Source organism: Ostrinia furnacalis, unplaced genomic scaffold (assembly GCF_004193835.3).
Source record: "Ostrinia furnacalis isolate ACB-3 unplaced genomic scaffold, ASM419383v2 OfSCF6613, whole genome shotgun sequence".
Lineage (NCBI taxonomy): Eukaryota > Metazoa > Arthropoda > Insecta > Lepidoptera > Crambidae > Ostrinia > Ostrinia furnacalis.
Window position 1 is genome coordinate 26,439 of NW_021136852.1, and position 144,179 is coordinate 170,617.

At 36.2% G+C, this 144,179-nt stretch overlaps 3 protein-coding genes across 4 annotated transcripts; 1 reads left to right on the forward strand and 2 right to left on the reverse strand.

Moving 5' to 3' along the window:
• Positions 1 to 9,095: 9,095 nt before the first annotated feature.
• On the forward strand, positions 9,096 to 15,838 carry LOC114362555 (uncharacterized; the record flags this gene model as incomplete). The annotated part of the gene is made up of 5 exons (XM_028318002.1): positions 9,096 to 9,248; positions 12,306 to 12,458; positions 13,407 to 13,546; positions 13,924 to 14,143; positions 15,477 to 15,838. Coding segments are annotated over 5 exons (978 nt in total), but the record flags the coding sequence as incomplete, so codon positions are not given.
• A 7,300-nt stretch (positions 15,839 to 23,138) lies between these two features.
• On the reverse strand, positions 23,139 to 47,158 carry ema (C-type lectin domain containing ema). Its single transcript, XM_028318003.1, has 16 exons — positions 46,698 to 47,158; positions 46,213 to 46,352; positions 45,201 to 45,349; positions 44,425 to 44,567; positions 44,021 to 44,107; positions 42,382 to 43,445; positions 41,845 to 42,051; positions 40,774 to 40,960; positions 31,085 to 31,211; positions 30,532 to 30,670; positions 29,838 to 29,998; positions 29,205 to 29,363; positions 28,581 to 28,725; positions 27,851 to 27,953; positions 26,466 to 26,601; positions 23,139 to 25,713 (listed from the first exon to the last, which is right to left on the reverse strand). Exons 1-16 carry the CDS (start codon positions 46,898 to 46,900, stop codon positions 25,585 to 25,587), a joined length of 3,279 nt encoding a protein of 1,092 aa, XP_028173804.1. The 5' UTR covers positions 46,901 to 47,158; the 3' UTR covers positions 23,139 to 25,584.
• A 2,760-nt stretch (positions 47,159 to 49,918) lies between these two features.
• LOC114362557 (uncharacterized) lies at positions 49,919 to 117,753 on the reverse strand. 2 transcript variants are annotated; one of them, XM_028318005.1, is made up of 5 exons: positions 117,630 to 117,753; positions 116,835 to 116,888; positions 93,221 to 93,265; positions 51,528 to 52,627; positions 49,919 to 51,344 (listed from the first exon to the last, which is right to left on the reverse strand). In XM_028318005.1, the coding sequence occupies exon 4, from the start codon at positions 52,613 to 52,615 to the stop codon at positions 51,731 to 51,733; it is 885 nt and encodes a 294-aa protein (XP_028173806.1). In that variant the 5' UTR covers positions 52,616 to 52,627; positions 93,221 to 93,265; positions 116,835 to 116,888; positions 117,630 to 117,753; the 3' UTR covers positions 49,919 to 51,344; positions 51,528 to 51,730. The 2 variants fall into 2 exon arrangements, with proteins under 2 accessions (XP_028173806.1, XP_028173805.1); XM_028318004.1 differs by lacking the exon at positions 117,630 to 117,753 and adding an exon at positions 117,541 to 117,628.
• Positions 117,754 to 144,179: the final 26,426 nt, after the last annotated feature.

Sequence of the window (144,179 nt, forward strand, 5' to 3'; positions counted from 1 at the left end):
TGACATGGAAATGGAATTGGTACTTTTGGTAGTTGAATCCCTATAATGGTACAGGTTTTATAATGAATGCGACACGTTTAGTTAGCATCCTAAATCCCTATGTTTCATAAATAAGTCACCGTCAGCAAGTAGGTTCTGCGTCATTGCCTCTACAACATATCACTGGCTGATCTACCTTTGGATTAGGTACATTCGAATACCTTGCTGTTATCAGCATACCATACCAACTCATTAAGCTCGCATATCAGCTGCACAGGCATTCGTGAACAAACCGAGGGCAGTACATTTGCCAAACTGCATTACATTGTTTGGTTACCTAGTGAGTATTTTTTGTGGTTATTCTATAATTGCACGTTCAATTTTAATAGCACGATAACACCTTTTATAGTAAAATCATCATCATCATCATCATTTTAACCACAGTAGGACGTCCAGCGACAGGCGACTTAGGGACTACACATCAAACAGAGAATGGGCAGCAGCGCTCTCTGAAAAACATCAATCTTTTAAACTGCGATCTCCAACCCGCCTGCCTAGCGTGGAGATTATGGCAAAACCCTCCACTATAGTGGAGGAGGCTCATAGTCCAGCAGTGGACTGTAAAGGGCTGTTGATGATGAGGACGTCCAGTGCTGAATTTTGGAGTAAAATTCTAAAAACAAAAAAAAATGGAAAGTAGATGCGAATGCAATGTTACTTACTTGTAACTTACCCAGTACCTTTATCAAAGTTATTTTTTCGAAGAAAATAGCGGATTAGTCTGTTGTGGTTCTATGTGTGTCTATCGAATAAGTATGAAGACCAGTATAACGAAATAAACGCTGTGGCATTTTTAAGGTCTTTAAAACGCTAAATATTCGCGAGGTATCGCCTTAAAGGCTTCCACAGAGCAAACGCGGGTCAGAAGCAGTGCGGGTCAGTTGCAGCGCGGCAGTAGTCACACTGAAGGCAGCGGCAGTTCAGTTCAGCGCAGTTCTGCCGAAGCCCTAGTGTCATTTTGCAAAAAAAAGTCTGTTGTGCTGTCGAATACAAGGAACAAAATAATTACTTAAGTATAGGTAATATTGCAGATCGAAAACTCAGACAAGCATAGCGCGGTCATCAAGACCGCCTTTGCTATTTAAAAAATATTTTCACGATACTGAATTCCACTTAAAACTCCGTAGGTTGACTAAGTTCCAAGTTTTTTCCGAAGTTATTTTTGTTATCGCTGGTAATGACCAAGTGCCAATCATTAATAAATCGACCACAGTAATGGCCCATTTTACATTTATTTTCGACGCTCGAGGAAGCAAAATTGCCCCGGCCTAAATTACCCCGACTGAGAAATATAAGGGTAGTTTATCAAAGTATTGTTCGTGATTCAAAGAATTCAATAAAAGTAAAAAAAGCATGAGCCCTGGTTCCTACAGGATGGATTGATAGGTTCCTATAGGTACCTAAACCAAAAGCGAATATAAAAATGCTAAATTGTATTAGCAATACTGAAGGTATTGACCTCATAAAAGCAGCTGGAAGGCGCTGGATGCAGTCCGCTACCAACCGGTCATTATGGGAATCATTGGAGGAGGCCTATGTTCAGCAGTGGACGTCCTGTTGCTGTAATGATGATGACGATGATAAGCAGTACTGAAGGAAAGGCATACATTTACCCAACCTTCCTGTCAGATGCCATCAAATAAAATTCAAGTTTTTCCTCTTTCAGCGTTAAATAGTGCTTGCGTTCATTTCAGTTTTCTTCTATCCTTGCTTGACTTGCAATTTCTATTTTTAAACACAGTAAAAATAATCAAAGTTATTTCCACCAACAAACTTGGAACATGACAAAAGCAACAAAATCCCGTCGGTTGGGTCCGATTTATTCCAAAAGTGGATTAGGTGGGTTCCGAACGGTATAATAACAATTCGGAGCATGTACAGGATTCGTTGTATTGGGCTGTATTTTAAAATTGATCCATCCGTAATGATACTGCAAGGGCCCATAATGATATAAAGGACTTTATTGTTTGGGTAAATTATAATTGGCATCCTACACAACGATTTCAAATAAGTACCTAAACAATTTTGGAGGTTATTTTAAGGTTAAGGAGGTCATTTTAAGGAGACAAGGTTAACTTATAGAGAATGCTACATAGCGTTGAGTTCGCCTTTTGTATCGAAATGTTTGTGTGCAGTAAAGATTTTAAATAAATAAATATTTTTAGTGAAAGTGGATCGCGTACTACGAAACCAGTGGCGGTAGTGTATTTTAAACCCGTTGGGGGAAAGATGTCACTGACAACACAATTAGATATTTGAACGAATCGGTTTTTTACGGGATACTGCAAATGGGATGTTCGTGTGAACGTTTAGTACCTATTAAAAACGTATATTACTAAACGTGATCCTGCAAAAAACAGTACCGGCAATAACGGGATGTCTTCGTGGGAAAGAGTGTGTTCCTAATGTGTAATATTTAAGCAATAAAGGACCAACTACATTGCTTGTGGGTAAATTATGCTCTTGTGTCAAACAACTAACATTTGTACCCAACAGGATTCGAATCTGCAACCGCAAAAAACCCGTTGTAGAGACGCGGCAGATATTTTATGGAAGATACTTAGTAGGTTAGGTAAATTTTACCAACCTGTTTTAAACCAGTTAACATTTAAATGAATGGCAAAATAAATTCCGCTATTTATCTTTCTTAACTTAATTGTTTACGTAGACTAACCCCGGTGCACAGTACGACTAACTGCAAATAAAATCCGTTGAAATTTCCATTTTGCTTGTAATAGAGTAATTTGCTGGGTGCAGGTAGCGGCAGAAGTATGACAGTACTTTTAATTCTTATGACTTCAGATATAAGGGTTGGTTTTAATAGGTTTTCAGTGGTGTGACCGTACAGTCGCATCGCATGCTCGCTTGCCGCGCCCCTGGCGGCGTGTACCGTAAATCACGGAGTATAATTCTGCGATGAACGAAGTAAAACGGTTCAGTTCTGGGGTCGGTACACCCGTTTTGGAGCTTTCCAGTGCTTGGAGTTGGTTCTGGTGGATGATTTTAGTGCTTCAACCTGATAATCAGCTGAAAAATGCAGGCATCTGCGTTCATGTAACTAATTTAGGGGTAAAGCGAATCAAGATTGTTGCGTTATCGATTTGACTAGATTATAATTTACCCTGAGAATTTACCTAACGCGACCAATCATGCCATGTTTCAGAATAACAACCAGCATCAAAATACTATGTGGATTTATGATAGTCGAATACCTATAAGTTGGAACTTATATCATTTTACGTTCATGGTGTGTATCTACAAGGTGGACCTTGTACACACCATGAACGTAAAATGATGACGAAGGGATCTTAAACGTAACGAACGACATATTAAAAAACTAAACTCACGACTCGATAAACACTAACAAAGTTGGATGTGAGTGATTCATTCTTCATATTCGCTTTACATTCCTAGCAGTTAGTAGTTCCTTACCTTTCTAAATCATAGAATAACATAATTAATAAGACCGCAATTTTCCGTTTTTCTTCAATTTAAAAACCAACACCACATACGAGAAATACCAACATGTAACCATTACCTCTACACAAACACCAGAGCTTGCATAGACATCATTACCTCGTTTAAACGCTTATTCAAGCGTTATTTTACTTTGAAAAATGCACAATTTACCAGAGCATTTCAGCACGGCATAAGTGAGATTGAGTTCGGTGTTTTATATGAAAAATGGCGCATTTTTATTGCATGAAATTCGTTTCAGTTTCAACGAAGTATAAAATGTGCGCTCATTAAAGTAGTGCTCATGCTTATTACTAGGAATAATGAGGGTATAAATCTACAGGAACATGAGTTTAAAAGTTGTAATAAAATTAGCCTGCACCGATAGAAATTGGAAATGTGAAGGTAATTATTATGCTAAGGTCTTGCTTTTGTCGTGCACCACCTACATACTTTTGCTCAATAAGAGCGCGATTATTATCATCATCATACTTTTTGTGTTCAAGATAGCATCTAGGAAAACGAAATTTTTTGGAGGTGAAACCCACACATAAAGTCTATGTAGTCTTACCATTAATAAGTTAAGTCTTACTATTAAGGCATTAAGTCCGCCTTATGTACACCGTTCTATGTCCTTAAAAGTTTAAAATAAATAAATAAGTTTATAGGATAATCTTATTTTTCCGAGGCACACCATCTAATGACCATGGTACACCAGTGCGCCGAGGTACACGCTTTGTGGAACACTGTCCTAGACCATTCTGGGGTGGGCACGGCAAGAAACCTAGCTCAAAACAATATATTGTAACTTTCCAATTTGGTCTCGCAATGTTTCCATTTGTTTCCTAGTACCTATGTTAAGGCTTTAGTCTAAACTTCAATCCGTAAGTTAAAACTATTAATATTGCGAAAACGTTTGATTGATGTAGGTTTTTAAGGTTCCGTGTAACTTTTGCAGAAACAGATTTTCACTGGCTGACTTAGACTGAAACTGATGTTTTGGTGCCGAAAAGAAAATGTAATTTTGGGTGTTAATTTGGAGTTGATTTTTTCATAAATCAAGTAAGCTATTATTGTTGGTTTTTGTAGGTTAAGTATGTACTTAACCTACAACCTTACCTTACCTTACCTTACCTTACCTTACGTAGTTATGTACCTAATTTGAAACAAATACAAGGGAAAATAAATGATAAACTTGACCAAGATACTTGCAGGTTTCACCTACATTAGTTCAGAGTAGTATCTACAAATCATATTAGGACATGTAGGGAACCCTTTGTACGTGAATGTAACTCGCCCTTGGCAGCTTTTTAGTTTGAGCCCGGCTCTACCATTGTTCCAAACGTTTTGTTGCAAACGAACCGCTTGTTCCGTGCTGGTACAATTTATAACAAACAAAATTTAAATACAAAGTTACAAACTATTCACTTCAAACTATGTTGGAGTTACTGAAATGCGTTCGCTACAGTAAGCTTTTAATTTTAATAGTTGCGAATTATTTGGGTAAAAGTTGTGTGTATTTAGGGTCCTGTAGTTAATAAGGAACCATTATACCCCTGGCTTCGTCGATAATTCTCGTGGTTTCATTATTAATTATTAATTGACTGATCGCGAAACCCCGGATCGGAGACACATCAGGAAAGTGCTAATAACATCTGGAATCCAATTTCGTAACTTATTTTAAAGATAATAAAAAAAAATAAACTTTTTTAAAAACAAGCTTTTATTCTGAACTAGCGGCCGCCCGCGACTTCGTACGCGTGGAACCCGTTTTACCCCCTTCATCTACTTACGCGGTTTAGATTTTTTCATCAATTTTTTCTCGCTAATTCCCGTTCCCGTAGGAATTTTGCAATATCCTGTTATAACTAAGCTTTAAGTTTACTAAGGTACCTGCTTGCCAAATTTCAAGCGTCTAACTTAAGCGGTTTAGATTTTTCATACAAAAGGATTTTCCCGCTAATGCCCGTTCCCGTGGGAATTCCTAAGTATCCTATAACCTGCCCAGGAGTATAAAGAATAATTGTACCAAGTTTCGTTAAAATCCGTCGAGTAGTTTTTGTTTCTATAAGGAACATACAGACAGACAGACAGACAGACAGACAGATAGACAAAAATTTTACTGATTGCATTTTTGGCATCAGTATCGATCACTAATGACCCCCTGATAGTTATTTTGAAAATATATTTCATGTACAGAATTGACCTCTCTACAGATTTATTATAAGTATAGATTTCGAAAGCTTGTATCGCGCATGGAATTTATTCCTCTTTTTCTCTGTTTGCGCTACAAGCTTTCGAAATTCAGAATAAAAGCTTGTTTTTAAAAAAGTTTATTTTTATTATAATTTTATTTTACACTTTTTAGTTATATCTTAATCTCAGGACCCTGGACATTATCTAACACTTAAGTGCTCGAAAAGACAAATCCAACGAACCCAAACTCGATGAGTTTCTGCCGTTTTGTTTAGGAGTTCCTATGGCCACCTCCCGACTCCATCATCAGACCAGCTCAATGGTACCATAATATTGCATTGTCATCGTACTTACATAAGTATACCAAATTCCAGCTCAATCGGTTGAGGAGAACTGGTCTTAAATTCAGTTGCAAGATTTGTCCCACACATACTAACAAGTGAAGTCAATATAAAGCTTGTAATAAAAATAAAAAACCTACTTTAATTAGGAAAAATTAATGTCCGAACGCAGGCCGCTTACCAATCAGTTAACATAAAATCATTGGGGGAGGACTAGTTCAGCAGTGGGCGTGCTATGGCTGAAATGATGATGATGAATGTCCAAACTACGAGAACATAGTGAAAGTACTGTAAAGTAGTTTGAATAATAAAAACATTTGAGTTTGAATACCCAACACCATCTTGAACTCGTTGGCTTTATATCAAACCCAATGTAACTGTCTTTTTTAGTTGTTAAATAATATTTACGACTAAGTACGGAACTCTACATTACTTGTAGTCAGTTTACCTGCCCTACTTTTCTTGACGTCTCATTTAAAATTAATTTACTGCCAATCTCGCTGGTCAGATAATCTTGAGTCACTTCACTAGTTTATCTTTCAACAAAAGTGTTGCCAACATTTAGGGACAATAAAACTGTCGGTACTTGTAAAAGGCACAATAAACCGACGACAATAACGCACTAGGGAGAAGACAGTAGTTTGATATATCGACACTCGGCGAGCTTTTGTTTATAGGCATTTTAGGGTTCCGTACCCAAAGGGGACGCCCGTTTTCACCATGAATCCCTAATTTTTAAGTGATCCCTATAAAAACAAAATTCCTATTATGTGTTACTTTAGGGGTCACTTAAAAATCAGGGATTGATGGTGAAAACGGGCATCAATCACTTACTCTGGGTTGTATCATTTTATTTTAAGAAATGACACAGTCTGTCAAACATCATGAAAAAAACACCGGTTATGGTTATAGTTACGGTTAAAGAAGGGTGGTGCAACTCAGCCTTAGACTTCGCTATTATCGCTATCTCATGAACCGTGGTAGCTGGACAGTTGAAATTTTCACAGATGATTTAGGTATTTCTGTTGCTACCTACTATGTCAAAAAATATTAAAAGGAGAATTAAAATAATTATTTTACGCTCGATTAATAATGGTGACATGTAGACGCTTGAAATATTCACATGATATTTATTGAATTAGTCTTCTAAAATAAATAATGAAATTAAAATAAAATTAATATTTAAGTGGACTCGCATTCAACAACAAAAAAAAAACGGAACGGAACCCTTCATGCGCGAGCCCGGCTCGCACTTGCCAGTTTTTAGGGCTATTCTCACGGCCGGCGCTTCCGCACCGTGAAATATTGTCAACGATACGACGCGTAATACCGCCTTAGATCCACTGGCAGCCTAATATGGTCAGATCGGAATCGTGACCTGTTTAAACAAGGTCTCGGATTTGTTTGGCGTCAATACCAAGTTTTTTAACCGTTTGCTTTTGTTAAAAAGCCTTATGATTATAAATTATAAGATGTACCTATAGTTCTTTCGCGTTAAGAATGCAGTAAGTCATTATTGTCCGTCGTTGATATACAGGGTGGAAACCTTAAGTGATCTCACTCGATTTTGTCTAAACTATACAAGATATTGAAAAACTGGTTACTGAATTACTGATCCTGTAAGTGCTTCATGAGCTCTTTCAAACGGTACTAATAAAAGGTTACAGAATAAACTGGATCTATCTGAAAATTCAATGTTTCCAGCTTCCATACTAAATGTATCCAGACACACAATATTAGAAGTGATTTTTTTTATTGAATAATAAACTCTTAAAATAAACTCGTAAATTGTATTCTTATTTAAAATTATTCATGGAAAACATTGATTTGATTGATTGGATTGATTCTAAAGTGAATTTTGTTCTGGGCCACCCTGTAGTTACCTATCTCTACAATGACAATAAGGGCAACTGGTGCTAAACCGTCCTGGAAAGGGGTGTGGCACTATAACCAAGCTACCAAGGCCTGATAGCACTATGGTGTCAACGGTGTGAACGACCCCATTCCAAGGGTACTTGGTGATTCACACCGGAGTGTGATAACAAACGCCCAGGCCCAGGCCCCTGCAAAGCACGAAATCCCCATTCTTACGTAGATACATAACTAATTAGGTGACAGATTGATAAGATTTAAAAAATAAGTTTGCATTAGATCAGCAAAATTTAGAATCAAAAAGCACTTTAAATGCCAATTAAAGCTCTAGGGAGAATGTATATTACTTACTCGAAACACGATTTAAACAAAAGTCAAATCTTTTGAATTAAATGCCATTTTTACAAGATTTCACCTATCCTTGAGTTTGAAACAAGGTATAAACATTATTTAAGAGTAGGGAAACCTGTTGTACCTAGGCCGGGTTTAACAATTCGATTTTTTGAAAATAAACGGAGAGATTAAGATTTGTAAGTTATGGATAAATGGATAGACCCAATTCAACTATAAAATGAATGCATAGAATCCCATTAATTATTCATACAACTAGAAATAAATACTGCGTTGATATAAGAAGGCGGACTAAGGTACAACACCCCTGATGTACCTACCTTGCACAGTATCCCGTTATACCTTGGACCACAGCTTGGCCATACGATTATAAGGTTCAAGTCAATATAACTAAGATTGCTGACACATGCAATCAACAATTACTGTGAATCTAATTGGATCCTATTCTGAATAGTTCACACTTATTTCAATTCTGCATAATCCAAACGGCTCCATTCTGGTCAATAGGGACAATTTCCCCACCTGCAAACCTAGACTCACCAGTTTGGTACTTGTTTCCAGTGCGCAGCAGCGCGTGATCCTTGGCCATTCCCTCACCTGCAAATTTAGACCTTATTCTCACCAGTTTGATACTTACTTATTTCCAGTACCCAGTTATGGCCATCGTGGTCAAATTAAGGATCATTTCCTCACATGCAAATCTAGACCTTATTATCACCAGTTTGATACTTTTTTTCAATGCGCAGCTGCGCGTGATCTTTCCAATCAAATCAGGAACTATAAATGAGCTTCACCTGAAAATCTAGATCTTATCCTCACCAGTTTGGTACTTGTTTCCAGTGCGCAGCTGGGCGCGCGGCGTGGCAAGAGGCGGCGGCGCTCTCGGTGGGCGCGGGCGGCGGGGGCGCGGGCGGCGCGGCGCGGCGCTGCTCCGTGCTCGGCGACCACCCGGGCGCGCGCCGCGACCCCAGGAAATGGCACAGGAACAACCGGGTATGGGACACACTAGACTTAGTGTTTAGAGCGGCTGAGCTGGCCAGGAGCATAGGAAAAACCAGGTATGATACTCTTTGGATCTTCTTTGATGCAGGACGGTTAAGGAGTTCCTTTCCCTAGACTGGCCGACTGAAGCAGGGCGTGAGAATTTGGGACTACTTCTTGGGTATTCTTAGATTGGTGCAGGGCGCGAGGAATTGTGTTTAGAGCGGATGAGCTGGCCAGGAGCATTGGAATATTGAAGGTAGGCAGCAACAAAAGACCACAGAAATAAGTGACAATCTACGATTGACTTATCATCACCAAGGGCATCAAGACACAAGGCCAGTGATCATCATATCACTGTCAGGTGATTTAGTCTCCACTGCGAGTACAACTGTCTTCACGCTAGTCAAACCGTTAAACCAGTGCGTTAAAAGAATACAGTACCCAATCAGTAGTCAGCTGTGCTCGTGGCAAGAGGCGGCGGCGCTCTCAGTGGGCGCGGGCGGCGGGGGCGCGGGCGGCGCGGCGCGGCGCTGCTCCGTGCTCGGCGACCACCCGGGCGCGCGCCGCGACCCCAGGAAGTGGCACAGGAACAACCGGGTATGGGACTCCTTAGACTTTGTGTTTAAGGCCAGGAGCATTAGGAAATTGAAGGTAGACAGCAGTAAGAGACCATAGATTCAAGTGAAAATCCAGGGGTAACTCATCAATGCAGCAGTGACACTTAGGTAACTTAGTCTCCATTGCTAGAGCACGACCTTCACAAATTAACAGAGGCAAAAGGAAGATGGGGCCTAAACTCTCCATACTGGCCAGACGCGTTAGACTAGTGCGTTAAAAGAATACAGTACACAATCAGTAGTCAGCTGTGCTCGTGGCAAGAGGCGGCGGCGCTCTCGGTGGGCGCGGGCGGCGGGGGCGCGGGCGGCGCGGCGCGGCGCTGCTCCGTGCTCGGCGACCACCCGGGCGCGCGCCGAGACCCCAGGAAGTGGCACAGGAACAACCGAGTATGGGACACCCTAGACTTATGCCCGTTTTCACCATCAATCTCTAATTTTTAAGTGACCCCTATGAAAACAAAATTCCTGTTATATGTGTTACCATAGGGCTCACTTAAAAATTAGAGATTGATGGTGAAAACGGGCGTTAGTCTTTAGAGCAGCTGAGCAGACCAGGAGTATTGGGATCGTAGCGATAAGTAGCGGTTAATGATCACAGAAACAGGTGACAATCTACGGCTAGCTCATTTTAGCAGCACAAGGACATCAAGACACAAAGCCAGTCATTATCATACAATATCCCTTTACCTGAGGCAAATGGAGGATTTAGCGTACACTCCTTAGGCTGGCCAAACCGTTAGACCAGTGCGTTAAAAGAACACAGTTTACATAAAAGTAGTCAGCTGTGCTCGTGGCTAGAGGCAGCGGATCTCTCCTTAGACTGATACAGGACGCGAGAAATAGTGTTTAGAGAGCGGTTGAGCAGGCAGTAAAAATTACCTACAAAAAACTCAGCACAAGCAACAACGGCACAAGATGACAAGACCCAAGGTCTCATTAGTACATCTAGGTAGGTGTACGTAATTTAATACTTCAAACAACCAATCACTTTCTAACAACTACATAATTCCTTATCAAAGTTTGTATCTCGCTCGACAACATAATAACTAAATAATTTGGGTGGTCGCGTGTGTGGCCTGCATAATATGCACTGCATAGACCCTTTGTATGCCCGGCGAATGTCAAATTAATGTAACTTAATGGTGGATTAAATTATGACCTATTTAGAACCACACCCACGTGATATTTTCTAATAACAAGTAGGTTACCAGAAACATTGTTACAAATTCGCTGACCTTTAATGCAAAGTTGATAGTAAAAAGTACAAAAAGCAACCTTTTGCTGTCACCATCAATTAGAGTGGCAACTTTGACCTTTCTGATAATTATTATGATGGTTTTTCTGTTACGGTAGAAGTAGTAGGTAGAAGAAAAGTGGGCTCGTCAAACAATTAAAACAGCCAGCACGCGTGGCTATTCTCATAATATCCTTTTGCATATTGTTTGACATTCCTGATCCCTAGTTTTTTCAATGGTATATTAGATCTATCAAAATTCCACTGACCCCATTTCCAGTTTTTCTCTTCGACCTTTCCAGCCTAACCTAACGTTTGTCGTCGCCTTATTTTGCTGAAGTAATCCTTACTCCTCCTGCCTCAAAATGATATCGATACTTAGAAGACCCTAATCGGAATATCTGAGCGAGCGTGCACTTTAGTATAATGCAGATGCCTCAGAATGTTTCAACTCTCACACTTGTCTCTCTTAATTCTGAAATAAATTACTGATTATCAGGAAAAGCACCTTTCACATGATATGAAAATTGATAGGAAGATTTGACGCACCGATAGTGAACTAACAAAGTTTTAACAAGGTTATGTTGTTGCTTAAGATCTATAAATTGATTCTCTTATCGCTGTTGATTCTCCAACTTGATACATTTAATCTGGTGTGATCTCTTACACCGTATCTAGGTACATAAATAGGTCTTAGTTAGGTATATCTTGGTAAGAACCAAGAATTTGAAGTACCCTAACTAAGTGCGATTTTTGTCTCAAATCTCGTCGTCCATACTTCTATCAGCGAAAACTTAAGTAATTGGGAAACTAGCTTAGTAGACAGAAGTGGCAAAAGGGGCTGGCAGATTGGCTAGTGAATTCCTTCAGTAAGAAATCATTGTTTCACGCAGAGAAAATCCAATTTTTGTGGATGCCGATCATCATCACCATGACCAGATATAAGTGGCAGGAATTCTTGTAATGCAGATTACCTACATACCATATCTTTGATATCTTTGTAGCATAAGACGATGAAGAGGTAGCAAAGTCTTTTAAAATCAACTAAAGCCTGGTCCGTGAGCACGTAGAATTTTGTCCTATGACCCCAAGCTACCCATCCTTATCGCTCGCGCGTAATCATGTTGCTGTCGCACTCGCACACTTACTGCGTGCGCCCGTCGCACAGTCGCGACAGCAATATAATTACTTGCTCACGGCTTATTTACGTTCCAGGTGCGAGATGCATCATACGGATCGTCATCAGAATCCGACGGCGAAGCGGAGGGCGTCATCGGGGACACGTGGGGCGTGGCGCGGCTCCTATACGCAGGCCTGGGCACGCTGGCCGTGGGGCTGGTGGTCTACTTCGTGGGCACCGGCGACAAGGTCAGTAGTGTAAGAGAATTTATTCTTTCTAGTTGGTAGCAAACATGTTAGTTGGTTAGATGCCCTCTGCACCTGGCGTGTTCTCTCTCTTTGGTAGTACAGAGATGTAGTAGTTAGAGAGGGGATAACTGCGGCGCTTTAGACCTGGGCACACCTGTTGGGCGTCTACTTCGTATGGACCGGAGACGAGTAGTGCATTTAATTCTCTCTAGTTGGTAGACAGCTGTAGTGAGTTAGAGAGGGGACTCGTGCTGCCGTAGTAACTATGGTAGAGAGAGGGGATACGTGGGGCGTGGCGCGGCTCCTATACGCCGGCCTGGGCAGATTGGCCGTGGGGCTGGTGGTCTACTTCGTAGGCACCGGCGACAAGGTCAGTAGTGTAAGAGCATTGTTATTTTCTCTGGCTAGTTAGTACAAAGTACGGCGGTAGTTGGTTAAATGTCCTCTACACCTGGAGAGGAGAGGCGACACTGCGAGGAGGCGCTCTAGACCTAGGGATAGTAGCTGTGTATTTCGTAGGCATCGGCGACAAGGTGAGTCCTACTGTAAGAGCATTGTTATTCTCTCATGGGTAGCACAGATGTAGTAAGTTAAAGAATCCTGTATAGAATAAAGTTAAACACCTGGATCGTGGGCTCGTGCCATTCTGGACCTAGGGAGGGATATTAGCAATGTATCGTCTACTAGTTAGTTGGTAGTACAGCTGTAGCGAGCTACAGTTAGCGGGCTTTGCGCTTGATTTAGACTGTTCTTCTCACTCGACTTCTTCGAATCTTTGGGAAGACGTAAGTCTCCCGAAAGGAACGCCACCAACGCACGATCTCCAGCTTTTTCACACACTGATTTGTTGTTGTAAATCTTCAGTTAACATACCTATAATAACATTGTACACATATTATGTGTACCTATAATGGTCTGGTCATTGACAAAGGATACTTCCTGTTTCAGGGTTTCAAGACGCCGGCGCTGCGGCTGGTGGGCCCGTCGCTCATCGTGGCCGGGCTCGCCTGCTGTCTGCTGCGCATCGCATTCTGCATATTTGCGAAGCCCTGCTGCCGACGGCGGACCAATTACAAGGAGAGCAGAAGGTAATAACTGTCTTAGTAATCCTACTCATATTATATCCAAAAACCATTCTGTCTGCTGTTAGTTTTATCAGAACAATTGCCACTTTCAGCGAGAAACTCTATCTAGCTGGATAACGTCCTACACGTATGTTACTTGCCAAAAAGAATTTTCACTCTGTTTTTAATTCATCATTTTCATCAGCTACTAAAGTCCCTGCGCCTGGAAAACATAACTTATGTACCTATGCTGACACGAATTCTCAATTTAAAAACACTGCACTACCTACATCCACTTACTTATCAACCAATACACGTTGACTTTCGTATTTCTTCTCGCACTCTGTCTGGCTAACGTTGTCAACAGAACACTAATGCCAATCTAATCCATCTATTCCCAGACTGTCTGGATGCGTGGAAGGCGAGGAGATGCCATTGGCGGGAGGCGGCAGCGGCCCCCGCGCGGGCCCGGCCCAGTGCTCGCCCGCGCGGAGGCTCGACGCGTCCTCCTGCGACGTGTCCAGCCTGTCCTCCGGCGAGGAGGACGAGCGGCTGCGACGGTACCGCACCGCCACCGCGCCCGCCCACCTGCCCCTGGCTCAGACGGCGTCGATGCCACAAGTGAGTGAGGAGTGTAGACGCGACAGTGTGTGAGCATCTGAGATCCAGCTGCATTTACATCGTACCAGAAGAGAAAGTGAGCAAAAAAACAAGAGACAATCTAGGGGGTAAGTCATCATAATAGCGCGACTGCTGTGCTAACATGAAGAACATCAAGAAATAGGTCCAAATTACTGGTAATAATGAAGACAATGAGATGCCACTGGTTGGAAGATCGACGCGTCCTTTTGCGTCACAGGTAGCAGCAGCCGTAGCAGCAGTAATTGAGCAAAGAAACAAGAGACAATCTAGGGGTAAGTCATCATTACAGCACTACTGCTGTGCTACCACAAAGAGCACCAAGAAATAGGTAATAATGAAGGCAAGGAGATGCCGCCCGCGCGGAGGCTCGACGCGTCCTCCTGCGACGTGTCCAGCCTGTCCTCCGGCGAGGAGGACGAGCGGCTGCGACGGTACCGCACCGCCACCGCGCCCGCCCACCTGCCGCTGGCTCAGACGGCGTCGATGCCACAAGTGAGTAGACGCGATAAACGGTGATCCAGGTGCATTGGCATCGTAACAGAAGAGAAAGTGAGCAAAAAAACAAGAGACAATCTAGGGGGTAAGTCATCATAATAGCGCGACTGCTGTGCTACCATGAAGAACATCAAGAAATAGGTCCAAATTACTGGTAATAATGAAAGCGAGGAGATGTCGCTGGTTGGAGGATCGACGCGTCCTTTTGCGTCACAGGTAGCAGCAGCCGTAGCAGCAGTAATTGAGCAAAGAAACAAGAGACAATCTAGGGGTAAGTCATCATTACAGCACTACTGCTGTGCTACCACAAAGAGCACCAAGAAATAGGTAATAATGAAGGCAAGGAGATGCCGCCCGCGCGGACTCGACGCGTCCTCCTGCGACGTGTCCAGCCTGTCCTCCGGCGAGGAGGACGAGCGGCTGCGACGGTACCGCACCGCCACCGCGCCCGCCCACCTGCCCCTGGCTCAGGCGGCGTCGATGCCACAAGTGAGTAGACGCGATAAACGGTGATCCAGGTGCATTGGCCGATGCCAATGCATCTGCCTGTTACGATTAACAGAAGAGAAAGTAAGCAAAAAAACAAGTGACAATCTAGACGTAAGTCATTATTACAGCGCGACTGCTGTGCTACCGCGAAGAGCATCAAGAAATAGGTCCAAATTACTGGTAATAATCTGCGACTGCGTAGTCCAGTAGGGAAAGTGAGCAAAAAAAAAGAGACAAGAACAACAGGGAAAGGACTTCACTGTCGTATGTCAAGAAACCGATTCCTCTAATATGTTACTAAATACTAAACTAGCACTTATTCTTTCAGGGTATTCTCCAGCAAAGTGCACAACAAAGCACGACGCCGAACGCGGCACAAACCGCGGCGCCGCTTGCGCCAACGACGCAGCCGAGTGCGATCCGGCAGAGCGCGTCTCAAAGCGCGGTGCGGCAAAGCGCCATGGCGAGCGTCACCCCGCCCAGTGCCGTGCGGCAAAGCGCGAGCCAGCCCAGCGCTCTCCAGCCGGGGCCCGGCGCCCCAGGCCCCCCGGGGCCCCGCAGGCCCCCGCCCCGAAACGTCTCCTTCGCCGGGGGCCCCGACGGCGAACTCGTCCTCAGCCCCGCCCAGCTGCGCTCCTAAAGCAATAAACTCCTCGCATGGACGGTCTAACTCTACCGGCAAGCGCCGAAACACCGATGTGCAACGGACTCTGACCGTGTCGGGTGATTTTTCTATTCGATAAGCTACGAGTCGATTATTTTGCACGTTTGGATAATTCTCGCAAGCTCCTAACCATATTCGTGTCTATTTTAAGACTATTTTGCTAGTTCTATTCCTAGCTGAATACGAGGCTCTAAGTGCATGCCTATAGCAAAATGCTAATACTATGATGGAATTGAAGTAATGATATTGTCAAATAACGATGAACAATTTGATAAAGATGGCTGTGAAAAGTTAACAAGTTACACCAAAGTAGGGATAACCAATTTTTTATATTTTCATACTAATTAGCGAAGATATCCACGATTATGTAGTTTAACCGAAAAATTTGCACTACCTTGCCTTTTCCTTTCTAGTGTTTATTATTTGGCAATATTTGTGAATTCAAGCACGTAATCATAGTAGTGGTATTTTGTTATATGGCATTTTCAGTTTTGTTTGGTTTTCACGAAGACGCTTGGACAAGCAATGACGCGAATGCGCTGGTAGACCAATAAATTGTAAGTACCTTTACCATGATTTACTAGACTAACGATTGTCCAAGAGGTTTGTCAGTATCTACAAGTAGGTAGAGGTATGCCTAGTTAACATATTTTAAAGATGATTATGATACGAACTATTGAAACTTGTCGAACCCTAAGCAGATCGAATCGTAAAAATAATACCATCAAGGTATTGAATTAGGTATATGTCTTTATAGCAACAAAAACGGTAAATCCCTTCTTTTTTTTTGCTATAAAGATACATTTGAATCCTCTTCTGGCATCTTAGAAGATAAACAAAAATATTAAACATTCGTTCTACTTTTTATCACAATTATTAATTTGCACATTATTCTTCATTAGCTGTCTGCTGCATAAAATAGGCATGGCAGTGCTCTGGGCCAAGTTTCCAGTAATTTGCTGACCTTTTTATTGATTGTTTTAAAAGCGTGTTAAAAATTAAAAAAGACTAAGACAGTTCTATTACTACTATGTCAGGAAAATAAAAAAACCTGCTTATGACAATTTTAATGTTCGTAACATAACCAACTACTCGACTATGACTATGGGCTTAACAGCTGCATCCTTGACCGTAGTGGTAAACTAAGCGTTCATTCTAACTCCGTAGCGATTTACTACTGAATGTGCTAGTTCCATCCATTTCAAGCCAACTAGTATATGTTTGCGTCTCGAGGTGTGGTCTTATGGTAGTAAATATATGAAAGTTTTTTTTATATACGTTGCAGTTTGTATTCTAAGTTATCAGATGAATTATTTTTTCACTCTGGGTTGGTTTATTAAAAAAATGCATTTTTGTGGTCTAAATTAAGATTTTCCTTATAGGGGAGAGTTCGGTATATTGTACCGCCGGGTAAATTGTACCACCCTCATATTTCGTAAAGTATTTATTGAATGTCTGTAATTGCAACACTCAGCGATACACAACTAAAATCAATTAATATCGGCCATGTGGTTTTTGCCGTGACAACAAACACGTGTGTTTTATTTTGAAAAGTATTTTTTCATTGTTTTCAACTAACTTTTGACAATACATGTTTAGATTGTAATTTTGTTAAATTTAATCACAGGGTGTTTCTAATATATTATTTAGAAGCGTAAATTAGTGTGGATTACAATTATTTGAAACATTTTTCGGTATTTATAAGCTATATTTTTTACCGATTTTTTAAAAGCACTATCACCTAGTCGGCTAAATTGTACCACATCAAGTTGTATGGAACTTTACCAAAGGATTTTGAAATTTTTTTTAGTAAATCATATTTTGAAGTTATAATAGCGTAGTTATGTTTGACTAACAATAAATGAAAGCAAAAGACTGGCAAAGTAGATTAGGTACAAGTGTGCGTTACGATAATTGGAATTACAAAACTTTTACTCAAAATCGTGATAACGAGTAAAACAATATCGATTGTCTATGTTATTAACTACTGTTCCTCTTCGTTTCCTAATTTGTTAAGAATGTATCGTATAATATTTTGCCATAGTTTTTTTAAAGGCTTGAAATTTATTGAAATCCAATTTAGTAACCCTGTGGTACAAATTATCGAACCGGTTGGCTAAATTGGACCGAAGCTCTGAACTCGTACTTTGTTGATTTGTGCTAAATATACAACAATCATGTTAATTAATACTTATGAAATAGTAAGTTGAATAATGTATCTTTTATTATATACCATGGACATTAGCAAAAACAAAAGAAAACTATGTGTAAAATGGGATTGAAAAAAACTGGTCCAAATTAGCGGACTCTCCCTTAAGAAATATAGGATTAAGAGCGAAATAAAGATAGGATACGATACAACAAGGCAGTTGTACTTATAAAAGGAATAAAATATAAAATCTAAGAGCGATAGGAATTGTATGACATTAAGCAAAGCATAGATTGACTAGTAATAATACTTAAGACCACATCTCGAAGCAGTTTGAAAATAAATAGGAAAATTAATATAAACATAATTGTGTTAAAACTGCCTACTACTAGACGCGAATTTATATTTAAATATAAAAGTCATAAAAATAGATTTATAACTGACAATAATGATTGTTAACTGATGTATAAAGTGTTATGGCGTATGTGCGTTGATTTTATTTTAATTATGTCAAACAATTGAGTAGTTCAAGCGCCGAGTATTTCATCAACTACAGATATGTAATTAATTATGAAAGTACATTCTAATTATATTGAATTTTATGGAATATTCGTCTATTCAAACCGCCAAATCTTTCTTAATAAGAAATTTACCGTTATTTACATTTATCTGATATTAATATGTGCATTTAATTTTAAAGTTGTTTTGTAGATTCAAATTATGAAATTTAATTTTGTTATCATATGCACGAATAGTGATATATTGTTATTTATAATAATTAAATTTATTATTGTTGTTAATATATTACTATATTTTCAAATTAAACCTTGGCAATGAGATTAATCACTAAAATAAAATATACAGACACAACTTGGCGTGTGAACTACGTATAGACACCAAGGATATATTATTATTATATATTATAATATAATATAGTTAGCTAAAACATAAAGGTTGGTGTATAGCGAGTGATACTGTTTAACAGTATGATGTTTTTATGTGTAAGTACATAAAGTAAATATAATAATACATAATGTGTGTTACGCGTGCATTGTATATGGCACACTATAGAAAATACTGTTTATAAATATATTATATATTTTAGAAATATTTGCACCTTTAGTAGTGAAATATTAAAATGTATAACTGCAGATTTTAGCTAGAATACGATTTATGATGGATACCTACACTTTGTGAAGTGTTCAAAGGGACACTGTCGAAAAATTAAGTTTCTATGAGACGAAACAGAAAATTTGTACCTATTGTAAACGTTTTTGATTAGTTTTTGTCAATTATACCTTTGTAATCAGATTAAAGTAGTTATTTTGTATTATTTAAATGTAAGGACGGTCAATTACTTACAAATTATTTTCATGATAAGATTTGAAATTTCGCTTCATTTTAAATTTAAATTACTGTCTGCTACCATAAATATTATAAAGACTAGAGTATTTATAATACTGAAGTGAAGATAGCAGCGTAACATTGCTTTTCACACAAATAAGTATTTCACAAAAATATACGTAATATTTTTTATAAAGTCCTATAACACATCTATTATAATATGTTTTAAATACGTCAACATTAAAACTTAGTTCCTAATAATAACGCCAATTTCCTTTGCTAATGCAAACTCATACATTACAATATAAATGAAAAATCATATAACAGATATTAAATGTAGAATTTTAACCTCATTGTGGTACCATACGAGTAAATGTAAAATAAATTCAGTAAAAAAATATATTTCAAAAAATCTAAGTGTTATTACAAATTCATGAGATTAAAGTAATTATCGTACATAACATAAATAGATGTTAAGAAAAATATGAGCTTCATTTAGACTTACTGGCTTGTGTGACAAAGTGTTGTGTACTAACGAAATAGAATCCATCGCATCGTCATACATACCGTAATTCTTTTTTCATTTACACAAATATTACATTTATATTATTCTTTACAAAATATTTATCGAGCGCAGAGTTTATAATTTTCATTTAAAAAATAATAAATTAAAATACAAATAAATAAGTGTACTAAATTAAAAATTAAACTAAGTACATAATATTGACTTCACTTGTGTTCGAAAGTTTATGGTTGAAAAAAGTCCATAATTATAAGTTGAGTTTATGTATTTTTGTTGAAAATACATATGAACACAAAAAATAGGCGTGAAATTGAAACCATTGAAAATCTAATAATATAAGCGCACATAAAACTGGTGACAGGGTTTATTTATTTTTGTCTACAAGCAGACGAGTTTTCGACAAAATATATTTTTGCTTTAAAACCGTTTTAAAAATGTATAGGAAGCTTATTTTTCTCATCTAATATGTATATTATATTATTTAAGTAGATAATATGTATCCCGGTATGTTTTTTTATAAAGTCATTTTATTTTTTAATCCTATTCGCAAACGAAAGAAAATTCGTCTGCTTTTTTATGTAAATTAAGATGAGAATTGATATAAAAAATTGTCTACATCTTTTAAGATCAGTAATAAAAAAAACTTCGGTATAAAAATCTACTAACGATAAAGCTATAATTCAAAGCACATTTTACTTTACTTTTCATATTTATTAGGAAAACCTAAATTTTTGACTTTGAAGCTTTTAAAACTTTGTAATTCATATGAACAAAACCAAATTAAAATTATGAAAATCGAACTTATATTATTGTTTCTTGCACTTATTTTACAAATAAATTTAAATCTTACAGTTCCATATTTATGTAATAATAAAATAAACTTGAATCTCTTGAGTCAACAATGCTTGTTTGTCCAACCTATACTTGCTAAGAATTTTCCACATTTTACAGTAAAATAAAAACGTGTTTGTCATTGTTTAATTAATCTGTAAAGTAAGTTTTTACTTGTTTGTGACAATATAATTACAGCAATATAATAATGTAGCATGTGCAAATAATATGCAATTTAAAGGATTTATTATTGTGTTAACTTGACGAATCAGCAAAATTGTAAGGCCTGTATTCTGAAATGATGTCTTAAAGGTGCGTATAGATTAGTGCATTACAGTGTAATGTAAAGTTCTAAATCTAGTAAAGTAAATGGTACATGCAAGTAATTGCTATATTACCTCATTTGTTTTATGCGTCGTTTCAGGACAAGAATGTAAAAGTTACTTTTTAGTATTCACTTTAAAAACTGATACATAAAAACATAACCCTCCTTCTGGCGCAGTCTGGTAAAAAGTAAAAAAATATTTTAGGCGCTGATAAGCTAAAGTATTGAGTATTGATATTCCTGGTATATTCGTTTGTTAATTTTGAAAATTGTGATTTGTCAGCCTGTTTATGAGTAATTAATATAATAAATTTTGATATTAAGTTAGCCTAGTAACACCTATTTTATTGTAATTTTGCGCATAAATGTGCTTCCATATAAGCTTGCATGAATGCTTCTTTCGAGTTTCCTACTAAGTGCTGATATTATTAGCTCAGATTTAAGAGTACTATATCCATCAGAAACATATTTCTTCAGAAACTCAAATACTCGCAATGTAAACCTTAACATCGAAGGGATAGCTTCTATCTCAGAAGACACTAAAATCCACAAGTCCTAATACAAATTGTTTCTGATGGTGGAAGTTTTTAGGCGGGTATAAAGTTCCAACGCCTAATATAATAATGCATTTGCGTTTTGTTTGAAGGCGCTCATTCAAGGAAGCAACACATTAACATGGTATAAGTTTCGATTTTGAGCTCTTGTCAAACCGTAACACAAAATATAATCTTGCGTTGTATGGTTACACGTAAATGCTCCAAGTGAAGGAGCGCCTTTATGATACGTTCAAAACATTGTAAAAACGACAAACATAAAATTAATGCGGATTATTGAAATAAGTTTAAATGAAACGCAGCAATATTATATTATTTTAAGCGTGTACATATTCAAGTTTTGTCGAGTTAATAAATTGTTCATTAGGTAGGCCTTTGGAAAATGTACATGTTATACGACATGCAAAACATCAACACATCACAATTATATTAATATATGAACAAGAGCGATTAGTTTAATGTGAGTGAATGAAATGAATCGTTGGACGTTTTATAAGGCGTCATTTAATCCTAAAAGGCAACTTTTGTGTACTATTACACATTTGTACATAAAACACTCAAATAAATACAAACGGACATGTTCACAAAAAAATATTTTATTGTAAGTACAATTTCTGATGTTAGCTTAATGAATGATTTGATGAATTAGCTTCCCATCAATGTTATTTAACATGTACATGTTCAAAGGCAGTGTGTTAAATATAAGTTGCGCCGACCAAAATAAAATATAAGTTGTTCACAGTCGCTAATAAGTTAGAAATAATTTTTAACTGTACAAATTTCTTTCGGACTAGTATTTATTGATGAGCGAACACTTTTATACGAGTAATCACATTATAAGTAATTTTATTCCCTTTAAGAAAGGATGGTTAGGGTGAGAGCGCAAATTCGGACTGTGTTTCGTTGCTGTAAGAATCAAAATACTACATCGAAATGATTTTAAATGTACCTACATATAGTGATGTGTACATAAGTACATAAATTATCACTGTGATTTAAATGTTGACGTGTTGATTGAGATAAGAAATTTTATTTATTTGTTTAATTGAAAGCAAGCGCTCAAAGATGTATTGGATGTAATAGATTTTATAAATACTCGACATTGATAAAAGAGCAATGGAATGTTATTTGTTTTGTTGTAAATAATTTAAGTCATACCCGTATTGTTCATCGTTTGTATTATTTATAGGCATTGGTGCATATCATGTGTATAGAGCAGATGATGATTAATCAAATAAATTAGAAAGAAAATATAGTTGAGAATCATGTTTTATTTAAAGTATCTTTTTATGTTTTTTATTTTATTTTATAGACCTTGCGGCAGAACTATTTTGAAGTTTTAAACATAAGGTGAGTATAGACTAGAGCATTTCTATGTAATGTAACATTTCTACGTACGTACAATACAGGAAAATGAAAGTTTGGTTCGTGAAAGGAAAGAGTATACACTACAACGTCTACAACATTTCATAAAGCGGCTCGTTGTTCTATTACAAGTACATGCTCTAGATAGTCTATACTCACCTTTAAAAAAACACATTTTACGACAAAGTCGTAAATATGGACGGTATGTTATAAGTGTTAAATAAAACCACGCAAGTCAAATGTAACATGTGATATATTCCATTTCAACACTACAATAATGTCTCTTTATGAACATAAACTTATTTACACGAATAATTATTGCAAACCTTAAATAAAATCACAACATAATCCGAGGCATAACCCTTCCAACCATGCATAATACATAATATAATGTGATAAATAAGTTATAGACGTTTGACACTTTTATATCACTATTTCTTACTCTGGTATTTGCAACGAAAAGATAATTTAAATTCAATTAGATGTATGGTGGGATTTTTCATGTTTTTACTTTTTTTTATCTTAAGACTACACAACGAGTTAAACCTTTTTTATGGCTACTTTTTTAATTGTTTGTAATCAGGAATTCACCATTTGTCAAATTTTTAATTGGAATTTAGAGATCACTTTAAAATTAAACGAATAATCTAAGTAAAAAAAAAGTTTAATTAAAAAAATACCAACAGATTATTGAGAACCTACTTCTTTTGATGAAGTCGGTTAAGTACTCATGTATTTCAAACGCGAAATTATTAGTGATTTGCTTAGTTCGCGGTGTAGTCTATGCTTTAGGAATTTTGGGGAATTCTCCCCAAAACTCAGTTTTATCGTAAACGGTACATTTATTATAGTAACAACCAATATTGCGCCAAATGAACGCTCCTCCGTATCCAGGCGGTTGGGTGAATACATACCAACACATAATCAACTTTAAAAAATGAACAATAAAGATCAAATTAGCGTCATTACATACTTCAAATTTATTTTCACTACCTACCTAAATAGAAATCTTCGTGAGAACAAATGTCTAGTATTTGGAATACGTCCATTGAAGATTTCCTTATATTTTCAGACGACTTTACTGTTAATTACATTGAAAAATACTAATAAATTATATTGAAAAATCATTAAAATAGGTTTTTATAAAAAGTCTAAATGAATTGCGAAATTAAGCACTATTGGCAGCTTAGTTTTTTTACACTTATTAGAATTTGTACCAATACTTTTATATGTAAAGTCGCCTTAAACTTTTTAATACATTTAATTTTAATATACGGACGTAATGAGAGATCCATATTGTTTATTTTATAAAAAATACAGTTATAACAAATATTCTCCATTATACTAGTTCTATCTACGTACATTTATTTAACTTTAATTGAGATATTTTTACTTTACTTATTTTATAAACAAAACATTGAAGGCTGCTGAATTTGTCTACAGAAAAAAAGGCAAATTCAATTTAACTAAAAGGATTATTAAAAAAATCTATACAAAATTGATTTTCGTGTCAAAATAAGTTAGAATTAAAATATTTGATTTTGTGAGTAGCTAGATAAAACATTAATTACTATATTAATGGAATAATTATGCATATCATTCAAGACACTTTTATGTTTGAAACATTGATACATATTTCATTATTTACTTGAAAATATTCTGAGATCATTACATAATGTATCACACAATCCAGTGAAAGAAACCCAAATCTTTTGAATATGTAATTATTAATCATAATACTTTTAACTATTCTGAATTGAAACTTCTAAAACTGAAAGTTGAATAAAATTTCAATTTATTACGTACACTTTTGATCAACATACCCATTCAAGCTTTTATTGTCAAAAATAGAGCATTTTTATATTTATATCCTTCAATATTTAGAATTGAGTGTCATGGATTCGTACCTCGTGAATGAGCACTAAAAGACAGTTAAAAATTCAACTTTATTTCAATAGCAACAGAATATACTATTTAATATCAAAATGGATTAGTGTTTGCTACTGGTATGTCAGATTTTTAATCTACCTACCTTATTTCAAATTCGAAACTCGACTTTATTACCATGGCAATAAAGTGTAAAGTTCACTATCATGATAGCGCAACAGCAGAAAGTATGATTACACTCTTTCGCTAATTTATAAGTATTTTAGTAATGTTATCACGACTATGTCATTGTATTTCTAAATGTCAATTTAATTGATCAAGTTCTTAATATTTAAATGACATTTATGTAGCCACGAATTTCAAATGGCGGCTATCAATCGAACTAGTTGAATGAAATTGCATGCTTTTTACCTCAACGCAAACGATATAATATAATATACTAGCTTTCACCAGTTGGCGCCACAGGTAAGTGAAAATATTACAGTTCTCTTACTGTTCAATATTGGCTTGCAAAATTGGCGCCAACTCATTGCAATCAGCGCTTGGCAAAATTCGTTAGAACGCTTGTCAAATATCAATACACATACACAAGTTTCAGTCCGATTATACCGTTTAAAAAGTTCTAATATTCAAAGCACTTTCAACTGTATCACCGGCGCAATAGAGTCCACATCGCGTTGCACTAAGAAGCACTTGACTTTCAGTTCATATCTTACGTTCAAATCACTTTCAGCTATACCACTGTTTAATAAAGTCCATATTGCGTTACCTTAGTAAGCGTGGGTGGGCTAATATCAAATGGTTTCGACGATTCCTTTTCGTTTCGGCCGCGGCGCTTCCCCCGATATGAAGGAGGTTTCTTCCGATGAGATGGTAGATGTCTTTGCTAGGGCAGACGTACTGGGTTGCGATTGGTATGATGTCTGAAAAAATAATAAATAAAAATTGTTGCAAACTAGTACCTATTACAACTACATAAGAAACTACAGTGTTTATTTGATAGACTGTAGTTACTAGTCCAGACCACTAGTCAGAATACAGACTAGTATACAGACAGACGTGCGAAACCACAATCAGCTTATTAGCTTCTGATCGTGGTTTTGCAAGTCGCGTCGTTACAGAAGAAGAATTGCTATCACTGAGGCTTATCCCATTGTTTTTTTTATCTTTACATCGCTTCAGCAGTTTAAACGTAACAGACAGAGATGCTTTCGGATTGGTAAGAATCTAGGTAGGTTTAAGTTCATTTTATGTTATTAATGGTAACACACATCGTTGCAGACTTGTCTTTACACACTGTGGTATTTTTGACGAAAAGTGGTTGTGTAGTCTGTAGTTCTCACAACTTTCGAAAAGCTGTCCAGTAAGTTGGATTCGACTATTGACCTTTCTTAAAATCCAAACACTTGCTCCCGACTGAAACTGGGTAGGACGCTAGACTGTGGATAGCTAATCAATGACGAATTCCCGCAATGCATTTTGAACCTTCATCATCATCATCATCATCATCATTTCAGCCATAGGACGTCCACTGCTGAACATAGGCCTCCCCCAATGCTTTCCATGTTGATCGATTGGCAGCGGTTTTGAACCTTACATCTTATCAATAAGAAGGCTCAAAACCAATCGAGGAGTGTACCTTAACAGTGTACATAAAATCAGACTATTAACTCACTTGTGGTATAGAAACTGTAGGCGTGCTTGAAGAGCTGGCAGCGTTCCTTCTAATATCTTCTAGAGGTATTTCTTCAGAACGCGATCGCGGCGAGCCTTCCCGGGACCCATGGGTGCTGCTGCTTCGAGATATGCTACTGAAATTTGGTAGTTAAGTTCGTTATTATGTGTTAATTATAGGAATTGTGCAGGATCAATGAATAAAAAGTAAATTATATTAAAAAGAAGTTTGTACTAAAAAAAAGGTAGCAACGTTTTGTTTACGGATATAGATCGTTTGATCCACGAAGACGCGCCCCGCCAATTTTTGGTCGAGGGAAGCGCGGGGTGCGGGGAGTTTGATCCGAGCAATCCGAGCGTCATTATTGTAGAGTGCGTGTGCACTCATGGATAATTCAGCGTGTACCGATAATACTCAAACGTTAGCGGAAGAATGGTGGGGCGCGTCTTCGTGGATGAAACGATCTATAATTCTTTTGGGTTATATCTCTCAAAGAACCAAGTTAATGTAAAGGGTTTATTTTAAATGAAACGGAAGAAATAAAGGTTGGAGCGTGCATTTTACAAATCAAATTATTAATGTGTTTACTAATCAATTAATTAATATCCCACATGCGTATGAGTGGCTATATTGATGAATGATGAATTAATATTAATAATTTGTATGTATATGTTTTTGGTTCATCCATTTTATTTTCACTAATAGCGAAATGTGCTCTTGGAAAATGACAGACAAATGGATAAAACTTTTGCTTAATGTTATCGATTAATATTTGGATACTACAATATTAGACAAACTATCAATCAAATTCTTTGGTCGGACATTCACACCGAGATTTACAACTTTTAATCTACATATAACTGATCAAAGAAATAATTATTTTATATTATGATCTGAGGTCTGTAAGGCAGGCAACATAAAATATATCAACAAGCATAATAATTAAACATTTACATTCAAAATTGTAAACTGTGTATGCAGGCAACATAAAGTATATCATATGAAACATATTTACATAAAAAATTGTACACTAGAAAGTGACGTCCACCTGTAGTGGAGACTATAGTTATAGCGCTTAATTCAGGCGGTGTCTGAGGTATGGGAGCGGCGCGGGAGGTTGATTTTGACATATTTTGACGTGACAGAGCATACGAATCTGACGAATCTGAAGTCTCGCTGACATTTGACGTAACAAAAATCACCCTTCCGTGCCGCTCTCATACTTAAGCGCTAGAATTATAAATGACCTGATAATGATAACATTAAATAAACATAATTATAATCACCCACCTCCACCAAATGACGATCCAAAGACAAGACACGATGCGAAAATAAAAAAAGAAACTTACAAGTTGAGGAATAGTGGCGATAATTGTTGGACTAACCTCTCCCGGCTCGTGGTTCGTTCTCGGTACACTACTATGCCATCTTTGAGCATGTGTGCGCTTGGTCTGCGCAAGCGACGTTCTGGCTCGTCGCCGTCGCCTCCTGGGGAATGTATTTTTGATCTTTATGATAAGTGAATAAGGTGCAAATATGAAAGCAAGTATAATCTCAGCCTCAGTCCTCCCCAAGCCGTCAGTTTAAGTTTCTGGTTAATGAGGGTTTTCGCGAATGAAAAATCCGCCAGATGGCAATGCGTAGACGCGAGGTCCAAATGCTGCATGAATGGTTATTTTTGACATGACATTGACAGATATGTCAAAATCCACCAATCACTCAGCAGTCAGACCCCACATCCACGTCCCGCCATCTAGCGGATCTTTCATTCGCGAAAACGCTCATTAACTGATGACATAATTTATGCATGACGCTAATGTCTATACTATTTTATTGCCACGTCTTCACCGTATGTAGTTCAGAGAGATAATAGCCGCTTCATCTCATCATATTATAAAAAGAGATCAAGAGACACAAATATCAAAACATTAGTCCTCCCAAGACCAATCCATCATGTAAATCTCCGTTTACCTGTGGTATATTGGTGGGAATCGTGTTTCTGCACTCAGGGCATGTGGTAACGAGCCGGTTTCTATCCGGTCCAGCGCTGAACGTGTGCGCAACGCTAATGACCTGATGATGAAAACGACATACTAAATCTGCAGTATCCTTTACCAGTGGACCTCCTGATGGCGGTGAGGCCGGCAGGGCGCGTGAATAGCGGCCGGTGTCGCGGCGCCAGCGCCGGTGCGGCCATGCCCGATACTTCTAGCAGTCGCCCTATCTGTTGCATCTTCTTTTGACGGGATTTCGTGCGGCCCTGCAAACAATTGTAAAACATATAGCTAACTTTCGTAACCTATGTTCATAGCCAGGTAAACTATGCTTTAAGATTTTATTAAAACTAAGAGTTTCTTCAAATAAGACGTTTGAATCGTCCGTTTGTAGGATCAAACAAAAACAACAATAACAAAATATGTTGTTGCTTATGATGTCAACTTTCTAATCTTGCGAGGTTACTAATGTTTTACAAATAGCTCTTACAGCCACCAAACTATGAACCTTATTCATTTATCATAAGACCGAAAAGCAATGTTTTTATGCTGCATTTTGATATGCTGTGCCTTTAAAGGGTTAAAGAGTAATCTGTCATTTGGATGACCCTACAACCTAAAATGAGGGACCGTGCCAAAACATAACGTTATAAGTAAAGTAAAAATATTTTGTATCCCTTGGGTCCTCCTAATTTTCTGGGTCTTATAACGTTATGGTTTGGCACCCCTCCAGTCCACATTTTACCTTAGTCAGTCTCTGTTTAGCGGCCATGCTGCGTATGTGGTCGTCGAACTTGAACTTGGCTCGTAGCAGCACCGTGCGAGGTAACGCGCCGCTGGCTCCCACCCGCGGCTTGTGGATAGTTAGGTGTAAGCAACGAGGGTCTTCTTTGTCACCTTGTATCTGGTGAAATACAAATTAGTTTAAAAAACATTCAATATTTATCGAAATTGCCATCGATTCTTAGCTTTGGGTGTTCGAAATCCTTCTATGTTTATAAGTTGAAATAGGTACTTACTTGGTACGAACTATCAAAACGCGTTTTTTTTCACGGACTTTAAATAATTTATTGGAATACCTAGTAACTTATTTTATATTTTGAATTACAAAATAACCAAAAATGAGTTTTGTACTTAACACTGTATTTTACAAAATTGAATTCTTTTCTGGAGCTAAAATTTATTGGATTTTGGTCCATGGTAAATGGTGTCATTTACCGAATTAAACGGGTTCAATGACACTATGGCTTTATCAGAGACTAACTTAGTGCTACTTATAGACCTAGCTATGGAAACGAAATGGGAATAGTCTATAAAGTTACACATACCTAGCTTTGAAACAGAAACTTGATAAAAAAAAGTCCTGTGCATAGCATACCTCCAAATCCTGAAGGCTGCCGACTAGCTTAGCCACGCCCCATCCCAACTTCTGTTTGTCCGGCTCAACCAGAATAATCTGGATGTTGTCCACAGCTAGGAAGCGGTGGTGGCACGTGCCATCCTTCTGGATGATGTCGCAGGATATGAGGTCGGAATCGTCTGGAAGGTAATGGGGACATCAGTTTTGGAGCTAGAGTAGAAAAAAATTGCTGACTTGCCATTTTGAGTAATAAGAGGCTTAAAATGTTTAAACAGCGCCATCTAGTATCCAACTAAGCAAATCTTGAACCAACACAAAACAGATACTTTATTATTATAGACTGAAAACTCCCAGATCAATAATGAAAAGTGTATTTTGGTTTTTAGATCGTAGCCACGAATTTTGATACATGAGTTAAGTTTAAATCTGCGGTCAAAATGTGAAATAAAGTCAAGTTTAGCATTTTGTGACATGCAATTTTAAGAGATAGGATACAGTTAGTAAATCAAAATCGTGTGTTCTTTGATGGCTCGGGCACCTTCTAGAGTTTAACAAAAAAGCTATATGTGCACAAACAAACAACACTGAAAATAGGATAGCCGTCCGATGTAAGTTCCGGAAAACTTCTTGACAAACACGCGGCGAGACAAAAGATGCACGTTGACGACAAATAAATGAAGTAGGTACTCGTAATTAAGTATTCCACACATACTGAGGTCCAGGATGTCTCCAACTTGCACGAACGGCGCCGGGTTGGTGAGAGGCAGCTGGTTCTCTGGTTTCCCCGTCAGTTTCAAGTAAAGGTCCCGGATGAGGAAGAACGTTCGTATCGCTCGGCGGGCTCTCTCCATCTTCAGAACGAAAAATTAAGTAAAAAAATAGGATAATGTATTCATGATCGAGGAATACTGGCTTTGCTGTGACCAGACTAATATCATAACTTTATCCACAGGATGTCCACTGCTGAACATAGGCCCAATGATTTGCCAGCTGAAATCGGCCTACACCCAGCGCCTTCCTGCAACCTTTACAAGATCGTCTGTCTACTTTGATGGTGGACATATCACGCTGCGCTTACGTGGCCTTGATCCCAGAACAGTGCTGCCCCATCAGCCGTCAGTTTTGCTGTATGCCCTGCTCAATATCACTTCGTTTACGAGTATTAATTTACTTTATACATTGCATTGCACATGACTTAAAAGCTAACTAAGGCTAGATTATTTAGCTGCGTAGCCTATAAGTTGTGTATTAGAATTGTATATCACCTCTCCACTGGGCAGTCTCTTGGCAAACGCGATGCCCGACATGGGCGTGCGAGTGGGCGGCAACAAGATGGCCGCGTCCATGCACAGCCATTCCACGTTCAGCGGCCGCTTGCTCATCTCGCAATATCTGGAATTAATTTTAAATGATTTATTTATTTATTTATTAAGGTACAGCAACAGATTGCAAATCATGGCTTAAAAATAAAGTACAAGTAAGTAAAATAAACAATTGATTGATTATTGATTGAGTGTATAAGTTTTACAGCAATAAAAAAACGTAATCAATCCAATTGATTAAGATATTTTAAAACTAATTTCATTTTAAAAGTTGCTACTATCGTCACTGTCACACGTGAAGTGGCTCGATAGGCTTAAATCATGTGTGAGTGCCTCGTGGTAGTTGTAGGAATAAAGTATAGATGATAATACGGGGTAAGAGTTAATATTATTTACAGTAATATTTACGAATTCGAGTCCTTGAAAGCAATGTGAAAAATTGGGAGTCGAGCCGAGAAAAAACAAAAGAATATCGTTAATACTCGTTGAGAAAATTATTATGTTTTCTAAGTGGCCAGTGTTGCGCGGCCAAGGGGTCTTGTTTTCTGTTCTATTTGGTTAATGGTTAGGCTTGTTCTATAAGTCCGGTTGGCCAGATAAAACTATCTTACCTAAGTCTATTGCCATATCTTAATAACAATGATGTGGTCCAGCACTTGAAAGAAAGTTAGTCAGTACCTCTGTGGTTGAAGATTCCGAGTTCGTTCGCTTCTTACCTTCGGCTTCATCATCACTTTCTATCAGATGAGATGCAGGCGAAGAGCTCCATTTTGGATAGTAAAAAAAATACTCACTCGTCCTCGAACATGTCGAGGAAGATGTCGTCGCACTTGTAGAAGTTCCTGGCGAGGGCCGCGGCCCGCCCGCGCAGGCTGTCGGCGGAGGCGATGTGCCGCGCGCCCACCACGCCGCTGGCGCCGCGCATGGCGATGCGGACGAGCGTCACGCTCAGCTCCAGCGTCACTAGGCGGACTACTGAGCTCGAGCGTCACCGAGTGTGTTATAGTTAGCTCGAGCGTCACTAGTGTCATACTTAGGTCTCTCGTCACTAAGTGTCATACATAGCTCGAGAGTCACGAAGTGTCATTCTTAGTTCGAGGGTCACTAGCGCCAGGAAGTGTCATACTAAGCTCGAGCGTCACTATTACGCTCTTGAGTCACTAGGCGTTAAGCTCTAGAGTCACTAGGCGTTGCGCTTTAGCGTCACTATTACGCTCTTGTGTCACTAGGCGTTACGCTCTAGCGTCACTATTGCGCTCTAGCGTCACTATTATGCTCCAGCGTCACTATTACGCTCTAGTGTCACTATTAACGCTCTTGAGTCACTAGGCGTTACGCTCTAGCGTCACTATTACGCTCTAGCGTCACTATTACGCTCTAGCGCCACAATTGCACTCTAACGTCACTATTACGCTCTAGTGTCACTATAACGCTCTAGCGTCACTATTACGCTCTAGTGTCACTATTACGCTCTTGAGTCACTAGGCGTCACGCTCGTCATTAACATGACACAATGTACTCACTCGTCCTCGAACATGTCCAGGAAGATGTCGTCGCACTTGTAGAAGTTCCTGGCGAGGGCCGCGGCCCGCCCGCGCAGGCTGTCGGCGGAGGCGATGTGCCGCGCGCCCACCACGCCGCTGGCGCCGCGCATGGCGATGCGGACGAGCGTCACGCTCAGCTCCAGCGTCACTAGGCGGACTACTGAGCTCGAGCGTCACCGAGTGTGTTATAGTTAGCTCGAGCGTCACTAGTGTCATACTTAGGTCTCTCGTCACTAAGTGTCATACTTAGCTCGAGTGTCACTAAGTGTCATATTTAGCTCTAGCGTCAGGAAGTGTCATACTAAGCTTGAGCGTCACTATCACGCTCTAGTCACTAGGCATTACGCTCTAGTGTCACTATCACGCTCTAGTCACTAGGCGTTACGCTCTAGCGTCACTATTACGCTCTAGTGTCACTATTACGCTCTAGCGTCACTATTACGCCCTAGTGTCACTATTACGATTTAGTGTCGCTATATCGCTCTTGAGTCACTAGGCGTTACGCTCTCGTGTCCACCAAGCGTTACGCTCTAGCTTCACGAAGCGTTACGCTCTAACTTCACGGAGCGTTACGCTCTAGTCACTAGGTATTACGCTCTTGAGTCACTAGGCGTTGCGCTCTAGCGTCACTAAACACACTGCTCATCATTAACACCACACAATGTACTCACTCGTCCTCGAACATGTCCAGGAAGATGTCGTCGCACTTGTAGAAGTTCCTGGCGAGGGCCGCGGCCCGCCCGCGCAGGCTGTCGGCGGAGGCGATGTGCCGCGCGCCCACCACGCCGCTGGCGCCGCGCATGGCGATGCGGACGAGCGTCACGCTCAGCTCCAGCGTCACTAGGCGGACTACTGAGCTCGAGCGTCACCGAGTGTGTTATAGTTAGCTCGAGCGTCACTAGTGTCATACTTAGGTCTCTCGTCACTAAGTGTCATACTTAGCTCGAGTGTCACTAAGTGTCATATTTAGCTCTAGCGTCAGGAAGTGTCATACTAAGCTTGAGCGTCACTATCACGCTCTAGTCACTAGGCATTACGCTCTAGTGTCACTATCACGCTCTAGTCACTAGGCGTTACGCTCTAGCGTCACTATTACGCTCTAGTGTCACTATTACGCTCTAGCGTCACTATTACGCCCTAGTGTCACTATTACGATTTAGTGTCGCTATATCGCTCTTGAGTCACTAGGCGTTACGCTCTTGTGTCCACCAAGCGTTACGCTCTAGCTTCACGAAGCGTTACGCTCTAACTTCACGGAGCGTTACGCTCTAGTCACTAGGTATTACGCTCTTGAGTCACTAGGCGTTGCGCTCTAGCGTCACTAAACACACTGCTCATCATTAACGACACACAATGTACTCACTCGTCCTCGAACATGTCCAGGAAGATGTCGTCGCACTTGTAGAAGTTCCTGGCGAGGGCCGCGGCCCGCCCGCGCAGGCTGTCGGCGGAGGCGATGTGCCGCGCGCCCACCACGCCGCTGGCGCCGCGCATGGCGATGCGGACGAGCGTCACGCTCAGCTCCAGCGTCACTAGGCGGACTACTGAGCTCGAGCGTCACCGAGTGTGTTATAGTTAGCTCGAGCGTCACTAGTGTCATACTTAGGTCTCTCGTCACTAAGTGTCATACTTAGCTCGAGTGTCACTAAGTGTCATATTTAGCTCTAGCGTCAGGAAGTGTCATACTAAGCTTGAGCGTCACTATCACGCTCTAGTCACTAGGCATTACGCTCTAGTGTCACTATCACGCTCTAGTCACTAGGCGTTACGCTCTAGCGTCACTATTACGCTCTAGTGTCACTATTACGCTCTAGCGTCACTATTACGCCCTAGTGTCACTATTACGATTTAGTGTCGCTATATCGCTCTTGAGTCACTAGGCGTTACGCTCTTGTGTCCACCAAGCGTTACGCTCTAGCTTCACGAAGCGTTACGCTCTAACTTCACGGAGCGTTACGCTCTAGTCACTAGGTATTACGCTCTTGAGTCACTAGGCGTTGCGCTCTAGCGTCACTAAACACACTGCTCATCATTAACGACACACAATGTACTCACTCGTCCTCGAACATGTCCAGGAAGATGTCGTCGCACTTGTAGAAGTTCCTGGCGAGGGCCGCGGCCCGCCCGCGCAGGCTGTCGGCGGAGGCGATGTGCCGCGCGCCCACCACGCCGCTGGCGCCGCGCATGGCGATGCGGACGAGCGTCACGCTCAGCTCCAGCGTCACTAGGCGGACTACTGAGCTCGAGCGTCACCGAGTGTGTTATACTTAGCTCGAGCGTCACTAGTGTCATACTTAGGTCTCTTGTCACTAGCGTCAGGAAGTGTCATACTAAGCTCGAGCGTCACTATCACGCTCTAGTGTCACTATCACGCTCTAGCGTCACTATTACGCTGTAGTGTCACTAGGCGTTGCGCTCTAGCGTCACTAAACATACTGCTCATCATTAACCTCACACAATGTACTCACTCGTCCTCGAACATGTCCAGGAAGATGTCGTCGCACTTGTAGAAGTTCCTGGCGAGGGCCGCGGCCCGCCCGCGCAGGCTGTCGGCGGAGGCGATGTGCCGCGCGCCCACCACGCCGCTGGCGCCGCGCATGGCGATGCGGACGAGCGTCACGCTCAGCTCCAGCGTCACTAGGCGGACTACTGAGCTCGAGCGTCACCGAGTGGGTTATAGTTAGCTCGAGCGTCACTAGTGTCATACTTAGGTCTCTCGTCACTAAGTGTCATACTTAGTTCGAGTGTCACTAGGTGTCATATTTAGCTCTAGCGTCAGGAAGTGTCATACTAAGCTTGAGCGTCACTATCACGCTCTAGTCACTAGGCGTTACGCTCTAGCGTCACTATTACGTTCTAGTCACTAGGCGTTACGCTCTAGCGTCACTATTACGCTTTAGTGTCACTATTACGCTCTTGAGTCACTAGGCGTTACGGTTTAGCGTCACTATTACGCTTTGGTGTCGCTATAACGCTCTTGAGTCACTAGGCGTTACGCTCTAGTGTCCACCAAGCGTTACGCTCTAACTTCACGGAGCGTTACGCTCTAGTCACTAGGTATTACTCTCTTGAGTCACTAGGCGTTGCGCTCTAGCGTCACTAAACAAACTGCTCATCATCAACACCACACAATGTACTCACTCGTCCTCGAACATGTCCAGGAAGATGTCGTCGCACTTGTAGAAGTTCCTGGCGAGGGCCGCGGCCCGCCCGCGCAGGCTGTCGGCGGAGGCGATGTGCCGCGCGCCCACCACGCCGCTGGCGCCGCGCATGGCGATGCGGACGAGCGTCACGCTCAGCTCCAGCGTCACTAGGCGGACTACTGAGCTCGAGCGTCACCGAGTGTGTTATAGTTAGCTCTACCGTCACTAGTGTCATACTTAGGTCTCTCGTCACGAAGTGTCATACTTAGCTCGAGTGTCACTAGTGTCATACTTAGGTCTCTCGTCACTAAGTGTCATACTTAGCTCCAGCGTCACTAGGCGGACTACTGAGCTCGAGCGTCACCGAGTGTGTTATAGTTAGCTCGAGCGTCACTAGTGTCATACTTAGCTCGAGAGTCACGAAGTGTTATACTTAGCTCGAGTGTCACTAAGTGTCATACTTAGTTCGAGCGTCACGAAGTGTCATACTTAGCTCCAGCGTCACTAGCGCCAGGAAGTGTCATACTAAGCTCGAGCGTCACTATTACGCTCTAGAGTCACTAGGCGTTGCGCTTTAGCGTCACTATTACGCTCTTGTGTCACTAGGCGTTACGCTCTAGCGTCACTATTGCGCTCTAGCGTCACTATTATGCTCCAGCGTCACTATTACGCTCTAGTGTCACTATTAACGCTCTTGAGTCACTAGGCGTTACGCTCTAGCGTCACTATTACGCTCTAGTGTCGCTATAACGCTCTTGAGTCACTATAACGCTCTTGAGTCTCTAGGCGTTACGCTCTAGTGTCCACCAAGCGTTACGCTCTAACTTCACGGAGCATTACGTTCTAGTCACTAGGTATTACGCTCTTGATTCACTAGGCGTTGCGCTCTAGGGTCACTAAACACACTGCTCATCATCAACACCACACAATGTACTCACTCGTCCTCGAACATGTCCAGGAAGATGTCGTCGCACTTGTAGAAGTTCCTGGCGAGGGCCGCGGCCCGCCCGCGCAGGCTGTCGGCGGAGGCGATGTGCCGCGCGCCCACCACGCCGCTGGCGCCGCGCATGGCGATGCGGACGAGCGTCACGCTCAGCTCCAGCGTCACTAGGCGGACTACTGAGCTCGAGCGTCACCGAGTGTGTTATAGTTAGCTCGAGCGTCACTAGTGTCATACTTAGGTCTCTCGTCACTAAGTGTCATACTTAGTTCGAGTGTCACTAAGTGTCATGCTTAGCTCGAGCGTCATGAAGTGTCATACTTAGCTCGAGCATCACGAAGTGTCATACATAGCTCGAGTCACTAGCGTCACCGAGTGTCATACTTAGCTCCAGCGTCATTAGGTGTCATGGTTAGCTCTTGCGTCACTAGGTGTCATATTGAGCTCTAGCGTCACTAGTGTCACTAGGTGTCGTACTTAGCTCTAGCGTCACTAAGTGAGTTATACTCAGCTCTAGCGTCACGCTCGTCATCAACACCACACAATGTACTCACTCGTCCTCGAACATGTCCAGGAAGATGTCGTCGCACTTGTAGAAGTTCCTGGCGAGGGCCGCGGCCCGCCCGCGCAGGCTGTCGGCGGAGGCGATGTGCCGCGCGCCCACCACGCCGCTGGCGCCGCGCATGGCGATGCGGACGAGCGTCACGCTCAGCTCCAGCGTCACTAGGCGGACTACTGAGCTCGAGCGTCACCGAGTGTGTTATAGTTAGCTCTAGCGTCACTAGTGTCATACTTAGCTCGAGAATCACGAAGTGTCATACTTAGCTCTAGCGTCACTAGCGTCAGGAAGTGTCATACTAAGCTCGAGCGTCACTATCACGCTCTAGTGTCACTATTACGCTTTAGCGTCACTAAGCGTTAGGGGTCATCCATAAAGTACGTCACACGTAAAGAGGGGGGGAGGGGGTTGACAAAGTGTGACATGGTGTGACAAGGGGTGGGAGGGGTCCTAAGTTTCGTGACATCACATTTCAATTGTTTTAAATATTTGATATAATGTTGATTTCATAAAAAAATGTACTTAATTTAAATGGAAATAAAACTAATTTCGGAACTGCTGTTAATTTAATAATTTTTCGATGTGAAATTGCAAAACATGTGACGTCACACTAGGGAGGGGGGGGTCTCAGAAATGTGACCACTTGTGACAAGGACGGAGGGGGGGTAAAAAAATCATGAAATTCGTGTGACGTACTTTATGGATGGCCCCTTACGCTCTAGAGTCACTAAGCGTTACGCTCTAGCGTCACTAAGAGTGACGCTCCTGTCACTAGGCGTTACGCTCTTGCCTCACTAAGCATTGCGCTCTAGCTTCACGAAGCGTTAAACTCTAGCGTCACTAGGTGTCACCCTTAGGTCTAGCGTCACTAAGCGGCACGCTCATCATTAGCATCACACAATGTACTCACTCGTCCTCGAACATGTCCAGGAAGATGTCGTCGCACTTGTAGAAGTTCCTGGCGAGGGCCGCGGCCCGCCCGCGCAGGCTGTCGGCGGAGGCGATGTGCCGCGCGCCCACCACGCCGCTGGCGCCGCGCATGGCGATGCGGACGAGCGTCACGCTCAGCTCCAGCGTCACTAGGCGGACTACTGAGCTCGAGCGTCACCGAGTGTGTTATAGTTAGCTCGAGCGTCACTAGTGTCATAATTAGTTCGAGTGTCACGAAGTGTGATACTTAGCTCGAGCGTCACTAAGTGTCATATTTAGCTCCAGCGTCACTAGGTGTCATACTTAGCTCTAGCGTCACTAGCGTCAGGAGGTGTCATACTAAGCTCGAGCGTCACTATCACGCTCTAGAGCGTGATAGTACGCTATTACGCTGTAGTCACTAGGCGTTACACTCTTGAGTCACTAGGCATTACGCTCTAGTGTCACTATTACGCTCTTGAGTCACTAGGCGTTACGCTTTAGTGTCACTATTACGCTCTTGAGTCACTAGGCGTTACGCTTTAGCCTCATTACTAGGCTCTAGCGTCACTATAACGCTCTTGAGTCACTAGGCGTTACGCTCTGGCGTCACTATTACGCTCTAGTGCCGCTACAACACTCTTCGAGTCACTAGGCGTTGCGCTCTAGCGTCACTAAACACACTGCTCATCATTAACGTCACACAATGTACTCACTCGTCCTCGAACATGTCCAGGAAGATGTCGTCGCACTTGTAGAAGTTCCTGGCGAGGGCCGCGGCCCGCCCGCGCAGGCTGTCGGCGGAGGCGATGTGCCGCGCGCCCACCACGCCGCTGGCGCCGCGCATGGCGATGCGGACGAGCGTCACGCTCAGCTCCAGCGTCACTAGGCGGACTACTGAGCTCGAGCGTCTCCGAGTGTGTTATAGTTAGCTCTAGCGTCACTAGTGTCATACTTAGGTCTCTCGTCACTAAGTGTCATAATTAGCTCGAGTGTCACTAGTGTCATACTTAGGTCTCTCGTCACTAAGTGTCATACTTAGCTCGAGCGTCATAAAGTGTCAAACGTAGCTCGAGCGTCACGAAGTGTCATACTTAGCTCGAGCATCAGGAAGTGTCATACTAAGCTCGAGCGTCACTATCACGCTCTAGTGTCACTATTACGCTTTAGCGTCACTAAGCGTTACGCTCTAGAGTCACTAAGCGTTACGCTCTAGCATCACTAAGAGTGACGCTCCTGTCACTAGGCGTTACGCTCTGACTTCGCGGAGCGTTCCGCTCTAGTCACTAGGTATTACGCTCTTGAGTCACTAGGCGTTGCGCTCTAGGGTCACTAAACACACTGCTCATCATTAACGTCACACAATGTACTCACTCGTCCTCGAACATGTCCAGGAAGATGTCGTCGCACTTGTAGAAGTTCCTGGCGAGGGCCGCGGCCCGCCCGCGCAGGCTGTCGGCGGAGGCGATGTGCCGCGCGCCCACCACGCCGCTGGCGCCGCGCATGGCGATGCGGACGAGCGTCACGCTCAGCTCCAGCGTCACTAGGCGGACTACTGAGCTCGAGCGTCACCGAGTGTGTTATAGTTAGCTCGAGCGTCACTAGTGTCATACTTAGCTCAAGCGTCACTAAGTGTCATTCTTAGTTCGAGGGTCACTAGCGCCAGGAAGTGTCATACTAAGCTCGAGCGTCACTATCACGCTCTAGTGTCGCTATTACGCTCTAGTCACTAGGCGGTACGCTCTAGCGTCAGTATTACGCTCTAGTGTCACTATTACGCTCTAGTGTCACTATTACGCCCTAGTGTCATTATTACGCTCTAGCGTCACTATTACACTCTAGCGTCATAATTACGCTCTAGCGTCAAAATTACGCTCTAGCGTCAATATTACGCTCTAGTGTCACTATTACATCCTAGTGTCACTATTACGCTCTTAGAGTCACTAGGCGTTGCGCTCTAGCGTCACTAAACACACTGCTCGTCATTAACACCACACAATGTACTCACTCGTCCTCGAACATGTCCAGGAAGATGTCGTCGCACTTGTAGAAGTTCCTGGCGAGGGCCGCGGCCCGCCCGCGCAGGCTGTCGGCGGAGGCGATGTGCCGCGCGCCCACCACGCCGCTGGCGCCGCGCATGGCGATGCGGACGAGCGTCACGCTCAGCTCCAGCGTCACTAGGCGGACTACTGAGCTCGAGCGTCACCGAGTGTGTTATAGTTAGCTCGAGCGTCACTAGTGTCATACTTAGGTCTCTCGTCACTAAGTGTCATACTTAGGTCTGACGTCACCAAGTGTCATACTTAGCTCGAGCGTCACGAAGTGTCATACTTAGCTCGATCGTCACGAAGTGTCATACTTAGCTCAAGCGTCACTATTACGCTCCAGTGTCACTATTACGCTCTAGAGTCACTAGGCGTTACGCTCTAGTGTCTTTATTACGCTCTAGCGTCACTTTACGCTTTAGTGTCACTAGGCGTTGCACTCTAGGGTCACTAAGCGTCTCGCTCGTCATTAACATCACACAATGTACTCACTCGTCCTCGAACATGTCGAGGAAGATGTCGTCGCACTTGTAGAAGTTCCTGGCGAGGGCCGCGGCCCGCCCGCGCAGGCTGTCGGCGGAGGCGATGTGCCGCGCGCCCACCACGCCGCTGGCGCCGCGCATGGCGATGCGGACGAGCGTCACGCTCAGCTCCAGCGTCACTAGGCGGACTTTTGAGGCTAGAATAAAACAGGGATATTTTTGGCGTCACTAAGACTTACTACACTAGGACTTTTCAGGCTAGAATGTAAATAATAATAATAATAAATAAATAAATATCCTTGGACATTTTACACTGCGCTTCTAGTCCCAAACTAAGCAAAGCTTGTACTATGGTACTAGACAACGGATATAAACATACTTAAATACTTTTTTATTGTAAATACATACATAATTATACATAGAAAACACCCAGTCCAATACAAACAAATATGTTCATGCACACAAATGTTTGTACTGTGCGGGAATCGAACCCGCAACCTCCGGAATAGTAGTCCGTTTCGAACCACTACACCAAACCGCCGACAAAATGTAAGAAGTTGAAGATAATATTATTATCTTCATTAGGCGGACTTTTGAGGTTCGAAAGGGACTGGCTTAAAGTAATAGAGCGTCACTAGGCAGTTTTTTGAGATAGAACAAAGTCCAGAATCATTTGTACCACAACCAGTTGAACTATTTGTATATTGATCTAAAGGAGCTAAAAATATGAATACTGTTTGACGCATTGAATTTACATAAAAAAATAAACTTAAATAAACGCAAAATTCAAAACAACTTCCATAATAGTATTATGATGATTATGAGTCGTAAACGAGTACAATCATACAGACACCAAAAACTGCACTGACGCATCACTACACGATTGACGTCACTGTATTTACAGCTGTATATAAATTCGTATTTGCTCTTGAAAACCATAACAATAGTGTATATTTGCAGGGTGGGTGATCATATAAATAGCATATTTTTGCTGAATGATAATGCTAAAATACTAACTAAATAATAGATATTGGTCTCAGTTTCTAAGATAAATATAAAAATAAGAGTCTGCCAAACTTACCAGGCTTACAACTCAAATGCGCTATCGTAATTAGTTTCGAAATGAGCAAAGCGTTGAAGCTTTGCATTGGCTTCCTCGAATGAGTCGGAGTGGGCGTTCCTTCCTTGGACTCGCTAGATGTCGCTTCTTGACTTGTACTGGGCACAATCGATAAAGAACCCTCTGCCTCAGGGCATAAGAGCGTGTCTAACAACTCCGTGTTCACTCCTACAACAAACATTTCGTAATTTTAATAAAATGTTTTTTTATTTTATTTACGTAGACGATGTAAAATATCTTACCCACTAATAGCCGAAGCAAGCAGAAAAGGAATAAAGAGAAACATTTATTAGTAAAAAGTCAATCAGATAGCTAGAGTGTGATCTATGATCGTCTAGTCAGATTTAAGCATAGAATAAACTGAATTTCCAATTGTATTGCATCTTTGTTCCTTATGCATACCAACTTATACGTGCATTCAAAGAAATCTGAAGTGTTTTAAATGTATCTACATTTATTTACACTATACTAGTTCAGAATAATCTTAAATATACATACCCTTATTGTTTATGAGAGCAAACAACAAACACAACGCGAACAATGCCTTATAGTCATTTTCGCTGCAATCCAAAGAGTCCAGGATAGTTTTAAGGAACGGCCTCTTTTCCACCTCTTTACTTTGATTTTCCAATAAATTCTCCAAAGACACCTTCTCATTCGCTGCATGAGAGACAGCAAGAAGTTTCTGCTTTTCTTCGTCAGTAATATTATTGAACTCTGTTTTAGACGAGCTCGATTCAATCCCGGAGTCAGGTAAAGGAGAGTCTGGCATGTTTTGCTTCACAGTGATATCAGACTTGAGAGAATGTACTTGGGTGACCAGATCTTCTGTGGAGTCGTGAGCTATGCTCGACGTCTCGCTGATATGTGAAGTGGACGGCAGCGAGGTTGAAACAAGCTCAGGGTCTAAGTCACAGCTGGACTGGTCTGTGTCTTCTGATCCAAAAACTTTAGGACCTCCATACTCAGGCGTCGTGTAATCTCTTTCATGACCAGATGTGCTTTCTAAAGCTTTTTCCAAGCTTAACTGTGGCTTCGAAAACTCCAATTTGACGTTGGATTTAGCGTTGCTTATGTACATTTCTAAGATTTTCGTAGCACCGTCTTCGAAAACAGACATATCTGATTGGAGAATAATCCAAGCCAAAGCATGGACGATGGGACCGTGTGTTATGATAAGAAACACTTGGGATAGAAGGAATAAAGATACCACACAAGATACTGAAGGTTTCACCTCATCTTCAGATTCATTCCTGTGTCTTGGGAAGGTCATTCTTGTGGGAGATACTTCTGCGTTTTTCCCTTTCAGTATCGCTTCTAAATTTCTCGTGATCGCTTCTATGCTTTGGATGTGATCTCGGTTATACGGGGACGTGTTTGGACGCCTGGACGGATCTGACGTCAGTGAGTAAATGTACAAAGGCACAAGCAGTTTGTGCAATAAATGCTCTGTTAAGACGTCGTTCAAGTCAGGTATGTTTAGACAGAGGATGTCGTTGATGTAATGCAAGTGGTCTAGATGCTCGGCGACGAGGTCATCCAGTTTCTGTTGGGATTGGTGGCTAGAAATAAAGGTGTAAGGTATATTATGATAATGTCACCTTTTTTACTAAATTTAACCGTTAAATACTAAGGATGTGTTGCACCATCTTACTTTAATTTTAACAAACGTCAAAAATCTGTCATACTCCATATGAAAAGTTTGGTGGTGCAACTCAGCCTAAAAATTTTATGATCTTATTTGGGCTAAACTGTGTCTTGCTTACAAATTATAGAATAACTTACCAAAGTCACAGCAACACACAGCTTAATTACAAACTTATTACTACAAATCTAAAGTGATGCTTAGTTCTCTTGCAATTCAGAAGCGCGTGAATATTCAGCAATCTAAAATAATGTGCTAATGGAAGAAAAACACTAGACCTAACATTACACATTTTTGTAAAACGCGCAAATGTAAAATAGTTCATATTATTATGATAGTAGCATATTCTTCACATACGAGTCGAAACCTTTCATAGTGTAAATATTCCAAAAATCATAGAAACTTACATTGTCTCATGCTTAACCTTAACTAAATTATTTCATCTGGTAAATAAGGCAAAAGTAACTCTATATTATATTCTAAAATACTTACTCAGCATCATTTCTGACACACGCATCTAGCTCCAAAATGTGTTTTCCAATAAACCAGACCAAATTACTGAAGTATGGGGCTGCGGTTCTGCAATAAAATTTTGAGATACTTTTTTAAAGACGATTTGTGAACACTGGTTGCGTAGCGATCTCTAATAACTTTTGAGAAGTAAAGTCAGGAGCACATTTACCAACTTTAGGACATAGTGAGGTAAAAGTATGAAACTAAAGAAAATTAAAGAGGTAAAGCAAAAGTAATGAGTTATATTAAAAGTCAGAATGAAAGGTAAAAGTAAACTCCAAGAGGTACAGTAAAAATACAGTTATTTTAAAAGTAAGGTAAGGTATTTATTACACTTAGAAAATTTAAGTCTAAGAGGTACATTAAAAGTAAATATTTGTTACCTGTCCCTAATGAACCGTAGCATGCTCGCGTCTTGCACTCGGTACACGTTGAGCGTAAGTGTGCGCACCGCTATGCGCACCATTGACTCGTTGTGGTTGAAGAATTTAATCGCTTCTGTGTAAAGGGGGAAATCTTTCGTGTGCTGCAAAAGAAATGTCGTCATATACTCAGACCGAAGTGAACTTTTGAACACTTAAATATTGCATTTGTTTAATGGTATCTAAAACTGAACATTCTGAGTTACACCATCTTAACCTTAACAAATGTCAAAAATCTGCCAAAGTTCATACAAAAACACCAGTTAAGGTTTTTAGTTACTGTTAAAGTTAGGTGGTGCAACTCAGCCTAAGTGACAGTAGATAAGTTAGTTTTTAACTTAAACTCTTAAACTTTTTTTTTGTTTGATGATCACATTTTTGTCATATTCTATCATGATATCAGATTGTTTACAGCTTATTTTTACTACTTACAGAACGGATTTTATGATTAAAAAATTAATCATTCTTTACATTGAGATAAATATTTTCACCTCATGTTTGTTATCATCATTTATCAATACTTTCATTGTAATAATATTCATAGTTTTATCTTGTTGGATAAACCATAAAACAGGGGATTTTTTCAGCAAAACTCAATTTATTTACTTTCAATTAAAATTAGATGCAATCAAAGTAAAAGCTACTTTAATTCATACTTTCCTTCGAATGGAAATGACTGACAAAATAGTTTTTATAACATTATAACAACTAAATATTTAAGAAATAAAGTTTCATACCTCATTGTAGAAAAAGTGAATAGTATGATTGTTCAGTTTCAAGCTGAGCGTCTTCAGGAACGAAATGTAATATGCCATCACTTCCTCGTCGGAGAAGTCGAACTTGTGAACTATTATGGAATTGACATGGTTGTTGCTGAGAAGATAATCTGAAATAACATAATAATACCATTATACCAGGGGAGGCCTTTGTCTAGCATTGGACGTCATTTGGCTGAAACAAACTAATGAATATTATACTAGAACCTAGTCTCAAGAATTATTTGTCACTTTTTAATTTGTGAATAAATTATTCAATAATTTTTCTGACATCGAAAATGCCAAAAACCATGGGATAATCGCTAGTGATGTAGATATGTGTGTTTACAAAAATTACCTATTTTTAGGTGCCCTGGGGAAAAGTTACTCAATTTACCTTATTACAACAAAGGTTGTGGTTCATGTACCTACATACTTTAGTAATGAATTATTAACTAATTATCCAAAAGGGGCCAATTAATGCCCAATATTGATAAAATGTACAATCCAACCAATTGGTAAGAAGAAGACAATTAACTAACAAGCCAGTTTTCTAGTTCAGGTCAATATTGATATTTAATTAGGCAATGCAATAATAATTAGACAAAATCAATATCAAATATGCCTATTGTATACGGCCTTTGTTTGTTTTAGAAACAGTTATTGGTTTAAACTGGTGTTATTTGGTTAATCAAATTAGCATTGGAGAACTCCATTTTTTGTTTCTGGCCATGTATTTAATTCTACTGATTATAATCAGTACTTTATATATTTAATCTAATAATTTAGTATCCTGTTAGTGCTAAATTTAATTTAAAAAAAACTAATCATCAATATATTATACTGGCATTGTAGATCCTGGCTACACAGGAGTTGCAGCGATGGGAACAAGAGGTTGGAATCCCTTTTTTTATACTGGCATTGTGCAGTAGGGTAAAACTAAAATCCTCCAAAAACAAAATGATAAAATATACTGGTAGGATAATTTACTTACACAATGAAGTTTCGTTTCTAATGTTCTCAAACAGGATGTTCAAAGTTTGGAGCAGTTGCACACAGACGTAGGACGACCCTCCACACTTCTGCCTCATTATCTTCAAGAAGTATGATAGCATGTTTTTCTCTAAGAAAAAGCTGTAAGAAAAGGAATTTCCTATGCTTAATTGATATTTTAAAATGCTACTTTTACAAAAGAAACAGCCTGTTTATTAGTTTTATTTAAAGCATGAATGAAGAAGTGCATAAAGTACCTACCTTATCAATCACAGACCACAAATAGTTTTTAAAGTACCTCATGCATTTGTCGGCTGATAGTTATGAACTTTGGCCTATTAAACAATCTTATAGGTACTTTGAAATTAGGCCCGAAAAACAATTGGTATCTACAGGTTACCATTTCATTACTTAGGTGCTTAGTATGCAATCTAAGCCAAGGACATGAGACTTGATATACTCTTTATTGACATTTTTTATACTTACTCGAAGACTGAGCTGTCGTTCTGGTCTCCCCATATCAATATTTCCGCTATACACCTCAAGGACTCCACTAAAGTCCCCCGATTGCTCTCAGAGACTGTAGTATTCTTACAAAGAATATTATGTAAATACTTCAATCTTTCTAACGAATGGGGGTTCTTAGGCCGCCCCCAAGCAGCCCCAAACCAACTCCTGCTCCGGAACATGACGAAACAAAACTGTTTTCGTAATCAATCAAAGAAAACAGAACATTTTAACACTTGTGCTAAATCACCACCGTCGTAAGTCGTAATACTCGTGAGCAGCGACGTAAATGATCAAAACAAGTTCTACTGACAAACTGCAAGGAACACACAACGATTTAACGCAGTAATCGGGCACGAGTTCAAAAGACAACTATGCACTAATTATTTTTTTAGATTTTCTAAAACAAATAATCCACCCCACTCAACAACTCACAATAAAATTTTGACAGTAAATTTTGATGTTGACGTTTGTCAGGCATGGCCGCTTTGACATTGACAGCCTTGAAGTTTGCGTTTAGTTCTCACATTACGTACTATGTGGTTCTCACTCTATTACTCTAATGCCTGTTTTCACCGTCAATCCCTAATTTTTAAGTGACGCCTATGAAAACAAAATGCCTGTTATGTGTTACAATAAGGGTCACTTAAAAATTAGGTATTGATGGTGAAAACAGGCATTACTCTACTCCTTAAAGTTGTGTAGAAGGCAGTCCTTTTGTGTGACCATGACCATGATGTACATCTTCGGAGTTCAAGGATATTCGATTTTGTTAAACAGTTTACTTATAGGTATCTTGCAAATGTTAAATGTACACACCTGTTAGAAGTCGCTCGATTCACCAAAATAATGAAAAAATAATTCAACGTAAAAAAATATTAATTGCATAGCAGTGCACTATAATTTCCAATAAATTCTACTGAGATGATCAAAAGTTTTACCCTTCTATTTACTCGAACAAAGCAAAACACTAAAACAGTATGTAGAGATCAAACGCCTGTAAATATTTTTATAGTTTCTTTTTCTACAGCTGCGTCATGGCTAGAAGCCTAGCCTCAGTTAATCTTGCCACAATTTTAGCAACCTAGGTACGTTAGCCTGGTGGTAACTAGTAGGCATGGAATTCAATACCACTGTAGTCGTCTGTCGTACATTCAAGTCTCGGTTGAAGCAAAAATGTTAGTAGGGTGACTTTCCTACTTACTATTTAGTTAGATAAGTAGCCTGCGTAATTAAGAGGGCAACAAGGTCTGCTTAGTTCTTTATTAGAGGGTTTACAAGGACTTCAATACTAAACAAAATTATTATCTCTAGGTAGGTCTAATCACCAGAGCTGATTCAGCTTACCTATTTTTGCAAAATCGCATCTAAAACGTCCTAAGACTTATTATTAATTAATATGCATATCTCAAAAACCTTAATACATTAACTCAAAACAAAAAAGTGTTTTACGTTTATCACGATTTGTGCCTAATACGTATTTCATTAACAGCACATTAACCTCGCCATAACTTTCTCTAGCCTGGCTGACCTGAGGGCAAGCGTGTAATCCCTTTGATCCGTACTGGACGTTGTGCCTACGCAGCGAATTTTTAATTACACAAGAAAGGGATGACGTGTGAAACAAACATAAAGTTACTTTTTTTGGAACGCGGATGTCCTGCTTTTAAAGGTAGGTGTACATTTCCATATTATAACATTCCGAACTTCCGAAGCGTGTCCTGGAACTAGGTACTTAGGTATACCTAGTCGACTTCATAATTTATTGGCAGTGCCAATGTTTTAAAATACTGTAGCGTTTTAACGATTATACCTACAAAAGATCTGAGTATTGTCTGCGCTACTGCGCTACAATATTTTGAAATCTTGATTATGTATTTGTATTTATGAACTCGACTGTATGTATCTATTTCTAATTTTATAAGGCGTTGTCACAAACAATTAGTTACACATAGATGGATGCCGTAATACTCGTTGAAAACATTGGAACTTAGGAAGAAATTTCTTTATAGCGACAAGACCGCCTAAATTGTGATGTCTCTTTTGTGTATTTCTTTATTTTCTTGTTTTGTGTAGGTAATCTATTATATAAAAGAAAGTCGTGTTAGTTACTCCACTTATAACTCAAGAACGGCTGAACCGATTTAGCTGAAAATTGTCAGGGAGGTAGTTTAGAGCCAGGAGAAGGACATAGGATACTTTTTATCCCGTTATTTATTGCCATTAAGGCGGAACAAAGTTCGCTGGGTCAGCTAGTTTTTGATAAAGTGTGTTCTACTGTATCTAACTGCATCTCTCTTTATCTCTAGCCGCAACCACAAGGCCGAATTCTCCTCCGTAACCTCATAGTAAGTACTCGTACAAAATGAAATGTAGATAGGTACGAGTTTCACCCCACACGTAGTAACTAGTACTTAGATACCTAAGGGTCCATTTCACTTTGGACTCCAGGCGACATTTGGTGTCCTTTCATCACCCATGCATGGTTAAGATCACCTATAGCTCTAGGTGATCATAGTGGAATCCTATACCTAATCTATGACGTAGCTCTGTGAATAAGCATTTAAACTAAGAACCGAGTGTTGACCCTTGAGGGAGACGTGTAATTAAATGTCAATTGTACTCCACCGTTGACGCCTTCGTGCTCTCGATCCAGAGGTCCTGGGTTCAATTCACACAGAAAACTTACGGTTAAGGTACTACGGTGATTATTACCTACCTAAGTTTTCTACTAAACTACTTTCATCATCATTGCCAATACCTTGATTACTTAGGCTGACTTGCACCACCTAACTTTAACCGTGACTATAATGATAACTGTATTTTGTATGGACTTTGACAGATTTTAGACGTTTGTTAAAGTCTAAGTAAGATGGTGCAACCCAGCCTTAATACGATAAATAGGTAAATTACCTATTAATCGCTGAGTTATGAAACAAAAAAATAATTGGTTAAGAAGCATATGAGGGATTCGAACCCGCAAACACGTGGCTCTAATTAGCTAGCGCCATAAAGAAAACTTTAGTTAATATGTTTGTTGGCGACATTACCAATTAGTGAAGTATTAGGTAAACGGGTCAAATAAAAGTACGCTATGTGAAAAAGTATGATTTTATTTAATTAATAAATTCTATGTTAGACAATTCCTAGGTGACTAACTTCAAGCACCTTACCTACTCAACGCTTATTTCTATAATTGCACTCCTTTCGTTCTTTACAATTGAAAAAAACTAAACAAATACACTGTTACATAGACTACTAATTATTTGTCATGATGTTAGGTATATTTTCAGTTGTTATGATCCCATGTGTTAATAATGATACAACTCACGTTTTTCATAATAACCACATAGAGATGTTATGTTATGTTCAATTGATGAATTTGGAGCACCTTTTCAGGCAACTTTGGCTATAACACGCACGTCGCACACAGACTCTGAAAGGTCTTAAATTTATCATTGTTAAAGCGAGATAAAAACACCATGATAGGTCAAAAGACTATTTCCTAATATCATTAATTTTGAGTTGTGACACTTTCAGCGTCCACGTGCGATGAATTTTCTGATTGAAAGTTGAATTATTGAAATCCTAGATTATTCCAGTTTTATTTTATTACCATTTACATTTTAGTATGTACTTCTTACATCCCATAATAATTCGAAATTACTTGTCTGTAATTTTATAGGGTAAACAATAATAAGTACCTACCTACTTACAATAAATTGAGCATACATTATACGTATTCGTCTACGAGTAAGTATACTATGTACATAACATTAATTACAATTTATTGTCATAGTGTATAATAAGTACGCATTTTAACTTAAAAAGTTGGTTCCGTATAATAACTGGCTATTACACTTTCCAATCTCACAAAGCTACATGAATAATATGACTTAACTAATATTTTTATGTTATAAATTTGTACCTAATAGTAAACCTTAGGTCTACATGTAAGATTACAATAAATTAATCCGTGATGAAATAAATATAGGGTGTTTAATAAATTAAGAATTTAAAATTAATACAACTAAATTAATAATTGACTGAAAGGAAGTATTGTAACTAACTTAATTAAGTTCAGAAAAATCACTTATTTTAATACTAAATTAGTAGATGTCATCGGAATAATTTTGAGCATTATTTATTATCTTTTAGTTCGATTAAAGCTTACTAGAGCAATTAAAATTAATTAAATCATGAGTGGCTGTGACAAATTAATTACATTCAAGCAAATTAATGACTGATCATCTATTTTAGTTACTTTATTAATTGGTAAAAGACCTACACTTTTAGTTTAAAATTGCTGTATACCCTTTACATGTCGTATAAAATAGTAAGTTACCTATTCACTTAATTAAAAAAAGAATCCAACTTATTTTTACAATGATTTTACATAGAAGAGTATTATGGTAATTCTGGATTAATAAATAAAATTATACATAATAAAAAAACTGACAAAATTATAAAAAAAACAAATCGTGATTACATAATTAGAAAATCCCAAATCTTTCAGCCACGGTTAATGAAAGTTATTTAAACAGTCAATTTAAATAACTTTCAAAATCAAATAAATACCATGAACATAATTAATATGCATCGCAAACAATTTAGTTAACGAACGACCTGTGTGCTTACCATGAGTTTACGTTACGTGTGCTCGCTAGCGACTGCGTAAAAAAATGACATTAATTGTATGACATATTGTGCAGCGCCCCTAGCGGCTACTTTCAAGAAACAAAATCTCCATGGAGATTTTTGACGTTTTCGCTAGCGAGCACACCTAACGTAAACTCATGGTAGGTACACTGAACTTTCATTTCTTTTGATGATTGAATTCGTGAAATACACTTTCCCTGTTTGATCGCGAAATGTAAGTAAATATAATTAATGTAATAAATACATAACCGGCAAGATACATCCTGGTTCCAAGGTTCGTTTCAAATCCTAATTACATGAGCTCGATACGAGCCAGTCAAGCGTGTCCAGCAGTGGTGGTCACCACCTGAAGCCTAAGGGTAGAAGTTTTGAAGGGCATCGGAGTATATGGAGTTGTATGTGTCCCTAAGAACGTACACACTGTCTCCTGGCTTTCCATTGAAGACGTACTGGCCTTTGAGGTTCGTGATCTTGGAGTTTGAAGGCGCTGGCTTAGGCTTTGGCTTGTTATAAGAAGGCATGTTGTAGTTGGGACGTGACTGCGATGGCATCATGGGCTGTGCTCCATAGCCGAAAGGATCAACGGGCTGCATTTGAGGTACTTGCTGGTAACCCGCTCCACCGTTCCATTGATACACGCCTGTGGGCTTGCCGTTGGAGATGAAGTCGAGGGGCAGGTTGATGAACGGGTCCTGAGGACCTACTCCTTGAGGGATCATGGGAGGCATTGGCGGGCCAAGAGTGGGGGGCTGCGATACGTAGCCTAGACCAGGGACAAACATGTACGGTGTAGGGGGAAGTCTGATGTAGAAAATTGGCGAGTTATCATACTGGAGTGAGTTAAGGTTGTCGTTAGGATAACCGTCTCCATTGCCGTTCTTCTTCTTGTTTTGCTGCCTGCGTCTGTTAGGGATGGTTCTAGACAAGTCATCGTCGTCAAAATGGTCGTCATTGACGGAGAAAGTGACGTCATCATCGTCATCGTCTGAGTAGTCCAAGCCTGAGGATAAGAATGAGGGGAAATATCCGAAGAGGTTGAGCGCTTTGTTTTTCCTGTTCGAAGGGGTTGGCCCTTCCGTGGACCCCTCTTCCTTGAAATCTTCTTGTATTTTGCTTTGCCTAGTATTTTCTTCGTCTACATCTGCAGCTCGGGATCTTCTTGAATTGGGTGCGCTATGACTGAGCATCACCAGGCACAGGAGGATCGATGAGCAGAGCAGTGTGCTTGGGGTCTTCATGTTGTGTTGTTTCTGGAAAGAAGAAATGTGAATGTTTAGAGTGGATTAACAACAAGAAACTTTATGATACCGCCTGGTTTGGGCCTGCACAGATTTCGACTGGAAAAAAAAACATACAAACGAATGTTAAACAAAAATTGGTTTTGGCGTGAAACATATTTTTTCATTTCAGTGATATTAGTTTGAAATCACTTTTTCATTACATTAAAAAGTAACATATTATGTTTAATAAGCGTAAAAACAATACACAAAAATAATTGCAGCAACTGTCCTTCAACATGATAAAAAGACGAATCCAACATGTTTATTAACAAGTCCAGTACTACTGTTTATTCAATATTGTTAATATTTAATAGCTTTGCAAAAGCAAGTATTGTATAATTGTTCAGCTTGAGTAATTACACTAAATAATTTTACAAACTGGTTGAAGTCATTGAAATATTTTTAGGGTCCCACCTCTCAATAGAAAAACCTTTTTGAACGTCTTACTTTTACTATTTTATTACATTCGATAAGCTACCCATATCACAAGCGAGATGGCGCTAGCCAGGGGCTAGATGGCGCTGTGTGAAATTGTCCAAAGATATTTCTTTATTTCATAATTATCTTTGGTTTATAATAAATCATTACGTCTTGTAAACTCCTTATTACCTCTATTAGCTTTCTATAATCTAGCTCAATCATCATGAGCACTGTGTAAACAGACATAGGTTTATTCATCTAAACTTTTACTAAACGATTGATTTAAAATTATTTACGTGTAAGTATAATAATATTAGCATCATAATCATACACATAGGTGCATAACAGTTTTCAAAATAGCATTATTAAATAAGGCATTATATGGTATGGAATTTCATTTAGCATAGCAATACGGATCTTTGCCTTTTTTGTACGGCGCCTGCAATTTCATAAGATAAGTAATGTTGGAAATAACAGATTCACTCTTGCTAAAGTTATGTTCATGTTTTATTGAGATATTCCGAGATATCGATGTCGCAGGCAAATTGTATGATTCCGCATTTTACAAACGGCGTCGTCAATTTACAAACGCTCGCTGTTCTATGAAATGCCGAAGGCAAATTGGCAACTCGTTCAATTGATAAAATTTCGACTATGATTGTTGCAATAGGGTGACCATCATAAAACACACGTTGGACAAATCAGACATAATTTCAGAAATCAGGTAGGTATCTATTCAAGTAAGACAAACCTAAAATACTTGCTACTCCTAAAGTAATTAAAATATTTTCGTAACAAAAACAACACTAGAATAATTTAAACTATTGACGTACCTATAGGTAGGTACATAATAATATGACATTAAATAAGTTTCGATAGTCAGTCCTTTAGATAAGTCTTATATTTTAATTATACCAAGAAGAAGTCTAGAAGACATAACACAATATTTTTTATACCAATATATTCCGCAGCAGTCCTCCGAGCACCAGATTCCATTGTCACCTTAGCGTGTTTTACGTGCCGGATAACCTCAAAAACTATTTTATTTTTCCATAGCTTTTTCACTGCTCCTATTTGTGAATCGTAAAATTTACTTAACTCACTAAGTATAATAAATGTCTTTTTTTGTGAAAAGTCCTTTGAATACGTAGAATTTGCACTGTTTTCTGTATCACAAAACCACTATCCGACGCCATTTTTCTTGTTTTGATTAGCAGCGCCTCGCGTGGTGAGAAAAAGAACTAAATACTTCAATTTGCCGCGGCATTTTGTAAACAGCGATTGAATTGGCTATCAAATGTTTTGGCACATTATAAAGTGCCAAGGCAATTTACATTTTGCCTTCGGCATTTCATAGAACAGCGAGCGTTTGTGAATTGACGACGCCGTTTGTAAAATGCGGAATCATACAATTTGCCTGCGACATCGACATGACGATATATTATTATTGACAGTACAAATGAATAGTGATGTACCAAGTACCTAAAGTCATGTCAACACCATTTTTTTCTTATTGATCGAATGATAGCTAGCTTTCTTTTGATAATAATTGTGCCTGGATTATCGATTTGCCATCGATGTTCATGCGTCGCTAGACATACGCCCGTATTCACAAACATTACTATGAGGTCTCACAGTGTGCGTGGACTCACAGAGTGACACGAACCAATCACAGAGCTCTATTCAACGCGTGCGTACGATGTGCTGCTTTACTTAAGCAAGCATCGTTTGTGAATACGGGCGTTAATTTATTTGGAAACTAATTGCGTTTTAAAGTAGGTTTGAATGAACGATTAGGTACTCGTTTTATTATATTAGATTAGTATTTACATACAATAATGTATTTTATCATAATTGCTAGCTTTCCCGGGTGTTGTCATTCAACGTTATCTAGACTAATATAACGTATCACTTGAGTACCTATCAATTGAACTGACACACCAGCCTGGCTATGAAGACGGCAATACCTACCTGTCGATGTATCGACTGACAGAGAAAAATAATAATAGCCTCTGACTTAAAAAAAATCGTAGTAGGTACGTACCTATTCGAGAAAACGCTCCCTTTTCGGGAACCCAGAAGCTTCCTTCCTTTACCTAGATTTGGAACATCTCTCTATACAAGAATAGCGGCCGCCCACGACTTAGTGTGGTCCATGGACCCCATTTTATCCCCTTAGGGGTTGAATTTTGCAAAATCCCGTCTTAGTGAGCACCTACGTTCTAAAAGGATTTTAGAAAATTTTAGTCCTAGCACAGTTTTTGAGATTTCGTGATGAGTGAGTCAGTCAGTGACCTTTCGCTTTTATATAGATAGAGATATCATCAAGTAACTGAACATCTTACAATTACTAATTTCAAACAAAAACATATACGTAAAGCTTCTCTCTTTCTCTAGATAAACATGAACAAAACACGTGGGTTAGTTACAAAATAACTATACTGTAAATAAACTACAACCCACTTAGTCCTTCCAACTGTGTCGATGTTAATAATTTAATGACAGACATGAAATATGCGTAATTACAGATATAGTTTACAAATATTTCCAGCCCAATTAAAAAACGCGAACATTCTGTACGACTCTACCTTTGAAAAATTAACTGGTGAACTTTAAAACGCGGGCAGTTATAACCAAGCTTTAATAATACAGGGTGTTAACAATTGGGTGTCATTCTTTTACTTGGAACACAAATTAAAACACGAAGTGCTAATTATGTACCTATTTTTTGCATTTTTCATATTTAGTAAGGTAAGAATGAAACACTACATTGTAATATCAAATGTTGCCAAGGCGAGACCACTCATGGTTTGTATCGTGAAAAAGTTGACAGATCTCATGAAGAACCAAGCTTCTAACTCTACTTGCCCTACTTCATAAACTGCTATCGCCTTAATCAAAAATGTGGCAAAGCCATTTCGCTATCATCAGTTCACATGTGTAGATGTGAAATCGCCATCAATCACTTTAAAGTTCTCGTAGAAAAATTTGAAACCATGGTTCAAAGCCGCTTTGTTCTTGTGATGCTTGTCTTATACACCCTGTATAAGTGAGTACAGTGAGTAGCAATATTTTTAAAGATCAGAGTCACAATTAAGTTCCTTTAGCGCCACTCGTTAGTTCGATACTGCGCATTCTGAGCAATTACATACGAAATATTGTCGGAGCAGTTGGAGTAATGAACAATATAATCAGAGGTTATTATGGTCAACGTTTATTTATTCGTATAATAATCTGTACGCTTATAAAAATGTTTGTATCATACCAAAAGGACATCGTTGATTGGATCTCTGACGTCACTTTTATTTGAAGTTAACCATGCATGCCTAATCTTCTGGATTATTACAAGCTTTTTTATTTGAAATATCAATTCTCAGCGGAACGCAATTTTTCGAAGTCTTTCTTTAACCCTTTCAGACCTGAATTATTTTTTTTCACCCGATCAATTTAGTAAAGGACATCATCCACGTTTCATACATTTTTGGTCCAAAATCAAAAGTGCCGGCCAACAAAAAAAAGTGCTGTATTCTGACAGAATACGTCTGCCTTAGCATTTGTTACTATGGCACCAAAGCCGTAGCTCCACTGTGCGTCGAGTATTTGAGATCTAAAAGTCATCGAGGTTATTATGGTCAACGTTTATTTATTCGTATAATAATCTGTACGCTTATAAAAAATGTTTGTATCATACCAAAAGGACATCGTTGATTGGATCTCTGACGTCACTTTTATTTGAAGTTAACCATGCATGCCTAACACTAGAGTGCTCGCGCCCCTAAATACTCCTAGAGTGCTCGCGCGGGTGACATATGTCCCCCATTATGATATGGGTTTATTTTTGCTAATCTTATTTAATACAAGTAAAACAATTTATAATATTAAACATCAACTATATTTCTTACTAAATAATTTAAAAAAGTGAGAAATTCTTTTATGAACTCTTATTATAAACCAAAAGAAATACTTCAATATTTTTCCAATATTTTCGAGTCGAAGAGACCAAAGTAGTTTAAATAGTCGTTTGACCCGTTATTTTGGCAAAAATATCACCTAATTAGAAAGTTAATCAATAGATTGATCTTATTCTGTGATATTTTGATCACAACTCGGGCACGATATGATTTGATGATCTGGACAAAAACGCCTATTCCACTTGTTACATTTGCTTACGAGTGCTTCGATTTCTTGCTCTTGTGCAAAAAACACATCGTCCTTTGCCACAATACTGGCAAGCTTTGTGCTAGTTGGTGTTCTCGCAAGCCCAGAAGAATCCTGGTTTTTAATTTTATAGTCCTAGGTGAATTATTACTACATTGCATACAATCTAAAACAACTACTTTCTTGCATCAGTTTATGCTTATAAAACAATATAATTATTGTAAATGTTTAAAAAATGGTTAAATATTATATCCTTGAGCTTACATGAAAGTAAACTTGATTTTAAACCGCGACGCTAGGGGATCAAACAATTCCTCGAGTGCTCGCGCGGGGGACATGCGTCACCCAAACACTTTAAATGTTTTCTGCACTCACGTTGATGCGTCTAGCAAAATGGCGTTACTACTAAAATGTGCGACAATACATGCTCGAAGAATACCTGAGATGGCAGTACTGTAGCTCGATACCTTGAAAAAATATTTACAAATTTTACACCCTGGGTGACATATGTCACCCGCGCGAGCACTCTAGTGTTAATCTTCTGGATTATTACAAGCTTTTTTATTTGAAATATCAATTCTCAGCGGAACGCAATTTTTCGAAGTCTTTCTTTAATATAGCAAACTTTTTTGATTATTTAAATGTAAGGTTGATAAAAGTCTTTGTCCTTTTTCACATTATTTTATAAAATAGCGAAGGATTTAGTCAACAAATGTAGGGTACGTTTAAGTAAATTTTTAAGTACACAACTCAAGTAGGTAATTATGGAGGGTCATTATGTATAATAATAACTTATTTAGTTCTGCTTGCATTTTTTTCAGTAAAAATGTGTTAAATTACAACAATGGAGTCGATTTCAGAGAAACAGATACAGATTGCACGCAATGGCTCCAATTCCAAGATTATAATTAGCACGTTAACTATATAAGCTTATTAAAATAATATTACTATACAGGGTGTTAATAAACTATCAGAACAGTTAATGTAAAAATGTAATTTTATGCAAAATTCTAGAACAAAAATGTATAACATAATTTATAACCGATACCTACATAATTCAGTCAAGCAAGTATGAATATTTTAATAGTTTTTAAAAGTTCTCGGATGTTAAGAGTCGATTTTAAACAGTACACTTCCCATGTTTTAGCTCGTAACTACGAAAAAATGAAAACTTTTAAGCAACTGTGATCTAAGTATATTATTATGGAAAGCGACTCAAAATCAATCGATAGCTATTTACGTAAGTAGGTACTATGATCTGTTGGCGACTGAACAACTCTAAGGCTGGGTTGCACCATCTTAATTTAAATGTCATACCAAAAATCTGGCAAACTACATACTAAAAACACCGGTTACCGTTACAGTTACGGTCAAAGTTAGGTGGTGCAACTTAGCCTAAGGTTGGGTTGCACCATCTTACCTTAACTTTGACAAACGTCAAAAATCTGTCAAACTCCATACAAAAAACACCGGTTATTGTCATAGTTACGGTCAAAAATCTATCAAACTTCACAATAATCCTCAATAAAAAGCACATTGTTACGGTTAAAATAAGGTGGTGCAACTCAGTCTAAGCAAAAGTGTTGCTGCTGATGCTGTAATGAATACCTTGCATGCTATATTTGTCATTCTGCCGACAGATACAAACTGACACACACTATCACTTCACAGTATCATGTTACGCACCTGCTGCTGTTGATAGTTCGATTGATCGTGGTAAATAATGTTTACACATCATTTTTAAGTTACTAGGTATGTATTTCTGTTGTAAATAACTATTGATTCTTTGGGTACTAATTAGGTACTTTTGATTGACACAAAATTAAAGATACTCATGTTAAAGATTTTCAGGTATTTTGGACCGAAAACAAAACCTATTGATTTTTTACCAAAGAGCATCTCTACTAAGTGACCACTGCCCGCGGTTTTACTGAGTTTTGAGTTTTCAGGTTTTCCGGTAATTTTTTTTAACCTTCCTCGGATGTTACTGAATATTTTAAAAAATCGACAGCTTAATAATTAAGGTTCACTGGACCTCAAGTTTTGAACTTGACAACATTTATAGCGAATAATTTTTATTTATGTAGATTGAAATGCAAAACTTGCAAATCTTGCAATAACTATTCAAAGTAAAGATATAGCAACTTGATTGAACTACAAGATTACATCTGAGATATCGCTTATCTGGCTTACTACTGAATCACTTACATTTTTCGTGTAAACCTTGATCGATAACGTTGTTCTTACATAATTGGCTAGTGGTTTGCTTACTGGACCAATATTAGCTTCAGTTGCAAGGTTGAAACCAACTAGGGGCAATGATGGACCCACAGACAAGATTATCATCATCATAAACATTGATTTATTTAAAACTTGCATGCACTTAACACTGTACATAAGGCGGACTTAAAATCATTTCGCCACAGGACGTCCACTGCTGAACATAGGCCTCCCCCAATGATTTCCACGTCGGATCATAGATATTTCCAATGTGTATGGGTATTGTTGTAGTCGCCATAGTAAAAGCTCTGCTAAGGCTGGGTTGCACCATCTTATTTAACTTTAACAAACGTCAAAAGTCTGTCAAACTTCATACACAGAACATTGGTTAAGGTTATAGTCGAGCTTAAAATAAGGTGGAGCAACTCAGTCTCAATTTTGGGCTAATAAAGGTGATAATTGGAATAATTTAGTATTTGATATACCTACTCTTCTTGGAATACCTGATAGAAATGATACTATTATAAGGACTTTCTTGATTAAGGTCTTTAGTTATCTTAATTTTTCCAGCATTTTATCCTCGACAAGTTCTTAGTATTTAAAGTCTTATCTTATTTGTTGAACATTTAATTAAACTAGCATAGTATCAAATAGGCCCTTTTCTCTCCTCATTTTAAAATAAAGTACCTACTTAATGACTTGATCATTACAGAAACTCACGTTAACCATTAAGTGTAACCTGTAATTGATTTTAAAATGATATTAGCTGATAAATGCGCTGACGCAGAATGTCAGCGATCAATTTGCGCTTGCTTTCTGCAGCTTTCAGCCTTAGCAGGCATTTAGAGCTGAATATATTATGTGTAATCAAGCAAATAAGGGTTAAGGAACGACCTTGCGCGTACGCGTCCTTGCTAGTACAGGCGACCACGTTAAGGTATATATAAATTTTATTATGGGATCTTATGTATAGTTGTTATTGGGGCGACTTTGCAACAAAGTTTACAGTCAGATGTGCAGTTGTCTGTACTTATACCTTGAGTTTTCTTTTGTTTTTAATACGTAACAAGGATGGGAGAATTATGACGCTTGGAACAGTTAATTTTATTTTAATGTTTGCTGCCAGTGCTTCGTTTTTGTTTTTATCATTTCATTGTTTAGTGAGAGCTATTAATATTGCTGGAGATTTAGTATTATTGCTGATATTGATTTATTATTGATCTCATTTGGATATTGTTGGTTTTATTATTATTTTATACGAGTTTAAAAGACTCTACCTGAAATATTGCAGTTTATTTCCTTTAAATAAATTCCTGCATCACATAGCATATCTGCTGATCTACCAAAATGAATAAAGATTTGTAAAAAGAGGTAAGTTGTAATAAGTATTTACTTACTTTTACCGATGAATAAGTTTAAAAGGCCACGTCTTCAACAATATTCTTACAAAATACAAAAAATATCTAGCTCTGACTGATGGGTACTCTCAGAAGGACAGGTTAGATTTATTTAAAGTGCACTTTTAAACCTCTCATCAAACACTTGTTAAATGGTTTAACTCCCATCCCTAGTTATTTATAACACCGAGTCCTGTTCCAACAACAAAGTAACTATACCAAATAGGACTTGCGAGTTACATGAACTACTTTTCGATAAATATAGACTAGTAATAAACTTTACAATTAACCGCGAGGCGTTGAAGTAAAAAGTTGCTCTAATTGAGATCATATCCACGCAGAAATACGACAACACACATTTATGTTCATCAACTACATGTAGACCTTCGTACCTACACAAGACCATTAAATCATCGATACCTGAAGATTTTAGTCTTTGATAGGTCGGTGATCAACTCTCAGCACTTGTCAAATGTTGGTCTCGAAGCGCTGGTAATAAAAAGAGGCTACAAAAGAGCAAATCTTTAGATAAGATAAGATAATCATTTATTGTCTTTTCTGTGTAAGTACATAGGTTGTTAAAAAGTTCTTATAGCCTGACCAGGAACATAAAAACCCTGGCATAGAGGCGCTTCAATTGCATTTGATAGTGCAACACTGAGTACAGTCGTACATGTGTTAAATTAATAGGCTAAATTTATGTATCAGGATTCAGGATTACGGGCTAATTAGATATTTTCATAAATGAACGAAAAATATTATTAAAGTTAACCTGGTTTAAATAAATTAAATGAAACCATCAATCGAGCTAGTACGATTTATTTTATTATTCATCAATAATCAAATTCAGAACTTGAATATTCAACTGCAATGTCTGCTCATGAACGCTTCAAACTCGGTACTTCTTTCCCAATTCCATAAAATTCAAAACTTAGAAAGTGACAAAAAACTTTAAAATAGGTAGTTGAAACAGACTACAGCTAATTTTCATAGTGGACTGTACTATACGATAAACATGTCAGTCAATTTGACAACCTTTGTCGGAAACATTATTCAATGAAAATATTGTCCGAACCCTTAGTATTTCTCTTCGACAAATACATTAACACATCGTGAACCACTTTTCTTTCACGACTATAAAAATATTTTAGCAATTTAATTCACAAAATCAATTGCACACATTTAAAATAAAGTTTGTTTACACTTTGACAACAATAGACTGACATGCAAGGTGACATGTCAATGAAGTTTTCAGTTACTGTTGCCATTAAAAGAAATTAGTACCATTAGTTTTCCGCAACATGGCGAGGGTTTTTATGTTCCTGGTCAGGCTATAAATAGTATTTTTTTTTATTATTTGACGATTTGTAAGCCTTATTGAATATTCCAAACAACTAAAGACATTTTTATTAGTCTTTTTAAAATAAGTATTTGACGAAATTGAAATTTTTATAGTCTATACAAATAAGGATGACTTTGAATAAATTATTGTTGCACGCGTTGTTCCTGCTATGAATTTGTATTGAGGTAGTTGCTTAGAGTAGAGCCCACAGTCGTCAGTATCGAAGATTTACGTAGCCTGTGTACGAAGGGCCTTATGCTAATTAAGATGATTGGTCATATTGAGCTGTATCATAAATCTAACATCAGGATGGTAATGTAGCCCATAGGTAAAATAGGATAATTAGAATAATACTGAGGAGTGGTACTCTTAAATGGTTTTTAATGCTGTGACCATCCATCATCACACTGCAGGAGAATCCTTTCTCAATTTATTAGAGGAGGATTTAGCCTACACCTTATTTCCTTCGTGGCTCTCCTACATTATCAACAACATTAAACATTTGATCCATGTGTTACTGTAAAAGCTCGATCTACGGTTAATCTTAAGATTTAAGTGTAAGTCTTAGGATTTACCCACATGAGTTGGTAAATGTAAGTATTTCTGAAAATACGACGATTTTTTCGAGCTTTTACCATTCGAATTCAGCATATACTAGGTTTTACCTATGTCAGCTGGTAGATGTTGGTTTTAGGAATAAAACAATGAGTAATTCTTAATGGGGAATTATAAAACGATCGACTAAAAAATAACTTAGCGACTGATGATGATAACTTGAGCGGTATGAATTTAAGTAAGCGAAAAATTAACTTAACTAACGACGAATATTGATTAACAATCAAATGCAGAACGAGCTTACAAAAAGTGGGTTATGTTTAATCCATTTTAGATATCCAAATTCTGTCCGTGCGACTACATTACTAAGTGAGCGACTAGAAATAGAGGGCAACTTCAATATTAATATAGATTAAATTTTTTCAATTGAAGTAATTTCTGATGATAATGATGATGAGATGCCTTGAGCACGTTATGACATGTTTTGTTTTTCAACATTTACCGTGCCATTAATGTAAATCCTAAGATTTACCAACGAAATGGTGGTAAGAGTTCGAATCGCGAACCTTTTGGGACATTTACCATTAGGAATTGGTAGATCTTAGGTTTTACTGGAATATCTTAGGATTTACTGTAATTCGAGCTTTTACAGTAACATAAGCAACATAAATTCTAATTATTACAATAATTGAATGTAAGTTGTACTTTATATATAAATGAAATCTTTTCAGTAAAATAGACTATTTTCAAATGTTTAACGGGCAGAAAATGTCATCCATTTTTTATGGACGAGAACTATAAATTGTTATCTCAATAAGAATGAAATTGAAATCTATTAAAACAACATTTTAATGCAATAAACAACTGCAAAATATTTTTTTAGTTTACACCGCTTATTTTTAATTTAATGAAAATGAAAATTATATTTTATAAATATGTTAACAGCGCGATATTGTCAGTTAATTACTAGTCACAGCCAGTTGCTTTAACAATAATATCATGCATCATACTGTGATAAGTGATTTCTCAAAAACGCACGTAATTTCTTCTTCGCTATGATATACGGTCCAATCTGTAGGTGCTAAATTATGATGATCAACGATCAAATCTTAGGGGAGACCGAGGAGAGTGTAACAGAGGTGAGTTGTCATAAAGCCAATTTCTCTACACGTTTGATAAAACGAGCTGACAGTTTCAAGAAAACTGTGGCTTGTGTCGAATAGCACCAGTCTAGTCTCCAAAAATTACTTCCACAGAATAACAGCATCATGTCCTGGGTTACTACTTCAGAGCATGACACATGCTGAATTGCTGAGCGGTGGCCATTTTTGGTTCTAACTAAGTACCTTGTACTTACATAACTGTGTGTTATATTTTTTTTTAAATCGGAAACATATAGTTAAATACTTTTACACGGATAACTATTTTTTCTTTCTTTCTCTCTTTTCCTAATAAGCAAGGAATTCGCGAAGTTGCTAGTTTTATAAGTCTTAGGTTCAGAAAAATTGTCTTATTTACAACCTACCTCTGTTACAACATTCCTCGCTCTCCCCTACTTATGATGCAACAGTGAATACTTGAGTTAATGTTTGCAAAGAAAAGTGAAAAATACAGAAATAATATGTTCACTTTGCAGATAAATATGGTGGGCCATTTGCAATGTAGAAAAACAGCCTTTTATTCTATTTTTCCCCTGAGGGACTTATTTACATTGTAAAGTAGAGCATACAGTTTATGAATCATTATATAACAAACATTTATGCATGTTTCTCCAACGAGAATTCTGTGAATAAAATTAATATTGCTATTAGCTAGTGTTTTCATTGAAACAGGAATTAATATCGTACATAAATTTATAATTTTTCTTCAAAGACAGTTTAATGATTCAATTAAAACGTATCATTTTATATTAAAAGAACCATCTATCAAATGCACGTGATAAATTTAATCAAAATCTAGGAAATACGTTTAACTGAAATTCAGATAATTTATTAGGGGAAGCCCGGGCAGCGCGGATAAGTTAAGGAAAAACAAAAAAATAACACAGAAATACTTAACTTAGGAACAACCTTTATTTTTCACTAGCTGACCCGGCGAACTTCGTACCGCCTTAGCGTAGAGATTTTTTTAATATTTTTTTCCGTAAGAACCATCCTTGGACTTCCACAAACATTTAAAAAAAAGAATTATCGAAATCGGTTCAGCCGTTCACACGTGATGCCGTGACAACGCGAAACGGGTTTCATTTTTATATATATAGATTTATGGCACATATAATCACAATTGCAATTGTAAAGTTAAAAGTAGCAAAATATAATATCTTCATACTTAATTATTACTTTTTCTAAACCTCTTCCATTATCCGCTTTACCCGACCCGGTCGGGTAAAGTGGATAAGCTACGTCGGGTATAGCATATTAGGCAGTAACTCCTGACAGTCATCGCAAAAATAACTGTCAAGTCCATCATAATAACGTAAAATTTTAATGTGCCCAACGGTGGCACTCTGAGCATTGGATCCAGTCCTCTATGGGTGGATCCATTTTACTATCATTTTTTTTTGTATTTTATTGCTTGTTTGCTTTTAACTGGTGTAGAAGTTAATACCTTTTACGTTTCTTATTTGTTTTACGTTTATACTTAAACACTATTCTGAAAAGAAAAGAAAAGAAAAATAAAATACAAGTTACTCATACAAAGATAAGTTATCCGCTTTGCCCTATCCGCTTTGCCCAAAACGTGTATTTCTAGACATGCCTTTTCTTAACATTTCAATTGCAGTTTGATGTAATAAGGGAGAGTCCGCTAATTTGGACCAGTTTTTTTCAATCCCATTTTACACATAGTTTTCTTTTGTTTTTGCTAATGTCCATGGTATATAATAAAAGATACATTATTCAACTTACTATTTCATAAGTATTAATTAACATGATTGTTGTATATTTAGCACAAATCAACAAAGTACGAGTTCAGAGCTTCGGTCCAATTTAGCCAACCGTTTCGATAATTTGTACCACAGGGTTACTAAATTGGATTTCAATAAATTTCAAGCCTATAAAAAAACTATGGCAAAATATTATACGATACATTCTTAACAAATTAGGAAACGAAAAGGAACAGTAGTTAATAACATAGACAGTCAATATTGTTTTACACGTTATCACGATTTTGAGTACAAGTTTTGTAATTCCAATTATCGTAACGCACACTTGTACCTAATCTACTTTGCCAGTCTTTTGCTTTCATTTATTGTTAGTCAAACATAACTAAGCTATTATAACTTCAAAATATGATTTACTAAAAAAAAATTCAAAATCCTTTGGTAAAGTTCCATACAACTTGATGTGGTACAATTTAGCCGACTAGGTGATAGTGCTTTTAAAAAATTGGTAAAAAATATAGCTTATAAATACCGAAAAATGTTTCAAAAAGTTGTAATCCACACTAATTTACGCTTCTAAATAATATATTAGAAACACCCTGTAATTAAATTTAACAAAATTACAAACTAAACATGTATTGTCAAAAGTTACTTGAAAACAATGAAAAAATGCTTTTCAAAATAAAACACACGTGTTTGTTGTCACGGCAAAAACCACATGGCCGATATTAATTGATTTTAGTTGTGTATCGCTGAGTGTTGCAATTACAGACATTCAATAAATACTTTACGAAATATGAGGGTGGTACAATTTACCCGGCGGTACAATATACCGAACTCTCCCCTACTAATATTACAAATATTACTAGAAAACATTGTTAATCTGCAAAACTAAATCGTTCTTGGGTTAGCTAACAGTAAAAACAAATGAAATGAGAATAAACCTGATCGAAAATCGTAAGAAGAACACACTAAACAATTTTTTTGTCACAAAAATAAACGAAAGGCACCAGTCGCTTTGAATCAACTGTCATGGCGTAGTCAGAGGGGTCACTTGTATACGCAGCCGCAACTTGTAAAGCCATCTCTTATTGTGTTCTAGAAAAATCGCTTATCCGCTTTACCTGGGTTATTCGGTTTGCCCGGGCTTCCCTACGCCTATTTTAGTAAAAACGAAATTGGAAGTTCTACCCAGAAATTGCACCTATCTAATTTGAAAGAAAAAAGTATGTAACACACGTCCCGGATATATTAAGTACACCATTTAATAGTGTAATAAAAGAAAAAGCTGATTTACTATTCAATTTTATTAAGTTTTCGTACATTACCAGTATTAATTACCCAAATGTCCATCCGCATTTAGCATAGGCGTATCAATTTTTTATGTTCCTTGTTTATTAGGCCATTATATAGAGAAAGAAGAAAATATGTGTTAGCGATGCAATGAAAATTGATATTAATAATTGATTGATTTGTTGAGTAGAAAAAACAGTTTTTTATTAGAGTAGGTACTTAGGTATTTTTGCCCTCTCATTTCCTGAGTTTTTCTTTAAAACACATTTCTTTACAGTTAACTACCAGAGTAAATATTTTTTTTTAGTTGTATTAAGTACCTACATAATAGAGACTAGCTGTTTCATGACTCTATTAACATCAAACTGCATCAAACTGTCATTCATACAAAAGAAAACAAATATTTTATTTAGCGTTATGTTATAGCGTTAACTAAATCTAAATTCTTCTCACGTTGAACGAGACAATATTTAGAATCGTAATTTAATATCGAGTACATTAACAACTTTGTGGATCGAAACGAATCGGTCAAAGAATCGATCAATCAATCGAGCCTGAGCATTTGGTGTAGAGCCGTCAATCACCCTGATTGGGCCATTACACCTGTATCGGCGTTTTAAAATAAGAGCCAATAAAATTCATCACTTTCCCTCTCGATGGTGTGAAGTACAGTTAGTCGGAAAAACTGATCTGTAAATGCGATTACTTTAAAGAACTGTTTCACGTTTCATAATTATTTAGTAATGTTCTTAATAAACGAGAGATAGATATTCGCTTTAAAAATAAAAGAACAAATCCTTTGGAATGAAACTTTAATAAAAAGCTATGTAACACCCGTGTTAAAGGTGCTTTGATCAAATAAAAAATACCTTTTTTGTATTGTTTTTAACTTTTCTTTGTTATGGTATCTTCTACATATAAAGTTATTTTGAATATAGCTAGTCAAATATTTAGGTATGCCCTTGCACTATTCATTCGAAAAAAAAAAACATTATGAAAAAATATTTTGACGCAAAAATTGTAAAATCTAGCATCTTAAGCGCGATACATATTCCGTTGCCGACTGTACAAAGTACAGCCAGAACTACAATTACCGGCTGATATAGAAGGTGTCGATAGAAATTAGTTCCCGATGTTATATCATTAGATATTACGACCTCCCCATTACAAAGACGTAGCGCTTAATTCCATGCGCATACGCACGTCCAAAATCAAAACTGAATTCACACCTTGTTTATAAAGAAACAAAGTTGATTTTAGTGTAACAAAATGTACAGCAATTGCGTGTTAAAAACGTAATAAAATTAAGTGTAAGATGTCCTCAATTAAGTAACGTTATATGGATTAGGTGTTGGGATTACATTACACAACTATTTTTGGAATTTATTGACAGGTATCAATCAACATGGTCTGTTTTAAGCTCTAATTCATTTTTTTACAAATTGGTTAGTACTTTTTTGGGTAATCGTTAAAAGTCTAAATTAAATAAGGGTGAATTCTCATTGCGTTGATATAAATCTGTTTCTAGATGCAGTGCCTAAAGTGGGACCTCCTCCACTAACAGTCTAATGCCCGTTTTCACCATCAATTCCTAATTTGAAGTGACCCCTATGAAAACAAAATTCCTATTATGTGTTACCATAGGGGTCACTTAATAAAAGGGATTGATGGTGAAAACGGGCATAAGATCATAGAATCAGTAAGGTTCCTAAGATGGAGTAATGAATAAGGGAAAAAATACCCGAAAAAGGTGCCCTATATTTTCATTTTCCCATCTAACAGAATGACAAAACTCATAATGATGTAGGATGAGCTAAATTTTAATAAATTATTTAGGAAAGAGAGTGAAGAGCATCCCTATATCAAATGAAACCGGTATGATTCCTAAGAGCACGGTTTCCCAAACTATGGGTCGCGACCCAGTAGTGGGTCGCGCGCGAGCGAATATTGAGTGGGCCCTGCCTGTAGAACGACACACCATTCTACCGATCTGAGTCCTTTATTTAGGTATATTGGTAACGGTTTCCTATAGGAGGGTCCCGAGTTTGGGAACTTGTATTACATGAGTCGTAGCCCGGACAACTTTAGGAACCACTGCCTTAGAGAGTTTTAAGACAAGTCAAGAACATCCTTATGATTGATGATTCTATAATAGTTTTCTAAAATTGGCTCACTAAAAGTAATAACACACTAAAGCTGTGGTTTTAAAAGAAAGGCATGAGGAACTATTAAACTAAGTATATCTCTTTAATATGATGCTTAGCTCTTTATAATGACTACAAACGATGGACATTATATTGAACATTAATTCTAATGCCATAACCGTTGTATTTTTTTAGTATTCTTACGAGTATTAGTAATATAAACTGATTTAATGATACATGGAATAAATTACATGTTCACTTCCGATTAGGAAGAAATAACTATTGAATATCGAATAAGTTATTAAAAATGTATTTTATACTAGCTTTTGCCCGCGGTTTCACCCGCGTGAAATTTAGTATGTCACAGATCGTCATAAATTATAGTCTATATGTTAATCTGGGTTATAAACAGTAATACTGTAAAGTTTCAATAAAATCCGTTCAGCAGTTTTTGCGTGAAAGAGTAACAAACATCCAGACATCCAAACATCCAGACATCATGACATCCAAACTTTCGCATTTATAATATTAGTAGGATGCTATGGCACTGGCCCATTTATTGCCCCTAAGCAGTGGTAGGGTTAATACTGGGACGTGTAGGTAAGTGCTTTTTAAAAGCCTACTTGCAAAAATAAAATGAGTTTCATGAGTTTATATGAGCTATTTTTTAAATGTAGATACAGTAAGTACATTTCCATATTTTAAGTTTCAGATTAGTTCTACAAAATTTTAAATGCGAAAGTTTGCAAGGGTTACTCTGTTTCGCAAAAAATGCTAAACGGATTTTGATCAAACCGCGGGCAAAAGCTGAATTCTGAATTTGCACTTTGACAATTAAGTATAATTGATGAACAATAAGTGGTAATTAACTTATCTAAAGACCCTTCTGATCTCAACAATTACTTACTCGAAATTAACGCATTCCTATCTGAAGAAGTTATTTCACAAACATATTTACTCGTATTTATCATTAATGACTATATGCCATATAAAGTACTATGAACTATAAATTAAAATAACCCTTAACGTAAGTATTATTGCTTCCTGACATTTACACCAACTCACTGTTTCTGTGTACAGACGGATATATTTACTAATAATAATGTAATTCCATTGGTCTCTTCACTTATAAGGTTTTATGTTGATTGTGTGTTTTGTTTGAGAAAAGTAATAACGTTTTACTTACGTAGGTAATATAAATATTACGTATAGAATATTTAATTTAGTCAACGATAATACAGTGCAAAACAACAGAACATTGGAAAGTACTTAAATCTAGTAAAATGTTTAATTTAATTAGTATTTAACATGTTGACGACTGAGTGGTGTAGTTGTCAACATACCGGCATACCACCCAAGAGGTCCTGGGTTCGATTCGCGGGAGGCAGAAATTGAAATTTAAAAGTATTTATGTAGTATATCCGTTGGGGCTACATGGCGCTATGTGAAATTGTCAATTAGGCTGAGTTGCACCACCTAACTTCAACCGTAAGTATAACGATAACCGGTGTTTTTTGTATGGAGTTTGACAGATTTTGGACGTTTGTTACAGTTAACGTAAAATGGTGCAACCCAGCCTTTTAGACAAGTCCATAAAAATACTCATTTTATTATCTTTTATCTCTCTCTAGGCAACTTTAACTTGAATTTTGAATTTATAATTGCAACTGATTAAACTTACACACAAAGAACAGAAGAAAGTAAATGAAACGCTTGAATCCCAAACAGATAAAGTCACGATCTATACTAGTTCATCCTGAGCCAATTAAAGATTCATTATTTGCCCCTAAGAATACACTAACAATGCTCCGTATACGAGATTCCGAAGAAAAACCTCCATAGAATGTGGTATTGTTGGAATTCCTTAGTAAACGGTTGGTTTTTACGACTGTCGGTGCCTAACATAATGCTTATAGCCATTTGACTAATTGATTGGCTAATAATTAAGTAAATTGCTGTAAATTAGTGAAGTATCGTATACTGAATATTTTACGCATTCCACTCTACAGTAATATTTTTAAATGCTTGTTGAAGGAAGGAAGAAAGAGAGTTGTTTTCAGTCTGTATTTTATTTTTTCAGCTTCTTGTTAACTAGCTTTCCGCCCGCGGTTTCGCCCGCGTGGTATTTTGTCTGTCACAGAAAAACTTAATCGCGCGCGTCCCTGTTTCAAAAACCGGGATAAAAACTATCCCATATCCTTTCCCGGGACTCAAACTATCTCCCTGCAAAATTTCATCAAAATCGGATCAGTGGTTTAGGCGTGAAAGCGAAACAGACAGACAGAGTTACTTTCGCATTTATAATATTAAGTATGGATATGGATTTTTAAAGTTTATTAAATGACTGTGTTTTGTTATTGACAGGCTTTAACCAACCATCATAGTTAGAGCCTCTGGTAATAGTAACGCCCGTATTCACAAACATTACTATGAGGTCTCACAGTGCCCGTGAACGCACAGGGTGACATGAACCAATCACAGAGCTCTATTCAAAACTGTGCGTTCGATTTTCTGCTTCACTTAAGTAAGCATAGTTTGTGAATACGTGCGTAGAAATATAAACTAAAACTACTTAAATATGTAAGTTACTTGTTTTATTATTTATTATAGTGTGGTACTTAACTGGCGCCGTATCTATTTCCAAGTGATTAATATTCTGCTAATGTCTTTCATATAGTCGCCAGGTATTGAAAAACACTCTATAATTTACAGAAGACAGCACATCCAGCTTTGTTTTTTTGTTGAAAAATAGCCCCTATCACAACTATACAGGGCGAAATTTTGTAATGCCACCTGGAGGGAAAGTACTCTTAATACTGTAGATAGAAAATTTTACTCAAAGGAAACATTCATTTATTTTTGTAAAGAAAGAGAACTGCATTCAAAAATATTCAAAAAAAAATTCGAATAGGTATTCACCACCATACCACAATTTTCCGTAAATAATTACAATTAGGTAGTTACTTAAGATTTCATGATTTTCCTTTCATTTGATTTAACAAGTTTGTTAGAGAGATTTCATCCTTATACTAAACCCAAGCATTGATGCAATAAAATACAGGGTGCAATTTTTAACAGATTTTAGTTGGTTCGATTCCCGGATGTGGCAAGTAATTTTTTGGATATCTTTGAATGCAGTTTTACTTATTTCTTTTAAAAAATAAAGGAATGTTTTCTTTGAGTAAAATTTTCTATCTACAGTAGGTATTAAGAGTACTTTCCCTCCAGGTGGCATTACAAAATTCCACCCTGTATAAGATGCCACAAAGCTTAGCTTGATGTGTTATGGTCTGTACTTTGTGAATTAACTATACTTTTTTAAAGTCGATCAAAACACTACAATTTGACCGTGCCGTTACTCGGAGGTTTCAATTTCGAGTTGTAGCTGTCGCTAGCATTTGCAGGGCTTGTTATTGAAAATAAAAGCGTTGATAATGCCAGTGTTCTTATAAAGTCGTAAATATAGCAACCAGTTTCTCGTAAAGTGTAGCACATTAGAGCCGACACCTCGGGCGGTCGCGGACAGGGCGCAAGTACCTCTGTACTATTGAAACGAAGATGTACAGTGTAAGGGATTGCAATAACAGTTAGTTCTGGCCATGTTTTAGCCAGGCCAGTTAAATTTTTTCTCAGAATAATTTTAATTTGTAAGATTAAGCGTACAATGTATTACTCAAGTGTTGAAAATTACATTTCTTGAACTGAGGTTTTCAGAAGGTCTCTATCTCTCTCTACTCTGCTGATGAAACTGCCGACATAAAAAATATCACATAACCAAAAGTAGGTATGAGTAATTGATCAAATATCGGACAGCCAAAACATTTTGCAAGCCATTTTTGATCCTGAACATGAGTTGTTAATAGGACTTTTTAAAATCTGCCGTGACTAATTTTTACAAGGCTACATCCAAAGATCAAAGTGCCATTACCATTTCGTACACACATTACAGACAAAGCATAACATAACCTCTGACGACACCAACTTGTTTGAACCAGCTGGTGACATAAAATTACCCATAATGGTGGTAAATTACCCTCGCGAGAGCGAAAGTGGAAATCACCGGAAGCCTCCCGAGAAATCTGAATCGCGCATGCTCCTTAATATAGTTATTATAAAAACATCACATGCCATTAATGAGGAAATGATATAAATTTGATAAGATTGTCACATCTGGCCACGAATTACGGGTGGAATGCGGCCTTGTTATGGAAAGAAATATGTAGAGCCGCTAAATAGATAATCTCTTACAAAGGGATTAAGCATTCGGGTTTTATTTCTGAAGCCTTCCTAGATGGGATATCGATATGTAACTTTAAGGTACTAAATAATACTCCCTATTTAGTATCTAAAAGTACCTAAGTATATCTTCTTGCTATTACGAATACGAAAAGAAACAAAACGAAATTCCAGAAAGAGACATTATTATCGCCCCTCCGTATTATGCTCATACAATGGTTATAAGTAAATAGGTAGAGAGTTTAAACTTTTTCCTGAAATAAGTACTTATGTTTCTTCTTAGTTCGTAAGAGGATGGGCCACAAAGTCAGATCCTTGGAGTTGTTTGATTTAGGTCTTCTTGATACTTTTTGTGCAACTTGATTAAAAAACAGAACCTACTAGCGGCCGTCCGCGACTTTGAAAGCGTGGATCCCGTTCTACCCTTATGGGCTGAATTTGGCAAAATCCCGTCTTAGTGAGCACCTACGTTCTAAAAGGAACCCCCATGCAAAATTTGAGACTCCTAGCACTTGTAGTTTCTAAAATTTCGTGATGAGTGAGTGAGTCAGTGCAGTGACCTTTTGCTTTTTTAGTTATAGATTCACATTATTTTAAAAGAGTATAGAATCCGATGGCAAAAAAGAATTTTAAGATCATTTTCGGCATTCTTTGAACCTATTTTTTACTAATACATTGAAAACAACACGACGATCAATCAAACACTAATTGAAACGCGTCAAGTACTAGGCTTCATTTAATTTATTGATAGCCAAAAATATATCGCTCAGACTAGCTTAGTGTATGATAATGATAGAATTATAAATGATTGGTAACGGTCAAGTATGAAAACAATTTTTAAATAAATGGTTCCGTACATTGAAAAACACCAAAAGAGTTCTGAAATACAGACAATCAGACATAATTAATTTATCATAATTTGATGAAAATAAGAAGTTGCATAAATAGTATTATACTTAATAATTAATTATGTTATGGTAATAGTTATAATGAAACTTGAGGCTAAACCCATTTATTTCCCATTACCGCAACTCCTGGGTGGGTTTCATGGAATTTGGATTCTATGAAACCAACCCAGTGAAGGTTGAGTAGTCCCAGAGGATAGCTTATTGCCTTGGACATAAACTTTTTTCTATAAACTATGACGGATTTTGCAACAAAACACTTTGATAAAGTAAAGATATTTTCCCTCCCGACATTGAAAATAAACTTTTTTTTATGAAAAACAAGGCATATCGCCATCGCACTAATGTTAAATGAGATGCAGTCTAGAAAGATACAGACCTGCAGTGTATAAGTAAAGTGCTAATTCACTCTCACATTGAAAAAAGCCTTAAAAATAAAAATACCAGTATAATACGTAAAACAAAACAGCCTTGCATAACAATCAAAAGGGTTTTTATTATCCTAATTACGGAACCATAAAAAATTTGAACCAATTCATCTACCATCACCATTTCGAGTTTTTTGTCCAACTACCCCACGTAATTTGACAGGAACAAGCTAATATACTTTATTAATTGAATAAACAGTTGCTTGGGATCATTGACTGCAATGATTGGCAGTCGTTACTGATAAACAGTGGTCAAGAACATTTAATACATAATCATATTAATCAGATATTAAATTAAATTGCGTACTTAAGAGTTGGGGACGCCCACATCTGATTTTGGACTATTAAGTATGTGGTTACAGTAATTGATAAAAAGTGTTATGACTCAAATAATGCGTGTCTTTTTTCTTTTTTTTTTGTTTTTTGATTATAATAATTATTAAGAAAACCTACTTAGTTACTTATTGGGTAGGTAGAGTTATGTAAAGTTATTTGAAGCTTAACAGTTTATGACGACGATAATCTTCATGTGATAATACTCGTATTATAAAGATCTAGGAGTACGGTAGTGACCACGCCAAGTCAAGCATAACACTAGAGCGGAATTTTAGTTCGTTACAACACAAATACCTACCGCACATAGAATAATAATAAAGAGACACATAATCTAACAATTTAGACGATTTCAACAAATTTTTATGACTCCAAAATAACAGGAAACAAATTATATTTTTACTGCAAGTAATTATCGATTGCTTTTAATTATTAGCAAAATTATCTTTAGCCTCGAGAAGTCAGTGACTTAGGTGGAATCCGGGTATTTCGAACATTCAAGAACATTATATTTTCTCAAAACACAGAAACTATAATTTTAATAGACCTTGCATGACCACAAATTAAGGAAATCATTTGTGAATTTTTGTGTAAATACGCAAAAACAGCCATTGTTGTAAAATTCATGTTTAAAACGTGTATTTAGTAACATCATGAGCGCTGACTAATTTCAGTTCTAACAGTGTGTTTTTGCGTACGGCGATTTTCATCAACAAAACAGAATGCAGGCTATCTAATTATAAATAGCTTATAATTATATGCATCGCACTGCACTACATCGTCTGCCTAAATAAAACTTTTTTTTTAATTATCCAATTTGGACTAATTGCTTCAAATTCATACATGACTTCACCATCGCCATCGCGCACGCAGGCTTCACGCGTTGGTTTGGCTGAACCTTTAAGGGACTCTTCACATGTTTTATCTTTTGGGCCCTAACAGCGCTTCGAGACAATACCGTGTGGAAAGTACTAAGAGGAATCGCCGGAACAAATATTTAGCTCAAAAAATTACCAATATTGTTAGGTAAAAAGATTGAAGTAACAGTTACTAGTTTATTACCAACGCTACTCTACACATGACAGAATAATTGCTTCAAGTCATTTTCCAAAGATAAGATCATTAAGAACAAAGGAACAAGTTTATTGGATGGTTTAGGCATGTCTGGTCATTTCCTCAGTTAAGCCATTTTAACGGTAACGTTCCATTCACAATTCGTTACACTTACTCAGTTTTGTTTAACGTCAAATTAACTGTAAAATCAATTATTTCGTCTGCTACGCTTCCTTAGGTGGCCGCTTGATGATAATCATTACATAAGGCAATTAGTGAAACAAAACGTGTAATTCCGATGCGTGTAAGCAATATTATTACGAGGATTTAGACTTCCGTGCTGGTCGGTGGGAAATGGAAAATATTTGCCAGCGAAACAAGACAAATATTTGGAAAATACTGAGAAGAAGAATACATTCCCACCTCTCGTTGTCACCGCTGCAACTCCTGTGAGTCAGAATCTACAGCTTGACCGCCAATAAACACCCACCCAAAGGTCAAAAGTTTGTCCCGGGGGAAAGTTACACTGACATTGGACCCGCAACGAAGTTAATCAGAAGAGTATAGGAGGAGGATAAAAATACTGAGAAGTAATTTCACATGAAACCCGTTACATCGCCTGAAAAAGATTTACCAGTTTTATTTTATCATATTTCTGCCTTTTTTTAGGAAACTCACCTATAGCTTGATTTAATTGAAATGGGTGTTCATTTTTGCATCAAAACACTGCTGACTTGATAGACAAACGATCTTATATCAGTGGTAAGAGCATTGGTTGGTATGTAGAAAAATAATAATTTTAATTGTTCCTTTGGGATTAATTAATTATTTGTTCTAAATAAGAACTAAAAAAACTATCTTTTCGAAAACTTAGGCTAAGTTTACAGTTTTAGACTAAATAGACTACTAAATTAGACTAAGCTAAGAAAATCGAGTATTTTATATGCCTAAAAGACAGAGTTTCTTTGCTTTAGTATCGCTACACACGCTTGTTTTTTGTCTCAAGACACTGTTCCTAGAAACAGTTCAATTTGATGTAAATGAAACAATTAATCGGATCATCATTAACTAACATAATGATGATGTGGTATTTTGCGTATGACAGAAAGTTTTTACCCACTATCGTAATTAATATACGTATCTATTTTCCAGCTAATGAACAAGGAATTGTATAATTAGGTAATGAACATTTTCATGCATACGGCAAAAAATGTTATGATCGGCAATTTTATTGTCCATAGCTCGTATAGATCAACCAGCCAGGCTCGTCAGACTTGTCTCGTGCTAAGAGAATTCGGCAGTCTCTGTCTTGAGTTAGATTCCCATACGAGACACAATTAAAAATTGATTAAGGTTATTGTAGATTTTGGTTATTTTAGGACAATGCTGGCTTCAATCAATTAAATTCTCGGAAAAAAATTGTTTGAATTATTCTGATATCCATGACTGATTTTAATCAATAGCACAGCACGAAAAACAAAATAAAATATTATTATTCAAGTTTTTTAATGTCACAAAAATATTTTTTTGCCTGGCTGATCTTCTTGGTTGTGTTGGGCTGTGAAAAAAATTAAGTTTTATTTTTTATGTTGTCTTTATGTAATTAAATTATTGAACTTATCTAAATTTTTATTTCATTTATATTTTTTTACTTCAGGTTCGAATATTATTAATATTGATCTGTAGATGTCCCTATTAAAATAAATAATTAAAGATTTGTCGCCACTTTTAAGTAAATACATTAAAAAGTTTTTGATTTTATTTCCAAGTAGGAATTGTAAATATAAAAAATCTTGAACCCGTTACAAACGTGGTAACACTTTTATAATATCACTTGATAATACTTATTATACCTACCTACTCTACTTGTAAATTGAATCTAGGACTTCCTGATCAAGAAATTCATCTCCAAAACTATATTCTGAACCATTCATTTATATGATTGAGAACTCTACGCATGAATCGCGCTATAAGCCTAACTGTTCCCCCAATAATTGCCCACTAAACTAATATGAAAACGATACAACTACTACCGTAAATTGATATACATACTATTGATCCGTATTGTGGGCGTTTACATAAAGACATACTACAGGTAACCCGAGGCTTGGTTTGTTGAATTGGCTATTATTTAAATGAGGTATTCATTGGGAGTAAGTGCGAGTCAAGCGCCGGTCTAGTCCAAAGGATAGGTCATAAACCGGGTAAAGATATTGGGTACAGATGTTGGTCAAGATAGCGGATATGGCGGACTTTGGGGCCATACTCCTCCGGTTGGCGCTTAAAAGGTGTGGGAAGTGGCACCAAGAGTTTATGGTGCAAGTGAAGTTTGAATGTAATTGCTGCTATGTTTAGGCTACTGTTGGTATTTACTCACATTATTGACTTTTAAGAGAGACATAGGTGATAGAATAGAATACTAACTTAAGCATTTTGTTTTACTTTAAAAGCCTACAACGAGCCTTATGTGATACTGTTTTAGTAGGAAATGCTGAGTGAGGTCCTATTGGGACAGGCATTGGGATAGGATAGGCAATAAGCACAATAAAACATAATTTGTATCAATATTGATTTTAACATTCCCTTCCCTCTTCGTTTTTCTTTGTTTTTTTTTGTTCCACTTGTGTGTTATCTGTGTGCTCTTATTAGTTATTATTACATCAAATTATCTTTATTTATTTCTTGTAACATAATGAGCGTGCTCCAATTAACACAATAACTAAAATGCACCCGTATTTTACAGTGAATCATTTCCATCAAAGTCCGTAGCGCTGCCCTCGGGCGCTAAGAAAAATGAAAAAGACGGTTGTTAAGTGTAGAGCAACTATATTTCGATGAAAGTGTTTAAAATCAGTTTAAAGCTTCCTAACAATATATTTTCAAGGAAGAAAGAAATGATTGGCTGTTTTATGGTACATTTTATTTAGCGCTGTGTGGGGCGCCCTCAAGCTAGATGCTGATGATATAGATACGCAAAAATGCTGGCTCTATTTCAAAGCTACTTCTTAAAGCATTATTAACAACTTCCTGGTCTGGTAATTAGAGAGATGGACATTGTTAATCTGCTAGTCTTGGGTTCAATTCCTAGGAATTCCACCTAGTGGGAAATAAAAAATGCTTCGTGAATTTTTCCCTAATTTGTTTATGACATTGCAGGTTTGGATGATTGTACGAATTTTTTTTTTTCAAAAAGAAGCCATCGTGACTAAAAGCTATGATTACATGTTTGGAGGGCACGTTAAGCCGTCGTTCAAATTAAATCCTTAAAATCTGAGACATATTGTGAGCTCAGCTGTTACAATCCACTCAATTAGAATTAAACCACTGGTTTTGCTTGTTTACTTCATCGTAATTATATTATTTTGTTTACTATCCCTAAGTCTACGATAAAGGTGACATAAATAAGCGAGTCACGCTTAGCGGATGGGAGCGATCAAGAACCAGTAAATGTATGCAAAATATTGCATTTCCAGCTAGTTTGTCTGTCAAAATGCTTCCTTTTTAGTTTATACATCTTTCATGACAACACCTGCGGCAAAGCATACTAATGATAGCAAATATGCATGGTTTAAAAATGACATACGACAACACCATAAGATGAGTATAGACAAGAGCATTTACTTGTAACAGAACGACGAGCCGCTTTAAGAAATGTCTAGTGAATCGTTCGTTTCAGCCGAATGACGCCCACTGCTGGACAAGGCCTCCCCCAAGGATTTCCACAAATACCGGTCCTGCTCTGCCCGCATCCAGGCACCTCCCGTGACATTCACCAGATCGTCAGTCCACCTAGGCCTGCCCACACTACGTCTTTTAGTGTATCACCATTCGTGCCATTCGCAAGAACGTAGTCTAAAAAACATCTTTAGAGCGACTTAAAGTTTACTTAAATAAGAGTATAAAATAATTCGTTCAATGTAAAGATTCGCTATTAAACTACGAGTATACAAGATCCAAAATGGTTAGCTGTCGTGAGTACCTACATTATTTTGTCCATCTGCAACTTTTAAGTTACCTTTAAAATACTAACAGTTTTCAACTATTCTAAAATACGACTCATCAAAGCACTTATAGAGTCGTTCTCTGTTCGTTCCAAGCGATAACAGCCTGATTACTTCTCCATTGCGAGTCATGGTAATCTTATTATGGTTTTATAGAGGATTTTATGACTCTACTAGATGTTTCCGCTTAGCACACTTGCAGGGTAAAGGCGCGTGTCCATTGGCGTTACGGAGCGACCATTTCATTTGGCGGCACAGTACTTTGAAGTCAAGTTAATGTAGGTATAACTGTTAAAAAATGCCTCTACTTGATATTTCCTTCTGAATTAACTGAATTATGTACCATTATTGGTGAGCGAATATTTATAATTTGAAGAATGATTCTAGTGCTTGTAGCTCAAACTTAAAAGCCTATTACTGAAGATAAATAGTATTTTTCTTTTATTTGCGTGCTCGATTGACGGTAATCATAAAAGTTAAGAAATCTACGCTGCTGTCGTCATAGAATAATATCCGATTAAATAATGTTTTAGTGGCATTTTTCTCAAGCAACATGCATTTCATTGGTATGATTTAGTGAGGCGTTAAAAGGAGTTTTTCTGGAATATTTGCAATAGGCCTGCATGGTAGAGTAAGGTAACAGACATTCAAGAGGTGGAGTCCATCCTATGCAGCATACGTAGGACTTTTATTCATGACACTTATAAAATTCGCTCCGCTCCGCTCAGCTCCGCATCAATGGAAGCGCACCCTTATAATTTAAGTAAGTACAATTTAGAATCGTTAGTGTTTTCTATTGAACGGCTTGGTGCTAAAAAGTATTTTATCTGTATGGAAGAAAATGTGAAACATGCACTTCGATGGTCAGCAAAAAGTCGTTAGTGAATAATATTCTTTAATATTGTGATGCGCATTTCCAGTTTGATTAAATTGAAGCAATTGAAGAAACTAGTAACCATGTCTACAATCATACAGAAAGAAACCTGTAAATGAAGTATTTAGTAGGTAAGCAAGTTGTATTTCATTAGTATTAATTAGCTTAAGTGTGTAACTGTACCTACATAATCCCTAGAAGTCTAGTCTAGATACATTTTTTAATTCATGTAATATTTTCCATTCGGAAAAATAAGGATCAGAATCTGTGCTAAAGGGGTTTTAGAACGTAAAATAAAGAAACTTACTTTCCGAAAACTTCATATTCGAAAACCTGACGATGATAAACCTAAGTATTCGAAAACCTAACTTTATCAAGAATTCAAAATGCATTTTTGTTAAAAATATCTAACGCCCGTATTCACAAACGATACTTGCTTAAGTGAAGCAGCAAATCGAACGCATAGCGTTGAATAGAGCTCTGTCATTGGTTCGTGTGTCACTCTGTGCGTCCACGCGCACTGTGAGACCTCGATAATGTTTGTGCATAAGGGCGAAAGTAATTAATAGTTTAAGTAAAAGGCAATGCCGCATGCCACTGAGCAACCGCATACCACTCGCACAACATTAGTAGTAGGCATAAAACATAATGTTTTACAAAATATGACCACAATTATGTATGACAAAAGAACTATAAATGTGCCATAAAATTTTGTAATGTATTCTGCAATATCTATTCGCAGAATTGTAAATAAAACAGGCCATAACCAGTTATTAGTGGATATTACCAGCTTAGAAGTAACTTTTCAAAAATAAAGATCACTGGCGATGCCTATGCAAATAGATTATCAGCATAAAATGTCTGAAATATAAACAATTTCGCCTCATGAGAGGATCCTACTATTTTTAAGACAGCAATTGGTGTTGACTTTTGCAGTTTTCTCAGCGGGCAACGAAATGACTTTACTTACAGTCGGCCGCGTAAATAAATGAGTTGTTAAAATTATACAGAGAAACAATATTATGGTTTTAATTACAATACGTTAACACTCAAGGTCCAAGGAATTTTAATAATTATAGGAGTAAATATAAAACAAAGAGCCAAGCAAAAAAATAATAAATACCATTAGTGGTTTAGTTATGTGCAATGAGAATTTATTAATTTTATCCACTGAAAGCGATGAAAAAAATACATCGTCGTCGTCTTCGTATCGTTTCAGCCAAATGACGTCCACTGCTGGACAAAAGCCTCCCCCAAGGTTTTCCACAATGAACGGTCCTGCGCTGCCCGCATCCAGGCTCTTCCCGCGACCTTTACCAGATCGTCGGTCCACCTAGTAGGAGGCCTGCCCACGCTACGTCTTCCAGCCCGTGGTCGCCACTCGAGAACTTTCCTGCCCCAACGGCCATCGTCTCTACGAGCTATGTGCCCCGCCCACTGCCACTTGATTTCCCTGCGTGATCGAATCAGAAATGAGGAGATCCGCAGGAGAACCAAAGTAACCGACATAGCTCGCAGAATTGCTAAAATCAAGTGGCAGAAAAAAAAAACATATTCAGTTTTAATAAGTAACAGCAGTGAGGACATTGTCTGTCTATTAATCATTTCTAACAATATCACGCCAAACACGCCGGATAAATAGTCCTAAAATGCAATTTTGCGATACGCACCTTCTACTTCAGACATTCACGCCCGTATTCACAAACATTTCTATGAGGTCTAACAGTATGCGTAGACGCACAGGGTGACACACGAACCGATCACAGAGCTCTATTCAACGCTGTGCGTTCGATTTGCTGCTTCACTTAAGCAAGCATCGTTTGTGAATACCGGCGTCACTCACTCTGACAAAAAATTAAGACGCACAATATGTGCTTCACTGTACCCGAGTATAATCGGAGGTGTAACTCCTATTTATGTTGCAACTATGAAAATTACACATAATACAGATGTAAAATGAGTCAAGAATACTGAGACAGCGTAATAAGCTGTGTAATAAATTACATTTTGCATTATAAACTGTTGGAAAAAATTACACGTATTTTTTAAAACGCCTTTCAATCTATACATATATATAAAAGAAAGTCGTGTTAGTTACTTCGCTTATAACTCAAGAACGGCTGAACCGATTTAGCTGAAAATTGTCAGGGAGGTAGTTTAGAGCCAGGAGAAGGACATAGGATACTTTTTATCCCGTTATTTATTGCCATTAAGGCGGAACAAAGTTCGCCGGGTCAGCTAGTGTTTTATAAAGCGAAATTCAATTTGCAAGCCCTACCTTATAATGGTTTATAAAGTGCATGTTATAAGCACTTTACAGGGATAGAAATAAAAATTATATGAAGTGGTCCATAGAGTGGAAATTGATTCATGTTACGATGATATTATTTAAACCAAAAAATATAAGTAGGTTGAATTTTTTGCATAGTGTTGTGTATCAAAGACAAGTGTAAGAAAGGCCTACATAATCGTGGATTGCGATAAAGTAATTACAATTTAAGAAAACTTTCCCCGAGAAAAAATGATTAAGCAATGCTCCATTATCATTGTAACAAGAAAGTAAAGGATTAAATTAATACCAACACTTCTATATTTAAATATTTCTTTGAAATAACACCAAGTTTTATAATTGACTTGGACCGTGATAAGCATAATTATTCAGAGCAGGGCTGTCCAAAACACGGTCCGTACCTTATTTTTTTAATATAGAACAAGGCAAGCATTTGACCGCAATCGTAATCTAAGGTAATTGATCTAAGGCAAACAAAAATTTCCCTTTTACAATATTTCATAGAGCCATTAAACTTTTTTTTAATTTTATGGCATTCCAAAATACTTCGCAGCCATAAGACGTCCACTGCTGAACATAGGCCTCCCCCAATGATTTCCACAGAGATCGGTTGGTAATAGTGACCTGCATCTAGTCTAGCGCCTTCCTGCTACCTTTATGAGGTCGTCAGTCCACCTTGTGGGTGCACGTCCTACGCTTCACTTTCCGGTACGTGGCTTCCACTCCAAAACCTTGCTGCCCCATCGGCCGTGTCAGTTCTGCGTACTATGTGCCCTGCCCATTGCTACTTCAGCTTGCTAATCCGTCGCGCTATGTCAGCGACTTAAGTTCGTTTACTTTTGTGTACTATTTTTTTGCGACCCTTCAGTCTACTTAGTTATTAAGATCGTATCAGGTTTGGACAGCCCTGATTCAGTATCCCGTTGAGTTGTATGATTTCACCTGGTTTTGCGTAATATAGAGCTTATTTTTAAAATTATTATCATCAGCAGAGATACTTTCAATGTGAAACATTTATAAAGTGCGAGTCTACGTCTTTATTAGCCATGCCGTTTTGTATCTCGATGGCTGTGATTAATACTTGTAAATTATTTCACGCTGTTTTATAAAAATATTACTTAAAAACTTTTGCTTTACTGGAAAATGAAACTACTTATGTAAGTAGGAGAGAATTGGGGGTTCTGCGTCACCCCCTATAAAGGGTGCTATGATTATTAAAGCAATTTTGGAAAATAACAAATTAATTATAACATACTGAACTTCTAAATTAGGATTTTCGTGCTATTCTCGATCTGGCGGTTACATTGAGAAATAAATAGAGACAAAACATCATTTTTATTTCATAGATGTTTATTTTATTTCATTTTAGAGAACCTTCCTTTAGTAACTGTTTACGACAAAGCATTTTATCATCTTAAGCCTATGTGTACAATACTTATTGATATCGTTTAAAATATTAACGCACTTTCTAACTCCGTTGTTAATTTGAAAGCTAGATTAGAGCTCCATTAAAGTGGTGGTAGCAACAAAAAGAACACTAATGCCTACATAATTATCTAGAAACCAACAGATTCTGTTCGTCTTTTGTGCTACACGTAATCCCACACAATGGTTCTCAAATATTTTAGCCCTAAGAAGGCCGTATAAGAGCTTTTAAAAGGTCACACAATAGATAATGTATTTACTTTTCTCGTAGAATTTTAATTTTTTTGGGAACAGCAATTGCAATTGAGATTTAAACTTAATAGAAATTTATAGGCCTATACCTATTTATCATTTCAAAACATGTTTTCAAAATTACAACCATTTAATGGATTTGTGTATTAATGTGTTTAGATAGGTCCATAGAATTATATCGAGTAAAATAAAAAAAAAAAACTCAAAACTCGTGAAACTCATTCATTTTTTGCAAGTAGCCTTGACTGACAAGAAGTTCACTTCACACAGAAACTCTTTTACCTTTGTCAGCCTCAAACATGAACAAAGTGCTTTATGCTAACTGCTCATAAATTTTTCTTCTTCCTCGGTCCCTCACTGATGAGGATCGCGACCACAGATAGTGTCCCTCCACAAACTATTAAGCTGTGTGGACCACACGATGCAAACTTCTGCCCACCGTCTTCCTCACCGCGTCCGACCATCTCGTCGGTGCCCTGCCCCGAGCACGTCTGCCTTCCATTTGTCCTCATAAATTCAGAATTAAAAAAATGAGAATATTGTTTTTGGGGATCGGGCGCATACTAGACAAGTTGGTGGCTACAATGGTTGGTGGTTATTTGAGAACCACTGCCCTAAGGCTAATGGGGTGGCATTAACATTAGCGCTGATTATCCGCGCGCTGTGAATAAATGCGCGAGCGCATAGAGATTAATAATGACAAATCGTTGCAGATTGTAAACTAACGAAGTTCTCTAATAACACCTGTCGTTCGCAACTAGATTTAAATGTGTTGGTACTTAATCATTAAGGGCTGAGGTTAATTATAAGTAAGCTTGATTCTGATGTCTCCTGAAATTCTTGAGTAGGTTAGATAAGTATTTAAGTTAAGTTTGTGAGTTGTTGAGTTTGTTATTATAATTTAATTCTAACTATTTCCTTAAACGTGATGACATGCAGAGATGTAGAAGGGAATTTTAGGTATTATATTACTCGTATTTAAAACCAACAAATATTAAATCTATAATTTGTAGTAAACCATCCCTTACATAGTAAATACAATATTGAGGAATTTGATTTATGTTTGTGGTAAAATTCAAGTTTGTTAAAATATCTGAATGTTAGAGGTTGATCGAGTTGATTGATCCTTCATCAATTTCACCATCTAAATATCGATTCACAAATTGACATATCAAATATCATTCTGACACGCCTTGGATGACATGAATATTATAATCGAATGATAAAAACTAGCATAACCACAACAGGTTCTACCAAAAACGATTACAAAAACATCTATAACCTCAGGAGCAGGTCAGTGCCTTCGCAGATTATATGCAGAGCCGGTTGTCAAATTACCTATCAAATTAATAAGGTTTATTATGCAACGTAAGTGTTCCTAAATACACGTGCGGTAATGGATTAATAAGCATGTCGGCGCCGGACACAGATGCTGCAAATTATTATTGATGATTAATAGTACCAATCTTAATATTATGTTATCTGTAGAAATCTGTAGAGCAGAAGGTTTGTGATTCCTAAACGTAACACCCAACTGATGCGCAGAAAAAGATAACTGTCAATCAGTTGTGTCATGTCAAGTGTGAGCAGGCGGCTGCGAGGATCTTTGAGAGCGTGTTGAGTTTGGTGGAACGTTAAATTGTAGGAAAAGTGATTGTCAACCATCCAAAATATTATCTCCTTGCCCGTTAACCCACGCCTATGGAGATTCCACCCCTAGAGTTCCTTCTGATAGAGAACCAGTGCCTTTAAGCAATTTTGCAGCGATTACTGGACCGCTTTTGGCGGGTAATTTGGGGCTTTCATTAGAGTTTGAGGATCAATGCCTTTGCGACGAGTGTAAAAACTAATTTACCGCAATACTGTTAGACGTGGTAACGGAAAAAATATTATTAAAATGACGCGTTTAGTATATACAAGTTATAAATTGAATAATATTATGTAACTGGCCTCCTCAACCCGCCTTACTAGCGTGAAGTGTGTAGGCCAAATCCTTCATTTGTCTCTGATAAATTAGAGAGGGTCATCCTCGCGCAATGGAGACTAAAAGTATGAATTATGATGATGCATGGTGTGATGATGAATACTTGGCAGGTGATTTGAATTGCATTTTTTTATTATGAACTTTTGTTATGCCAAAGGTGCTATTTATACGAGTATACTTTGGGATAAGTTAGATTGCATTCTATGTATTTGTTAAATTCTATTAGTTGATTTACAAACATAATTTAAATTGATTGGTCAACCAGGGTGGAGCTAAGAAAAGGTAAGTTAAGCTAGTTTGTAATTATAATACAGATACAAACTAATTCTCATTCGATTTACACATATTATCACATTGACACACATAACGTTATCCTCCATTCTGTAGTCGGATATGAAGATATCCATCTAACGTAATGGCTGACTCTTATCAGGCCACTATTACTGGAACAGCTATTCTATTGAAGCTGGAATCCGGGAATATAAAATAAACCCAAGTAAGGAAGGCGTTTGTCGTACTAGCCGAGAAGCTAAAGCTGCAAGCACACTACAACTAAAAGCTTGAACTAACAGAGCGTGCGTCTACACGCTTAGGGTCACACTCACACACGAACCAATCACAGAGCTGTATTTAACGCTGCACCTTCACTTAACCCTTATCTTGGCATGACCAAAAATTCACTACGATTTTAAATTTTTTGATATTTATGAGTTAAGTATGATCCTAATAGGCCAATAAAAATGTTTAAAAAAATATATTGTTTTCAGTTTTTCAGAAACCAGGTGTATCATATATGATACACTGCCAAGATTAGGGTATAGAAAATTAAAAAGCTAAAATATTAAAAAAATAATTTTGAATGAACAAAAACATACATAAATAATTTAAAAAGGTATTTTTTAAACTTCCTTATCAAAATAGAAACTCAGAGTGAAAAGAATATGCCAAATCCAATTATAGCAAATAATAATTACTCAGACTCTTGCTTTTTATACCTACTAATAATGATAAAAGTCATAAAATCGAATAACTTTTTACCACACATAAAAGTTGATTATATTTTGTGCATTTTATATTTATTCTGCCTATTTTTCTAGTTTTATATTTTCCACAAGAAGCGAAAATAGGCCAACATTTTCATACTTGATGGCATGAGAAGGTAGCGTGGATGGAGTTTAATAGATTTTTAAAAACTAATTGCACTCCACAAGCTTGTCCACTCTAATTACTGTATTTCCTACTAATGTAACACTAATATCTTTTAAAAATACGCATTTTTTCGTAAATTATGATTTAAAAATACATCACGAAGCACTTGGCAATGTAACATATATGATACACAGGCACATGGACGGTTATAAAATTGGCAAGTAGCAATACACACCATCCAAACCAAACGAAAAACTCAGAGTAATCCTTCTTCTGTAAATTACATACAGAAAATAACACAAATATTTTGTGATATCGCCAATAAACAAATAAACTTACCACGCGTTTGAAGCCAGCATGCTTAGGTTAACCAATTTTGCCAATAACTGACAGCCAAATGTATTTTTGTGTGAATAGTTTTTTTTATCTCATTCTATGATATATCAGGAACGTGTTATGTATAAAATAAATTATTTCTAATGCTTTCGCTGCCCTCAGGATTTTTTAAATTATGATGTATCACCCTTGTTACAATGCCAAGAAAAGGGTTAAGCAAGCATCGTTTGTGAATACGGGCGTAAGTCTTTCCAAGGACATTTCCTTTACATAATCCATATACTTACCTTTCTTTAGATCCTTAAACACTTCCTTTTACCAAATTTGTAATTAGTAATTCATAAACTGTCTAATGTCGGAAATCAATTATCTAAGTATTCCAACATTTACCGATTATGTATTCATGTAACTTGATTAATTTTGACTCATGTCTGGTTTATTAACGAAAATTTCAATCATGTGTTATATGAAACTGTGGATTTAGTTTTAAAAAAGTTAGGAGTATTTCATGTTTTGACAAACGTAGTGCGGGTGCCCCACTGCTCGATGGACTGACGATCTTAGAAGATAGCTTAGGTTGGATGAAAAAAGCAGGAGATCTGATTATTTTCTTTATTTTAATACGTCCAGTTTACAAGGTAATAAGGTAAGAATTCAATAAAATTATACCTACATCATCAAATTCAAAATTAATTATCCCTTTCAACTTCCAAGTCATGTTGATTTCGATCTTCTGTCAAGGAACAAGCAATTAAAACACTTTTTAAATAAGCAACACATGTTAATTAACAAAACAAAAGATTAACAGCGTGTTCAAACAACAAAATATATGACGGAAAACTACTGCATTATACAAATAATTAAAAGACAGGTGTAAGAAATCTTCACCACCATCTCCCGTAAGATTAGAAAGCATAACATAAATTAATTGGATGTTTTATATGTTTTCTTGAGTCTGATACCATTACTTGTTCAAGAATTAGCGTTACAGACTGTGACTATCCAATTTTGACATCGTAGACATTAATTTCTCTAAACTAAACAAATACAATTTACGTTATCTGTGGGATTGATGTTAAAAAAGTATCGATATTTTTGAAATTTGGAATTGGAATTCGACGTTTTGACGTTTAAACTGTCACTTTGTAGAGTTCCTATTTTTAATACGAGTATGATTACAATATTCCTTGATCGGTGTGTGGACTCAAGTTAACATAGTAGTTAATCTGTGATTCAAGTGTGAACTGTGGCTATGTTGCACATCATTGAAGAAAACAATGTAGGCATGAGCACACAGCTAGGATGCTACAAACTGTACCGCAGTAACCCAGTTTTTTTTTACTTTTTTGGCTAACGATAGAAATTCGTTTTTCCCTCTAAGTAAAACCTTTTACGCTACCGGTAGTGTCCAGTCTAATTTATTGTTGAATAACATCCCTAGTGTCGGTAGCATACCTAATCCCAACTAATATTATAAATGCGAAAGTAACTCTGTCTGTCTGTCTGTCTGTCTGTCTGTCTGTCTGTCTGTCTGTCTGTCTGTCTGTCTGTCTGTTACGCTTTCCCGCTTAAACCTCGCAACCGATTTTGATGAAATTTGGCATAGAGATAGTTTGAGTCCCGGGAAAGAACATAGGATAGTTTTTATCCCGGTTTTTGAAACAGGGACGCGCGCGATAAAGTTTTTCTGTGACAGACAAAATTCCACGCGGGCGAAGCCGCGGGCGGAAAGCTAGTATCACAATAAACACGTTTATTGCAAAATAGTTACCTAATAAATTACTCTTACATAAGATGCTCCAGTGTTAGCTTGATGTGCCGCCATCTTAAAACAGAATGATGTAGTAACAGTAATGTTTCCAATTAAGGGCTTCATATTATTTGATTAATTTAATTATGACTAGTGCTAATGAGTGAAATGTATTTAAAGTTAATTAAATAAATTTTATTCAACTATAATGTTAATAGCTGTTTTACAATTAAAAATTAACACTTTAGGCATTTACATAGGTACATACGTGCATACAACTTATAATTATAATTTTTATTATTAGTACAGTACCAGTACTTGGTATTAACAATGCTGCTATGAATTAACTAATGGAGTTGGTTTTCTCGATCCGGAAGTCTTAGGTTTATTCCCAAATAAGATACATACCACACAATTAATTTATAAATAGCTATGTGTAATTTTTGCCAGTTATTAATTTATTTTATTTATTTTTGTTTTTATTTTTATTTTGTGAAGACATTTTTGGGTTAAGTCGACTAAGTATTCGTAAAAAAAATATGACTCCGTTTGGAAGACCTGTCAAATAAGATCCCAATTGAATTTATAAAATAAGCTGCAAACTCAGTGGTTTACAACAAGTTAGAATGATTGAATTCAAACCAAACGAATATAACTTCTGATATTTAAAAAAAAATATGAAAAAAAGATCCCTGTCATTTAATCACTTATTTGTATAACATTAAACGAATATTAACAATACGTTAACATGTTAGTTGTTAGCAGTACTAATTGACTTGTTGAATATCTCCAATGAAGCGTGGCGTATGCAAATAATTATAATTCAACACTAAAAACTGTAAATCGCAATTAACATAAAGGTCATTAGCTCTATATTATTATTACGGCCCAAATTGAACAGTTAAGCAAGAAAGAACAACAAAAACCAAATAAACAAAAAACTATAGATAACCACAGACCAATGTTAACAGATATGTAAGAACCGAGAAAGAATAAAACATAAACTAAGGTACAAAAAACCTTAAGCTATCTGACATTTTAAGAAGGATAAGATAGTAGTGTAAAGTGCTAAGAGATTTTGAAATGTCAGCTCTATATTGTAATTGCCACCGTATTTCAATCTTAATTAAGATTGCAATTGCTGCTCTTTTATAAGATAAAAAGGTAGTTAATTGAGGGTAAAAGGTTTTATATTGATCAATTTTCTTGAAATCTGGACACCATCACAACAGTAGAATTATAAATAATGTGTGTAATTTTATTGCTTTTCATAACGAAAATATATAGCCTCTATGTTTTTCAGTGCAAGGTTCAAGACCAATTAAGAAATCTGCATTTGGATTCCTACAAATAACAGCAAATCAACCAGCTTGGCTAGGATGTGCGCCGTGATAATTTCTTATCGATGATTTTAGTCATCAAATGATGGGCTTATCGACAAAAATCGATATAATAGCGCGATAAACACTTATCGCGGCGCGCATCTTAGGCCTACCGATTTGCTTATTATTAGAAATGGATTGGCTGTTCTTTCTAGCCGTCATGCTACACTCGCTATACCAACGATCATACATTCATAAATCAATAACCAATAACGCATAATTAGCAAAATATGATTTGTATTCCGTATAAAAAACGTCGTGACAAAGATAGCGATGTAAAACGATGTTGTGAATTTGTTCCATGACGGAACTTTCAGTCTTAATCCGGAAAATGAAGCATATTTCATTTAAAAATTGTAATTATGTATGTACTTTGTCTTTTGCTATTTACAAGCTGGAATAAATTGCTTTTTTCTAAGAACGAGAACTTCGGAAGTTGAACAACTTAGTTTTACAATTTTACAACACGCTCAATTCTTTCTTTTATTTGTAACAGATCCTTGAAATTATTTTTATTGAGGGACTACTTTAAGAACAATATTTAACGTTTCAACTTTTGAAACGCAGGATATAAAACATGGAACGCAGATCTCAGATAATTAAATACAACTGGCATTTATTAGCGCATCTCCGCAATTTTTCACATATTCCGAATCAGCCAACTTTTATGTTGTATTGTTGTTGAATTCACACGATAAAGGGCTTAAACAATTTATTATTAAAAGATACGATCAAACGACGAAAAGATAACCGAAATATTTATGAGACTTAAATTAAGCATAGCCTGGATATTATATCTTGTTATTATAGTGTAATGAATGCTAATTGCCAGAAAAGTATTTTTCATACAATGACTTACAATTAAGAGAACGAAAAATACATAGAAGCAAAACAAGCAAGGCATTAAACAAGGCTTCACAAACAAAAGATTACCTGCAATTTTTTTAATAATTGAAATGTTTGTTTCTTGAAACCTGATTTAATTCTTGTTTCCTAACACGTCATTAAGGGCCGATTTTTCAATCATCGGATAACTTTTAATTGAATAATAAGTTTGGCACAGTGACAGTTTTAGGCTGAGTTGCACCAACTTATTTTAACCGTAACTGTTACAATAACCGGTGTTTTTTGTATGGGGTTTGACAGATTTTTGACGTTTGTTAAAGTCAAAGTATGATGGTGCAACTCAGCCTTAGTATGGGAAATATCTTAAAATGACAAGGTTATTCTTCAGTTGAAATTCACTAAAGATTAGCTTAGTGTATTAATTTGTCAATAATCCTGGGCACAAGTGCCCCGTCAACAAACCTGCGTGGTCGAAAGACTGCTGCTATGGTTTTTTCGTTTTTTGTGAGAAATGTTTTATCGTTGTATATTCACGCCATGTCTAATAAGTTCCAGTAATTAAGAAATCCGTCTTAGACAATGGCTTGGAAACTAGTAGTAGCTGGAACCATTATTTATCTCTTCATCTAAATAAAATATTTTTCAGTCAATTAAAAGGTGTAAAGCGAACTATTTATTATGCATAATATGGCAGGTATTTGACCGCAAGCGCACCTGGTGTTAAGTGAGATCAATTTTGTAGTTTTCGGTTAATATGATGTATAACGTGATATAACTAAATCCACACGTGTAAAGGTAAGTAGGTATTCTTACTCCAACATCGTGAAATGAAGGACTCTACACTCAACACACCAAACCCGTTTTTTCTTTAGTTTTTTTACTTATTCTACATGAGAAAAAATATTTTACCTTTTATTTCCTAGGCGATACAGTCTCGCAATTCCCGACCAGGACCTGAAAAGAAAAGCACCGTTATTCTCAATTGAGACGTATCATAATTCAATTTACGGCGGATGATCGTCTCGGAATGACCCACGGATTGACTGAACAAATAATGATCAAACAATAAAGCTTGCATAATGTGACCGCAGCAGTGGTTTCGCGATAGCATCGCAAAATTACGATAAAGGCTCATCGGATACTGATTTATCGAGCTTTCTGTTATTGTACAGACAACGGCACATCTTCTTATTTAGCTGTAAGATACATTTTGTTGCAGAAGTCTGAGGGCTTAGAGGAGAGTGATTATGTGAGAAGACACTTCTAGCATAGTCACAATTGGCAAACTTTCAACAATACCTACCTAATTGTGCAATAATTATTAGAAAACCAAACACTTCACTAACATTACTTTTAAGATTATAAATTGTAGCCTACTAACTACTATGAACTGTAAAATTGTTTGAAATAAACGTCATTATTATTATTAGTTTGAGTTTATACATCAAACGTCCTCACCATTGCCGGTCATGTCGCAAAGAATCACCATTTGATGAGAGCGAGAGCAAAAACGGAAATGGATAGTTAACACTGTGGCTGTGGCCGTGTGTACTACAGCCTATCAATTTTAACACTTTGACTTCGCTAACTGTAAAAGGTGCGGTTTTCCTAAAATCGTCCTTTGATGTAATGTCAGAAAGCTATATCCTTAATTATTGCATCTATTTCCGACACAATGTCTAATGTTTTTAAATGGAATAAACACGACATAATATAAAAGCACTATTAGATATTACTGTTTCTGGAAACATTTTTAAAATGCGAAAATATGGCTTCAATAACGTTTTAAAGGTACGTGTGCGCATCTCATCCAACAGTGCTAAAGTTCAACAAACGAGTGGGCCTTTTTTCCTAAAATAGTTAGTCATTCATCAAGCAGGCTGTGTATTGATTATTCTCATTTGTTTTAATCACCATTTGACATGCAGCAGTAACTATCCATTAATATCGTGAAATACCGTTTTTCAATTTACTTTTTTGTAGAGACCTTTTTTGTTTCGGTAAAAAATGTGTAAACACCAAAATAACCAAAGCTTGTTAGTCTCCTTTAACTACATAACGGGAATCCTACTTTGTCATGTAAGTATCAGGATATAACTAAGTTTCGTAAACGCTACATAATGTAGTTTGAAGATTAATAAAACTTTCAATTTTTCTGCCAGAAAAATAATGTGTAACAAAATCATTTGATTTGATAACTTCATTGGTAATGGGTACAGAATAGCCTAGCTTTTGGGGTGTTTTAGTTTAAGGGCTGCATAAAATCGCTAATAGGTCTCCAGTCAGTGGTCAAAAGTCGCGGGTTCCAATCCCACCAGAGACGGTGTATTTACTCAAGTTCACTAATAACCAACGCTCATTTAACCATAACCTAATCCACCGAATATTTTAACTTGAAATAAGTTTATTATTTTATGATGGATGTAATATACCGGTTTCTTTTTTTGCTTTGATAATCCGACATGGGTCATAAATTGGTCACGCCTTTGCCTATTCGCGAATTACTAAAACGAAGTTTGCTTAACGGATCTCGATTCAACTTTATTTATGAATGTCATTAACATTCAACAAGCTCATTAGAGCTTTTATTTGACAGTTTGAAGCATTCATTATGATTTGTGTAATAAAGATTCGTTAATACGTCGAATTATAATAGAAAGATTAATTTTGTTTTAGTTGATTAATTCTAATTGTGTAAGAGTATGCCTCCGCGTTTACCCAAGTAGGTATTTTTTATTGAAATATACACAATATGAATAATATTTAAATCGACAAAGATACCAGAAAAACAGGAATATCAATAGAAAATATTCAATATATTTTATAATTCAATGCTCTCAGAACAAGTTCTGTCACTGCTTAACTAACGATTTTAATACTTCTTGTTTACCAATAAAATAATATAAATATTTATCACTGCATTATGTTTATATTTTCAAATAAAAAATGTAAAATAACATTTTCTCAATGTATTATTTACTTGAAATCGTTAAAAGTAGCTATTATTAAAATTGCTACTAGGTAATTTTAATACAAAACTTTCATAACCTACAGCTGCATATTATGAACAATTTGTTTTACTATGAACATAATTGAACTTTACACCGAGCTTCCGTTCGAAGCTCGTTAAGGGACGAAAGCTTCGCCGAAGGGCTCGGGCGAAGTGGGCCTAATTAATATAAGGATTACCTATATTGTAACGAGCTTATAGGTACTTGCATATTTATGTAGTAAAGCATCACCTTTATTATCTACTTTGATTACATTGGAAAATAATCATGCTTCTGAATGATTATTACATTGTGGATAGCTACTAAAAGAAAGACAACGGTCTTATGGGGAGGATCACATTTTAAAAATCTATGAGGGTTCCGTTTTTTGCCATTTGGCTACGGAACCCTAAAAATGTAAATTTGTTTTAGATGCACTCTATATTATAATCATTCAAATAGTAATTTTTTTTAGTTAAATTGGTCACTCGTAAAAGCTCAAATGTATGGCTTTGACTAATTAATAAAAAAGCAGAACCATTTTTATCATCATTAATAATTTTGTTTTCATTAATTATTTCGCGATTACGGGATTTCCCTACTCCTAATAGTATTAAATTTTTCATTGCTTCAACACAGTTACTTGCATGCATCATAACGGACGAATTAAAGTCTATATTAGAAATATTATAACTGCTTTGTATTATTATATATTTCCAATTCATTAAACCATGATTGGCTTTAAAAAAATCATAATTTACCCGATCATCAGTGTTAATTAAAATTTAACCGATTTATCGAAAATTATACACTTTAGAAACAATGTTAGAGTAGGCGCACACCGTTTATTATTCGTCGGCAGATAGTTTAGTCGGGCAGTTGATCAGTATGGGCATGTATGGGAGTGCGCACACTACGCCGATTCGATTTGGCCGATTCTTCATACAAATTAAAATCGGGCACAACTATCGGCCAACTAAAAATCAACGGTGTGCGCCTACTCTTAGTTATTTCCTCAATAACAGTAAAACCGATCGCGATAATTTTCCAATTTGATCAAACATTTGGCTCTCAAATCAAACTAGTAGCCCAATCTAAGCCAATATCGCGATAGGTGAACCCAATCTAGACCGGGAGCCTGTACCTATTAGCGGTTACCGGTACGGGTACCGGGATAGGTACGTACAATGGTAGCGGGTACGGGATCGGTATCACCAATGGTCAACGTGGAATATTTTAACTGTGGAATTTTCAATTAAGAACGGACTTGCTGGATTTATCGGACAAGTAAGAGCGTGTTCCATTTTGTCGGATATTTGCTCTTTTGACGCTATCTTTCTGTATATCGTGTCTTGAGTTTGAGCTTGACATAACTGATTGAAGATTTGAGTAAGTATTTAGACTAATAAAATATACATGTAGATCTTGCTTTGTGGCATTGGCTAAAATTATGACGATGATGCAGAAGTAAGAATAATTAAAAAAAACCACCTAATTAAGACCTACCTACATCAATAGTAAACATGAAAATAAAAACACTTAATAAATTTCCAGCTTTCTCAGTATAAAAGTTTCTTTGAACCCAATTAATAAGTTAGAAAACTAGGATAGGCTGTCGATGTTTCTTCTCACGACTTTAAATCATAGTTTTATGACTTTTCATGAAAGTTTATTGGTATAAATAATGCATATTTTATAGGTTCCAATTATTAGCATTGCTAAAATCATCGTCGTTAAAATCACATTTCAAATGTGGGTAATTATTGCCATGGACATCGTTTTCTTAACTCACAAAGACCAATTGTAGAGTTGAGCAATCTGTCATCTTAAATTGTTCGTATGAAGTCAATTGAGTTATTTACAGCTCACATAAATGCTTCATAGTTCATTCAATAGTAAAAATTATTGTAGCCGAGACTTAAAAACACTCGGGGCCATAAAAACTGCACGTACGCTTTTAAAACCCAATAATATACGGTTAACATAAAATCTCTATCGAACTAATTAAAATTGCAATCGTTTGGGTGATCAGTCATGTTGTAACACTAACTACTTTTCAATCAATAGATTAATACCGCTGTGTGCTCTTGTGTTATTTATGTTTTCCGTTAATCAGTAAAACTGTATATTATTTTATACGTTTTTGTATTTAGATCCTACATGCAAGAAATAATTCTCAACCGGTCAAACAATAATCGCAATTGCTCACTTGACAGTTATTAAAACACTCGTAATACGTTGTATTTTCATAAGCTAATTTAGAATTAGACAAGATAATGTGACATTCTTCATAAATTATAATGATTACTATAATTATTCAAAATAATAGCTCTTGTCCGACAAATAATTTTCAAACATTACAATGCACCCATAAATATTACATTTTATAACTTAATTCTGTGTTTATGATGTTTTAACTGTAACCTGACGCCATTCAATTGTAATTCCAGAGCCCCAGTTAATCATGATATTCAAATCGTTAACGGTCACCAGCAGATTGGGGAGTGAATAGTCGAGTAAGAGTCCCTAATTGCGTTATTTACATTTAAATTGAGCGTGGTTTCTGTGTCCGCTAGTGTAAAACTCTCCCGAGTGAAGTTAACACGGGTGCGCGCACGCAATGCAAAGATTTATAGACGAGATGCGTTGGTAGTTTGAAAAACCGTTCTGTAGCCCTACTGTTTTCCATAGAGTAAGAAATAAATGGATTAGTAGACGCGGCTTTACTGTAAAAATTATTTAACTACTATGGAAACACCTTGGTCGCCATCCTTCTTATAGTTCTGATACAAAGTGATCAAGGTCCAAGATGGAAGCGAGCTTCACCTGGAATTAGCAACCACAGAGAAACAGTCTTACCTGCAACTGCCGAAATAATGCATTGTTGATAAGGTGACAAAGATAGGTCAGATAATGATTGCCAAGCTAGAAAAAGCTCTAACACTAATGTTACTTGCCGTTGCCCCTACTGGAAATTGATACCAGGTTCTCTGGGTCATCTTCTATCACTAGTTCACAGAGGCGCTTGGCTGCGATAAATTGCATACTTGTTAATATCAAGTTTACTTATGGATGAATTTCGTTTGTCAGATGATCAAGCCTGATGGCTGAAAAAGGCAAACTACCCGCAGGCTACAGACTATTCCCAATGAAAATCGATGCCAATCAATATTCATAAGCCAAAGACAATATATGATAATACACAGTGTTTATACACTATATATATATATATATATATATATATATATATATATATATATATATATATATATATATATATATATATATATAGTTTATTATATAATGACAATCTTCAATTTCGTACACTTTTGGTATGTGCATGATTATTATTGAATAAATTCAAAATGGTTGATCGCAATCTGATACATAAATGGGATAATAAGTGTAAGTGGATTTAATTTATTCGGTAAGAAGTCAGATATTAAAGGTGATCAATTAATATGCATACGGTGCACTGCGGTGCTAGAGACTAGAGAGAAAAAGATTTTTTATTCAATTCAAGATGGCGCCATCTGTTTGTAAGGAATAAACCATTTTGAATGCCTGAATTTGGAATTCTGAATAATTGTATAAATCTTGTTCGTATAATAAATGTTTCCCGGTAAGCAAAACATGGTTCGAGTGGAGTTACACCTAAATCAGTTTTTTTCCAATAAAATAACTCGTTCTGTACAATTTCAGTAGGTTTTTTTTTGCACAGCACTGTATTGGTATGAATGAATGTAAATTACAGCTTTTTTTCCATCCGGTGGTGTCTATCACTCAAACAGTCTATGGCAGCCGTTTCCATAGATTACAGGCGCGTGCCGGTGAAATATTAATTGGACCCGGATAAGTGTTTAAACGGTAGTTATCGCAGCGCTCTAATGCCTAATAGCAGCCTGTAGGGTTAGTGAAAGCTTTCAGTAGCTTAACTAAAATGGTTATTCAGCCTTTAGTGTAGAGAGAATGGGCGAGGCCTAGGAAATGTTATACAGGCAGGTTTATTATTTGCTTACTATGGTAGATTTTAAAAGTAATTTATAGTTTTTATGACTTGAGATTTACAGCCTATAAGCTCATGAATAATATTATTTATAGTATAGAGACATGTTTACTAATTTTGTGTTTTAATCAGTTGATTGCAGTGAATTGCACAGTTTCTGTAAAGACATTTAATATAGGCCAGGAGCTGATCTCAAATTGTGTGTGTGACACATGAATTTTAGTAGTTAGTTTAGGGCTGTAAACGGATGCAGATTTACTTTAGCAACGAAAAAGGAAAATTTAAACTTGTTTAGACTAATAAAGATACATCGCACCCTTAATAATATAGGGGCACAACTCAAAATTTTTGGTTTTTTACTTTTTGTACTAGAGAGGCACATTTTCGTCAGTTCTACAAGATGGCTTTCACAGAAATCGAAAACAATGATCAGATTAAAGAGTTCTACATTTTGTGCCCCTTCCATACTTTCATCTATCTTCCCGCTAGAAGGGCTGAATCAGAGACATGCCGATATTTGTCGAATCCGGCCCCCGCGACTGTGGTCCAATTTGGAGTTGTGCCTTTGTGTGACAAACTTTTAAGTAAGTGTTAGTGAGCTAAGTCTAATTAATTCCATATATTTCTAATAATATGTTACATTTTCATTTTTATTACATTGATAAAGTCCCGTTAATCATAGAAAATTATAAAATATAACTTTAACTTTAGTTAGGCGGACCATGGATGGGTGTTTGTAGTTAAATTTATAACTCTCCTATAAAAGTAATTTGCTTCTTGGTATTAATTTTCATACCTATTGGTTGATTAGGAGCCTATAGAATGTTTTATCGCGATGCTAAGAAATAAAGCGGTGGTTATGAAATACTTCCCGACAAATAAACTAATGATTTATAAAATAAGAGACATACCTACGTGTTAAGGCTATTAACGTTCGCTCGGGGCTCGGGTTGGCTTTTTTCTTTGTTTATTTCATGAATAAACGCACTAGTCAGCCAAAAGGTGAATTACTTTAATATGTTAGTGTTATAATTTATAATTATATTCTTTAATTTATTACGGTCACATAAATTGATGCTAATTAATCACTCAGATTCTGAGGACTGAGGATACATCGAATTTATTTTAAAATTATCTTTTCACGTATTAAGTTACTACAATTTTACTGATCAGCTATTAGACCTTGAAATTTTCAGTTTGTCTAAATTTAAGTTCTAAAGTGCTTTTTGTCTTAAAAATGTGAGTTCGTAATGTAATCTTGTGTTAACACCAGTTTTTATTAATATGTGGCAAATATTGTACACAAAAGCAAAGAAAAAAGATCACGGAGTTTGTGATAACAAACCAAGCATACTCTGGGATAAAAATTGTACAAAATAATAAATATTGGGTGTCCAATATCGTCGTAAACCTTGTGTACCTAGACTCTTTGCAATACTGAAGTCAAGCAGGACGTAAAGGGCTTCTATTTGGAGGGCCAAAGATATGTATTGAGCTTTCTAATCACTAAAATGATCAAAAGCAAAATGATGATGAGTACGGAAAAATTAAAAGCAGCTATCTTCGATGGACTGCAAATCCGTGCTCTTATAAAAGACTGTATTTGTAAACCATATAACACAAATTGAATCTGAAGCATGGCTAAGGTGCTTTAGTAGTAAAATATTTTTTGGGGAATGTTAGAACACCAGAATAGATATTCTTGTGTTCAAAATTGGTTGCTAAAATCCTTCAAAAATTACACACGCCAATTTGAGTATTAAATTGTATTTTTTACAATAGCCATTTGAACTGATTCCCACATAATGTGGGTGATTATAGTAAGGGACAAGGAGAACGGTTCCTTCCACCAGGACAGCAGGATAGTGGAAAAAAGATACCAAGGTACTGGCTGTTGGACTTTAATAAGTGATTATCCTGAACAAATCCATAACAGAAAACCTTACAGAAAAAGTTTTTGTAGGTTTTTTCTTTATTTGATAAAAAGCATATTTTTTATAGGGTAAGAGTCCCTATCTATCTAAGTAAAAATATTTTGAATGCATAAAATTAGTATTTTCATGTCGGTTTTCTCAGAGAAATAGCTAATAGTCTTTATTTTAATCTAATTCGACATATCTAATAATTTTCTAGTATTCAGCACCCTACTCTTATACTGAATTGGCTATAAGCTACTATACCGCACAATAACTGTCCCCAATGTTATTGGGCGTAAATCAATATAAAAATCGAATAATACACTTATTTTTAAATATTAGAGAACAATATTAGGGAATATGCCATATAAAACAATTCAGCCTAAGGATTATATGGGCACAAGTACAAGTAATACCCAAAATCACAACAACAGAAATAGTAAAATAAAGGCCTAACTTTGAAATATTTTTTTTAACATTTTTTTTAAATACTCATAATCAATATTTTCAAAAATGTCTTATGTCAAATTATATAACAGATACCAGTGATGAAGTATGCTTAATTTAAAAGTTGTAGCTGATAAAATAAAGATTTTAGAGCCAATTATGTAAAAAACCGCGATCCGCCGATTGGTTTTTTGGCTTTTCCCAAAAAACCGAATTTTGGAGTTGTGCCCATTCATTATTAAGGGTGCGACATCAAGTTATTGATTGTGTCTAATGAATGGCTTTGAAAAGCGATTAACACCATCCCAGTTCCAGCACACATGATCTCGTTTTATTTATGTCGTTTTATTTTGATATTACTTCAAAACCGGTTACTTTTATAATATGTAGGACATTATTTATTACCTTGATTTAGGGAACCTTTAGTGCAATCCACGTTATGCTAAAACCTGCATAGACAAAAATTCTTTAATAACTAAAATGACAAATACCATATAATTACTTATTTCCAAGAAAACTTGCAATCGCTTAATTCTAGGAATTAATGACATTGTAAAATTGCGATCCGGCTCCCAGACTACAATTAGATAGATCATCGCGCGCACGCCGCGGGGCGCTCGCAATCGGTAGCTGTCGACCTGACATTCCCCTTCATTTGTGCAGCCCAGTGCCATATTCAATTTACTGCTCTCCAACCCGGGGCGAGAGAGGTTAAGAAGGTAAACCAGCTATTTTTAAAGTCGAAAACCCTCAGGGGTTAACATTATAAGATAGTATCAAGGACGCATATCGATGAATAGTTTAGAATGCGGCAAATATCTGATTGACCTTGCAGAAAAGCTTAAATGTCAATTCATAAATAAATGCAGTGTTAATCGATTTGAAAATGCTTATCGCTGTGAATATATTGTAGTCTTGTAGTTTTTCTATAAGTCCTTATAGCTAATTACATGATAATTAATACTTTCACCTGGTTTACGTATTTCTGAGACTCTATTAAAGATCTAAAAATGCCTTTTGGAAAAAATAGACAGACTCGGATAATTTTATTCAAAAACGTTTTTCGAAACCCCACTGGAACCTAATGTTGCGTGTACCTAATGTATTAAGAAAATATGTTGCAAAATATTTTTATCAAGGGGTGCAAAAGATTTCTGAGCACTCCTACGGTAATTTACACCTTTCGAGAAATTTATAAACTTGTTTGCATTATATAATAATCTTAGCTGATTTACAAGGACATTCTTGGCATCCTATTATAGTTTTTACTAGTCGAACATAAGGTAGCAAATGGTTCTTATGCTTTCTGTAACTTAACTGCATTTAGTCAATTGCATTATGCATGCAAAACGCGAGCTCCGATGATAATCCCATATTTACGATTGCACCCGATGGAAGTGAACTACTAGTTTAGTCATATCATAAAATAAAAACGCTCGCAGATATACAACACTATCAATTTTAGTAGCACTACACAGTAAATTCACCTTTCTTTTCTTTTTGATTGTCCACATAAATATAAATATGATTCGTGTAAACTGGTAAGGATTATTTTTTCTCTATCTTTATCTATTGTCAACATGCGTTGACTTACGTTACATGGTTGACTTAAATTGCAGAACATACACCTCAAGTTACTTTATGGTTATATCAACTCGCTTGGTGGCACACGGTGAGTTGTATCTACAGAAGGACTGGTTGTCGAGTTTTAAAGCAGGAATATGTAAAAATTCTATAGCGCCTGGCCTATAATTCTTTATTTGAACGATTCGAAACGAACGTTGGCAATTCCGCAAAAATAGATATGATAAAATAGATAAAGTTTTGGTGAAAAAAATCGACTGACTCAGCTAGGATTTAAGCCTGCGTCCTTTCGATGGCCGGACGAATGTTTGGCGCATCTGTCAAAATTTTCAAGTGACAATGGTACTTTGTGTACTGTGGTCTACTACATTATAGATTTAACTATTTTCTTCCAATTTATGAATGGAAATTTAAATGGCAGTGGTACTAACTATGAATATTGATGAATCTATAAGTTTAATGTCTCATGTTAACTGTTAGTCATTTTGTTCATCCGCAATTATATTAGTATAGATCTCAGGGGCTTTCTATTTCCCAAACCATCAACGAACCACCATTATTAATAGTTTCCCATAAAACTACGCGGTGTATTAGTTATCTTCATTAAAACTGCAATAATAATAGTAAAATGAAATAAGTCTTTAAAATAACTGTACAAATTAGTTGCAGTTAGAATATTCCTCAGTATTTTAGTCCATGTGTCTTTTTAGTTTTAGTATGGGCCACGAAATTAAATTACAACCAGGTAGCGCAGTAGCATTGTAAAACTAAAATAAAATACACAAGGTTCGAGGTTCAAGTATGTCAAATTAAAAACTGACTAAGTAATGAACCACCAACACAGCAAAGAATATTCAAAACACATTCACCTACATAAGAAGAAAGACCATGATTTCCATTTGAACATTGCTGTCCTTTCCCATAACAGTCAAACAATAACTACAGCACTAACCATAATAAATTACACTTACGAGTCTAATTCAACACATTATCTTCAATAAATAACTATTGTTCTTTTGTTAGGGCATTGCGCAATCGATTTGAAAGTTCCGATTTTTCGATTTATTCGGTTATTATTGTTTTGCAATCGAGTAGATATTATATCGATTCCGACGATGCATCTGGGGCGTCGGTAAATGCACCTTTTGAATCGATTTCACTAAAGAAACTGTGGCAATTTTCATTGATTTAAAGAAATCATATTATTATGTTCTACTGATCTGAATGCTTGATACTAGGGTTGGATATGATGAAAGAAAGAAAGTGATACAACTAACTCTAACATAAAACGATGATACTTTTAATAGAGCTTTTCCTTTTTTTCTTTCGTTTGCGTCAATCTGTAAAGCATTGTTAGAAACTGGAAAATAATATGCAGAGTTTTATTCTAGTAAATCTGTATTTATTTCAAAGTCTAGTCTAGCACTAGAGTACACGCGCGGACTACTATAGTAGACCAGGGTAACATTTTACGCTATAACTTTTTGAAAACTTGCGCCAGAGAGCTGGCATCCCAGGAAAGCCTCGTTTACTAAATTTGTCAGTAACCCAGTAAAGCTTGGGTCGCTAGAGTCTGCGCACTATTCTAAAATTGGCCGTCAAAACTGCGGGTCTACTCAAAAGCCCGAAATCACTCGACAAAAAAATTATAAAAGACTTGCAACAAATGGATTTACACCGTGTACCAGGCCGTAGATAGTCATGAATACTATGACAGATAAAAAACTAATCATATTTTTTCAGTAATTTTTTTTTGTTAACATTGGTCTCAGAGTGCAATTTTGGTCCAAAAAATTTACAACTTTTAAATCTGTTTATAATGTTTGATCTCAAATAGTTATATAAAGAAACTTTGATAATAAAATAAGTATAATAAACACTTTTATCATTTACATAATTATTCTATTCATAAATTGCTTACAAACTGATTTACAGTGATTTTAAATTGGCTTACCAGAGTAGGCCGCGCGTGTATTTGTGTAAAAAAAGGGGCGCGTGTACTGCAGTGCTAGTAGCTTAATGCCCGTTTTCACCATCAACCCCTTATTTTTAAGTTACCCCTATGATAACAAAATTCCTGTTATTTGTTACCATAGGAGTCACTTAAAAATTAGGGATTGATGGTGAAAACTGGCATTAGGCTTTTAACGACTAGGCCGCTTCTTCATGCTTAAATCATTGCATAGTGAAGTTCGTTTTTCTAGTAAGATATTGTTTTCATTTTCAATATGGCAATAGGCCATAAGATTTCTTAACCGCGTTCCAGAGTTCTCTATAGAATCTCTAGAGAATCTCATAGATTAAAAGATAACTGACGGATAGCTGTCTATACAATTAACATTTTAATATTGAAATCGGAATTTTTAGTACGGTGTTTTATCAGTCGTATATCAGCGTTAGGGAGCATCATTCCGGTTAACCCTTTAACTGGTATAGAGAAAAAAAATCATTGGTTTTGAGCCATAAGTTACCTCAATAAAGTTCATAATTTGGTGGCAACAATTCAGCCACTTAAAAGGTTTAACAAAGCATTAAAATGGCTCCCTTATGATTATGCATGCGATGGACTGAACGCTCTGAATAAAATTGTAATTGCTAGTTGCAGTTTTGATATCTTTAGGGCAGGACCGACTGAGAGCAATCAGTCTGTAACCAACACCTACTGCAAGAAAGAAGCTTAAAAATGATAGGTAAAATGATTATTTTGTATAAGGGCATTAATTATTTCCGATTTAAAATATTTTAAAATAAGGAATTACATCATTAAAATAATCTTAATTAGGTATGTTATTATTTTTTAAACAATGACATATCGCTGCTCAAAGGTTTTATGTAAAAAACAGTCAACAATCGGCTTTACAATTTTAATGTGCATCTTTCTTTACAGTTAATTAAATATTAAGTTTAAATGGAGATAGCGGCAAGTTCAAACAAATACATAATTTAAATTATGATTAAGTAAAAAACACGTCGTCGTAGTAAAACACTCTTTAAACAGCTTATTTATATAAAAACAACTTCATAACAAAAATCTAGTTTTTGCAAGCGCCATCACGCAATCAAGATCCTGGCAAATTATTTTAAATCCACTAACGGATTGTTATCTTCATTTTATAACCCTTTACTGGCGGTTAAAACGAGAGTTGTGTAAGTTAAACCGTAACACGAGCTGGTTGAGGTTAAATATGCTAATAGGGTTCGCAAAATCCACTACATTGTAAGAATTTAATTTGCTACATTTTTGCAATAAGTGGAACAGAGCAACCCATGTATTTAGGAGATGAATTTAATTGCTTTACTTTACATAGACAGGCGTAAGACATTGAGTGTAAGATGCAATGAACGTAGTTGATTTACTGCACAAAATAGATTTTAAAAATGAAAGGAAAAAAGCTTTTGAATTTGACATTCCCAGAAAAAATATTCATAGTTTAAAAGGGCTGTCAACCCTACACTAAATTCATGCCCAGTGGGGGCCACTGGGCATGAATTTAGTCCAGTGGCTAAATGAGGTTTTGATTGCCCAGCAACTAGACGTTAAATTATTGCAAACCGAAACATAAAAAATTCAAGTTAAAACAACCTGTGGGATCATGAAACATCATTGATTTCAAGAAAAGTTTTGTTTGATTATTTATTTCAGCTCGAAAAAAACACGTCATTGAACAGTTTTCTCTCAAAAATAAAATATCCCACAAGTCACCAAGAAAACGCGGTAGCCCTGACACCGGCGCTGCTGGAAAGTGGTAGGCGCTCGCGATAATGCGCCGATCATATCGCGTCATGCTCAGCCGTCATTCAATCTACGTGCACAGAGTAGCTGCGTACAGAGAGTGCACGATAGCGGAATTAAAAAGTTATGATACTCCGCCGACATTTGTCAGAAAACATTTGTCACCAACCCCTACTCTTCCCGCGGGTGTCGTAAGAGGCGATTTAGGGACTACACATCAAACAGAGAACGGGAAACATCAATCTTTTAAACTGCGATATCCAACCCGCCTGCTAAGCGTGGGGATTATGGCAAAACCCCCCTCTTTAGTGGAGGAGGCTCATAGTCCAGCAGTGGACTGTTAAGGGCTGTTGATGATGATGACTCCGCAGACTACAGTCGGCTTCCAATTTGTATGAGAAATCGGCTTATATCAAAATCGGTTAAGCTTCTAAAGCTACGAAATCGGTGTTATGTGTGCACTTCCATGTTCATACTGATTAACAGCGTGAACAAACAATCGGCTGGGAAAAAGTCTGTAATTTTCGGTGTGCCTGCACCTCTATAAAGTGTAATACAGAAGCTTGTTTTGTACCATAAACGTTTATTTTCGATGTTTATCATCAAACAATTTCTCAAGATAACACATTAACATAAACTAATATATCGAACATAAAATGATATATCGAACCACGCCTAGGCCCCTCAAGTTTATTCTATTAAGATATGATAGATGCTATAGATATTGCAAACGCTAAGAAAAATACTACTTCTCCCCTTCTTTAAAAGGAATTAATAAGTGTAGCTAGCTAATAGATTCTTGTGGCGACGTCTATCTAGCCAAAGTTGCATTACATAATAATAATTATCAGAAGTGGAAAAGATGTTATTTTTATAAGCCCGTAATCTGCACTACAAAATCGATTTAGATGGAAAAAATTAAATAGGTACCAGCATGCATACAATCTTGAATTTGAATCTAGTTTTGACTTGTTTCTCTATAAAAGTCTTGTAGACCAACGATCACCTAAGCACCGGGCAGCGTAGGACCGGAAGTAGACCAGCAGTCGTTATAGAAATCCTTGGGGGAGGCCTTAGAGTTATAAATAATCGCTATATGGAGCCCAATTTTGCATTATTGGCTGTAATTGTTTCAATAAAGCGATGTGTGATATTTTTAATTAGCAATTATATAAATAGCGAAAATAAAATCAATTCGATATGAACCTTCAAGGTTGACAATAAAGTATCGCGAAGCCAAGTTAAATGTCGTATTGATATGGCTTTATTGACTTGCGCTAATTAAAAAGGCTATAATGAACGTATTGGTTGGTGGGTGGTCGATTGAAAAAGTATCATTGTCAGTAAACTTTTAATTTAAACTTTTTACAGATCACTTGTGAAGCGCTTAGATGCGCTTTAGAAGTTTTAAATAAAAACTATTCTTAAACGAACTTGATTAAATTAACCTAACAGAGTTGAATGTATAGAGGGTTTATAGTACTAGTGCTCTGTAATTTCATAAATTCAGTGTGTATAATTACAGTTATACTTAATTTTCAATACTGGGATATTTTCAGGGATAATAGTTTGATAAATCACACATAATCCCAAGAAACACAGAGAAAACATTATTTTTTTTATATTTTCTTAACCAGAACCAGTTAAATAATGCCAATTTTTTTTACTATATTTTTTCCATACCTTACTCATGATTATGAAATATGAAACTAGTGTTAGAAGATCACCACCACGCCCCCGTCGCCTCTGCGCACGAGTGCTCTGCGCGACGACAGGTTGATAGGCGGCTTATAAATAGCGCAGTCAACGACCGACCTCCAGCGGCCTTCACTCCGCTATTGTGCTGAGTCTAGCTTGACACCGGCACACCGATCGGAGCGGATTGTGATCTTTTTAACGCACTCTTTAACCGAAAGTGCAAGGACTTTTATATTTTTTTTGAGAATTCGATATTCTGGCGCTACTGGTTTTAAAAAAGTACTCGTCAAGATAATTAAGGAATATCTATGCTGTTGAAGTTCTAAAGCCTCGATTTTCTAGGGCTACCACCTGGTGAATATTGAAGAAATTTTAGATTTAAATAAGGAAACTAACCCCCTTACTAATAAAACTTACACGCTCGGTGATCAGTGTTTCTAAGTGACGTTTAGTATGGAAATGTCATTTTAAAACAGTGATCAACAACTGTGTAACTTTTTATTAGTAAGGGGGTAAAAGTTTAAATATCGTTTTATAGCATCGATAGCAGAATTAACTTTATATTTTTTATAGAAGATAGCGCTAAGGGGGCGTCCATAAATTACGTGAGACTTTTAGGGGGGGAAGGGTTTCAACAAAAACCTCACTAAATCTCACGTGGGGGAGAGGGGGGGTCTCAGGAAATATCACGTAATTTTTTCCGCAAGAAATAGAGAAATAGAGTTTGCCAGAAAACTGGGTTTAAGTCTTAAGTAAAAAAATTGGCCAAGTGCGTGTCGTGCCACTCGCAGTGTGGGGTTCCGTAGTTGTCCGTCGTTAACAAAATATATTTCAGAAGCAAGCAATTACTTCATCTAAAGTCGCTTTTAATATTTTCTTCTAAGGAATTTTTATTTGATATGAAATTGTATAATATGAGTTAAATTACTATTACTCTTAAACCAACTGACCTACTCTAACCGTTATAGTTTTCTTGTAAGTTCATAAAAAGCAGTATTATTATGAATTTTTCCAGATTTTTCAAGCCAACAGTCTAGTTTTAAAGTTTAAAGTTTATAAAACAATTTTTTTTTTATCAAAATCGATTTTGCTAGATTATGTAGAAGGGAACAATAATTAGACTAGGTACTTCTGTAAAAAAAAAAACAATGAGACCATAGTACTAACCGCTGTCACTACACGTGTTTTTCTGGATCTATTCGTAATCAGTGGGCTTAGTGCGACTTTATATCGATCGTCATCTGCTAGCGAGTGCGTAAAAAATGACATGCATTCAATGCATGATGATTGTACAGCGTCCCTAGCAGATACTTTCAAGAACTAAAATCTTAAACTTTATAGATCTTCATGATGCACTCGTTAGCGACAACGGTAAATGCAAACTCACACTAAGCACGCAAAAAAACCTTTCTCAGTTAAATTACTCCAAAACTATTAAATGTCGTTTTTTTTAAATATCACGTGAGATTAGGGGGTGGGGGAGGGGGTCAGGCAAAATCTCACCAAATCTCACCAAAGGGGGCGGGGGGGTTGAAAAATAGCCAAAATTGTCTCACGTAATTTATGGACTAAGATTCTGCTAACGAAGAATACAATGACCCTGACTGCAAAAACTGCAAGTAATGCACTGGGTATCAAATAAAAATCATCTAGATGTGTTTCTTTATAAAACCTGATCAATTTAATGCCTTTTTAACTAAGAAAAGAAGATCATCAGGTATCAGACATCACGGAATGAGTTCTTTATAAGGGTCTTTATAATAGTTTCTTCAATCAAACGCACTGTAAAACGCATCATAGGGAATTCTGAAATAAGTTTATTATAAGCAAGTACCTAATTAAAGCGCAATTACGTTTTTTATACCCTCATTACAATCTATCCACGATAAAATCTAGAGCAGCAACTTTTATAGGTTACCCTATAAAGTCTTCATTACAACGATAAGCACGCATATTATTATATGTATTATCAGATATTTTACTTCAAGAATAAATTAACACCTTCTTTTTATTAGTATCCAGAACCTATTAATTCAGATTGATGTGAACTAAAGGGTCGAACAGCCTTACGATAGAGAAACAAGCATTTTAGTATAGATGGGTACTTCTCATTTACACTCAAATGTGATGGTCACACAATAATAGTTCATAAACGGTATAAGTTAGAACAATAACTTTGAAATCAGATGATAAAATATCTATTTAGCTACATACAAAATAAATTTTATCGTAATAGAAGCAAAACTAATACGAAAACATCACATGAAACGATAAAAAACGGGGTCATTTTTCGCGTTCTCATCGTGTCACACCTTCGGTTTCAATGAAACATTTGGTTACTGCATTCACAATTTTCATTCAATTTGTGTGTAGCATATAGTAAAATCATCGTAATTAAATATACTTTCCACACAATAGTCAAAAAAATATCTTCTTATAATTATTTCGAATTGAGAAAGCGAAATACGTTGGTCACACGATTTTAGGTACCTAAAATTTTGAGTAAATAATACAAGATTGCCGTTAAACCGAACACCAGCAACCAATCACAGCGTTCTATTCGGTTAACGTCAGTCGTGCTCCGGCCATTGGGGAGATGAGATAGGTCGATCGTCGCTCCGCGAAAAAAATACGTAACTTTTTGTGATTATCCATAGACATACCGTCGCTTGCTTAAACAATATTTTCTACCTCTAAACTTTAACCAATTTAATTGAAACTTAGGCCATTGAAAACTTAACATGTTAGACTTCTTTGTGTAGTATTCGACTTGAACCGTTAGATTCAAATTTAAGGATAATTCATAAAAAACTAAAATTTTCGTCACCTTCGTGGCATCACCTTCGTGGTGTTTTATACACGAAGGTGATTTTAGGCCACGAAAGTGATTTCTTGCTTTGGTTTATTTTAAAATATAGTGACTGGTGTTTATGTTTTTACAATATTTTAATAACTAATAAATTATACGTGGTACGAGTAAGTAGAGTTCAGTACATCAATAAAAAAATAAGGGCCTCGTATTTTTCTTGTCTGTCTGTCTGTCTGTATGACTGTATATGTCTGTATATGTGACTGTGTATCTGTTTGTAAGATCAATTTAATCTGAAGTTTGAGTTAAAAGTTGTACAACAAAAATACGAGGCCCTCTGGCCTCAACAAAAATATATATTTTTGTTGGGGGACTGATAATCAGTTAGAGTTCTTTTTATTGAGGTATTGATAATTCTTTTTTTGCTTCTTCAGCATTTCAGAATGCCACCAGTGTCACCCTTAAAACCAATTGCGTAGAATTTTGTAACGTTGTAGGTGACGTTATCGGTAAAATTTTATCTTGTTTTTAAGTAGGTACCTATTTATAGTATGTTATTGCTATTTATCTATGAAAATAAGACTAAATATATGTTTTATAAACACTTAAGAGTCATTTACAGTAGTAAAGTTTGAAAAAATATTGCTGTGAAGTACAGAATCACTTTCGTGGCATCAAAAAATTCAAAACGTTAAAGCTTCCAAACGAGACTCACTATTTGACTGATTTACTGAGAATACAATCTTTACATCAAGCGCTACAATTTTTGTTTACAAAAAGTTGAAATAAGTTAGAAATAAAATTTGCCACGAAGGTGACGATGAGAACCGTAGCGATGAGAAATACCCAGATAGTGATAGATTTGTTCTTATAAGACTTTGAAGATTGTAAACGACCGATACTAACGCCCGTACTCACAAACGATGCTTGCCTAAGCAGCAGCAAATCGGACGCATAGTGTTGAATAGAGGTCTGTGATTGGTTCGTGTGTAACCCTGTGCGTACTCACACACACTGTGAGACCTCATAGTAATGTTTGTGAATACAGGCGTATGCTCTTGATTTTAATTTCTTGGGACTGGAAAAAATTATAAATTGAAATCATCAACGTATCTAAATAAATAAAACAAAAAAGGCTTCACATATCCTGAGATATTTTAAGAAGAAATTAACATAATACCAGTCATGAACAAAAATATGAAACCAACTAACTTTTTATCAATTTTATTAAACTTTTTGAAAAACCTTGACTCTTTTATGTTGCCTAATTTGATTGAAGGCGGGATGATTTAGTATAATTTTATTCGCCATATAAATGCAAATCGAAATGCAATTAATTACAAGTGAAAGATATTAAATAAAAAACTGACAACTTAATTTCTGTCAAGAAAGTCAAATGTCAATTTTACGGTTCTTAATAAATTCATAAGGACTGGCAGTAGAATGTAGAGTTCTTAAAGGATTTCAGTAATTGCTAATTATTTGTAGCACTAACCTCCCTATGTTCTTTTTCTTTCTTAACTTTTCTTTAAATATGATGAACTAAAAAGAATATACCAGGCTGTGTGGTAACGGCAGAGTAGAATACATTTGTCACCAACCCCTACTCTTCCCGCGGGTGTCGTAAGAGGCAACTTAGGGACTACATATTAAACAGAGAACGGGCAGCAGCGCTCTCTGACAAACATATCCAATCCGTCTGCCAAGCGTGGAGATTATGGCAAAACCCTCCACTAAAGTGGAGGAGGCTCAGTCCAGCAGTGGCTGTAAAGGGCTGTTGATGATGATGATGATGAAAAAGAATAAACACTCCCTATTTCATGCGGAGCGTGAGGAGTGAAGCCCAATTCCTTCATTTGCATTTTAATAAATTAGAGTCGTGCTTCTGTAGTAAATATTATATGACATGATGATAATGAAAAAGAAAAGAAAACTAAGTATCAGCAACGATATGATTGTGTCAGTGAATAATATGAAATATTGAACGTCATTATACATCAGTATTTATTTCCTGAAGTGCAATTGAACATTGAAACACACTATGCACGTGCCTTAAAGATAGCTGAAGATATTAAAGAGCCATCCATCTATCGGCCTGGTAATTCGCAGAATGCAACTTAGCACTTTTAAATAAAGGTCAAGATTACTTAAACGGTAATACATCTTATGTTGACTAGACTTCCAGATTCCGCTGTGAGAGAGGAGATAAATATCCAGTAGTAGATAAATAAATATTTAATTTAATCCTTAGTAAGAAAAGCTGAAGACCGCATCTTTGCTCTCGTAAATGGATGTTTTATTCGTGCTTTATTATTATATTAATAATGAAGGGGTGAGTGGACAAAGGTGTTATCTGATAAAACTGAAGAATCGACTTTTTTGCATGAACATAGGTTTTGAGTGATGATAAAATCGACTAATGAGCTCAAAACACGCAATTTTGTTACGTGTCAAACCTTAACAAAGGTGTTATCTGACAAGCATTCATACATTTCAGGATTCAAATGTGGTATGAGCAGATTAACATTTTCAAACACTCATAACTCATTTTGTTAGTTAAGACAAGTTTCTTGATCATAATGAAGGGGTGAGTGGACAAACCACTCACCCCTTCATTATGATCAAGAAACTTGTATATTTACATAAGTTTTTTCTTACATATTATGAATCTCCAATAAAAAAACATTCAGTCAAGTTGAGATTCTCCTCCTTTTTTTGAAGTCGGGTAATAATTAACCTGATAGTAAAATTAAAATAGAAGCATAGAGTCAAGCATGTCATTGATTGAATTTGAATGTTTGCACCAAATATTGGCTAAAATTCAATATTACATTTTAGATTCATAATACGAGTAATCAATTCAAAGTTATTGATACGAATACAAGCCGTCAGTGCATCTCTTAACAAGTCATGTAAACACGCATAATAAATCCATTTCATAATAATTAGTACTCATAAATCAAACCTAGCAATGTACCAGTCAACCTTTATTACAGAAGAACAGCCATTATTAATTCTTTCCTTTTACTGCAAATATTTAAAGATCATTTACACGCGAAGATGTAGTGTTGCCCTCGTAGATTTTATCAATATCGATATTCACCGATATTTACTTACATGATGTTTTCAAAAATGAACCAAAAGCTTAGCGTACCTGTGTTGAACAAATCGAAAAAATTATACTATGTACTATAATAGTTCAATAAAAACCAGTAAAGTGCAAGTAATTCTCACGTAGGCTGCAGTGTTCCATCCATATCATCAAAACTAATGATTGTGTGTGTTATAACAATAGAGCATTTTTTCCTTCCGTTTGTTTATTTTTTTAACTAGATATCTATTTTTCTTGATAAAATTATACACAATTCTTTTAATTAATAGGAAAATAATAAATATAGAATTTTCTAACACATGTAAAGGGTTTCGATATTTTTCGAAAGAAAACCACTTACGCAAACGAGACGAAAAAACTACTGGCCATTTATTTATTCTTTAAAGGTGTCTGAGAAAAGTAATGGTTTCAGACACTAATTTTGTTTTCTAGACTTTGATTAATGTAGGTTATTAGTTACTTTTGTGTTATTCAATTTATGCAGGTGCCTACGAATGAATTTAAGTAAACGAGCCAAGAGGATAATTGATTTAAGGAACATATTTTTATTTACTTTTGTATTTCTTCCATTTGACTTAAAAAGGAACATAATATTCAGATAGCAATATTATGCCAAAATATACTTCCTGACAAAATATTGTAATTATTGCAAAGTTACAAAACAAATTTATAATTTTTCCCAAGTACTCAGTATCAACCACTATTAATTTAATCTCGTTTCTCCTTTTTCAAAAATAAACAAATGCAAAAACAGTATTAGAAAAACATCTCAAGCGACTACTTCTTGTGGACTAAGATAAATCCATATTGATAGGTACTTCCAAGGCAGATTTACTTAGTCAGTGGTTCCCAACCTTTTCTAGACTAAGGTAGGTACCACTTTGATTTCTTTATTGTTCACAGGGACCATTTAAAATAATCAATCAGTACATAAAGTAGGTAACACCAAAAACTATATGAAATAAGCATTATTTAAAACGCATAAAAATAACATTCGTAATAATTAGATTTTTGAGCTTGCATTCTTCTGTACAAGTTCTGTAATCCTAGGACTAATATTACTTATTACTTATACCCTCTCATGACCCGTGAAAGTCTATTGCTCGCGAATTTTAAGCCACCGCGCATACTGGACGACAGTCGTAGCGACTAGACACCAAAATATTTTTATGTAATCATTTCAAGTTTCAACTCCTGCGGACCACTGGTTGGGAACCCCTGGCTTAACTACTTACCTTTTTTGGCAAATGGCGCAAAAATAAAGCAAGCCGTGTGAATTACTAATGCTCTTCGGTTGGAATGTTTCGCTTTTCGTTTCAGCCAAATGACGTCCACTGCTGGACAAAGGCCTCCTCCAAGGTTTTCCACAATGCACGGTCCTGCGCTGCCCGCATCCAGGCTCTTCCCGCGACCTTTACGAGATCGTCGGTCCACCTAGTAGGAGGCCTGCCCACGCTACGTCTTCCAGCCCGTGGTCGCCACTCGAGAACTTTTCTGCCCCAACGGCCATCGTCTCTACGAGCTATGTGCCCCGCCCACTGCCACTTGGTTTTAGCAATTCTGCGAGCTATGTCGGTCACTTTGGTTCTCCTGCGGATCTCCTCATTTCTGATTCGATCACGCAGGGAAACTCCAAGCATGGCCCGCTCCATCGCCCTTTGGGTGACCTTGAGCCTTCTTATGAGGCCCATAGTAAGCGAAAACAGGAAGCGATCACCGAATGGTAAGAGGCACATTGAATATCAGACCCAAGCTCGAGAGATGTCGACTGATGAAGTCTACGCTCCGCCCAGCGCCCATCCAACTCCAAAACCCCGAAAGCTTTCAGCTCGAACTGCAAAATCGTTTCGAATGCCTAGGAGACTGCGGAAATGTGGACGAATACAATGACAGGTTCGTGGAAATTGTCCAAACGACTGGGTCTAAGTTCTTTAAAACCCGTCGTTCAAAAAGAACCAAAAAGATCTCTGACCTCACCAATCAACTCATGGAAGAGAGACGGAACTTGGTTCTGCAGTCCTCTGAAGATGATGCTGTTCTGATTCGCTTTTACTTTTACTCATTTATAAGCCTGCTAGAAAAGGCAGAAATTAAACATTTTAGCACATTTCAGAGATCAGAGATAAGCCCTTTTGCATTTTATTTGCGAGAAAAAGTATGAATGGGATTTATCGACCATGACTTTTTACTTAACTACATAAATGGATAAAGATAAAAATTGTATTTACCTTGCGTTTTGATGGCAGGCAACAAATGATCGGGCGTTGACGTTGATGGTGTACCTGGAAAAATAATAAACACCTTATTAATGTCAAATACCTATCTAAATACATATAACTCAAAGGTGACTGACTGACTGACTGACATAGTGATCTATCAACGCACAGCCCAAACCACTGGACGGATCGGGCTGAAATTTGGCATGCAGGTAAGAAGGGATTTTACGAAACTCCACTCCTAAGGGGGTAAAACGGGATCCACGCGTACGAAGTCGCAGGCGGCCGCTGGCTTAGTTATAAAAGAACTAGTTGGCACAACTACTTAGTATAACTAACTAGTAAGATGCTAATGTATGTACGACATAGACGAACCTAAATATTTACTGGTGTCTACTCATATTAAAAATGCAATATTCATAATACATTAACAAGGCGCCATCAATAACAAAATGGATAACATACAAGCATTACGGACTTTGAATTTCAGGTTTTCCTTTCAAAATATATGCAGACCATACATCAAAACCTTATTAGAATTTTAGTATCATTTGTAAGGCAATGTTATGGCTTGCAAATACACATTGGATTATGAAAGGCAACCTTTAACATACGTCATATTTCATACATAATGTTTTATTATGAAAATGCTTACTAAATCAAATTGACTATTCACGATCCTTTAGAACTTTACAAAGTACCACTTTTATACATTTACCTTTTTTTGTAGAAAGTTGAAAATTCGTGATGAAATATGAGTTTTTTCAAATTGTATCGAATCAAATCTTTTTTCTTTACACTACTTACTGTAGAAGACAAGTGTGTTGTAGCCAACACATTAAAAAATCCAACTCTCGTGTAAGATGCGTGTAAATACGAACAACAAGCATCGGCGTGTATGTGCATCAATCACCCGGACAAGCTGTTTACATGGTCAAATTAACTGAGCGACTGTCAAAGATGCGAGTTGGCGCCCTGCGGACACTCGGGGTAGGGCTGTCAAATCACTTGTCGATAATCCAATTACTAGCCTGTTTTATTTGATTTGATTTTTTTTCACAATTATTATAGTTTCAATGTAAAATGCAACCCATGATTTTTGGTAACACTGATTTTATGTTACTTTTTTTGTATTTGTAAAGTTACATATGCATTGTAATTTTTATTTTTTTGTAACATTACTACACATCACATTGTAACGTTTGTGTCCAATTGACATTCTACTTTTCGACATTGTGTTACTTTGGCTTGGAATCAGATGTTTCGGCTAGTTTTTACGTACTTAAGTTTGTAGAGTCCAGTTAGCGAAGTGCCTAATATTTTCCTTTAAATAAAAAAGTACCATTGCTCAAATCAAAGTTCGTGTGAGTGAAGAATTAAAATAATTTTATTTTAACTACGTACTTTATTGCGACAACCTTGCTTGTCGAGCATCTGATTTATTAAGTATTTACTCGCGCATCATTTGCAGCAGATAGGATCGGCATTTTTTGCATTCAATAGAACCGCTAACTATGTTAATTTGACCGATCGTGAGACTGTCAGCACTGAGCATGGTAACTGCTTACTTATTTTTATTATTAGCTGGATTATGCCAAAAGCGTCCTTAATTTGAAAGTGAGAAATTTTAGTTTTCTTTGAACTTTAGAATTGACGGGTGACAGCACAATAACTGTGACTGACTGCAATTTTACAAAAAAAAAATGTGCTGGCGACTTTATACCTAATGAGTATGATTTTTTAGAAGAGTTTTTAGATTAATATTTTTAAACAAAAAATTACCGCTACTTTATTAAACTTCAGATATATGGGACTGATAATGTTTTTTTGTTCTTCCTCACTCAGAGGTAGCTAGCTAACTACGTTACTACTACCACAGAATAATAATAAGTACTTACTGCTACTAACTAAACTTACTACTTAGGTTCGTTCGTTTCAATTTTAACTAATTGAGATCCACGGCTGGACTAAGGATTTCTACAACGACCGGTCCAGTGTGCTTCTCGCATCCAGGTGTTTCCGCGACCTTCACTAGATCGTCGGTCCTCCGAGTTCAGATCTCCTCATTTCTGATTCGATCACGCAGGGAAACTCCGAGTAGAAAGTACCTACTTCGAAATAAGATAAAATTTATAAAGAAAGTGGAGCTCGCGTTAGGAAAATCTATTTAACTAATACATATTAAAATGTATTGAGTATCTTTTTCTACTATCTTTAGAATAAATCTGATCCTAAAATGGCCACTTCGACCATAACAACTTTTTTAAATCTAAGAGATTCTAATATAGGTAAAATTTTGCAGATAAGAAGTATATTGAAAAGGCCAATTAAACGAAAACTTTTTATTTAATGGCCTTTTTCAGAAGATAAATCCATTTGTGGCTATAGCTTGCTCATGTTAACCCCCTTAAATCTTTTTACTCGACTATACTATACATGGCTATTGATTTTATTTCAAGATTTCTAACTGCTCTTATGTTATTCTAAGTTTTTGCTATTTGTGAATGATCTTGATTTTTATAATAATATTTTTTTATTTAATTGTTTCTCTCACACACAAATTAATAACATCGATATAATTTGTGTAAGTTCCAATCAATTTCAAATTAAGTTGTTGGTTTTTAATTTAATCAGTGACTAATTACTAAATTCACTTATTAGGTTATAAAATATTACCTCAAAAACGATGGTCACGCCATGGGAAAATGTAGTTTTACCTTGTAAATAACACAACTAAAAAGTTCTTTTTAATTTCTTGCGTGTTTAAAAAACTGTTTCTTTTTCGCTTAACCAAATTACCCACTTAAGGTTTGAAAATTAAATTAAATATTTAATATCTGCCCCCGTTGATGGCCATGCGTGCAAGTGGAGACACGTTAATCTTTAATGGCGGTATAGAGTTCAATTATTTATTGATAAGTTGTAATTAATTGATAGTCTTGAAGGGATACTTATCGTGCCTTTTCAAGTAAATTAATTTGCTGACACCAGAACATGGATATTATATCAAAAAACCTTAAAATTCCTCGACGAATTTTGAACTTTAATAAATACACATGAGGTTCAAAATCCATTAATTTACCTCGTCGTTTTTTGGAAGGTTATTCAGCTGTCGGCCTTACTAACTACACCTAGCCTATAATGTGTTTTAAAGGATACGATCTGAAGCAGTACAATTTTGATTGCTCCTACTTAAGCTTTTAAATATAATGGCGTAAATAGGTCACTTTAACCTTTTGTGATAAAAATCATTTTGTTATTTCGGTCCTTTATATTTAAATTTCCAATATCGTCCAACTTTAACTACCTTTTGAATAAAAAATATACCTATTAAATAAGTTAATAATTCATGTGTGTATTTATTTAAAAATACGTAAACGATTAAGATAAGTAGTTAACTCTATTTATTTATGTACTTATTTTTACTTTCTTGGGTCTGATCATGTGTTAATATACAGAAGTAATTCAGTTTATTTTATTTTAATATCACTGTTTATTGTATCATTCAACATAAGTTGATTTTACCAAAAATTGAAGAAGTTATTTCAATTACTGTACCGTAACCAATCAACAATAAAACGTACTCTTATAATATAAATAGGTACTTACTTATCTTTAAAAATTCAAAACGAATAATCGTATTTCATTCTTGAATCCATTAAGTAGTCGATATTTATTGGACTATCGACGTTTCAACATTACTAGTTTTAAAGGTTTGTAGTCGGACTCGTTGAGAGGATCCCAACTTAATTAATAGTGAACACATTTATGAACTACATTTTACCCTTTTGAAAGAGCTTTTTATGCCCTTGCCATTTCAAGGCACAAAAATGAGCATGATTCTGTATAGTAACGGCTAATTAGCAACTTCGGCACCTATAATTTTATGATAAGCAAATAACATACAATTATGTCCCTTATTTTGTGGGAAAAGGGTTCATTTGTGAAATTAAGTCATCCTAGCTAAAGCGAATTTTGACACGGATATGTGAAAAGCTAAATGGTTTTTAAAAGCAAGCAATGAAAATGATTTGACGATTTAGTGACTTTGCAATGATGATGCGTATTCTTGTATTCAGCAGGGTTTTAATTGAATATCCTAAGAGCCCTATCTCCTAGAGCCAAATATTTGTCTCGAAGCGCTCTGGTAGAACAAAAAAAATAATGAGAAATGTTAAGAGCAATTTTATTGACGATTTGCAAGTTACTAAAATTAGCCCAGACAAATAAATATTATTTTTGATATTTGACACCACAGCCACCAAACAAAATGCAACGGTTATCTGTTATGACTATGAGCTTGATTGCCAAACTGATTTGTTGCCAGCAAACGAAACTGTTGCTACAATTTAGAAGTTAAAGACGACTGTGTCGCGACTTAGTGACGCTACCATTGTGCCGTACCTAATGAGATAGGGCCCTTAGAGGACCTTTGACAGTTGCCATTTTCATCCTTGTTACTATTCATCATCATCATCATTTCAGCCATAGGACGTCCACTGCTGAACATAGGCATCCCCTTATGATTTTCACAATGGCCGGTTGGTGGCGGCCTGAATCCAGCGCCTTCCTGCTACCTTTATGAGATCGTCGGTCCACCAGTACGTGGCCTCCACTCCAGAACCTTGCTGCCTCAACAGCCGTCAGTTCTGCGTACTATGTGCCCTATCCACTTGTTACTATTACGTACCACTTTTTCAAGATTCCGTAAAATTGCTTGTTGAAGTGTTTGGACTTCCACCTAATTATGTTGTCTTGTTAAAGAACCACGTGTTATCAGGATGATATGATAAACGATCACTGCGCAATCGTTTTTAACGTAGAGACGATAGCACATCAAGCTATACACTGTGGCATCTTATGTACTGGTATTGCAGTCGATTTTGCAATAAAATGTAGCTGATGTGCTGTTGAAAGCAAAAAATACCAGTTCTTCGGTCAGAATCACGGTTTAATTGACTGCTGGTGTTGTCTGATATAAATTGATGTTGCCTCAACACTAAGGGACGCGCCTTGCTCTATATGGCTCGGAGGAAGAATGGTTTCCGCTACTGTCTAATTGAATATGAATAAGACGTGCGCGTGCGCTTCGAAATATAACTGCGACTTTCTAACTAAAAGGAGCGAGATTGTTTTTTTAAGAAATAATAATGAATATAATGGTGATTATTATTGGTGTTATTTATGGTGTTTAGATAGTGGCATTGCTTGGACTAAGTACTTCTTCTAATTGTTAAATTTCCATAGGTTTCTGCCTATCTTATCTCTTAGTTTCCTTTTCATATTACTATGTAAGTAATCCATTTTTTACTCGCCACTCCTATGGAAAGCGATGATTGCAAACTTCATCATTAGGAAAGTTGCATTTACACTTGACGATTATTGGTTTATTTCGTGATAAATCAAATTACACTTCCCCCAAACTTTGTAGTAGATCTCGCTGTAAATGCTTTATCTATCAATTCTGCACTAAGCGAAAATATACGTACCTACCAAGGCACTTAATCACAGTTATGTTTCCTTTATTAGTTGCTTTTACCACTGTTACTATCTCCTGATAGTCAAAGATATTCTTAACGATAGTGTTCGAAGCTTTTAACGCACATGTCATGTTTATGTAATGCCTTTGGGACAAAGTCTATGGTGGCAGCGCAGATACAAGTAGATAATTCCAGTCTCTGCTTGTGTGCATGTGAACCATGAGAATGCTGTAGCAGTCTTTCAAGAAAATTGGTTGTGCTTAAGCTACACCTTTAGCTGTAGCTGTATAAGTATTGCTCTGTTTTTCTCTTTAGATCATAATTCCAGCTTTTGAAGGACAATTTAATGTGATTTAACGAGATGTTTAAATCTAATCTAATAGCTCTATAAGTCGTAGCCTGTAAATCCTGCTCAGTTAACCGCAGTCAGCTCACCATTATCTTAATCGCCTTCGTGGGTTGTCTTTATAAACCATGCAATTTTTCTGCTAACCATATTTAATCCGTTCTTGATGAATTTCCTTACCCGATTTGTCGTTTTAATATTAAGTTAAGTTATAAATAAATATGGGCTTGTACTTCAATTGATGTAGTCGTTATCTAATCACTATGTCCATTTATCTAATACGACCGTTAAAGAGTAGTAGTAGGAGGAACTCTTGAGAACATTTACTGGAAATTCGTCTTTATTTCTACTTTACTGTATTCTTGTACCTACTGATTTTTTTTTCAATTAATAATACCTAAACGGAGATTTTTTATTTCCCATTTATTAACCACCACGTGATTAGTAAAAGGATGTAACTTATTTTTCACTCTTGCGTTCTTTTATAAAGAGTTAAAATCTTTGGCGGTATTTTTGTAATAAATTCCTTAAAAACTCAACTCTTTCATTAACTTAAAATACATTTATTACCGACAACTAATTACGCTGATTATGTTACTAATTATTTTCAATACATAAAAATTATAAATAAAATATAATTTAGGCGTTGGAAGTAATTAATAATGTGGTATTGTCGATTAGTTAATCATGTACCAGGTTTTAGTTTATTAAATTATAAAAAACAACTTCCTGTCTCTTCAAATGATAATTTTCTTAATTGCTTATTGAGTGTCTCAATTAAGTAAATTAGGATTATCTACGAGTATATTTGGTAAGTTCTTAGACGTGTCATTTAATTTCATAAATGGTCAATCATGTATTTGTATAAAGACATTATTTACTATGTTGAAAATAGGGTTTGCTCCCGGGAAATCCCGGTACTAATTTTTCCCGGGAATTCCCGATAATTTAATCCTTTATCTAGTTCCGGTACTGACGATGCAATTCCCGAGACTTTCGGTACTTTCGGGACTTCAATAATTTATTTTTGAATAACAATTTTTTCACTAGATGCCATCATCTTTTTACGTACCTACACACTATCAACAAATGAAAAAATATTAATAATGTTCCTAATTCATTATTATCCTTTTAAGACTGTTTTATCTAACTGATTGTACTTAGGTACTACTTATTATTTCTTATAATAGCGTGTTTTTTTTATAAACCTAATTTAGTTAATTTATGTTTTGTCCCTAACTCTTGTCGCTGCCAGTATTTGACATTGATAGAAAGTGAGAAAACATATTTTAACTAAAATAGGTTGATTAAACGATTGTTGCTTTTTATGAATATGGCGGTTATGATTTTTAATGGGCATTTATAACTAGTTTGTCGTGTTGTGTAACTGTTTTAACTGTATTATTTATTAAGGTAATAGACCAATTGAACTGAACAGAAAAAGTTTAATGTTTTTGTTAACCTATCCACATTTTTATTAAAATTACGTACAAATTCAATAACCATTCACTTGGGTACCGAAATTCCCGAATTTCCCGGTTTTCCCGGTACTGGCTTAGACCTGGTACCGGTAATTCAGTAACACTCCTTAGTACCGGGACTTGCAACCCCTAGTTGAAAATGTACATCAAACGTTAATAATGTGGTATTGTCGATTACTTAATTATGTACCGTTTAGTTGATTAAATTATAAAAAACAACTTCCTGTCTCCTCAAATGATAATTTTATTAATTGCTTATTGAGCGTCTCAATTAAGTAAATTAGGATTATCTACGAGTATTTAGTGAGTTCTAAGACGTGTCACTTAATTAAGTAAATGTTAAATCATGTCTTCATTTATAGACATAATTTACTATGCTGATAATAATAATATGTTCACGTCAGTATATACAGTTTGTTGAATAATAGCACGTATTGCAACTGCATTAAGACATCACAATGTTTAGTTTGATGCGCCATAGTCCGTACGAATAGCTACTGTCATCTATCTTGAGGTCATCAGTTCAACGAGCTTTATAGCCTTATACTAAGTATCTTTGCCGAGACGTGAACTCTACTAAGAACCCGTTTGCTCTACCTTTCATCAATAAAATTAAACTTTAGCTTGTTATATTTATGTAAATTAAACAAGATTTCCAGTACTTTATAATAATGTAAATATTAATACTGGTATACTTTGTAAAAGTCCTAAAAGTTATTAGCTTTCTACAGATAATTAGCCTTTTAAAAAGCGCTTTTATACGACCCTGTATTTCTTAAACCCTATCACTGCTTCGGGTTAATAGAAAGCCAGTGCAGAAGCAGCGTAAGAATCTCAGTCACTATTGTAACCCTCTTTTTCAAGGGTTTATACTTGTGTCTTATAAAACACACATACAAAGTCGACGATCTGGTGAAGGTCGTGACCTTCACCTCGATCCTTCCCGTGGGATGTGCCTGGATGCGGACAGCGCAGGACCAGTCCTTTGAGTAGGCCTTTGTACAGCAGTGGACGTCATTTGGCTCAAACGAACGAATAGGTATACCTCGGATTACAAAAGTTAGTTTTAATATTTAATTTTCGCCAAATTAGATCGAAACGCATCGTAGCCTTAGAAACTGGCTCCATTACTAGAAAATGAAAGTAAATATACATTTTGCACATGATTCCGCAAATTACACCTACTTTTTACGCCAAATAAATGTAGATTAGATTAGCAATTTAAGTTAAATTATGGTTTGAAAGTAAAATTTTGCAGTTAAGTTTAAATGAAACTCATTTTGAGCCATAAAAGAAAAATATGATGTAACTGACGTAAATGTGTTTTACTGCATAACATTATTTTATGCTAAAGCATCTTTCGCATATTTTAGTGAAAAATTTCCATTTTATAGGCTCGGAGAAACTGATGCATACTGTAACTGAGACAATAAAGGCAATTTAAAGTTGTGAAGTAAATTAGAATAATAAAATGGGTAATGCTAATAAACGAGCGTTAGACGTTTATGAGCGACGAGTATTAATTAAAATATTTATTAACCAAATTAAATGAGAATGTCAATCAAGGTACAGTCGATTCAAATATTTTAGCGTTGTACAGTACCTAAGTGAGTTGGTAGGTATGTTTTTTTTTTTTTAGATGAGAGACGTTATACCTATCTCTTTCAAAAGATAGATCGTCGTAACCGGTCGCAATAATACTAGTTAGACATTATTGAACTAGAACAGCCGGGCATAAATTGTAATATAAACAAAAAAATTTGCTAAAGTTGTACTGACACATACAACTCTCTTACTGACTTACAGTAATACAGCGATGCCCATTCATAAATTACATGTTATGAACCCTTAAAGCCGACTATGGCCATAACAGAACCACTTTACCAGGTTAATCGATTACGCCCCAACTGGATTCGATCATCGGACACATTTTATATCGATGACATAATACAGATGACATCTCGAGAACCGTTACAAAGTTCAACGACACTCGAAATAATCCGCGTTCACTTGCATTAGATGCAATGTACGATTCCGTTTTGTCTCAGAACAAACTGTATTATCAAAATGACATGGATGATTCGGCTATTTTGTATTTTTTTAATGAGCCACTTAACTTGTCCATAGGTCGGGGAGAACAAACAGCTCTTAAGCCAGCGGTGGCGCTTAGTCGTATATGTTTGTTTTTAGATATAAATAGTGTAGTTATTCTAACTTGATAAAGGTAGTTTCGGTACTAGCTGAAAGATGTGAGTTGCAATAGACTTATTCTGAGTTCAAATGTGTATAACGACTATTATGATGATGCTCAATTAAAATAGAGGTTACAACTTTATAAACAATATCTGTAACGATAAGCTTACTTGCCATTACATGCCTGAAAAATCTACAAAGTCTACTAAATCCATTCTTATTATTGGCTCTACAAAATCTTTTACTGACCTGCTACTGAATCTATAAACTAATGAGTATACTGAACCGTTTAGGCTGTGTACTTTCTCATAAGAATGTCGGTTACGACATAAAGTCACTAATGAAAATAATACAGGTTGTTTTAAAGTGATGGGATCGATGTAATGACACGTCGCGATGGGAAGGCGATTAAACTGTTGGATTATGATAATTTGTTTGACATGCCCATTACAAGATGTTATAATACATCTTCTTTACGATGGTAATTTGCCATGTTGAATTAATTTTTGGTATTTTAATGTCGTGTTCTACATGTAGAACCTATTATGTAGGGCAAAGGACACCAAGTTAGTAGACTTATTGATGACCTGTCAAAATAAGACTTTCTTATGGATTTTGTATGGCAAAGAGGACTATCATAATTGACTAACAATTAAAAAGACTGGAATTTTACCACTAATGGAAAATTAACTCGGTTTTCAAGGTTAGTATAACATAGAATAGAAACGCTTTCTGAAAATTTCTTGGAAGTATTGGTCAACTACCCATTGGCGACGTAGGAGTTGTCGAAAGTTATCAATTTTATTTTTATGGTTTCCTTTTCCTAAACTCCTTGCAGATACGTGTTAAAGTGTTCTACTTTCATTACAGTACTAGTATTTTTTACAAATTAAAATGAAAATCTACTTATAAAAATTTGGTCTCGTAAGCTTCTTTGTACACCATTTAAAAAAAAAGTTTATGTGCCAATACGCATGTTTCCCCAGACTCTACTATTATCGCAAACCAAGTAATATAATAATAAAAGATAATATAAATACCTACCCATAAATCATAAAAACGATTGAAGAGCTGAAAAACCTTCGTACCAATAGGTAATTGAAAGTGATATAAGTGATGAAGATCATAGAGAATAGAGGCAGCTAGTAAAAGTCAGTCTTATTTATTATGATTAGATATTAGTAATATTCAGACTGTCACATTTTTGTACAGTCAGCCACACTAGATTAAACATTTTTGTTGCATGATCGCACTTAACACAACTACGTAAAATCCCAGTGTTTACGTTGACTTGCCGTATGTATGGGGAGACCAAGGAGAGTTATAATAAAAGTGAGCTGTCACAAAACCAATTCTCTGCGCCTATGACAGTTCTTCTTTTTCTTCGTCGCTACACTGGCTAGAGTGGTCGTGGTCGTAACACCCGGTCCAGTGGCAAGTCTCACAATCCGTCGCCATTCTTCCCGCTCTGTAGCCTTTCTTGTGCACTCGTGGAGTGGACCATTTAGTGCGGTTTTGACCTGGTCAGTTCAGCGCATGGGCGACCTGCTTATGACAGTTAGTAAGTTGAAAATTTCACGCAAACTGTGGAGTGTCGAAAGAGTTCGAGTCGAATTCGTGAAGCTGCTAAATCGATAAAGTAGGCTCGATAGGTTCAGAAAAATTGACTTTGTTCCAACCACAGATCACAGAAACTAAAGCGAGATGTGACAAGGGGGCGGGGCCGGTGTCGCAGCAATATGCCCAAAAACAGAACACATTGCTCGTGACAGCAATGATGACAGCAGCGACATCATAATGTAAACAGTTTACATTGCTTGCGTAGTACTAAAGATTATTCGAATGTACTCAACGTACTGATACCGCAGTGGATAATGAGCACATATTTTTATTACTTTGTGTGAGTGTGAATTTTTAATGACACTGAGTTTCGAACACAGAGCATTAGATAGCATCTCTCTACTCTATGGTTCCAAACCATCTCTATTTACAACTCTCCTAGGTCTCCCCTACGTTAAACTTGACATTGAATCATTACCCAACTCTCCAAATTGTTCTAGCGCGGTAAAACAATTATATAAAAAGATTAACGGTCCCGATAAAGAATTACATAACTTGAAAATATTGATGGTTATAAAGATAAAGCTGCACTGAACACTTCAAAGAACGGATTATAATCTTCGGCTATAAAACTGGTTCAAGTTTAATTGACGTGAAAGAGTTACAAAACACTTCAATATACTGCACAATTTTGTCGTTGTATGTTTTTAATTAGACGTTTTATGATTTAAATGGTGGTCTAAATTAACACAAAGATATGCTTTGTTTCGAGACGTCGAATTAATTTCATTACGCCAAAATAGTTCGAATTGCTTGCATTGACTTGTTCGTTTCTGATTCCTCATTTCTGATTCGATCTCGTAAAGAAATACCGAGCTTAGCCCTCACATATTTGAGCTCCTTTATAAGGCCTATAGTTGTCATATTTGTATAAAAAATCACCATTCGAAATAGGGACTTATGCTTATTAAAATTAGACCATCAAAAGCTTCAATGAAACTAAATCGAAATCTAAGCTTCGCTCTGTAATAAACATCTCTACATTCGCATTTTGGTATTCAAAAGCACAAAAAATTAAAAATAAGCAGTAAGTAAACCTATCTACTGATTTTCTACCTGAGTACTAGCATAATTGTTACAAAAGAACTATTATTTAATGAAACGATGATACTGTTGAAACTTATCGACAGCAGTTTAGTGTTGTCACGTGCTCGTCGATACTCATGTCGATTTTTAGTTGTATTTCGAGGCAAAAAAATGGCAGTCGACTTAGTCGGAAATATAGTCGGTGTATAAAAAAAATAATTATCTTAATTTAATAGGAAGTTTACATATTATTTAATCATTTGTTTTGGGAAGTAAGCTATGGGTTTATCAAAATAAATTCTATTTTTGACTTAGATCAATCCTTAATTACATTTCCTTTTAAACGTCTCTACGATAATTAAAGACATCCATATTTCCAAAACATCGACATCACATAAACATCACTTAATACGGTAATACACATCCAAGTGAAAGCGAATCTGTTCAAAAATTCAAATAAAAAAGTCTTACAATCGTAACATAACCGACACTCCGGCAGTGCGACCTCTCTGTCGGACAGCCGTGACAATCGAGTTAGCTTTTTTACCTCTTTTTTATTGAATCACAATGAAGTACACACTTTTTAGTCGAAGAAAGTGGTCGTAAAACTATAATTATGTTAGGGAGCTTTTGTTGGACGACACGGTTGATGTTCATAATAGAGATAGCAGTCAAGTATAATTATCTTTGCGTGCGAGCAATTTGCAAATTTAATTGCATTCGTTCAACATCAATTAAATTATTTCGATTTTGAGGAAACTCACTGCGATCGCGAGGTTGCATGATTCAGTTTTTTTTTAATCAACACGAGATTTTTAGTGACAAGTCTGTCGTGGATATGATTTAAATTTTTAATTGACAGGTTCGTGTATCCCAAAAAAACACATTTACTTTATAAACAAACGGTACCTACCAGTATTAATATTATTATGTTAAACTGCCCCTAGTAGAAGAGAGTTCTTCTCTCATTGAAGCCAATCAATGCAACAAAAATAGGTTTTCGTTGGCAAAAAGTTAGCCTACCCGGAAATTAAACTGTGCCAGCCTTGTGACTGCGTCAATCATACATCCATGAATTTATAAGATTCGTGAGTACCTACCCTTTGCTTTTGCGAAAATCATTCAAAATGATTGTCTTCGAAGAAAGGAGAAAGGGGAATATGGTTTTCCCTAAAGTTTCTCCCGGATAAATCCCGATATGTGGGTAAATATGAGCAGGTACTTTATGACTCACGATAATCGGTTCAACGACCCAAGGCAATCAGGTGATATCATACATACCTTCTCCAACTTTCTTTAATGTAAAAGTAGCTAAATGGTCTAAAAATGTGGTCATATTATTTTGATTTTAGCATTTCATGCTGCTAACAATGTACACGCTCTAAATGCAGTCAAAACACTAAAAATACACAATTACTTCCTTGGACAATTGAAAAATTTTACGTAATATGAATGCAGGCATGTTAAAGAAAAATCTATGATTTTTGTAACACTCCACAATATCTAAAAGTTTTTATTAGGTTAGTTATTATCAACTAAATATAACTTTAAACGTATACTTACGATCATTACGCCACACTGTAACACATTGCTACACATTTTAAAATATTTATATGCCATAACGGTAGTAAAAGCGATCCTAGGTAGTTAGAGCTAAAGCAAAATGGTTTTATTGGAATTTAAGGTAAATGGTATGCATTTCAAGCACCGAGACTAAAAAACCAAAGAGATAAAAAACTGATAAATAAATAGAAAAAGCATTCGTCCTCGCGCGAAAGCGTAATTCTTGAATTGTATGTTTTGTACAATACACGTCACATACAGTAAGGTCACTTTTACGTTAAACGACAATGTAATTTCATATGCTTAGAATATTTAAATATTTATCCCATTAAAAAAACATTTAAAATGTTGAAAGTTATCAGATCTCATGTAGAGTCAAGGCTCTAATTCTACACGCCCTAACTCTACAAGCTCTAGCTAAACAAACCTTACACCTTAGTCAAAATATGTGACATGGCCGTTAGGACTTGTATCCTCGCAATCCTGTTTTACTGGATCAATGCATGTAATGCAGGACTACTGGAGACTACTGCAAAACTCGAGTGGCGTGTGAACACACATAATAATGTGTGTTTGAAATTCGCATTACAAATTCGAACGGATTGGTTTTTTGCGAGACATTACAAACGGGATGTCCGTGTGAATGTTAATATTAAAACACGTATACTACTAAACGGGACCCTGCAAAAACAGTTTCTGCAAAAAACGATTTCAAAGAACAGAAATCATTTTTATAGTTTGATGATTTTGAAATGATTTGCTACCTTTTTGCTGACAGACCTTTGGTATCATCTTCCATGCCGTTTTGATCGGACTCAGTTTAAAAATGTTTAATTCCAACTGCATCTATTTCCATTATGCGACAGAATTAGCCTGTTTTATAGTGAGAAAACAGCCTGCGCTTAATTTTGCTAACCATACAAGATTACTTACTTTAGTTTAATGACGGAGCTTATTATATCGCGTAAATACAACTAGAATGGCAGTTAAGAACCGCTGTGTAAAAATGTTATAGAATCATATAATAATATTTTTGTGTTTTACGCTAATTTTATCTCATTTTTATCTCATTGTCATAGCCGTAAAGTTAATGTTTTACTTAGTTAAAACATTACATTATAAGTAATGGAATTCAAATAAGTACCAAAGCGCACGTGATGTTTCTTATTACTCGTAAATAATTGAGATACTACGAAAGGACTCCAATTTGCTTTAATTTTTTTACCCATTTCTTGATCATTATTTAAACAATCAAGCATCTGAATGCTTTCATGAAAAATCCTACCCCTGTGGCCTTGGTTGGTTGGGTATTTATCAACAGGAGTCTGCCTACACAGTAGTTGCAGCGGTGGGAACGAGAGGCGGGAATCAAATAGTCGCGTATAGTCTCTGGAAAACCATGTTATGGTAGATATTAGTGTGTTTAACTCATTGAATGGCGCTACCGAATCTCTAGTGCTACTAATCATAGAGATATAGAAAGATGACAACTAATGGGCTGAGTTCTAAACTCAGTATCGCATTAGAAATTGACACAATAAAGTAAGCAATAAGTGCTCATTATCCATTCGGTATCAGTACTCAACGTTCGAATAACCTTTAGTACTACGCTAGCAATGTAAACTGTTTAAATTATGACGTCTGCAGCAATGTGTTCTGTTTTTGGGCATATTGCTGCGACACCGGCCACGCCCCCTTGTCACATCTCCCTTTAGTTTCTGTGATCTGTGTTCTTAATACACTAATAAGGCAGTATTTTAGAATATAGCAACAATGTCCGAGCTATAAATAATTTAGCTTGGCGGGGCACAAGCAAGACGTCAAACAAGTGGGTCGGGAGCGTGTCGCCAGCGGTCTCGTGCGCACGCGACGCTCTAATGTAGGGCTGCTATAATATTGTACAAAATATTAAATAAATATTGTAACATTTTCATGTGGCGGTAGAGAAAAAGCACAATGACTTAATTTTTTTAATTCTGTACAAATTGAGAGATTTTTTAAATGTTTACATAACTGCTTTTAAAAGATTTATCCAAGATTAGGAGTAAGCACGTTGTAAACGTTGGCTAAAGGAATGAAAAGTAGTGAAAGTTTTGCAGATGCTTCGGTTCTGAAAATTTTGTTTAGAAAACAAATCCTTTACAATGCTGAAAACTTCATTTTTCCATCGTTATTATTATACATTAACAAAAGAAATCTCGTTTCTGAAAGGAACGTCGTGTCGGTATTATAAAAAAAAAACTTAACTAAAGTACCTAAATCCATCTGTATATCTAACAACATAGGTAGGCATAGAGAAAATTTATAAAAATAAAAATTACACAAAGTACAAAATAAACTCTTCCCAAGACTACATACGTCTCTACTGTTTGCCATATTAGTAATACCAGCAATACCTCCAAAGACATTGACTGACTCGTGAATACCACACCGACTGAAAGGTTTGTTGATACCAGAAAGTATCTTCGGTATTTTTATTCAAAACTCAATGGTGACAACCCTGAGTGTTAAAGTGATTTTCTAGTACGTCTTAAACACTGCGTTTCCACATTACTTAACGCGATTCCAAGAAAAACAAATTGATAAAAAATAGTGCTAAGTCTTTGCTGGTCAGTTTTATGCAAGCGAGTGTATTTTTTTCTTAGTTTGATATAGTTGCCTTTTAAAGAGGTTGTTTAACATTTCAATCTATTATACTTTTTCATTTTGTTACGCCCTTTTATGTTTGTTGATGGAAGATTTGTGCTTTGAATAATGTTTTAAAGCCGTATTCTAAAACGAAGAACAACGTTTGTGATAATGTTAAGACCAAATTATGCTTAAGTTCTCCTTTAGCGTCATTTTATAAAATTGACTTGCTTAAGTAAGTAATCCTTCCAGTTTTTCAGCTAGTTGGTGACGAAATGATCGTCTTCTATTAAAACGTCCATGAGTTCAACGGTCCATCGGACTAGGGCGTGACAGTTACTAGGACTATTTTAAACACTGCAAAATGATCTAAAAGTAATATATCACTGGAACAATAGTTATTACAAACATTAATAGACAAAGCGACAAGTATTACATGCCTTAACAAATGTTATAGCCACTATATCACGTTAATGCCTGCACACAATACGCATTGATAATAAACGGGGTAGTATTCGTTTGCATTGAATCAAACTGGTCGTAGGATAAGGCAATGTTAAGGTGAGAATACACTAGAGAGCTTACTTGTAATACAACTTCGAGAAGCTCTAATGTGCCAGTGTTAAGCTGGCCACTTGTTCGGACTCTAGTAACAAAATAATTGTATTGCTCATTCGAACCGATTGATTAAAACATGTCCTCTGAAATCCAATTCTTTTTCTCATATGTATTAATAAGATTGTAGATACCCTATAATAACACACTAGTCCGAACATTCACGGCGATGCAATGTGTATCAATGCACTTGATTTTACGAAGAAACAGAAAGCAATGACACATTATAAGCATTAAGTTGACCATGGCGTCGAGCATTCGCAGTTCGCATGTTACATTAAACAAAATATTAGAACATGTAGTACTTAGGTACCTATTTATAAATGAATTGGAATACTTATACTGTCTGCATTTATTATGATATTGCATGGGAATGTCATAAATATACTACAATTGTAGTAGTTTCTTCTCTTTCTGACATCAATCAGGCTTACGGGCTTTAAGCTTTATTTGTCCGAAGTAGGTTGTAAAAGTCTAGGATAAAGCACCGTACACTTACCACAATAAGACAAGATTTGAACCTTATATGGATAGCATAAAATGTATAATCCATTGGAGAAATTCATCATTGTGTTGCAGTCTGCCAGCCTCTGCTGTGTTTGATTCTGTACAGTCAGCGTCCAATAGTTTGAGACACCCAATTTCACCCAAAGTAGCCAAAAAGTTCGCAACACGTCTTCGTTACAAATGGAATAAGGTTGTGCTGTCACGTTATTGGCCACTTTGGGTGTCACGATCTATTTGACGCTGACTGTACCTACATAATTAGGTAATCTAACTAAGAAACGTAGGTACTTACGAAAGTGAAACTTTAATCTTAAAAGTAATAATCTTCCCGATATCAAAAAGTTTGAGAATCGATGTTTCATCTATTTAAGGAAAAACTACTGAATCTACACACAAAATTACGGAGAAAATCTAAAATATTCTTTAGATGCTGTAATAGGCAGCTGAATCTAAGAGAAAAACTTAAAGAAAACAATTATTTACGTCTTGATTTATAGACTAACGATATATTAAATATTTACTCTGTATTTGTATCGCTATAAATAGCATTCAATAACTCTTTCCAATTGAATAGTAATTGAATTCCTATCGTACCCCCGGGCAGTGCGTGCGCGTAGCCGAGTAGTAGGTACCTACGCACTGTAGTCCACCAAACAGATCAGCCAGCACATCTTATTCCTTTAAATTTAATAATTTAAATTAATTTAAATAGGCCAAGAGCTTCCTCGTTGAGAATAAAAAAAATGCAAAACTCGTCATGGCTGTAGAGACACTAGCCTTTATTTTGTCACTTATTTGACATACCACAAAATTTTTTATAAACATAGTTATAACATACAAAAAAAATTATGAGTAAGTACGTGTTAGTAGTGAGTTGGTAGTGTAAGCATGAACTAGAGGTTCCCACTACGCTCTATTAATTTATTGAGCTCTAAAAAAAATCTTCTAAAACAATACACTTATATTATTTACTATTTTTTGCATAAATTGTTTGAATGCAATATGACATTCACTGAAAAGTTGACGTACTTATCAAACTGTTACATAAACAATATTGTTTCGTGTGAAGACGTGTCAGATCATCAGACGTGATATTACAGAACCTACTTTACTTTGTTTTCCGTTGTAATTAGGTACCTACTTAATCACAGCACGAATTAAAAATATGTATTTTTTAAATAAACAACTTAAATCGAACTGCCTAAGGCGGGACTCGAACCCACGACCTTCCGCTTGCCGGGCGAGCTCTTCCAAGTTGTTTATTTAAAATTTAGTTTGAGAAGCGACTCTATTCGCTAAGAAATTTTAATAACGATTAAAAAAATGTACTAATGTTAGTGCAAGAAAAGCTCTACAATGTAGTTTTTCTTTATCCTAAAACTGGTCTGGCTGTTCTATTTTCACTATACTACGCACATCGATCGATCATACAAACTTGGACATTTAACTAGTTCGATTAATACCGATTATTGTACATTGCCAAAATTATATTCGAGTAGACTTTTGTATCGATTTGAATCGCTTCCATCAATCATGTTGAATCGGATGACCGAATCAGTGTCTCAATTTGTACTCTAATGTGTTTGGTAGCTGATGGTTATGGAGTAGAAAGTATCATAAATTGAAACAAGTCTTAAAAAATACTCTACTTGTATTTTTAAAGTACATAAAAACATCAGGGGAGATACAAAACTACTAAGGGAAAGTAGTACGAGATGATCCCCTTAAGCGGGAATCGCTGTAAAACACATATTTTTCAAGGTAAACCAAAAATAAAGACGATTACTACTAGTATATTTATCTATCCAACTTTCCTTATACTCAAAACCAGAAATTAATTGAGGTTTCATTAAAATATTTCATTTTTTGCAAAACCTTACAAAGTGATCATCTTGTACACCCCTGTGGGTAAGATGATCCCCCAGGTAGGGGTAAGATGATCCCTATGATTCTGTTCTATGATCTATTCTTTTCTGGTTATATTCCTTTCGGAGTACCTAATTATGCGAACAAATCGTTAAAAAGTTAGAAAAGAAAAACATTTACGAATTAAATAACGAAAATAACTGATTCTTTCTTAGTACCTGCTAAAAAGCGTTTAAATAATTGAAACGCTTTTTGGCTGGAGCTGTGTTGAATATATCACAAATAAATTCACCTGCTTCATCACCCTCTACCCCAGCACATGCTTTATGGCCCCATTTTCCACATGCATAACATTTTATCCATCCTTCACCCTTGGTATCGCTTGAAAACTTTTCTGTTCAGTACGGTCACTCAGTATCATCTCCTTCAGACTCAGGTGAGTTATATGAAGTTATTTTTCTTTTATTTCACTTCCTTTTACCTACTCCATTTACTTTTTTGTTTTAATTCCCAGGGATCATCTCGTACATATTATAGGAAGGGATCATCTTGACCCAAGTCCCACTTTTTGTTAAATATTTGCTAAAATAATCTACAAGATCGCGGCTACGTTTTTATGGCCAAAATATTAAAATTAAACATAATAGAAAGCCTAACGACAACAGTAATTACATTTAACATTGTTTGAATAAAAGTAACATAAGCTCAAAGTCATGCCTATTTTAGATCAGAAGTACACAATTTTTCTTTTTTCTCGTCAAATTCGATGTATCGCTCAGGCCACCATTACGATTTGACTGAGGCGGGGATGTGTCTAGAGCTATGTTTTACCAGTGAAAGAAACTAAATGACGTTAGTGGTTTCAGCACAATCGCGAAAGATCATCTTACCCCAGGGGATCAACTTGTACTACTTTCCCCTACGATATTATTATGACCAAATTTCATTTTACATTAAAAGATATAACACAAAATCACAGATTTATTTAATTGATTATAAAAGGACCTACTTTAGTACTACAACTAAGAATAACCAAATCTCAAGTGATTTGTGTAATAAATAGCATTTCATTTTTAAATGTTTTGCCACTTTGCAATACATTTGAAATTAAATAAAACTTTGTTAGCTTTCTTAACTTTAAGATGATTTCCGTTTGTACAATTTTATTAAAGTTTAATTTACACCTTTTTTCGCGTTATAACCACAAATAAATTGATGCAGAAACGCAGGCTTTTCCTCAATGACCATCACATTTTTTGCTTTCCTGATTTATTGGATCGTAAAGAATCATCCACTATTTGTACATCCATTTGTTCAATAAAGATTTATATATCATTACTAGCGGCCGCCCGCGACTTCGTACGCGTGGATCCCGTTTTATCCCCTTTAAATTTTTCCTGAATTTTCTTTGCTATAAACCTCACGGAGTCCGAGACCTTTCCAACGAATGCAAAACCGTGGAAATCGGTTCGTGCGTTCTGGAGCTATAGCGTCAGGAAGGAAAATCTGACTTATTTTTATATAGCAGATACATTTTAATTTTGAGTTGATGTTAATTATCACATTACATGACAACTTAGACCTTTTAAAAACTAGCTTTTTCTCACATCAACACCCGCGTTATTTTGAAATTCACAGGCTCATTTCCCTCTTTTAAAACCGAGATATTTTTTGAAACACAAACTCAAATTTTATCTATATCTGTTCATTAGTTCAAGCGTGAGAAGGTGAGTGACAGACTAGTTACTTTCCCATGTAACAATATTAGTACTGATAGAAGAGTATTAAAAAGCAAAATCAATTTAAATAAGGATTTTATCAATGTTGGGTGGTGTCATACAACTCTAATGATCGGATATAAAATGCAGATCATTAAGTTTATCACTCACTGTTTAATCGATTGCTCGATGCTAATTAGATCTCATCGTCCGATTGAATCGATCCGCCGGAAGCGATTTATCTCATAACTCGTAATTTGTATTAAAGTAGCGCGATTTTCTTCAAACTCCTTTTTTATATTGGAATTAAATGTATAATATTATGAAAATATATATGCATAGCTAATAGCCTTCTTACCATATTTGGCGTAAGCTATAATTTCACACTCTTACTTATGATGTTTTGTGGCCCGCCCCCGTCGTCTGAGATAGCGTTAGGGCGCGAGTAAACTGAGTCATTTTTACCGACTTTAAAAAAAGGAGGAAGTTCTGACTGTATTTGTTTGCCACCGTTATCATAGCGCATCAAAATCACTGAAAGTTCACAAAGTCTGGGGTTGGATTGCACCATCTTTCTTTTAACTTTGACAAACATCAAAATTCTGTCAAACTCCATACAAAAAACACCGGCTATCGTTATAGTTACGGTCTAAGTTGGGTGGTGCAACAAAGCCAAGTAATTTACGGATATTCTAGAATGCAGTTCAAATTAACCTAATTTTAAGCTTAGAAGGCTTTTGATTGGTTGGTTTAAATATTTCGATATTTTCGTCGACAATCGACTCACGAGTCTACACCGCTAATAGGAATTTGGCTAAAGCTGCTGTTAGCAGAGCTAATTTATATAATATTCTAGATTTTAATACAGTATAATGACTATATTAAGCACGATTTTTAATACATTATGTATTGTGAACTAGGTTTTGCTCGCGGCTTATTCTGCCACGTGGAGTAAGGCACACAAAATCGTTTTACGTTCATATACGTCACATTATCAGTATTTCTAGAGATTTGAATATTTGATAGAGAATTGAAGTATTTCTAGAGATCCAAACTTGCGAACTTATTTAGTAGGCCATACTTTTTTGCATATTTGCTACCCGATAGAAAGTAAATAAGACCTATTGATGTATTGTTAACAAATCGAATCATTTATTTCATTTGTAAGTTGAGTTCAATAAAGGTCAAACTAGGAAGCATTACTAACAATGATTAATGGTATTCTTATAGTATGAGTACGCGTAAAATTTTGTTTATTAAGTACATAGATAACCTACTGTAGGTAGTTGAGGATTCTGAGTAGAGCTAGTAGAAGCTCTTTTATACCTTCGGTCTGATCATCACATTTCATCAGGTAAATCGATGAAGCACATGATGTCATGCCCTGAGTGCCCGAGCAACTGCTCTCAGGATTTAATGAATGCTGCTGACAACGAAACTCTTGTAGCGGAGTTTTGGACTGGCACTGTGTAGGTTTATTGTCGACACGACACGAAGAAGATCAGTAGGCTTAGGATGCGTGCCGCGATAAGCTTTTATCACGACATTTTATCGATTTTACTTGATATGACCACACGTTTGTCGTCTAAAAAGAGCGATAAGATTTTATCACGGCGCGCATCTAGCCCGGCAGGTGAGATGCAGGTCAAAAGCTTCTCTGTTGTGGACATTATCTAAGAAAAGAATTACCCATTATGAAGTTGGTAGGTGTTTAGAAATGTAGAAATTGCTATACACACTTCCACGCAAGGTGTAAATTAAATAAGGCGTAGCTCACACTAATCAATTTCCTAACGCGGCACGCCAGTTTATTTTGACAGAGTGAAATACATAGGACGGCTGTTTCAAGCTCATTTATCAAAATTAAGAGCAGTTTATAATCCCCTTAAGAATATCCATTACATTACGTTTTGTTACCGTTACCAGTAATGTACAAATATAGGCACGTTAAACTAAGCACAAGTATCTTATACAGTTGTGATACGGGCTATTTTGCAATATGAATGTATAATCTGATGTGCTGTTGTGTGTATTAACCATTTTAGGTCTGACAAGCGTTCGTTTTTTTGAGGTTCTTGCACCTTTAGCAATGCGTGCTTACATTTTTTACCTATATTATACCGTAACAATCCCGTGGTAAGAGGATTTTCAAAAAAGTAAATATACATGTACACGTTTCTTAAACGCAATTTACAAAATCAACATTCTACTGAATTATAAAAAAAATCTCTGGAGTTTTTTTTTTCGAAGTGCTGCGCCTGGCAGGTTTTTTTTATTAATTCTTTCATTGCTAGCATAAAATTATACCTATTACAGACTTTCTCATTTTCTTGGAGGTAAGTCGAACCTTAACTTTAAACTCCTCTTATGTTCTTCTGATTAATTTCGTTGCAGGTCCAATGACAGTTTAACAACAGCAGTCAAGTTGTAGATCCTGGCTACACAGGAGTTGCAGCAGGGGGAACGAGAGGTTGGAATAGTCCCGTTTCTCATTTTCTTACCCATTCTTAGCCTGCATCTCACCTGATAGAAAGAGATGCCCTGGCAGAAAAGAGGAACTGGCTATCTTCTCTCACACTGTTCTCATAAAAAACCTCCCGCCAAAGTAAGTATAATCTACTCATAATAATAGGTATATCTAACTCAAGCTTATTCTCAATACCATGTGTCATCGCTGATATGACATTAGTTACAAGTTACGACATTCACCTGGGAACTGACGTTAATTGGAACCGCGTAATTCCATATTCCAATCACGAAGAACTTTTATCTACTATGAACATGAGGTATGAGGCTTCAACCTACAATTTTCTTCAATCTGTCGATATAAACAAGCGCTTTGACTAACATAAGAAACTAGATTTATTAAAAATACCTCTAAAGGTGAGGACATACTGTGGTTAGGCGTGCGAGTGTAATTTAAGTGATGGTTAAGGGATGAGAAAAGCAAAGATATTGGACATTTTTTGACCGACTTCAAAAAGCATGTTCTTTTATTCAAGTATTTTTTTCTAGTAGGTATGTACTTTAGGTGCCAGGTTTTCTATATTAGAATAGTGTACGCATCAATGCTATGAAAACGGTTTTAAATCATGGGAATAAGAGAAGCTTTTTCCTAATGAACATAAATGTACTTATAGGACATTAGAATCTACGTGTAACGTTACGACTTTATGTGATATTAAAATAATAGTTGGTTGTTCTAACTCTAGTCTAAAAAATAGTCATGTGTGCTTAGTCTTAGAATTATCCGTTTCAAATCTCTAGAACATTCCCACTATAACTTTGATTAAGCCATTAAACGATGTTAAGTTAATGGCAATAATAACATGTTCACAAACTATTCGAAAGGAATATTATCTTTACAAATAATAACAACTGAAAACCATTTATTATACTGAAATTATCTAGTACTGACAATCCGACATATTATACTTATTTAATACCGCTTAGTATAAATCAAATATTTTACTTCCTACTGACAATTTGATGTACGATAGGTAGGTTTAATATAGACAATTATTATTTAACATAAATATTGTTTTATATTTTTTTACTATTGCTTGCAAGTCGGTAAACAAAAGGTTGTTTAATTTAATTGTATTAATTATTCCAATTATTACACAAATTAGTGGAGTAATTATAAATAATGTTGCTGGGTAGTAAAACAAAGCGCTAATAGAATTACGTGAATGAATTGTCTTCCTAAATAAAAATGCGAACAGCTAGGGACTGGAATTCGCTGCCTGCTGCTGTCTTTCCCGGGCCTTTTCAACGCGAGAGTTAGGCACTTACAGGGCAGATGTACCATCCTAGACTGCATCTCACTTAACACCAGCTGCGATTGCGCTCAAATACCTGCCTTGTCATGCATAAAAACAAATAAGGGAAATCTTCTTTAATAAAACACATCTGATTCCTATTTATTGCTAAGTACACATTTAGCATCATTAGTGTGTCAATCATGTTTGTTGTCTTCTATTTTAATTATACTTCCAAAGACAATACAGAATGATCACGAAGGAATTTACCCACGATGCACATTATAGGCTAAGGGCACGTCTTTTAACTTAATTGACTTGTCTTAATTTCAGGGTTGCCACGCATATTGTGGAAGATTTTCCGTATAATCTACTAAATAATTACTTTGATACAAGCAGGTCTATTACAAGAAAAATGTATTTATGAGGTTACAGGGAAACAGGGAATTTAATGATACACATTTTCGCATGCACACGAAAAATTTTTGTATTTTTTTAAAGTAGCCAACACTGTGTTTTCTGTATTTACCCTTCCTTATCTGTTACCGTTATTTCACCTAATAACACAAAAAAATCAGTCTACAAATTAAAATACTGTGAAATAGGTAGTATGTTTTTAACCCTTTACAAAACAGTGGCTAGTTGCTACCACTTAACCTTTCGGCTTTATCTTAAGGCCCTGAAAAGTTCAAATATAAACAGTGGTTAGTTGCCACCACATTTCACATGTTTCTTCATAAATTGGAATCATCCAAAAAAGCTTTGAAATATGGATCCAACTTTTAAACAATAAATCTTTAGCTTAGCAACCCTACAAAGCTCCACTTACCTATGCGTAGTGACTCGATACCGTGGCTGCTTCTCACCTCGCACGCGCAATCTCGCAATCTGCAAAAGATAACCACACTTAACAATGGGCTATTAGAATAACCGAATATATTCAGGTAATCAGATGTGGCCATGGAAATTAGGGAAATTTCCCTGGCTACCAGGGGACTGATGTGAGAGAGTCGTTAGTTCTACTTGTAAGGGTATTTAGTGCGTGTAATCTCTTTAACTGATATTGTCTGGCTTTGTAACTATAAAAGAGGTTTGCACAGTAGATTTTATGCAAAAATGTGAACTACATTGAACTCTACACAGACGTGCGATGCTTAGTAGGAGTAGGTACACTTACGTATTCACAAACGATACTTGCTTAAGTGAAGCAGCAAATCGAATTCACAGCGTTGAATAGAGCTCTGTGATTGGTTCGTGTTCGTTCACAGGGTGACCCTGTGCATCAACGCGCACTGTGAGACCTCATAGTAATGTTTGTGAATAAGGGCGTTAGTACACTAAACGAGAAAATGTAAAACACAGTTTTGATGATGGAGTTGATAAAAATCAGTGGTTTGAATTATAATTTATCTACTGTCTCATATCATCCACTGCTGGACAAAAATATAGTAGGAGGTACTATTGCCACCTGTAGGCCTAAGATGCGCGCCGTGATAACTTTTACCGACGTCAAAATGTATGGGAAAAATCGATAAAATGGCGTGATAACCAATGGCACTGAACCTGCTGCTCATGAATCCACTGTGAAAAGGGCCAGGGCTGATGACAGTGCTATTACTCTTAAGTTGTACTTAAAATGAAAAATGTTATAATTGTTCTGTGCTCATAGAAACCTATGTTATTTTGAACTTTACATAATTTTTATTGTACTTTAATGGAGTCTTTAGACAATGCTTAAAGTTCTCATGTAGAATATAACAATTTGGTGTCTTAATGTTTATTGAGAAGGGACTAATTACTATTATGTTACTTTCTTGAAAGATTCTTACGCCTGTATTCACAAACGATGCTTGCTTAAGTGAAGCAGCAAATCGAATGCACAGCGTTGAATAGAGCTCTGTGATTGGTCCGTATGTCACCCTGTGCGTCCACGAGCACTGTGAGACCTCATACTTAGTAATGTTTGAATACGGGCGTTAGTCGTATTAGCCACGAGATATTAAAATTTATCCAAACTAACATTCTCTTCAATTTGTCAAAGTTAACGGTCAAAGTTAATGGACGGAAAATTTGTGCTTTGAAATGAAAACATTTAGGCTGAGTTGCACCACCTAAATTTGACCGTAACTGTGACGATAACCGGTGTTTTTTGTATGGAGTTTGACAGATTTTTGACGTTTGTCATAGTTAAAGTAAGATGGCGCAACCCAGCCTTACAAGTAATCTAGCTGAGCTGTCGTTGGATTATTTATTACAGAATTGTGTATTCAAGTCTGCTTTACATTTGTCGTAACCACTTATCATAGCTGGGCACCGTTAATCAAATAGTTAACTTCGTTAATCGTTAAACCGTTAATAAAAAAATTAACTTCGTTAAACGTTAAAACGTTACATTTCGCAAGATTTAACGCAAGTTAACGTTAATCGTTAATCCGTTAACACATGATAATAAAACGAAAAAAAAATGTATGCAAGGTTCAAATAACTTCGAAAGCTTGTATCGTGCATGGAATTTATTCCTCTTTTATGTTTGCATAAGTAGTAAGTACAATT

What these genes read in the sequence shown, in the direction of transcription:
- LOC114362557 (XM_028318005.1), bottom strand. Translation starts at nt 52,615, where the DNA reads ATGAAGACCCCAAGCACACTGCTCTGCTCATCGATCCTCCTGTGCCTG.
- ema (XM_028318003.1), bottom strand. Translation starts at nt 46,900, where the DNA reads ATGTTCCGGAGCAGGAGTTGGTTTGGGGCTGCTTGGGGGCGGCCTAAG. An exon ending in TAGAAACGAAACTTCATTGT is followed by an intron (nt 45,350 to 46,212) that starts GTAAGTAAATTA and finishes ATGTTATTTCAG; the next exon opens with ATTATCTTCTCAGCAACAAC. An exon ending in CTAAACAGAGACTGACTAAG is followed by an intron (nt 28,726 to 29,204) that starts GTAAAATGTGGA and finishes AATTGTTTGCAG; the next exon opens with GGCCGCACGAAATCCCGTCA.